Genomic DNA, 144179 nt, shown 5'->3' with positions numbered 1-144179 from the left:
AATTATGTTATGTATATATCATTTCTTTTTATTTTATTTTTATTTGTTTAAACTGATCAGATGAGGTTCCTGACGACTCCTCTTACTATAGGATTTTTTATTATGGACACTCGAATTTACGCTTTAATTACGAGCGAACCGATAAATGTATCGCAAAATGTGATACAATAGTATTTTCCTTGTTTTATTCTGCGTAAGGCTATATGCAGCACTTTGGTCTTACAGTCAAATTTATATATTTTTTTCTTATTGTGGTACGGATTTTGCGATTTTAGGCGTCTTCGGAAGGAAACATTCACTTTAAAAATATATGGCTTGCGATGTATTTCTACGAGGTTAATGAAATATTAATACATTATAGCCAAATACATTGTTAACGTAAATCTCAAGTTACAACATTTTCCGATCACCCAAAAAACCACGATAGTGCAAAATAAATTAATAATCAAAAACTTTGTCATTTCGTGGAAATTTCAATAAACAATACAAAATTCTTACTCAGTATCTGTGTTACTTCAAAATAGGATCAAATAAGATCAAACTACAGGTACAGTACTGGAATAAACGAAGTTTAAAGGGCAATGTGCCTTCCATTTATTTTCTGTTGTGAATGAGCGGTGAGTCATGAAAAAGAGCTAGTTCATTTCAGGGAGTGAACAGTTCTGATCCGATCTCTGAAAAGAACAGATTTTCTCATCTCTGGTTAGGACTCGGAAAGCTCAATTCATTCACGAGACGTGGATTGTAGCAGACTTCTTCTGGTCAGTTGCAGATTAATTCGCTAACAGTGGCGCAGGGCTGGTTGGTCAATGACAAAGTGAGGAGGGTCTTTTTACCCTAAGACAGCGAGAATGCTCTGTGACTCCCATACACAGAGAGATAGATCGTAAATTAAACACTATCCTCGAGATGATAGAAATATGTGGAGCACTGTCTCTTATACTTTGATGATTTATATGTTCGAGAATTTACACTCAAAGGACGTACTGCACAGTCATTTATCCATGTTCACAATGATACTCACAAAGTGGAGAGGGGCTGGTTTAGCTATGATACTAAAATTGGAGAAACTTGTCACATGATTGGCTGGTGTTGAAGTTACTGTAAGACTGTTCGCGCTATCAGATGCGATGTTTGTTATTAGAGTACATAGATGGTGTCTTTTTCATCCCATCCATTCACTGGATGCCACGTAATGATTGACTGATATCGCTTGTTTGAGTTGGGGAACAAGCTTTGGTGGATGGGCAGTAACTTCTGGGGTGTTGCTAGCAGCGAAACAGTGATCGCGTACATGAATGTAATATGAGGAATCAGTCGAAAGGGAACGCAGAGTCATCAGCTATTCCATCAATGTGAGAGACGAGTCTAAAAGTATAGCTCGTGAATCAACTTCGGGGTGTAGTTTGGTGACCTACGCCAACGCCGTAAAACTCTTCCACTTTGCTTATGTTGTAACTGTCTTTTATTTAAAATCATCCAGTGTTATGCTATCCGCCGTAAGAATATGATTTACACCATGCAACGTCTAGTTTCCTGCGAGAGGACGTGAATCAGAACTTCTGAAACGTCCCCTTAGAAAAATTAATGAATTACTGTGCTGATAAACCTCTTACATTATTTGATTTTCAAACAGCTGAGCAAAACTGAACGTACTCAGACATTACTCTCTTTACTTATTCTGATCAACACTAAACTGACACACAATATTTTTAGCGCAACGCAATCTGACTTTCAAAAATCCCTACAAAGGAATGGCCCTGACTAACATTAACCTACACGTTTCACAAATCACAAAAATCTTCGTTACTCGAACTACTGCAATACAGCGAGCGCCACTACTGCCAGCTAAATAAAAGATTCGAACTATTGAAGGCACTAACTACTGATAGGCATAGTTAGCAAATGAAAGATTTTGATAGAGAACAAACAATGTATTTACCTTAATAATGTTCAAAAGTCATAATATATATATATATATATATATATATATATATATATATATATATATATATATATATATATATATATATCAGTCCATGATATCCAATATTACAAATTTACTCTTTCTGATGGACACACGTCCGGATTGTCTGCTCTCAAAATTCCGCCATCTCTCTCCCCACATCCACCACTGCTGGCAGCTCACCTCCAACTGCGCAATGCTACACGCTGTTAACAGCCAACTGCCCAACACTACAATAGCAAATTCCAACAATGCCACCCAGCCACAGACTGCACACAGCACAGCCAGTGATTTTCATACAGAGCGCTACGTGGCGGTGGCGTTACCAATATAAGAACCTAAACAGCCTACTTACACTTCTTAATGTCAGTTTAGAATCTGACCCAGGTCTCAAAGTTGTGGCAGAAAAAAGGAAATATTTGACATTGTACAAAACTGTGTTGGAAAACAGTGCTTGAAGTAACTAAACAGAACCAAAGGGAGCGTCTCATACGATCATTCGCCTAGAGTATAGGTGATCAAACCTCAAAGTGGCCTCTGCGCTGCCTGTATATTTAATAGGCGGCAGCAGCAGTAGCAGTCTGAGATGATGGACTTAGTAATCGGTTAGGAATGCATGGATGGCTGCATGCTGCGGTATTCTGGGGGTGCATTGCGAAATCTCTTTCTCCACGCTGGAGCCCCACCACAGCTTTGCGTAATTGCGTCAGCATCGGTGTCTAAGTGACATATATTAGGTGAAGTTAGTACAAGTTCTGTAGTTCGTAATTTTTCTCTGTTTGGGGGGGGGGGGGGGGGGGGTAGAAAATAACGATGATAGCATCTTGGGCTGATTGATTTGAATGGATGCGGATCTGTAGTACTTGTATGTAGTTTGGGGACATAGCACATTGTGCGCATTTCCGTCGAATGGGAAAAACACTGTCCTGTTGCACTAACTCAGGTCGTTCTGTTTCTGCACGGCTTGCAGAAGGTGGTGGGTATGGTTTTCTCTGGCTTCTACTTAGTCTCGACTTAAAATGGAACGATCACATTGCGCGAAGCTGTATAAATGGGATCAGGTGCAAGATGCATAGGGGCTGGCTAAAATCAGGTTGGAATTTTACTGTAGCAGCTAGGTTCTATGAAGGTGGCTCGTTTCGAGATATGGGTGTGTGAGAAATATGATTCACTTGTGGTTGTGATCCGATGTAGGTGTGTGCTTGAATCGAGAGACTTGATTACAAATCATTGACATCATTTCTAACGGATAGCGTAATACAAGAGATCTGGAAAGCTAGTGTATATTTTTCTTCTTACGACCTCAATCGGCACATCATCTACTACCACTGTTTGTGCTCCTTCTCAATCAGTCGATATATCGCCGAAGCTCTGATATAGTACCGAGAGATAATGCGCTACAAATACTATACAATTATTTAGTTGGGGCAGTGTGAGAGAGTCGCAAATACCCCTTATATACCACGTTACTTAGCCGAATCACTTTCAAAGTTCAGTGATTTTATAACAAGGTTGCAGCATCATCGTGTAATATGCATTTGTACGATCACCGTCACGGTATTTGTCTGGAAAAAGAAACTCTCATTCAGAGGTCATTTCATACATCGATTTGTAAAGCGGGTATAGCTTTCAACGTGGATACTTGTGTGCACCTGTAGAACCAAGACTGCTTGTGACAGCAACACCCAGTAGTTGGTGTGATCGGTTCCTAACCTAACCTAACCTAACTAACATCCAGCCCGTTATGTCTCTCTTTCTAAGATACAGTGGTAGGACTCGCAAGAAAAACATGATAGACATTTTGATTTTCGTTCAGTATTATTTGGTATCGTAGGCAATCAGTTATTGACATAGTATTATACGTAGTTTATTTATTTATTTATTCTTTGCCCATGGACTCCAGCTGAAAATCCAGCTGAGAGTATTGGCTGTGTCATACAATAGGTTATTAACATCAAACTTGATTTCATTATATATAAATGAAACAAATAATTAAACAGAAATAGTCCATAATCATACAAAGGTATTACATGTTTCACATTATATGTACACACAAATCAAAACAACAAACAGAAATGATAATTTATAAAGGTACATTTCAGTAATGATATAACATATTTAAACACCATCTTAGTATTCGCTCAAACTGCAGATACATATCTCTGTAAGATATAGTTTCAAATGATTTTTAAAACATTTTAGGTATGTTTCTTTTTTAATGATTTTGGAGAGTTTATTAAAAAACCTTTTGCCTGCTTCTTCTGGGGCAGTCATAGACAGTACTAGATTTCTGTTTATCATGTAGTAATTTTCATTTCCTCTTGTACGGTGTTTTTGTATATCTTTATTTAGGAGGTGTTTATCGATTGACCTTACCGCCATTATGCTTCGGTTTATGTATAGTGAATATACTGTCATAATATTATAGTGTACAAAAGCTTGCCTACAGGTCTGTCTTGGTGTATTTTTGCAATGCATCTCACAGCCCTTTTCTGAATTGTGAATATTATTTTTAGGTAGCCAGCTTGTGCACTTCCCCATATATGAACTGAATAACACAAATGTGGGAAGACAAGTCCATAATACAATGATCTGAGGACTTTATCATCCACAGTCTTAGCTGTTTTATGCACGACGAAGATCTGTTTGTTTATCTTTTTACACAGTGCATCTATGTGCTCCCCCCATGCCAAATGTTTGTCTATTGTAGTTCCTAGAAAATTTGTGCTGGTTACTTCTTTAATAGTCTTTCCATTTGTATTAACATTTATATTATAATTTTCACTACGCTTGGTCTGAAATACTACATTCATTGTTTTAGACTGATTCATAAACAGGTTGTTTTGTGTTAAATATTTATTTGCATTTTCGATAATCAGGAGTGCTTCCTTCTGAAGCTCCTCCTTTGTGTCAGCTGTGCAAATGATTGTTGTGTCATCAGCATACATTATAAGTTTCTGATTTATATAGCTAGGGAAGTCATTTACATAGAGTATAAATAGTATTGGCCCAAGCACTGACCCTTGCGGCACACCGCGTTTAACTGTTTGTAATTCTGATCTGTAGTTTGTTATATTTCCCCCACTAGTATGTCTGATTTCTGTGCATTGTTTCCTATTTGTAATGTATGATTTAAGTATGTCATAGCATTTTCCTCTAATTCGATACTGATATAATTTCATCATTAATTTTGAGTGGTTCACACAATCAAATGCCTTAGATAGGTCCATAAAAATCCCACAACTCTTTTGTTGCCTGTCAAGTAAATTAAGAATGTGCTCAATTATATCTGTTGATGCTGTTTTTGTTGACTTCCCTTCTCTGAAACCATGTTGTGATGAATGCAGTATACTGTACTTTGTATAAAACTTACAATCCTATTCTTTATTATCATTTCATAGATTTTAGCAAATGTTGAGATCAATGATATTGGCCTGTAATTTCATAATTCAGCCCTGTTCCCTTTCTTAAATATTGGCTTCACTTTACTTACTTTCAGTGAATCTGGAAATATACCTTCTTCTATCGCAACATTTAGCATGTGTGTCAATGGTTTTAATATACATTCTCTGCATTCCTTTATGAGATGTGATGTGACACCATCCAAGCCAGATGATTGTTTAATTTTAAGTTGTTTTATTAGGTTTGACACTTCTGTATCTGTTGTAGGTATGAAAACCATAATATGGTTTGTTTGTGGGGGGTTTAACAATTTACTTACTGCATTTGTTTTATTTTGTCTTATTAATTCGTCTGCTACAGTAATATAATATCTGTTAAAAGTATTGGCTATTTCTAGAGGGTTTGCGTTGCTTTTCTCACTCAGCAGTGGGCAGATGTCCTCTGCCCGATTTGTTACTTCTCCTCTCTCTTCATTAATGAACGACCATAAACCTTTTGAGTAGTTCTTTCCCTTATCTATAGACGTCTTGATGAATAATGCTTTAGTTTCTCAGATAAAACTACGGTACTCTTTCTTTTTTATTTTATACAGTGTGTTGTAGGCCTCAGTATTTTTTTGTTTGGAAAGGTCATAATACACTCTCAGATTATTTCTGGCATGGATTACTTCTCCAGTCACCCAGCTTTTCTTTTTTTGTTGCTGTTTGACAAGCCTTTTACTAACAGGACATGTAACATCATAATAATAATTGAATAAAGAAAAAAAACTGGTTCCATTTGGTGTTTGCATCTTTAGTTGCATATATTGTTTCCCAGTTTTCTGCTTCTAACATCTTTTTTAGCAGATTTATGTTATGTGGATAGTTCTGTCTTCTCATCTCCCATATCTTCTGCACTGAATCACTAGTCTTTATATTTATGTCTATCATGATTGCAAAATGGTCTGCTAATGTGGAGTTTATTAACTGTGTGTCACAATAGCATGTAGAAATATTTCTTATTACATGATCAATTATAGTTTCACTATGCTTTGTTACTCTGGTTAGTTTATCTATTTATATTTTTAGATTGTATATGCACAATAAGTCCAGTAGGGTCTTAGTATTGTCTGCATTTTTACTCGTGTCTATGTTCAGATCTCCTATAATGATCAAATAAGCATGTGTTTTTGAGAGGTGTAGGATTATATCTTCCAGCTGTTCAAAGAAGGTTTTAATTACACCATTTGGTGATCGATACAAACCTAATACACAACATAAATTCCCAGCAATTTTAGTTTCCAGTGCTGTAGCTTCAAAGCTCAATTCTATAGCATATTTTGTTATATTTATGGCTTTAGTTGATTTATAGTTAGAAAAAATGGCAACCCCACCACCTGTATAGAAAGTTCTGCAAAAACTGGCTACTTTCACATAATTACTGAAGTTGTACATTCCTATGTGATTTTCTTTTAACCCATGTTCTGTAACTACTAGAATGTTTGGCCTATACTCCTGTAATATTACCTCTAGTTCCTCTGTTTTATTGTTTATGTATTGAACATTTTGGTGAAGTATTCTAACAGTTGGCTTTAAGTGTAATAGTTCCCCCACCTGTAATATACTAAGCACTTCACTTGCTCCCTTCGCTTCTGGTACTATGCAGTGATTTTTTTCAGTTTGTGTAATTAAACCTGGATCGTATCTTTGTCCGGTGTTTATATTCCTCTCACTATTGTCACACTGGTATTTAAGATGGACAGTTTTACTTACATCTTTTTCCATGTTCTCTTTCTGCTTACTCGGTACCATAAAAAATCCTCACTCAATGTAGCAGGTCTCCTAGTTCTCAGGCATCTGTCTTGATTGGAAGCTGCTTCTGCTGTTGATCTCCCAGGCCTCAGGTACCTCTTCTGTGTGGTTGCTGTTGCTGGTGGCTCCTGTGCTCCCCGACTTGGTGACTGCCCTTCTTTGTTAACTGCTGCATCTAATGACCTTTGTATGTTTTCCTCACATGCATTTTCATTGCCTTGAGGTAGTATTATGGGGTCTGCTGTTCTGGATGCTGTTGCTGATGACGACAGCTCTGCTGATGATTGTGGTGATTCTGCTGCTATTGGTTTATCTGACACTGCTGCTGGGAATATCTGAGCCTTTGCTGCTGCTACTGGTGTTTGTTGTAGCTCTACTGCAGAGCCAGCCGCAGTGGTCTCGCGGTTCTAGGTGCTCAGTCCGGAACCGCGCGACTGCTACGGTCGCAGGTTCGAATCCTGCCTCGGGCATGGATGTGTGTGATGTCCTTAGGTTAGTTAGGTTTAAGTAGTTCTACGTTCTAGGGGACTGATGACCACAGATGTTAAGTCCCATAGTGCTCAGAACCATTTGAACCATTTCTACTGCAGATAATGGTGGTTCCACTGTTACAGACAACTCTTGTTTTGGCGGAATTGGGATTGGAGACACTTCCATTACAGTTGACTCATTAATAAATTTATGTATTTCGGCACTAATAACCTTTTTCCCCTTTACGTTCATGTGGAGACCATGAAGGGATGCATCGTATGTTCGCATTTGAGCATCAGGTTTTATAAAGTATGTGTTTGTGGGAAGGAAAAGACTATGTACAGTGGTAAGGATGGTATGGATTTGACTTGGTGTACTGTGATAACAAAGGGAAGAATATGTCCAGTCGTAAGGAAGGTACAGATATTTCCATTTCCAGAGCTACTGCCGACAGCAGGGTGTATTTCCGCTACTTCGCTCATTGTCGAAAGCCGTTCAAATTGAGGCTGCGATCGTAACATTTAATTGTAAGTATAATAATAAAAAATATATTTGACTGGTTTTCTAGAATGATTACATGTATGCATGCCCTGTGGTGGTAATGATTCAGGTTTCGCATTAACGGCAGCACCCGTCGGAATGCATAGGCCTGTTGGAGTGTAGGAATGTATCTGAGTTAACTTTGAAGGCCTCTAAAGAATCGAATAGTGAACTAATACTTAGTATGTGTTGTGCAGCTTTCGTGATCAAGTGGAAATTTGAGGAGATCGTGCGTTTGCGTTGGACCGTTATTCCCTCCCATGTAAATTGTTTGGTTGACTGTTTCTGCACATTTAGCGCCTTTATTTAGTTGAGTGAAGATCGACTGTGGTGTATGGAAGACACGTTTACCTGTTCTCTAGACATGGGAAAGACATTAGTTGGCTTGTAAATCATACCGCTAATTTGGGATCTGTTACATCACCGACATCAGTATTCGAAAGTGGAAATAACCGTTTCCTCCATTTGTTTCTAGTTACTCAGTGGTTTATAGCACGCTGCAGCTCGCTAAAGTTTGGAGTTGTAGACAAACAATTTCGAGTCTATATCTTGGGAATTATGTTGCGCTAGCAATCTGTAAATGGTATAATATTATGGCGACAATATGCGTGTTCTTGTAATCCCCGAGCCCGGAGATGTGTGTAGAAAAAAGCGAGCAAGAAAGGAAGCAGGAGCAGTAACGTTTTTGTGCCGAGGGTAAATGAGTGCATGTTAGTACACGTTTATGCACGTTAATGTATGTGACACTCTCCCCTTGAAATATACCACTTGGAGTTCATTCTATCGTGTAGCCGTTGTAGTTCAATATTGAAGCTCCTGTCCTCAGTGGGAGAACAGTGTAGCTCAGTAAGAGTCTTTCTGTATTTGACAATATGTATGACACTTTGCGAGGTTTAGTTGTCGATGCAGATGGCGCTTCCCTAGGACTGGGGAGCATGGTGAGATACAGCCAGTGTGAGTGTATGCATACAATAATTTTTTTGGGTGCTGTACAATATAAAAGATAACAACACTGTTTGTGTAAAATGTGTTAGTTTGGCTTACGTTGTGTAAAATGTGTATACATTGCATTGTAAAGTTAATATGGTTTATGTTATGGCATGACTAGAGAGGATGAGTGTGTCCTATGATAAGAGTCTTTATGTGTTTGACGATATGTATTGTAGTTTGTATGACTTAATTATCAGTGCAATATGACGATCTGTGTAAAATAAGTGCTGAAAGTCTCGTCTGCAGAAGGAAAAACAAGGCGGACAGTGCTTCTATATCTGCAGTATCAGTAATTTGGCGGGTAAATTCGATAACAGCCAATCAGAATGCTCAATTCATTCAGATCGTTTGTGCTGGGATACAGGAGCCTCTATATAGTGGAGGGAAGGTTTGTGTATGTTGGAAGCATGAAGGGTAACACGTGATAGAATGCGTACCACGTTAGGTCTGCGAGGAAGACTGCATTCGGCGCAATTTTCATAAACAAGTTCTGTTAGGATAAGAATTTTGGATCATGCAGGCTGAGACATTTGGAAAGCGAGCCTTAACTATTTCTGGGACAATATTCAATTTCCAAGAGGTCGACTTGGGTCTTTTTTCTCTTTTAAAAAAAGCAATGTGATGTAAGAATAACATTGGGAACATTTTAGATGGCGAGGCGCCTCGTAGACCTTTCATATCGAGGTGTCAGTGATGCTGGGGCAGGTACGCATCTCTTATGTTCCATTATGGGGAGAGCAGGCTGTGCTATTCTATCATCAGTGGTAAAGACAAGTGCTGCCCTGAGGTGTCTCGCGTATGGGGTCTGTGCCTTGAAGTTCTGTGACGTCGGTATGTAACACTAAATGTATATTCGAAAATAGAAGCAGCTTTCATGTACGTCCAGCTATGGCTCACGTCTGCGCTCCTGCCTGTTCACATCGACCGCGTCGACTAGACGTGTGTGTCGTTCAGCTTGGAGCGTCCGAACTCTGTAAATAAGTCTTCGCTCCCATCCGATTGCGTCGCCATCAGCGTCTCGGTGACCATGTATTGCGATAGGAATTTCTCTGGTGCCAAGTATGAAAAGGGATGTGGTTGCCTCATGCCTGAGGGGACCTGTGTGTAGTTTGACAGCTGATGACTGCACCACTTCGTTGGGGTTGCCTGTGCGCTCGACTGGACAGGGGTTGTTGGAGGGTGCTTGCACGCATTGATTGCATTATTTTGCAAGCAGGTCTGAAGGCCGTGCTATGCGTTATTTGAACAGTTTACGAGTACTGAGTACGTCTGCACATCCCTGTGCTGCATTATTTAGGAGGAGTCTGCAAGTGTGTAATGAAATTATTTCGAAAAATTAGGAGTTGTTTGCATGTCTGGAGAGCGTTAATTAGAAATAGTTTAGAGGTCTGTGGGCTGTGTGGGATGGCTCGAACCATGCCTTTTGTATCAGTGTGATAAATAAAATGATCAAAAATAAATAGACTGCACTCATTCCTTACTCTCCCCAGCAGCCCAGTGCAGCCTGAGTCATTTTCGTGTCATTTTCCCCCTACAGACCAGCATCTGGGGTTCTATGACGTAGAATCATGTGACTAATGCAGTAGCCAATAGGAGTGCAGCATTCTAGGGGTGGGGGATGCTATGCCATGAATGAATGAACATTGCACTCCTAATGGGAAAATGGGAAAATTCTCATTTCATAATTGAATATCAAAACGGTACATTCATTTATGGAATGTAATTAAAATTGATTTGGAATTAAGTACTCAAGGTAATTCATACGTTAGATGGGCGATGTGGGTGTTACTTTAGTTAGGATATTTACAGAAGACTATCTCCAGCCCGAGTATGAAGTTGCAGGCTAGAGGCTGTGGCATCAGCGGTCGCTCGCTTGCGGGCCGCTGACACGACGCGTTAGCCGTTATGAACGCGTGAGAGAGAGAGAGAACAGACAATCTTGGATTACGTAATGGGACCATGCAGTGGCTATGTGTCCTAGAGTACATGTTGCAAAAAATGTATACAGTCATCTCGAATAACGGTACTTGCGTAATCACCCGACATCACGGTAGTGCCCTCTGGTGGCGATAGTATGAACTAAGCCATTTGGGCTCTGGACCTCTTGGTGGACACACTGGGTGCCGCCATCTTGGATAGTGATACTTGTGTCATCACCTGATGACATGAGAGTGCCCTCTGCTGGTAGCGATCTGAACCAAGACAGTTGGAGTCCAAACCCAGTGGTGAACACATCTGCTTGAAATTGGTTAAATAATAAAGACAAGTCCTTTTTTCCCACGAATCCTTAGGAGGTGGTTAGGTTAGTACAAGTATCCTCTCTTTCGCGCCAGCAGCGAAACCCCAAGTGACCTATCTTCCTACCAAAATTAAACTTGGCTCCTGTTCATAGAATGAAGTGGCGGTCGGGTGACTTAGGTTGGTGGAGGTAGCCCAAGTGAGGTATCTTCCAGCGATTTTCTTTGTTTAGTAGAGACAAAAGGGGTGTGGTGCATTATCTTGTTGGAATTAAAGCTTGGCGCCAGTTCATAGGATGAAGTGGCGGTCAGGGTGACTTAGATTAGTGGAGGTAGGTCAAGTAAGCTGTCTTCCCACGATTTTTTTTGCTTAGTAGAGATAACTGGGATGTGATGAATTATCCTGTTGGAATTCAAACTTGGCGCCAATTCGTAGGAGGAAGTGGCGATCAGGTGATTTAGGTTAGTGGAGGTGGCCCAAGTGAGAGATCTTCCTGTCATTTTCTTTGGTTAGTAGAGAAACAGAGGTGTGGCCCGTTACACTGTTGGAATTTGAACTTCACACCATTTTTCTGGGGGAAGGGCGTGTGGCACTTCCCAGCCAAAATTCAAACTTCCTGCCATCTTGAATGATGTCATGGTTGCCATCTTGGATGATGTTATGCACTGTTGCCAAGTCTACATGATGCCACCTTGGAAGACATCATCACCGCCATCCTGGATACATGTAGCAACAATGTAGGCTCATATTGGTGTTGTCCTAATACTGCACTGCCCTCTCTTGCCGGAAGCTTTCCTTAGCCCAGCGTTTTGTATGCAACGCCAGTGCGCTGGCTATACATTGGTGAAGTACTACTCAATGACAAGCACCAAGTTGGGCATCTTCTTAATTCTATGGAGATGAAATTTTATATTTCTCTGACGCCTTTCGGTCTGATTTCAATGTACCTCTGCTGCAATGTGTAACTCAGTAAGTTTGAATAATCTCTGTATTCATAACGATTTATTGTACAGGGTGTTTGGAAAAGGACACCCTAGTTTTAATGGGTCCTAGAATCTATACAAAGTGACATACACTATTCTAGTTTGTGGTGTTTGATGCATCAATTCTTCAAGTTTGGCCCCCCTGCAGTTGTCAGGTGTGCTTGACCTTGAGATGGCACCAGTGTAGTTTTTTTCCTTCGTTCCCTCAGTTCAGTCCAGGCGTGGGTGCAGTGCAGTGCAGAGCTACTCAGCAACAACCTGTACTCCGCAACCGAAAGCACAATATGTTATTTTGCATGTGAAAACTGAGTCAGTTATAACAGCGCAACGTAATTTTGAATGCCAGTAAGGTGGTGAAACACCAACAGCAGGAACTATCCGTCATTGGCCAAAGTCTTTTAGGGAAACTGGAAGTGTTTTTAAATCAAAATCACCAGGCAGACCGAGAACTTCTGAAGATGTTGAGCAGATCCGTGTTTTATGTGTTTGGAGCCCAAAGAAGTCATTGATAGACATAGTCTACAATTAGGAGTGCCTAAAGGTACTGTGTATGACGTTGCGCGTAAAAGACTTAAGTTGTGCACCTACAAATTGCAACTGTTACATGACATAAAACCTACTGATAAAATCGAAAGGTATGAGTTTTCTGTTGACTTTCTACACAATTGCTGATGAAGTCAATTTCTTAAAAAAAGATTCTCTTTTCTGCTATGAGTACATTTCATGTTAGTGGAACAGTTAATCATCATAACTGCAGAATTGTGGAGGGCAGAGCATCCACATGAAGTTATTCAGCATCAGCATGACTCCCAAAGTTAATGTCTGGTGTTATTTGATGGAAGATCGTGTGATTGGTAGTTTCATTTTTCTAAAAAGAAATAATAAATGGGGATATTTACTGTGATATGTTGACAGAGTACCAAATGGGTGAAATTGAGGTGGAAAAGGGTGTTGTGTTTTTCCAACAAGATGGCGCCCCACCTCATTACAGTAACCATGTGCGTACGGCTCTTGACATTCACTGTCCAGGAAGGTAGATAGGTAGGGCTGGCCCAATTCCTTGGCCACCACGAAGCCCAGATTTAACCCTACCAGACTTTTTCTTTTGGGGCCACATCAAAAATGTTGTGCACAGTGAAACGATCAGGGACATCAATCATTTACAGGAAAGAATTGTCGCAGCAGTTGGGACACTTACACCTGAAATTATGGTGAATACATGGCAGGAAGTGAAATATCATCTCGACATGTGCAGGCAACAAATGGATCCAACGTTGATGTCTACTAACATTAAACAAAATTTGAAGCAATTCTCTTTCATGATATGTACTTATTGATGTAATTTTTTTAATTAATTTCCCCATCAAATTTGTACTTAAAACTAGGGAGTTCTTTTTCAAACACCCTGTATATTTGGTCTCATTTCAATGTACGTCCACTAGAACATAAGTTTAGAATATATATATATATATATAAAGAAGTTTGTATGAATGTTGTAACTATGGTCAGCGGTTTAAATATATTTCCCAAATTGAAATTAATTAGATTGTTATTATTTCTCCTCAAAGATTTTATCCTGTAGTTGCTACTCCAGACAGTACAAAATTTTAAAGTTTCCTGCATGCAAAATTTTGTTATTCAGTTTGCTGTTTGACTTGGCAATTTAGTTGTTTCTTTGTGGAAAGTGACAACTCATGTCTTGTTTTTTTTCTTTAAAATCTTTTGTCTGCTTCACTTAAAACTTGCAGGCTGACATTGCCGTGGTCGAAAAATAAAAATTTTCACTGTGTTTCGTCTCTGGCTGCAGGAGTCATCCTCACAAGGGAAATGCCCCATCACATCCCTCTCAGATTTAGTGATAAGATGGCCTAGGGGATAGCCCATCAAAAACTGAACACAGATCACAAGTGCAATACTGACTGAAGATGAACAATATTGAGTGAAGATGACATGCAGTGATGAAGTGGTCATTGTAGCTTTGCGGGTTTGGTCTGAGGGTTAGCTACCATTGTAATAAAAAAACTGAGTAAACGGATCGACGATGAACTTAATTGGGTGTCATGTGACGTCCACCCCAAACAAATGCAACGAACAATAATGAACAAAATGAGATTAAGAAAACAGGCTTAGCTCCCTTCTGTAATAAAACACTGAGTGAATAAATCAATGAAGAATGTCAACGGGTATCAAGGGCCATCTGCCCCGAACAAATGCAACGAACAACATGAGATTTCAAAATAAAAAAAAAGTGGTCCCGATGTTGGACTATAAGGTGAACAAGCCGTGAGTGAAACTCCGTCCTACCATTTGTTTTTATATTTTTCACAACATTAGGAACTGTTCGTCTTGTCATTGAAATGTTTGTTCTCTTTCTGTAGTCTTGGCTGTTCTCATACTATTCAATGGTTATAGAATATGAGTCATGCAGGAAGAATATGTTACCGTCGCAAGTCAACATGATGAATAGTGAGAGCAGGTGACATCCCACATAGACGTCTCGCCTAAATGAAAACATCAAGTAAACGGGTGAGAGCTATGTTACAACAAAGGAATTCAAAAGTCAAAACTACCAAAACAGAACGCAAAGACATTAAAAACATATATCTTAAAAAATTGCACAGAGAAACTGTGTGATTGCGAAACTGTTGCACTGATTTCTTACAGCATACATGACAAACTATTATGTTTTCGCCATTTCCTTGGGGAGTCATAAATCACATTCACATTCATACGAACATCCAAATCGAGCAAGGAGGCACGTCTCACTCACTTACCCAGCATTCAATTTAGGTGTGTCTGTAAAAGATTTCTCTCCTATGACACAAGTACTGCCAGTAATGCCATGTATGACACACCACACGTTTTTGCCGGTGGAGGATTCAGTTGAATTGTCAGCTTGTCATCAAACGTTTGCATTTCCCATTCGAAACCCACTTCCTTTCGGTTGCTAATAGAGTAGTTATGCAGAATCAACTGTCATTATAGGTCCCTTCCATACACCTCACTGTTGCAACCGTACGTTACACCATGACACACACAAATTTGAATATGGCGAACAGCGGGAGAGAAAGGAACTGGCTCGAGAAAGGATTGAACACAGCTTGTTCTTGGACCATTTGCTGTTTCCATTTTGATTTTTTCTGCATTGTTCAATACACCTTCCTTTTTTCATGCTTGATCTCTGTTCACTTTTTGACAGGCTGGTCCTCTTACCACTAAATCTGAGGAGGCTGGGATGGGAAGTATCCCTTGTCAGAAGCGGAGCGGCCGACTGCAATCAAAACTCGTGTGAGCTTCGAATGTGCAGGTAGCATTGGTCGTTACTCTGTCGGTGCAACTTGGACATCCATATTTTATCTCATTTGACACTTTCCTCTCTTCCTTTCTTTAATTTGGCTACCAAGTCCACTAAATACGTGATCAATTTAGATGCTGCTTTTTTTATGTTACTACTCTTTGTATGAATCTTCAATTCATTTAGCCAATTTACTAACTTATATGAACATTATTTCCATTTCTGCTTTCCATAAACAACAATTGCACCACTTCACTGGTTTTGACCCTAGGTTATCATTTACAATCGACATTCCAGAGAGCCTGAAATTTCACAAAAAAAATCATACGGAATTTCACTTTTCATGGCACAGAATATAAAGTTTTTTGTGCTAATATTGTTTCATGAATTAATCTCCACTCCGATCTGCTACTAACACTCAATACAGCTCCAGTTATTGGCTCGTTTTCAGCCCACTTTCGTCCTTGTACTTCTTTAATTTGTTTTATTTTTACTCAAGACTTAAGGTGCACAAAATGTCATATCCGATTGTAGTGTCCATTCATTAACAATTACTTAAAGACCCTAGCTCCTCTAGCATATTCTAACGGCACCATCTGATTACAGTGGGCGAGTAATAATGGTTAACAACAGAAGAACGTAATATTGTTATTTGTAGGTGATTTAATTGGCAGATTGTGTCAATCAGTATCATCGAGAGATAATTGTATGAAATGGCGATACTGCATACAATAAAACTGCACATAATACTTAAATTCTGCTGTGGAATAATTATGCCATGGACTGTTTTTCTGGTTAATTAACAACCTGATAGCGTTTTTGAAATATTTGTCTCTTTATTAATTTCGTTAGCGTTAATATGTAACAAAACTCTGTACAATCTTCATTTCTCTTACTAATTTTTTTCCAGATTCACATTTAAAAAAATTATGTGCTGACAGAAATGAAACGGAAGTGTAGAAGTCGAACTAGAATACAATTAAAATTAACTTGTTGGGTGCCACTGCCATTGTATAAATGTAAATTAATGATGAGGCAGCTATTTCCAAATTTATTTCTGTTTATCAATTATGTTAGCGCCAATGTGCGACTAAACTTTGTACAGTCTTCATTTCACTTACATATTGTTACTGAACTTTCTACAGCCTTATATTTTAACAAAATATGGGTACTGACATACATGATCAGAAACTTTTTGCATCTCCAATCTGAACATGACTACAACTATATCTAACTTGGCAGGTGCCACTGCTCTCCTAGAACTTTACACATAACAATTACCAATTTAAAAACCATTATTGAAGTGACAACATAATTAAACTTATTATTAAAAGTTAAGGGGCTATAAAAATTTAGATGCATTTCTGAATTTTATAAAAAGCAGTAATGTGTGTTACATAAACAGAATTTTTTAATAATATGTTTTCTATTCGAAAATTAATAAAACATGTTCTGAAAACAGTCATGGCAGAATAATTCAGAGTTCATTCCAGTTCCATAATTACTTTTAATACAAATATTCTGACATGATCCTGAACAAAGGCCAAATAATTTGTTATGGTCAGTTATTTCATACATATATCATATATATTTTATATCTAGTCACATGTCATAATGTCATCTTCCAGAGCACTCTTTGCTGAGTATTCTGTAAGATAATTACGTTATGACATCTCATTTGTATGCTTCCTTAAGTATAATAAGGTTTGTAAACACATGTAACATTAAGGTTATGAAAGACATTGTATCAACAACAGTTACATAATATTCCTGTGCTCAAGACAGTGGTTTATCTGCTACATTAATTTGTTGTATCAAATGCTCTACTAGGCTGTTACAGTACAGGACCAAGGTGTGATGCATCGTGATCATCTTGGTGGATGCAACCTAGCTTCAAGTGACCATTAATCAGCTGCATGTGTCCACTCCACTGAGGGAAAACTCTCGAGCAGAAATTATTCTGACCCAGTTAGATATGCCCTCCCGTTTCTTATTATGGTATTAAATAAGAAAGTGAAATGTTGGGAAAAGAAGGGCACACCACATTTCTAGCAAAAAATGGAAAGTATATTTATAAAAATTAGAACTGATGCATTAATCTTTACACAATTTTCTTACTGTGTTAACTGATTTTGAAAGGAAGTCCTTCTTTCCTCATACAAATCTGAATTCAGGCCCAGAAGTCATCATAGGAAAGCAATGAGTTTTGTGTCACAAGACTGTTATTGTTAACTGTCAATACAAGGAACTGGCAAAGTAATTTGGAAATAGCTGCTTTGTTACTAATTTACATTTATACGATGGCAATGGCACCCGCCAAGTTAATTTTAGTTGTATTCAAGTTCGACTTATACATTTCCATTTCATATTTGTGAGCACATAAATTTTTAAAATTTGAATCTGAAAAATATAATAATAGGAATTTCAATCGAGCTTCATTAAAAAAGAAAAAGCTTGAGATTCGACTTGAAGTTGAAATGTGCTGGTATCATCACTTATATGTCAGTTGTGCAGCGAACAAGCTTTACTACCACACCAATGTACTGCGCTTGTGGAAGAGACAATGTTGTGACAAGAATTGATGAAGCACATTTTTGCCATAAGTGTATTTCTTTCGTATAAATGAGTGAATGAACAATTGACAAATGAAATGTTTGCAACATCCGTCAGCTGTCGATAGTGGTAATGGTGTCTGCACTAGAGTTCCACTCAAGCACTGCCCTGGAGGGAATACATTTCTTAGTAGCAAGAGCGTTGACTGATGGTGTGACTGTGAGAGAACCATGGGTGTGTGTCCAGACCAAAGAGAACTTTCTTCATCATTGCAGTGCAACGTGAACATTGCAGACACAATGAAATGAAAGTGGGAATGAAAGGAGAGTGCCAAACAAACTTCTGTAACTTCCGTAAGCATTGGTGGGGAGCTCAGGTTGGGCTTGACCCACGTGGTCTATGGCTCGCAGAGTCAGATTCTGAAGAAAAGTGTCTCACTGTATGGTGGCTCAGTTTGAACTGTCACTCCCATTTGCGCCACACCATTGCCAGAACTTTGACCTGCACTGGTAGTTAATAAATGATAATGAAATAATGCAATCATGAGGCACAGTTCATGCATGATGATGAAATAAAGTGTTTCCAACTGGCACTCTCAAAGTTCACACACACAGTCGGTTGCAGAAGCATGGTACAGTATTCGGCCCGACCTCGACAGCTCGACACATGGAAGCACTGAGACTACACGAAGTGTTTATACTCTCACAAGTATGGGGTCATTGTCGCTCAAATGTGGATCCTGGAATTGTGGTAGACAAGCCCAGTGACACTGAGGGCCATGTCTGTCGCTAGACAGATAAGAACACAGGAAGCCAGCATGGATGTTGAACCAGCCTCTGCACCCAGTGCGGCAGATGCACAGGGATGTGAACACAAGTTCGGGAGCTATGGCAGGTGAGGAGCCTGTTACACTGGAAGAGGTCTCTGGAACTCAACTGCAGACATGGTCTTTACTGCAGATGACAGTTTGGGTGCCAGACTCTAATCCATTCAGGTGCTGGGATGTATGGGGGCTGTGTCCATGCTGGGATGGCATTTGGAGCAGACGCACATAGTCTGCTGGAGGCTGTGGTAGGGGTGGCCCAGGCACTTGTGGTGGCTGCAGTCTGGGCAGCTGAGCTGGCTGGTTGGATGAATGGAGGGGTGGAGCTTAGGCGCATGTGTGGTGTGATGGCAAATGGTGGGATGAATGCTATATTGGCAACCATGGGTGTGTGCTCTGCCTGACTGGTGGAGGAGATAGTTTCGACTGTTAACAGGTCTTGCACTGGGTCGAAAAAGTGAACAGTGGCAGGAGCTGCCAGCTTGAATAAGTTAATTGACAGCTGGACAGCTTGCTGCTGCACACGATGTCAAGTGTTCTCTCGCCACAGGTGATGACGAGAAGTGACAATGAGTAGGACAACAACTGAAGCGGTGTCTGCACCACATCAGTGTGTAGCATGACGTATGTACATTGCTGTAGACTGGCTTGTACAAATTTTGCTTGTGCCATGCAATGTCCGTGCCTGCAGTTGGAAGCCTGCCATGTACATACACAGACATGCTGTCATTGGTGGGGATGAAGCATCATCGCTGGGGATGCTGAGAGGTTGTCCATTTTGTATGTCAGGAGGAGAGGTGCCAATCTCTTCTTTCGATTTACCTGCAGGCTAAGGACTATGAGCGAAACTGCATCCATGCAGGGGGTCTCATGGCAGGTTAGGGGAGCTTTGTGTTCAATGGAGCTGCTAAACCATGCCATTATATGCCTTGTAGTAGCTGGTCGTTCTGTGCAACTGCACACCACACAGTCAGTCGATGTTTGTGAATAGTGCAGCGTCAAAATAGCAACTGCAGTCTCTTGAGAGGTGACAGGGATAGCTGAAGCATACCACCCAGGAGTTCACGGAGGCGGCGGCAATGGCCTCGACAGTGATGCCCAATAGGATGTTACCTCCTCAAAGCAAGTTGGAATGTTACATGTATTTAGGTAAAGCTAATTGAGCGCCTAAAATTGGTGCAAGGTAAGATGAATTTGTTGCACAGCTGAACACTAGCAAGCCAGAGGGATCAGGGCATGCCACCGCAGTTCCAGCTTCCAATTAGGTGACAGGTACAAGCAAGCACATGTGCAGGGAAAATGAATGCAACTCCAGAAATGGGTAAATCCGAGAGCTGTAAATGCTCGGATTGCCTTTTTGCAGAATATGCTCCAGGAAATAGTGAAGTGTCAGACAATCTTAAAGATGGCCAAGATACAGCTCTTTGAGATTCGACAATAAATCACATCAAATATTAATGCAAATCTGAATAATTTGCAATCCCAGAAAAGTGAAGCATATCCAATGAAACAATAATATCTCAACATCTTTAAAACCATGGAAGTTAGTATCTCACAATGAACAGACACTTTCACAATGATCCTAGAATTAACAACTTTTAAACGCTTCATGCGAGTTCAACAAACGTTACCTCATATGATAGCATTGCACTACAGCTATCATTGTTGAAAGCTACATATCCATGTTTGTTTTACTTCTTTACTTATTACATCTTTTTTATTATGCAAATGGTTCAAATGGATCTGAGCACTGCGGGACTTAACATCTGAGGTCATCAGTCCCCTAGAACTTAGAACTACTTAAACCTAACTAACCTAAGGACATCACACACATCAATGCCTGAGGCAGGATTCGAACCTGCGACCGTAGCGGACGCGCGGTCCCAGACTGAAGTGCCTAGAACTGCTCAGTCACAACGGCCTGCTTTATTATGCAAACGTTTGGCTGAACATCATATTCTCCACATTTAACAGCAGATGAATACTACATGAATGCCTCTCATATTGTCATGCTTGTGTAGTTATGCAATGAACGCTTAACTATTTTGCCAGTGACTTTAATTGAATGTAGATTGCAAGTTATACAAAAAAAACTGTGCTAATTCTAAAGTTGTCAATTCAAGTGCTAATGAACACCACAATTGATAAGAGAACAAAACGACGCTGCTGCCAAGAAGGTATTCACAATTGTTTAAAAGATATTTAACGACAATCTGTTGTCATTTATCGTGAGCGCACTTGCACAAGAAGACTGGCTTACTTAATTATGAACCAATTATTACTTATATTTATTGTAATTGAGCCAAATGTAAGCGAGTGTTGATAACATTTCTTTTATTTAATTATTGTTGTGGTGTAGTAATTTAATACAGGAAAGTAATCATGTTGAATCAAACTGTGACCAAAAGCAATTCAACAAACTATTAGTAGATCCATATGAATTTCGTCCTCCAGTGACAGTTATGGGATGGCAGGAATGAAGTGGGGGTGGAGAACATAATTCAGTGAACCTATCGAGATTTAATGAAGATGTGAACTTTAGGAAAGAGTTAGATACTGACCACCATAAATGCCATGATCAATGTAAAAGTACAGATTAGACCACTGTTAATGTTGTTATAGGAAATGTTTTGACTGTAGCTGTTCTTGACACATTTGCTATCAGCAAGTTTGTTTAATAATATTAGTGAGTTTACAGGGGTACTTACTAACCCAGTACAAATCTGCAAAGTTATTGGTGTAGTCGGTGCCGGTTTGCGATATGGCGAAGTGCAAGTACAGTTTGAGATAGTTATAGCCAATGGAGCCATAGTGTGCCCATTCTTAATTGTAAATGGGTTGCTTGTAAATGCATTTTGGCAGGAGTTTCTGAGGGAGAGCGATACAGTTCTCAGTTCTGAAATTTCATTTGTTATGGCATCCAGCTCTGACGACAGATTTCTTGATTTAGACGACATTTCATTCTGCTTAGACAACATTTCATTATTTCTGGATGAGATTTAATTGTCGGTACTCAACTTTTCATGTAGCTATAATGATAAGTGTTTAAAATTTATTTTCAACATTGCCTCTAAACATTGATATAATGCAATAAATGGATCTTGATTAGTTGTTGGAATAATTTCTTCTGTCTCAGCCTGACACTCCAATTTGCATGCTTAAGTGTTAATATTAGCAACACCTGTGTCAACGGATTCGCTAGGTTCAGCATGTGATTCTCCTTCAACATGTGTTTCACATTCCACTTTGAAAGGCCTTGCAATCATTACCACAACACAGAGATGGCTGAAAATACCTGAGAACATGCAAGTACTTTATCTTAATGAAATATACTGTATGGAGGTTGTTTGTGTTGTTACCCCCAGATGATAATTACAAAACATTTGTCAGTATTCGTAAGCAGTGGCTCCCTGAGGTACAGAATATGCAGGCACTGAGAAGTAAGCTTAAACAGTTTATTACCAAAAGACTGTTTATAAAAATATGCATGCTATGCACACCCATTATCACTGTGTCTGACATCCAAACACTGGCTAATTACAGTTGTATCAAAAGGCTCCATGGAGAGCTAAGAAAAGAGGCATATTTGCGATCTAGGCGGGGCTAGTAATACGACGCGCTACAGATGGCGGCTAGGGGCCTACTCTGCTGTGGCACACTGCGCCCGGACACAAGTCTACTGACCAAGCAAATGGTCAGCATTCCAAGATAGGTCGGCTTGCGAGCACGTGTTACATACTGTACGGTTACGCGCAAACCCACAGACCCTTGCATCAATCTCCCCAGAGAAAAAGAGCAACCATAAGTGGCTCGAAACGACCTCCTGGGCGTTATGAATTTATTTCGCCATTCGTGGCATCAGAAGGCATTGCAACATGTATTTCATTTGGAGACACAGTGATGTTCGGTACAGAGAAGCGATCTTTCAGGATGATTTTGTCATACATGGCAAATGCTGTTGACAAAAGACAAATTAATAAAAGTAATAAAAACACAATACTGACAATCAAGTATGCATTAACATTACTGGATAAATCGAAGGACTTAACTCTATTTGCTGCTCCAATGAAGTTTATCTCATTATTGTAAGAAATTACATTTTTATGGATATCCTTAATTAAATCATTGTCTTCAGAAAAACTTGATAATGAATGCTTTCCATATGTTAAGATATATGAATCATTGTAATAAACAGATAACATTCTCGTTAATGGCAAATGTCCAGTAGCATGAAATGTAGCTGGCAATACACTAGGCAAGTCAAATAGTTCACATGATAAATCACGATGTGTGGCATTCAAGATTAATCCACTATTATTCAATTTGAGTGTAAAGGATGGCTTAGGTGTATCAGAAATTTTACATGCAAATGTGACATCAAGGGTGGAGTTAATTGAGAAAATTATACCTTCAGAATATCATTTAAGAAATGGATGTTAAAGATGCATTAAAATTCTAGGGCAATCATCTCTTGGGGGATGATTCATAAACAATTCTTTCTCCAGCTCGTACACCCATCTTCGATCCTTGCTGATCAGTAGATAATCATTTAGTACGTACTATACATGAATACCTGCCTGTCTTCATTTCGCAGGGTTAAGTATAAACCTTACACATTTCAAAATTATGCTTTAATCTAGCAATGGGTGTAGAAACAATAACAGTTAATTCATCTTCAGTTATTAAATAGTGTGTGGTGGTTAACTTGTAATAAGCATGTAAATTGCAAGAGTTACAGGGTAAATCATAGTATATGTTAAGACACTTCCTGGTAGATTAAAACCGTGTGCTGGACCGAGACTCGAACTCGGGACCTTTGCCTTTCGTGGGCAAGTGCTCCACCAACTGAGCTACCCAAGCACGACTCACGCCCCGTTCTCACAGCTTTACTTCTGCCAGTACCTCGTCTCCTACCTTCCAAACTTTACAGAAGCTCTCCTGCGAACCCTGCAGAAGTAGCACTCCTGAAAGAAAGGATTTGCGGAGACATGGCTTAGCCACAGCCTGGGGGATGTTTCCAGAATGAGATTTTCACTCTGCAGCAGTGTAGCTCAGTTGGTAGAGCACTTGCCCGCGAAAGGCAGAGGTCCCGAGTTCGAGTCTCGGTCCGGCACACAGTTTTAATCTGCCAGGAAGTTTCATATCAGCTCACACTCCGCTGCAGAGTGAAAATCTCATTCTGCATAGTATATGTTGAATCTAGCTTTCGTTCAGTTGGTAGTAGGATATGTAAAAATTGTTTTGGATGTAGTAGTACATTGCTCAACGATCATTTGAACTACTTTCTAAGGTTGTTCTTAAGTTAAGGGCATCAATTCTAGCATTTGATAAACTATCAGTAATCCTTAACACAAGAGTGTTTAAATCTAAGTGTGCTCTCACAGCATTTAATCCTAGGAATCGGTCTTGGATATTTGCGTTCGTTTCATTACGAATTATGTGGAAATGAGAGATAAATTGCTTTACAATCTGTTCAATGAAAACTGTATGATAAGTAATGGTTCTTTGCATATTCTTTAATACGATTATTTCATTAGAGAGTTTAGTCGAATTTTGTACTGGACTGTTGCTCAAGAGCTAATATTTTGCCTTTAACTTGCAGTAGATCTCGACTAATTAAAGTACCAAATAAGTACAAAGGATACTCCCTCCAAAATCAAACCAGGCGTGTTTATGCCTAAGTAAAGTTTTGCATGGCAAAAGCTTTAAAAAACAGTAAATCTCTTGTTTATAATTAGCAAATGTAGACTCTGCTTGCATTTTTCCTGTTATCGAGTTATTATACCAAGATGTACACATTTCCAAAATTGTATCATTACCCTTAACAGAACGAATTAGATCAATTTGCTTCTTTACAGAACTAAACTGTTGCTGGATTTCACTCAGATTGTACTTGAGTACAAGTTTTGCATTACTCGTTGAAACTACCAAGTCTGATCATGGTTCAAACAAAACACCTGTACTCTGTGGTACTATTATTACAGCATTAGTAGAATATGCTATCATAGCAAACATTAAAATAAAAATGAACATGATTAATTAATTCTAAATACTAGAGTTAACATTGAACATAAAATAAAGGAATTGCTTGTGGTAACCTATGGAATAAAAGGTTTAGCTTTACCTGTGCACTCATGTAATAGCTTCAATACTAAATCATCACAACATATTCACATAAGCACATGGCTGAAATAAACACGCATTGCACTCTCACACACTACACATGTTTACACGGTTTGTAGGGGCGTCTGGATCAGGATGCGATGCATCGGCCTTGAAGTTTGGACTGCGACCTCGCCGTTCTCGCTTCCTGGGTTTGAGAACAGCAGGTCTGCCTCTCGGTCAGTCCTCGTTGTCTTGCGATGCTACAATAAATCTACCCAGAAATGGCTTTACACGATTGACATGAACGACAATCGAACAAAGGGGCAATTGGTGCTTAAGAGTGACTGGCGACAATACCTCTAAGATTGGATATGGTCCTTTCCAAAACTTCTTCAACTTTTTGACTTAACTCTTCTGTAACACCACATTGTTCAGATACACAAGATCTTCAACTCGATATGTGGCACTGCTGCTTGGCAGTCGTATTATCTTGTTTGCTGAAGAAAGGATTGATGATTTCGCTGTTTGACTCCCCTCCATGCTTCCTAATTCGTTCCTTGATCACTAATTGTTCTTAATGGGGATCCAAACTTAGGAATCCATTTTTTTACAGAAACTTTAGCTATAGTCTCAGCACTCCGATCAGGTATTGGTATCACGAGAAGGTATCTAGAGAAATGATCCAACATTGTCAATATGTTTTTGTTTCCATCTTTAGTCTTAGGCAACGATCCTACAACATCTAGTCCTACTCTTTTAAATGGTTCACTTGTCTCTGGTAGTTCTTGCAATTGTGCTCTACTTTTTCTTACATTATTCTGTCTGTTTCAGGAATCTCATTGTGAAACAAATTGGAAAACGTCAGCTTTGCAGCTTTGCCACCAAATCAAACGAGCTATTTTATTGTTTGTTGATTTTTACTGCAATGTCCTGATAATAAAGAATCGTGTTGTTCTATCATGATTTGCTCTTTCATGCTTTCTGGAATAACTAAGCAGTTTCCTTTACTAATGATTTTGTACAATAATCCATCTATTTCGACAAAATGTTGACTTTTTTCCACAATTTGCACTGTGGATCTTCTTCTTGAGCTGCCTTTTACTCTTCTTCTCGACTTATTGTATCACAAACATTGACTTTTCCACTCATTGCATCAGCATTAACATGTTGTTTACCAGGTCGGTGAGTAACCTTAAACTGGAACTTACTCAGTCTTAATGCCCATCTTGCTAATCTGGAACTTGGATCATTTAAGCTTAATAACCATTTAAGTGCAGCATGATCTGTAATAACTGTAAATTCTCTTTGTGTTAAGAAACATCTGTTATGTGTTATATTAAAAACCAAAGCACAAAGCTTCTTCTCAGTAGCAGTATAATTACATTCTGCTTTCTTTAATTGTCTGGAAGCAAATGAGATTGGATGTTCATGACCATCAACTTCTTGAGACAAGATTGCATCTATGGCAAAATCGGATGCATCTATTGAAAGAACAAAAGGTTTACTAGAATCTGGATAGGCTAACACAGGGGCCATGGTTAGAGCAGTTTTAAGTTCTTCCATTGCCTTTTTGCATTCTGTTGACCAATTAAATGTGGCTCCTTTCTTCAGTAACTGTGTCACTGGATGTGCTATATTCGCATATCTGGCTATAATTCATCTGTAGAAATTTGACAATCCCAGGCGATTTTGTAATTCTTTCAAATTCTATAGTTCGGGAAAATTCTTTGCATCTTCAATTAATTTTGGATCAGATCGAACACTTTCACTGGTTATAACATGACCACTCTAGTTAACCTTACTTCGTGGAAAATGACATTTATCTATTGATAAAGGCAGGTTTGCACTTCTTATATGCTCAAAAACAGCTTGTAGTCTCTCAGTATGCTGCTTCATGTTTTCATCAAAAATTATTCCACAATAAAGGTAAATAAGTGCTTGTGTTGGGGTGAGTCTTTATAAAACTGAATCCATCAGGAGTTAAAATGTAGCTGGAGCATTACTAAGTCCAAATGGCATACGAAGATACTTGTATACTCCTGTTTGGTTTACAAATGAAGTTTTTGCTTGATCATCTGGATGCACTGTTAACTGGTGATAACCACTTGTTAAATCACATACTGAAAAAATTCGACATCTTCCCAAGTAATCCAAGGTGTCCACTAAATTTGGTAAGGGGTAGATGTCAGGTGTGGTCACAGCATTCAAAGATCGGTAATCAACACAAAAACTTAACTGTGGTTGGCCAGAAATTGATTTACAATTACAACAGGCGAACACCACAGTGGATCTGAAGGATCTCTTGGTTTTATAATTGTTCTTTAATCATGTCTTCTTCTTCTTTGACTAAATGGTATTCGGTAAGGTTTCTGTGTGATTGGGGCTGCATTCCCTGTATGAATACGAAGCTGAACTAAATGAGTGACAGGTAGATTTTCACGTTCTGGGAATAAATCTGCATACTCCAACAAAACAGGCGCTAAATTCTTCTTTTGTTCATCAGCAGTCAAATGTTCTATCTTCTTCCAAATCTTGCACTTCAGTTCGTTATTATCTTCATCTCCTCGTTGCAATTTTGCGGTACTGTTACCAAAATCTGTGTTTATAACTGCAGCATTTACATAATCTAGAATCTGTATTAATTCACTTTTACTTTCGCTCAACACTTCAGCAACTTTAGTTCCTTGTGGCAAAACAACATCCTCATTGCTCATATTCGTTATTGTAACCGGGACTTCTGCGACATTCTGTCTCACCACTGTAGCAACACCTACACTTCTAGCAACATAATAATGCGTTGTATCCAGTAACTCACTTTTCTCGGATTGCTCAATTAATTACAAAGTTCCTTCCTTGCATCGGGGTAACTTCAACATAGATTGTCTTTCCTAGTCCCTTGGGAATTTGCTGAGGCTGATCAATTTGAACATCGACTCGGACGGTTTGAACTGATGCATCGTTTGGGCGGTCCATTCCCACAACTTCAGTATTGCTGCTCCTTTGAGTACAATCTGAAGAACGATTTCCTAGGTTGTAGTTGCTACACCCTAGTCTAACCCTCAGTCACGCACAATTCTGGGACTCCTGAGTTCGGGCGCAACGAGCCTGACAGGCACGGATTTTGAAATCACCCATTATCTCAGATTCTCAACTTTAGTACCCTAAACGTAATCAGTTACTTTCATGGGAATGTGTAGAGACAGAACATACGAAAGTGGACGAAAAAAAAAATTATTAACCACAAAAGTAACAAAATTGAAAGGACTGAAATTTTGAAACCACCACCAAACAGTTACAGTTTTTAGTACATAAATTTTATTAAACAGTAAATTTAAGAAAAAAACTCTAATTGTAAACCACTTTTTTGATGCTGGTGTCTTTCACACTCACTCAGAATTACCAGAAGGAACACACTGGCGCACAGAAAAGCAAAGTTGGCAGACCATATTTGCGCGGGATAGGCAGATTGCGTTATGGCAGTTTTTACATTCATATTTTGACATCCTTCTGCAACCCGTCTGTGTAGTGCAGGTGGTGCATCTACATCTTTTTGGACGTGGGAAGCGTGATGATTCCTCTCTATCTTCAGTGGGGATAAATCTTTTGAGCCGACTTTGTAGGCTGGAGGGGATTCCAACCTTTTTCATACTTCTTCTGTGTAGCTCTCCAAGAACAAGTTGATGTACCATTGGTTTTAGGTACACTCTTCTACGCATTTTCTCCAGTTGATTTCCAAGAGAAATTACCTGTGAGTTGATAGCACCCTCATTCAGCATCGTGAAAAAAATTATCATTGGCCATCGCTTTGTGTTTCGGCTGACACTGTAAGTAGCACACATCTGATCTACAGCATCAACACCACCTTTTCTTGAATTGTAGAAAGTAACAATCTCTGGATTATTTTTCTCTCCACATTCGGTATCAATAGCAGCGTCATTGTGCAACGAAGATACAAGAATCACATTTTTGTTCTGGTGTGGTATGTAGCAAACCGAAACCTTCCCATCATTAAAGCCAAACATGCTGCTGTATCGTCCCTTCCCTTTTACTTCAACAAATTCTGACGGCAATTGCCTTTTATTTTTTCTGACAGTTCCAACAAATGACAGCTTTTTTGTTTTCAAATAGTTGATGAGTTCAAAATCAGAAAACCAGTTATCTGCCGTAATATTGCGACCAGATCCAAATAAAGGCTTAGCCATTCTCTTGACAACTTCATTTGGCTTGTTGCTGACACAGAAGGGACCTAATGGCTGTAATCCAACGTAGATCTCCATTTTGACTGTACACATCATTTTAGCATCAACAAGAGCAATATGTTTTATTCCATATTTGTTTGGTTTTGATGGTAGGTACTGCAGAAAAACACATCTTCCGCAAAAACCGGGAAGCATTTCGTCTATTGTGACGTTTTCACCAGGGGAATAACTCTTTTGACAATTTTCCACAAACTTTTCGAAAACTTCATGGATTGGCGCTTGCCGGTCAAATTATTTTCGTTGGGTTCTGGTCATTAAAACGAAGGTAACGTATCAGACACTTAAATCGTTTGAGATTCATCACGAGGCTGAATTTTTCAACGCCGTCGCCTTCAGTCCCCCAAAGTTCCTCCAGGCTTTGACGGTTACCTCTGTATGCTCCTGCTACGTACAACAAGCCAATAAAGGCCCCATAGTTCGATTACATCTGTGGAACTGATGTCTCTCTCTCTCTGGAGAAATGATCCTTGATAGTGTACGAGGGTTATTCCAAAAGTAAGGTCCGATTCGCCGTAACTATTGAAATTTGGCGCCAATGACAAAACACGCATGCGCGCCGACTCCCGGCAAGCCTTGCGCGTCAAACGCCGCCATTCGCTTTGTTACTGTTGCTGAGTGTAGTTCACAGTGTCACTTTACAATGTTTAAGACAATTGATCAGCCCGCCGATTGTGAAGTAAGGGCAGTGATACGGTTTTTGTCTGCAAGAAACAATTCAGCGGCGGAAATCCATCGGCAGATTACTGAAGTGTACGGTCCTAACATAATGAGCGACAGTAAAGTGCGCAAGTGGGTGCGAGCTTTTAATGAAGGACGGGATAATGTGCACGATGAACCACGGTGTGGCCGACCATCAGTGATTTCAGACGATTTGGTCAATGCGGTTGACAAAAAAATTCGTGAAGATCGCCGATTCACTATTACAGACGTAGACATGCATTTTCCGAATGTGAGTAGAACAACTTTGTACAGAATTGTGTCTGAACATTTGAAGTTTCACAAATTGTGTGCCCGTTGGGTTCCCAGGCTGCTTACTGAGCCCCAACGAATGAAAAGAATGGCTTTTGCTCTTGATTTTTTGGAGCGATATCATAAGGAAGGTGACAGTCTTTTAGACAATGTTGTCACAGGGGATGAGACATGGGTTTCTCACATCACTCCAGAGTCTAAACGTCAGTCAATGCAATGGCGTCACACGTCATCGCCAGTCAAGGTCAAGGCAAAGCAGACAATCTCAACACATAAGGTTATGGCGACTGTGTTCTGGGATAGACGTGGAGTATTGTTAGTCGACTTTATGGAGAGAGGAACAACGATTAATAAAGCCGCCTACTGCGCTACCCTGTCTAAACTTCGACGTGCAATCCAGAATAAGCGACGTGGTCTTTTGTCGTCTGGAATCATGTTGTCGCATGACAATGCCAGACCCCATACTGCAAATGAAACGCAAGCTCTGATCAAGAAATTTGGATGGGAACAGATGGACCATCCTCCTTACAGTCCGGACCTGGCGCCAAGTGATTTCCACCTGTTCCGTTACTTAAACTAGTTTCTCGGCGGCAAGCGTTTCGACACAGATGATGAAGTGAAAGAAGCAGTTAAGGACTGGTTATCGTCACAGGCGGCCGATTTCTATAACATGGGCATTCAAAAGCTTGTTGAACGATGTGACAAATGTTTAAATAAGTATGGAAGTTATGTAGAAAAATAGATAAAGATGTAAGGAATGTAAATAAAACAATTGTTTTGAAAAAACATTTTAGTTTTGATTTTTTTTTATAACCGGACCTTACTTTTGGAATAACCCTCGTACATGTATTGGTTTGTGTATCTATCGATCATATCAAGGATCTCATCACTGAATATATTATTCCAACATTCAACTGCTGTTTTAGCATTCTTAGCATTTCCTATGACTCCAGGAAGGTTAGTGATGATGTTGTGAGACTCCTTGCGCTTTCTTTTCCCAGGTGGCTTTTTGGCCCACATGGTCTTATTATCTCTTCCCAAATAAAAAAATGGAAATGTCGTGTGGCTAGGGCCTCCTGTCGGGTAGACCGTTCGCCTGGTGCAGGTCTTTCGATTTGACGCCACTTCGGCGACCTGCGTGTCGATGGGGAGGAAATGATGATGATTAGGACAACACAACACCCAGTCCCTGAGCGGAGAAAATTTCCGACCCAGCCGGGAATCGAACCCGGGCCCTTAGGATTGACAGTCTGTCACGCTGACCACTCAGCTACCGGGGCGGACTCTTCCCAAATAAAAGCTATTTGTTTTGTTGTCCCTTCTTTCTTCATCTTCATCAGTCTCCTCACCATCTTGCTCTGTTACAGAATCGCCTTCACGTTCTTCCACCTCGTCTTCAGAATCAATGTCACTCTCATCCCCAACATCCTCAATCAGCATGGGGTCTTCCTCTTCAGCGCACATCAGCAAATCCCGTATTTCCTCAAGATGACGTGGATTAGACACATCATAGTAATTGCGAGCCATATTTGTGGAAAATCTGGGGAGTAAAAGAGAAAACACCAGGATAATTACGTGTTCAGGCGCAATGTGCCTGAATGGCCGAGCTCAAAATAGTTCAAATGGCTCTGAGCACTATGTGACTTAACTTCTGAGGTCATCAGTCGCCTAGAACTTAGAACTAATTAAACCTAACTAACCTAAGGACATCACACACATCCATGCCCGAGGCAGGATTCGAACCTGCGACCGTAGCGGTCGCTCGGCTCCAGACTGTAGCGCTAGAACCACACGGCCACTTCGTCCGGCCTCAAAATAGTAAATATTTGCGTAAATAATTCACAAAATTCACGTTACTCATCCATCAAATGAACAAAATAAGCACTCTGATGAAAAAGAACAAAAAGTACGCACCTTCGTAAGTGAGACATGATCAGGTGCAATCAGGGTGCGATTTGTGCTTTTACCTGTGGGGGGATGTCTTAGGGGGTTAGTAGAATTATACATGTTACTAGCTTGGACCGCGGCGTTACGCATGGTTAAACAGCTATTTATAAATAGATGTTAATGCCGAAACTCACTATTCACACGTATGCACTATCAGAAAAGCCATCCCTTGTTATATCTTTAAAAGTACATTATAGGTAAAGCTTATTTACAAAATCATCTACATACAGGTATACGAGGGGAATTCAAAAAGTAGAGGCACATTTGTGAAAAGCTGTACTTATTCTGAAGATAGAAAACTGAAACATATTAATAGTATTAATAGTAAGACTTATTAAAAACTTTCAGTGTTCGGCTCCACAAATTTAAATTATATGTAAAGTTTTACTCCAGTGCGTGGGAAATAAACATCCCAGGTTGGGATGCATAAACTAAAACCAGAGGAGGGGATGTTCTGATGCAAAGGGGGGAAAATCCCCCCCATCCCCCCCTGCAAATCGCACAATGGGTGCAATGAGCTTGAGAGGCCTCAAACGTCACACCTCCTCTCCACGAGGGTCACGCGAACACTAATGGAGTGAGTTGTAAACAGCACCTGAAGATAGGAAGCTATTAGTGGCGGGGAAATCCCATGCCGCCTACCTGGCGAGAGAGGGAGAAAAACACATCAGCTGTGCCTGTCAGGCCGATTGCGCCCGACGAAGGGCTAATATTTCTTTCTGCGACAAATATCTCTGACTCGTTAGCAGACAAGAAATCAAATCCAAGTAAACCGTCATAATGTGTTTCGTTATTTGAAACTACTTGCACCCTTCCTGTGTATTGATTTTCACCTTCATCTTGGCCTTGGTCAAGAATTAATTCTACGTTAGCTTCTCCATAGTTAAGTAGTTTTCCTCCGTTTAACCCTCGCACTTTTAATAACGGCGGCTTCAATTTATCCCGTTTATCTATGCTTCAACGAAACCAAGAGCCGATTCTACTGATTCCTGAAACATTTGACATCGTGCCTATTTAACAGCTTTGCTTACTTCCTGTACATACAACCCATGAATAAATGTGTCCAAGGCTCTCTGGTCCGCTTCGAACAACTGAACGCGATTTTCATTTTCATCTTCTACTAACTCGTACATTTGAGCGTTGATGTTTCGGATTCTGTCGATAAACTGCTCGATAGATTCGTCTCGTCGCATTTCCAAGCTGTAAAGCTGCTCTATGTAAAATCTGATCGCGTTTTTACGTTTAAATCTTTGAAGAACAACTGCTCTAAGCTCATTGTAATCTTCTGTTTTCACGCAAGTAGGCTCTGCACTAATGAAATCTTGTGCTGATCCTTGAATTCTTAATTTGGCAACCACTAGCTTATCGGAATCTTTCCATGATCCTGAGAGGGCGGCACCTTAAGTTTACGAAAAAAACACTTTCACATCATCTTTGGGTTTCCCGCTAAACGCTGCTACCAATAGCAGTAATAAAAAATTCTTTATTGTAGTTGTACTTGCACTGCATGAACTATTTGACAAGTCTTTCGGAATGTTACACTCGCCTCTTTCTGCTTTTAACTGCTGAATCTCTTCTTATAGTTCATTAATAACAGTTAACAGATCGACAGTGTTACTCTGACTGGATTGCGGCATTTCGTCTAATGAGTCACTCAAGTGTAAAATAAAAATCCATCCATTACTTTCGTATTGTAGCCAAACTGGAGTAGACCAACCTGAATTCCAGTGTTGGATGTCCCCACGTAATCGAAAGATGTTCATGCTGCTGCTGCTCAAAGTTCACGTTGTGCTGCACTTCTTCAGGACTGTAGGTTTTCCATAATTATCACCATGCTGACACCACTTCTATCAGTAGGTTATTTGTGTTGTTACCCCCGGATGTTAATTACACGAAATATTTGTCAGGATTCGGAAGCAGTGGGTCCCTGAGGTACAGAATACGCAAACACCAAGAAGTAAGTTTAAACAGTTTGTTAACAAAAAGACTGATTATAAAATACGCACACCCACATCACTGTGTCTGAGATCTTAACACTGACTAATTACGGTCGTATTGAAAGGCTCCATGGCGAGCTAAGAGAAGAGACGTATTCACGCCCGAGGCCGCACTCCCGAGGCCGCACTAGTTACATGGCGTGCTACGGATTGTGGCCAGTGGCTTACTCTGCTGTGGCACACCACGGCGGGTCGCAAGTATACTGACCAACAAATTGTCAGCATTCCAAGATAGGTTGGCTGGCGAGCACGTGCTACGCACTGTATGGCTACGTGTAAACCTGTAGACCCTTACAATACAAATAATAATAATAATAATAAGGCTTAACATTAACTTCTAAGCAGGAAAACTTTAATGAGTTGAAACAATGTAGCAACGCTATGCCATATTCCACCCTCGCAACATGAAGTCCCCCACCTTGTACAACTTCATGATTTTTTATAAATATTTACAAAAACTGTAATTACTAAATTTTGAATAAAAAATGAGCCATGAACGATTAATTTGTCCACAAGAATTATGCCATACAGAGGCAAAGCAAAATAAATATTCTTGTCCTTCCTTATATATTGCATCATCAAGGTGATTCATCACATTTAATTTCGAAAATTTTTATTTTAGATATTTTCATACTGTGGAAATTTGTTCCTCATTGAACATAACATGCAGATACCACATATCTCATAGTACTATGGCAAGCTGTTAATTTCTTAAACATTAATAACTTGAACACGTAAGAAACATTTAATCAGCGTGCGCATTGTTTCGACAGCTCAGCGAGGGTGCAGAAAATGTTGGGAAGTGGGAGTGCTTCCTGTAGAATGCTTTTCAGGTAAACCCCAGGCACTGTGGCAAAGAGGGACACGGCAGAGAAACCTCTTGTCCTAGGATGCTTACAGCTCACAATGCTGTTTCTGGTAGGGGATTCATAGTCTGCTATTATGTGTGATCATCTTCTATGGCAGGCATGTGGTGATCGTGAACACATTGTAGTGGTTAACCACACAGTTTCCTTCCTGTGAGAAGGAGAGGGTAGGTTCACAGACACAGTGGATGCCCTTGGGGCGGCACTGTGGTATTGGTGGAACCAGAACTGCTGGTGGTGCAGAGGTGGTGGTGTGATAGGCAGTGACTTCTGTTATGTCACATTGCTAGCCAGACATCCTGGGAACACTCCGCCGCACCACCAGCCAGAGCAGGGATAACAATGAACCACAGTTAGTGGGCATAATCAGGTGTGCCACAATATGGGAGTGGGGCCTAGCAGTGGGTACACCAGCATGCCAGTGCTCGAGCAGGTGGCATATGGTGGGCAGAGCACAGCGCATGCTGTGTGTGTAGCACAACAAACACTGTCCTATGCTGGCACCCATATGTGCGACATCTTGCTGGTAGATTGAGTCACATGTCACAGTGAATGTGTATGCCAGCATCACAGGTGTGATGACAGGTGTCTTGGAGTTGAAGGTGTGGTGATGGTGCCACTTAACTCTGGCAGGGTGCCAGAGGATGGTCCAGGTGCAGGGGCAAAGCAGCAGGTGTCATCTGTGGGATCCCATAACCCACTTTTCAGGTGAAACTGAGGCACTATGGTGAAGAGGTGTGGGGCAGACAAAACTGTTGTCCTATGATGCTTACAGCCCACAATATAGTTTTTGCTGGGTAACACTTTGTCTACTACATCTGATTATTTGCTAGAGCAGGTGGGTAGTGGACATGAACACTTACAAGGGAACCTCCCCATCGCACCCCCCTCAGATTTAGTTATAAGTTGGCACAGTGGATAGGCTTTGAAAAACTGAACACTAATCAATCGAGAAAACTGGAAGAAGTTGTGTGGAACTATGCAAAAAATAAGCAAAATATACAAACTGTGTAGTCCAAGCGTAAGATATTCAACATCAAGGGTTTAGTAAGGTCTGAAGTGCCGTGGTCCCGTGGTTAGCGTGAGGAGCTGCGGAAGGAGAGGTCCTGGGTTCTAAATGAGCAGGCAGGCAAATACAATCTATAAAGTTGTCACAGTTAACATAAATAGAATGAGCACATCTTTAAAAATTCGAGCCCTCGCAGACTTCCTACAGCACAGAAGAACAGACGTTGCACTCTTGCAAGAAGTGGTTACGACTAAAATAAACCAGATACCAGGATATACGGCAATCACAAATATAGACCCAGAATCCCAATGCGGTACGGCAATAATGGTACGGAACGGGATCGACTTTGGCGGGACTAAAATGTTGTCAAGCGGCCGAGGGATAGCGCTAAGCATAGAAAAGACGCTCTTTATCAACATATACGCACCTTCTGGCACAGACAACAAGCGAGCAAGAAGCACCTTCTATAATGAAGAAGTAGCCGAACTGCTGATGCAGAACAATAACAATATCATCATTGGAGGAGATTTTAACTGTGTCGCCGCAGCTGAAGACCAAATACCTGTAGCAAACATGTGCCCAGAACTGCAACAACTGATCCGACGACTGAAAATAGAAGATTCGTGGCGCCTTCTCCATCCAACACACACTGAATTTACATACCACCACAAAAATGGTAAAAGCAGACTGGACCGTATATATATCAGCAGAGCAGCAACTAAAAATGTTGCGCACGTCGAAGTATATCCTGTCATATTTTCGGACCACTGCAGCCTGCATCTCCAAAAAGGAAAGAACGTCAGCAAAAGAAGCACGTGGAAGCTAAATACGGAACACCTGCAGGACGCGGAACTGCGCAAGCAAATAGTGGAAATGTGGCAAGAATGCCTGGCACAGCGCGCACGCTACAGCAGCACGACCGAGTGGTGGCTGGCACGAGCGAAGCCGACAATGCGCAGCCTGTTGATAAGATACAGCGCGGAAAAGTCATTCTGGAGGCGAACCACGGCCGAATTCTACCAGCAGTGCCTGAAAGACGCACTCGACGCACCAGCGGACGACCAGCAATACCTGCCGCGAGTGAGGAGAATCAAGGCAAAACTCCTTCAAATAAAGAAACAGCAAATAAGAGGCGTCCTCACAAGAAGTAAAACATATGGCGATGTGGATGAAGAGCCACTCACCATGCACCACCTAAATAGGGAAAGGGAGAGAGGCGCAGGAAAGTGCGTAAATGAGCTTCAGGACAAGCAAGGGAAGACGCTCACGACGAAAACGGAGTTAACAAAACACATTGAGGACTATTTCCGAGACATGTTCCGTCGAGAAGCGACAGACGACGCGGCAACTGCTGAAATCCTCCAGCAGACGAGGAGCGTGCTCACAGACGCAGACAGGGCGTTGCTGACAGAAAATGTCGACGTGGATGACATCAAAGAAACGATGAGGACCAGCGCAAGAGGAAGAGCACCCGGCGCCGACGGCATCCCGCTCGAGTTCTACCTCGCATATTGGGACGTGCTAGGAGAGCAATTCACGGAAATGGTGAACGAGATACTCGATGGGGCGGAAATTCCACCTGGGCTGACCGAAGGGACCATAACACTCATCCCTAAGAAGAGAGCCGCCCGCCGCATTGAAGAGTTTCGTCCGATTACGCTCCTCAACGCCGACTATAAAATAATAGCGAAATGCATCGCAAACAACCTGAAATCGGTGATGAGGAAAGTCATCAGTCCGTGGCAAACATGTGCGGTACCAGGGAAAAATATATTTGGCGCCACATGCACCTACAGGGACATAATAGCACAGGCAGCCACCACCAGAAGCGCAGGTGCCATAATTTCGGTGGACTTCAACAAAGCCTTCGACAGGATCGACCACAAATATCTCGTAGAGACACTAAATAGACTCGGGTTTGGGCAAAAATTCATCGCAATCATCCATAAGATACTAAGAACTGCAAGATCGACAGTAATAATCAATAGTTGGGAAACAAAACTGATAAAACTGGACAGATCCGTGAGGCAAGGCTGTCCATTGTCAATGGCTCTATTCGCTATAGCACTGGACCCACTCCTGCGGAAACTCACAAACGACATCAGAGGCTACTCCGTAGGAGGCAAAGCAGTAGCATGTGTAGCCTACGCTGACGACCTAGGCATCTTTATTGAAGACCAGGAAGATATTGGGAGAGTAGAAACCATCATGAATACATTCCAAAAAGCGTCAGGCGCCCAAACCAACCCAAAAAAAAACAGTGCTACTGCCGATAGGGAATCAACGACTCAAACCAGACAGCCAATGGTATAAAATAGCAGAAAGCCATAAAGTTCTTGGAATATATATACAGTCTTGTCCACTTAGAATGGCCGCATACAACTGGAGGGACGTGCTACACACCATAAGAGGTCTCTCCAGACAGCACGCGAACCGGAAGCTAACAATCCACCAGAAAACAGAACTGATAAACACGACGATCCTGTCGAAAGCTTGGTACCTGGCGCAAATCTTAAGCATCCCGACAGAAATTGCGCGAGCACTAACGAGCGCAGTGTACTACCTGTTGTGGCGGCGAAATATATTCAAAGTGGCGCAAGCAACGTGCTCGCTGCCAACAAAAGAAGGGGGACTAGGTGTAGTTGATATAAAGACTAAATGTGCAGCCCTTCTACTGAAACGAACGCTCGCCATCCAGGACAAAAACCCTGACAGCGTCACAGCCAAGATAATTGGAAGATACAAGCCCGCATCACAAGAAGCGCCGGTCGACACGAGACACATTCCCTGCAGAATGCGACACGTCAGGCTGCACTACGCCAACAAAAGCTACGTTCTGGACACCGTGGCGAACCCCAGCCACAGAACAGCCAAGAGAATATACTGGGCCCTCAGGGGGAAGCCGGAAAAAAACAAAATTGAACAAAAACTCCCGCAATACAATTGGAAACAAATATGGGGGAACGTCTCAGAAAACGTGTTACCTAAACATGCGAAGGAGACGTGGTACAAAATAATTAACAGAACGGTACCAACCAACCAAAGACTGGCGGAGATAAAACTCGTCGCAAGTGACAAGTGTGACGTATGTGGCATGACCGACACCCTCGAGCACCGATTCACGTGCGGGAATGCCATCAACATCTGGGAAGCGTGCCAGCAGATGGTGGCCCACATCAACAGAACGGCGCCGGGAAGCATCACAGTGGAAGCAATCACCGCCCCAGACTGCAACCCATTTCCACGACCCAAGCGACTGGCGACTCTCTGGATCCTCGCCATGACGGCACACGCCATCGTAGCGCGGAGGCAGACCGACCGGCTGGCCTTCCTGATGGACCTCTGGGAGGAGAACAAGACGGCCCAGCAGCACAGGCGATACCACGAGAACTTCAAAAACTTCCTGCAGATTCCACTGCAGACAGCGATCGCCAGAGTCCTCCCCAGCCTGTGACCCCCAGCACCGCCACCAGCCTCACCGCACTCACCACAAGAATAACGTGTGCAGTGATAGTGAACAAGTGCAACACAAAAGATAAAGAGCTTTCTCTTCTCGCATCAAATAGTGAAGTATAGTAGTATAAAGTGTTCCTTCCTAGTGGAATCAGTGACACAAAGTGCTCCCTAGTGGAAAGTGCCAACTACTCATTATTATTAGATATTTGATTTCCTTTACTTTGTGCCTACAAAATTCTATTGATTACTCACACTATCCTTTCTGCTTCTCTTATGTAATATGACAAAATTTTCTCCCTTCTTCAGTTAGGTATATTCTGTAGTATATGTAAAAAAAAAAAAAAAAGTTTCTTCCACTTCTGCTCCACCTATCATGGTGACGCTCCTTCATACTGTCCCACTAAACAGTGTAACTAGAGGAAGAGATCAAACCAGAATACACAATGTGCCTATGTCATCACAAGTGCATCACATACAGAAACATAAACTCAAATCAATGCAACGATGCCAAATAAACTGTTATGCCTGTCCTGCAATGTCTACCCCCCTCAAAAAAAAAAAAGACGACAAATGGCCATGTAAAAGGGTTTAAGGAACAAACAATAAGAGAAAAACGAAAAAGGAAAATATAAAAACGAAAACATATAAAATGACAATAATATTAACCATCACTAGGATAATAGATTAATAGAAAAATGTCTTTTTTTTAAATGTATCGTTGTTAAAATATTTAAATAAATATATATGGTTACAAAAAAAAAAAAAAAGGTTCAAGTCTTCCGTCGAGTGAATATTTTAATTTTTTATTTTCAGGTTATGTGACAAACTCTTATGTTTTCATCACTTTTTTGCGAGTGATTACTGCATCCACAAGAAACCTAAATCGGGCAAGGTAGAAGAATCTTTTTACCCATTCGCCAAGTGTACAAGTTAGGTGGGTCGACAACATATTCCTGTCATGTGACGCACATGCCGTCACCAGTGTCGTATAGAATATATCAGACGTGTTTTCCTTTGGAGGAATCGGTTAACCTATGACCTTACGATCAAATGTTTTCGGTTCCCATTGGAGAGGCACGTCCTTTCGTCTACTAATCGCACGGTTTTGCGGTGCGGTCGCAAAACACAGACACTAAACTTATTACAGTGAACGGAGACGTCAATGAACGAACGGACAGATAATAACTTTGCCAAAATAAAGTAAGTAAACTTTTCATTCTAGGGAAGACTTGAACCAAGAACCTCTCTTTCCGCAGCTCCTCACGCTAACCACGGGACCACGGCGCTACTGTCCTCAGATTACCCTTGATGTTGCCTATCTTACACATGGACTACTCAGCTTGTATATTTTGGTTATTTTTTTCATAGTTCCACACAACTTCTTCCTGTTTTCTCGATTGATCTGTGTTCAGTTTTTCAAGGCCTATCCACTGTGCCAACGTATAACTAAATCTGAGGGGGGTGCGATGGGGAGGTTCCCTTGTTAGTAGTGCATTGGCCCAATATATTTCCTGTAATTCCCTTTATTAACAGTATTTCCTTCAATTTGGATTATTATTCCTCAGATTCAACCAAATTTTGTCAGTTGTTTGCTGACTTAATTGTACATGAAACATATACATGCAATTTGTAACAATGCAGAGCACAATAAAATTTCATGAACAGAATATTTGTCAAGTCATGGTAGATGATCAAAAGTGTAATGCGTGTTTTAGAGTGTTGATTTATTTTTAAATGAGTAAGTAAAATGTTGGTGAAGGAAGGGCACATCACATAGCCAGTAAGAAAAGGAAAGCATATAGTCATAAAATTTGGATATGGTGCTTTGAACTTTAAACAGTTTTCTTGCTACAGGAACTGACTTTGTAATAAATTATTTCTTTACTCATACGAATCTGAGTTCAGGCCCAGATGTCATCATTGGAAAGTGGCGAGTTTGGTGGAAGAAGATTGTGTCATTTTTAAGTGTCAATACAAGAAAACAGTTTGCATAATAATAGTAACTACAATCAGACTTAGTTAAAAAACAAAGATTGCAGGTTCGACAGACAAATGATGATCTGAGGAAATGACAGCATGCTTCTGGCATGTGTTTGTTGCATCACCAAACTGACAACTTCCAAACGATTTAAAAGACTGAAAAATATGTAGAAAGTATTACACCCTATTACCAAATAATTACATATACGAGTTAAATATGGTTATTATTTTACAATGGAATTCACATTACAAAATAATAGACTGTAACCTTCTAGCAGTGAGGCCCAAAGAAGAAGAAGAAACCACTGACTGTCATACATCTTATTTTTTAACAGAAGAGAATCAGAAATTACATAGACAATTAAGACAATAATAGGAAAATACTATTCTCAGGGTGCATACACCCTGGGACAAATGGGAAATCCGGCAAAAACCCGGGAATTTTTTTGGAATTCCGGGTATTTGTCATGGTTTTAATTTTCAGTTAAATTTTTGTAATGTTGACTGGTAAAAACTGACACTCTAAAGAACATTATTGCATCCCGCTACTGCAAAATAACACTGCAGCAATGAAACATAAACGAGAGAAAAAATAATATAAAACTTTAGTTGCAAATGAAGTGCGCCCTTTACAACAACAAGCACAGTGCACACACAAGCGTATGCCAATAGCAAAATACGTCAAAGGCCTTAGGGCGAAGACTATGCAGTACTTTGTAACAACAAACCTCTTCTGATGAGCGTGACGTCACACCTCTTTACATTAGGTTTGTTTGAGGAGAGGACAGCGGGCTCATGCGCAGGCGCAGTTCAGTTCCATGTGAGCAGTGCCTTCTCCCGCTCGTGGATACTTGAAACCAGATGCTAACCGAAAAAAAAATTTCTGGAGCTATCAAGTGAATTAAAATACATTCACATATTTACGGAAGGCTGAAATACATTGTCAGTTTCAGTTTCATGATTTTATTTTATTTCCACGTTTTTGGCAGTCAAGCAATAATCGCCTTCCAGAACAATGAAGTTATTTTCGTCAGTTTACTAAAGAAATTTGGCTTTTGTTAGTATTTTCCACTGAGGCAGTCAATTTATTTGAAAGGTAGCGTTTCATTCCACAGTGTAGGCTAGTTACAACTGTTCGCTGAATTTCCACGTTTTCATTTTCTGGCACGTTCGGTATTTTGCCGTAATAAAGAACCAAACGTGACATAGTACAGTTCTGGTGCTCCAAGAAATTTACATCCAAACCACACTGAAAAGCTTACAGTGAGGTTGGGACCTACTTTATTGTGAATGTGGACATACGAATTAGCACTTCAAGCCGAATTATACATATTAGTATGGTTTACGAAATTCCAAAGCTGGAATATCCTCTGATGTTTTGGTCCTTTTATGACGCAATGTTAGATCTCTTAATGCTTTGTACGTACAGGCCCGTCCTCAAGCAACGATCTGTCTGCGCAAATGTCTGTGCACATCACTTCTGCACAGACAGATCGTTACGTGTGGACAGGAGATTTGCCCTGACATGAGATGTGGAAGTTGGAGTTGGAGGTTTGAGCGAATCGTCTCAAATCCGTGGGTTCACACCACATCTGCGCAGACAAGTTGGAGCGTGTGGACAGTAGATCCGCACATCTGGTGCGAAACAGCTGCTTGTTCAGTCTAGTGTTTATCTTTGTGCGCACGGAGCATTAAAATGGCTGACGCTCTTCAGTGTTCTATACGGTTTATCAGTGAATTCATTGAACTTTATAGAAATGACCCATGTTTGTGGAAGATTAAAAGTAAAGAGTACAGCGACAGGAACAAAAAGACAGCTGCATACAATGCATTAATTGAAAAATTACGAGAAGTTGACGCGCCGGTGAACTGAGAAACGGTAATAATAAAAATTGTTGTGGACTGTTTACTGTAAATAATTATCAAAAGTTCAAAAATATCGAAGATCTGGTGTTGGAGTGGATGAAATATACCAGCCAAGTTTGAGGTATTTTGTGATTCAAACACATCAAAAACAGCAAAAATATTGTGATTCTTCATCAGCAAAAATATTATTTGTAACTTAACAGAATTAATGTACTTGACTTGCCTTCATGAACTCATCCTTCAGGACAGCGTAAATAGCTTCACTTGTGTTGGGTATAATTTCACTCAACGCTTGTTCAGAAATTTCAGTTGAAAATTTGAAGTCCTTATAGCTCCTTCCTGTTGCCAGGAATCTTAATGTCACCGTCAGCCGTTCATGGAGAGAAGTTGTTCTTCTCATTCAAGTATTATTTCGTGTAATATGAGAGGTTACGAGCGTTAAGAGACAATTAAAAGTTTCGACATCAACCTGTAAATAATTACGCCAGTCGCTAGGGTGGCCCTGCAACTCTCGCAGTAAATGTACGTGCGAAAAATGCTTTCGCTTTAGTAGCCACTATGTATACCATTTTGACCGCTCTCTCTGTTTCCTGTGTTTTGTCTGAATGTTTTTTGCAACACAAGTTGCGAACACAGACCACAACAGCATTTCTTCAATTCCTAAATTTCAAAATAAATTAATTAAACTTCTGACGTTTTTGGCGAGCGTAGTCACTTGCCACTGATATTTTTTTTCTACACCGACAGATGGCAGGCGAGTAGTAGATTGGAGTTTGTGTCGTGTGAACACCGTTTGCACGTACAGACATCTGCGCCGATATCTGCGCAGACAGATCGTTACCTGTGGACCGGCCTTACGAACATATGACTTGCCTACGCCATCGTAGCTGCGCACGCGTAGTTAAGCCTGTTTCTGGCTGTCTCTGGTAACAACCGAAACGAACCTATGACTGACAGGTGTCTGGAAAATATAGTAACTGTCATTTGAATAGCATTACTTTCAAAGTAAAATTTCCTTTTACGCAAGATGAATTATGTTATGTGTCTTAATGACCAATGAATTTTTTAAATTACATATCGTGTGTCTCTCGCTTAAAACTTAACACTTTGAGGACCAGCCACTTCGAGAATATCGAGCCCAGAACACTAGACATTTAAATTTTACTGGCACATTTATGTGAAGTGTAACACATGCAGAAAACGAACAACATTACATGTGAAAGCATAGCTTCTGTTGTAGCTTATTAATCGTAGAGATTATTACCGTATATGTGAAAGCTTAGCTTTTCTTGTAGCCACTCTATGTTTATTAATTTAAACCATTAACTTTTCTCATTTGTGTTGCTAGTGGCTGACAACATCACGTGCCCTATACTCTGAACCCTGAAGTCTGAATATCTGCTGTCACAGGTGGCGAGATCATGTGACATGAGCTATGATTGGCTTACAAGAGGGCAGTGCAATCTCCATTTCAATGCTTTGGAAACTATGGTGCTGCGTTTGGTGGAACTGGAATTTATACTTTCGTAATTACGAAAATATACAGTGTACATGTTGCTGCACATCAGAGATCTTTCCAGGACCTTTTCGTTTTTTGCTGGGTTTCGTTTTCTAAAGTGGCGGCTGGAAGGTCTACGCCAGTGAATGAAACGTTAACCATTCAAAGGATTTATAAGTTGTAGAGTTCCGTAGGAGAGTATACTGTCACATAACATGGAAAAAAGTGTATTTTAACCTGGGAAAAAGTGTATTTTTTTAATCAGGAAATCCGGCGGTTTTTTCCTTGTCCACGTATACACCCTGTATCTTGCAATATAATCATGTCTGTAATATTATTGAACAACAATGTTTTGCTTCACTGGCCGAAGTGTCACGAGCTCTTTCACAAAAACATTATTAGAAGTTTTGGTATTACTGGTGGGTTAGAATTCATACTTTTAACAGACAGTAGAAAAAATAAAGGAAGTAGTGTTCTCAAACCGCCAGCTCTACATTTATGTAATATGGTGATTCACCACTATATTACAAGCAGATATAGCACCACAACAGCTCGAATGCAAGACACCACTTCTTGGGGAAGCTTCTGCATCCTTCAGTGTGGCCAGTTCATTCATATTGCTGGACTTAGTATTCTAAGGGGCAGTTATTTTGTTTTGTTGTCACTGAAGGTGAATGAGTCAAACTTAGTTTATATGGCAGTCATGTCTTTTTTTCGAATACTTTACACTGGTGATCAATTTTGTAATAATAAGTACTCGGGATACAGACAGGTGTAGAATATTAAATGCACCATCCATGTGCTTTCTGAACGGTTAGAGAGAGAGACAGACAGACAGTCCACAAAGTTGCTTTCACTAGTCAGTGATGATATTGTGGTCGATAGCCACCACTGTGACCCCCCCCCCCCCCCCTCCCCAAGCAATGCATAGGGTGTATGGGAGCGGGTTATGATGTATAAACAAGGAGAGATGGCAGAGGGGGAACTGGTTTACAAAGTCCATTGCTAGGTCTGGTTTTGTGATGCCCTTATGAGAGATTGTCCATGTGAGGTGGGGAGACAATGACACTTACACAATCCAGGTCATGGATCCATGAACTGTGTTCAACGAGTTGGCAGCTCCAAGTAGTTGCAATTCTGTATGTTATATATGTTCTACCACAAAATGGTTTGTCGGAAGTAAGATGGGCAAGGGTGGAAGCTTGACAGAGCACTCGTCACAATCCAAGTCAATGAAAAGATCACATTCAAGTATGATATCCAGTAGCTGTCGTTGTCAGTGCTGCAATGGAGCACATTCAGGGATAGTCTTCTCGAATAAGTGAACTTCCTGTGAGTGCTATCAAGTGGGCACTAGATGGATGGCAGTCATGCTCAGTGTCAGTGAACTGCTTCCAAATGGCCGTGGCTGCATGTTGTGCATCCTTGCATGGCACGAAGCCATTTGTTTTGACAGACTGAAGGTCACTCTGCCAGGTACGTAAGATGCCAGCTGCCGGCGAAAGCAATTCTGTGTGGGTGCAGCACAGTCGATCACATGGAACTGTTGTGTGGGGGCAGCACGGTTGATGGCGTTCTGTGCAGATGAGAATACAATGTACTAGGATGGAGGTGATCTGCACAGGTGTGCTCGGCAGAATTTGCACAGTCCCTGGCATGACAGGGATAAAAAAACACATAAAACCATAACTAACACATTCTGCACTGTTATACTACTCCATGATGATTGTTGGAATAACTCATTGATGCATGACACCTAGTGAGAATGTTGGGAACTTACAATGTTAGGCAGGAATACAACTTGAAGATGTCCTACACTCAGTCCTGTATCAAAGATTTTTGTAAGGTATTTGCTCTTTTCACAATTAAAGGTTACTTTTGTGCAACTAATTTATAAACACCCTGTAAAAAGCAAAATGTCAGTTAAAGCAGCAAAGGTCATAACCATACATGGGTGAGTGATGAAGTACACTGTAAAGAAAATCCTATTGTGAGGTGCCTTGGTCAAATAGTTTTGTCACCATTAAAAATAGTTATATAATTAATTTTTCATTTGTTTTTAGGTACACGTCTGTAGTCTTGGTACTACCACACACACCATACCCGAAGGCAAAACAAATAGGCACAGCCTATCTCATCTTTTTCAGTGGGCACCAGTAACGATACCAGAAGGGTGTCAATGGGAAGTCAGGCCTGTGAAAACTAATCAATTTGCTGTACACGGTAAAAGATAAGAAAATACTGCGAACAGGTAGAACTAACATATTTAAAAATAAAACAATGGAAAATTCAGGATGGAATGTAACAGTACCAGAGAAGGAAAGTTGCTACTCACCATGTAGCGGAGACGCTGAGTCGTGATAGGCACCACAAAAAGATTCACACAATTATAGCTTTTGGCCATTAAGGCCTTTGTCAGCAGTAGATACACATACACACACACACACACACACACACACACGCACACACACACACTCACGCAAACGCAATTTGCACACACGTCTGCAGTCTCAGAAAGTATTTAAAAATACATATTCCTGTTAATAGTTAATAACTGTTTACAAGATGAGTGATAAATAAATTGTGTGCATTGTTCTTTGCAGTAAAGATGGACTAGTGAATAAAGAATAAGAGGAGGTCATAGTGAGAATTGAACTTTGTCAGGACAGTGGTATAAAATGTGACATGGAATCAACAACGTGTGGTGAAATGTACAATAGTCACATAGTTATGCAGATCAGAGTATTCTGATATTATGAGTGAGAAAGGTATCAGAATTCTGTTTTACATTATACAGAGAATCAACTACTACAACAGATACAAAGTGCAGAAAAAAGCACAGTCCACAAGTATTCATACATGCAGTGTGTGTTACAATAAGTACAAACTATTTTTCATTACAACTGTTTAAAGTAGCAGATGGAAATCTAATATAAGTCAGGAAAAAATATTAATGTACCTGGTTTAATATTACAGTATTAACAGCATTGTTAATTTGCAATGTATACAATTTCTTGCAAATTACAAATAAACGGTGAACTTAATAACAAGAAAGTAAATACAGAAAATGGATACGATTTTCATTTCTTTTCTTTGAAAGCTAAAACTCAACACTGCCAGCAATGATGGTCTATGAGGAAGGAACAATAGCCACAATACACTTTCAAAGTAAACTCAGAAACAGTCTTATACTTTGCTACTTATTACTGCTGTTCTGTGAGTTCATTTTATTTGTTATTTCCTGATTTAACTGCATAATTAAATACAATAGCAGAGTAGTTTATGTAGGTGTTTAAATGAGTTCATTTGAAATCATTCCACCACAATTAATATAGCACAGGACTGCTCATATACACATTTAAAAATTTGGGCAAGTGACTGGCTCCATTATGTTTTTGTTATACACAAATTCTTAGAAAAAATTTGCACCTTTAAAAGTCTGCATGTAGGTCTACATTTTTTGAATTAAATAAAATGGTAAAATATTGTGCTTAGTGAGGGATTGGCATCATGTATTGCACAAAATCAGCTACCCTTTCTTGAACTAATAACTGAAACCAAAGCACATTAGGATAATTCTGTGTAAAATTAACAAAATATGCAAAAGATCCTTCTCTGAGGAAAAAAGTGAATGTAATGGTACTGTGGATAATTAGGCTCTGCTGTTCCTGCCATTTAAGATTTAGTCACAGGAGAAAATATTATGCTTTCTGTCATTTTGAATGTGTATTTTTGATTTCCACATGTCACCATTCATTAGTGTATGTCTTGACTGTCTTTCTAATTTGGATACTTCTCTATCTAGTTGTAGAGTGAACTACAATAATTAAAATCTGCATTCGAATTGTCTAAGTCAACATTGTTCTTGCTGACCTGTGAGTATATCACACATTGCATGCAAGAATTAATCTTGTACTCTATCCTGATTCAATAAAGAAAGGTGCTGAAACAGGCTTTAATATTAAGTGACAAATAGTTCCATTTGGCATTCCAAATATGAGGATTATTATTTAGTTTTTCTTTATGTGATAACCAAAATTGATAATGATTATGGTAACTTATTTGATTGTAGTATTCTTTAAAGTAATAAGGTGGTCTGTAAATTGCACACAGAAAATGTTTATTTTCAAGGGTAAGAAAAAATGTGCAAAAATTAAGTTCCACATTAAACTGATGTTATTGATTATATTAACATAAAAATAATAGTGTGAGCACTTGAAGAAACATAATCAAATTTTGCTTGTACATTCATCGAAAAAGAAGTCAGCCAAGTCCTTACACTCTCTACATTACCACTGGGCACTGTCTCTATAGTTGGTGACTGCGGGAGGAGTAGGAGGAGGTGGCATCTACGATGGATCGCCCTGGCAGTATGACTGCGTAGTGTTAATCCATTGATGTCATGTACTCTTCTATGGATCAGGTCAACTCTCATTGCCTTAATCACTCTCTGACCCCGACTCAGATTCTGAAAGTTGCAACGCAGTTCTCCGGGAACGGATCGTTGCTGTACGATGCTTAGTGGCTTTGCGTAGCATTAATTCTGAAAAAAATTAACATAAACTCAGATAAGATTCAAGGTAGTTCTGGGTGGAACAGGTTGTGTATTACACAGAATGTAATGCATAATTACAGCAACAAGTAACAAATATCTACTTATTAGAATACCAAAATAAAATAAAATGAGTTCTCCCTTAATGTCTTTCAGTATGTTTCATATCTTTCTCTGCCATACTAATCCTACATAAACAACTATAAGTGTAGTAGGAAAGGGCACTGCTCAAGTACCACAGTTTCATGTATGGTCTGTTGCGTGTTTGTGTTCATTTTTATACGAGTAAAGGGGGCAATGACTCAATATTGGGAGTTTTTATAAGTTTTGGTTTTATAAGTTTTGGTGTTCTAAGCAATAAATATGATAGTACACATCAGTCACAGTGCACCTAAGAATCATGTCATGATTGTGGACATTTTTAAACACTGTTAAGTATCTTAAGATGATCAGGGAAAGGTCACACATAAGCTAAAATTACATAGCATCTAGTAAGTATAAAAAGTAAAATTCACTAGAAAAAATTTGTTTCCATATTGTTAACAATAACTATATGAAAAATAATCTCAAATATATTAAGATAAGATTTAGATTTGCTCTGATACACTTAGTATAAAGGGCAGTCAAAGTAGGTAAAACGTTTATTGTTCCAAAAGTAGTCACCATAACAGTTAATAATTTATTCTGCTGTGAGACAACACAGTCAATGCTTACATGGAAACATGTTTGTGGTGGTCTTCAGAACTACAATTGTACCCAAGCATGTACCTCTTGGTCCCAAGCAAGATTGCTTATATATACATACAGTCCCAAACTCTGTGCTGTGAAAATGTGTGCTTTTGTTAACTTTTTCACAGTCATTTTTAACTATGGTAGGAGGGCATTTAAACCATTAGAAAAAAGCTTCTCTCAAACGTATTCTATCCTTTTTATGTATAATTTTTTTTAAAAATTGTAGATACTGCTATGTGCTGTTTTGTTTTCCTCATTGTGGTTAGTTAACAGAAAAAAGCCCTATGATTAGAATACTACTACAGAATTTGCATCATCCAAAACATTGTACTCTTACCTGTTAACCATGCAAAATACTATCTCTGAAGCAACTATCCTCATAGATCAGCAGCTGGAGAGAGATCTCTCATATCCCATATACCAATGATACCAACCATTTCCCCATTCATTTAAGTGACATCAACTCCCATTTACGGCTTGTTTGTAATGACGATGAACAAGGCTCAAGGTCAGAGAGAAGGTGGAAAGGGAAATGGACAGAGTGGGGGGGGGGGGGGGGGGGGGGGAGGAAAGGGAGGGGGGAGAAAATGGACAGAGAGAGGGGGCAGGGAATTAGGATGTGTATATGTGTATCCAATTCACATACCTATTTAGCACCTGTGAATCATTGCCAGGCTTGCTAGTATAATACACAGGGTGAAACATTTAAAACTTGCACCACAAATATTCTGGAAATGGAAAGTGCTATTGGTGTGCAGTTCCCACAGAATGGATTGGTGGGCAGGGGGCTCATATTGTTAGTTAATCAATGGATTGTAATAACCCCTACAAATTATATTTTTTTTCATTTTTTAAATGGAACAGCCATTATTGACTTTATCAGTCTAAAATTAGGACAAATTAGAATGTCAGTAGTGTTCATTGCTGGATTCTAGTGCAAGTCATCTACAATATACTGCATTTTGAAAAGTTCCGTCACTGTCACTTGCACAGCACATGTGGTACACATACTAAAGAACAGTGCAAGTGCATAAACTAATTCCAACAGGTAACGAAACAACTGATTATCACAGGTTGTGTTAAAATGACCACCAGCAGTGACAATACATGCTTCCAGTCAGGTATGGAATGACTGCTGCACATGTGCTAGCATTTCAGTTTAGATGTGCAAGCAAGCTGCTATGTTGTCTCTATGTTACACCACCATTTGCGTAACTGACTGAAGAGGTTAACACGTAATTGCTGGGATGCTTGCCTAATGAGATATCTTGTTGCATGCAAGTGGCATTCTTCCTATGCTCTCCATACACCATAAACATGTTGGCTTTTTCTGCAATGGTAAATCCCATTGTCCAGCCATGACCTGCTGTTTCGATTGTCAAACACTAACTTACTGGCAAGTTGCAATGCACTCAAAAAACACACAAGCATACTGTAAGCAAATGTAACAACATTGTACCTACCAGTTGCACAGGTTGAATGGCACAAACAAGTGTCAGTGTGGAAACTTTACAAAATGTGGTATATTGTAAATGACTCGCACTAGAAACCTGCAACGAACACTACTGAGGTTATAATTTATCCTGCTTCTAGTTTGTTAGTGGTAATAGGATTTGTTCCATTAAAAAAGTGTATGTTTGTGCAAAAAGTACACTTTCTAAGAATTATTGCAATATGTTTATTGGTTAGCAATATGAGTCCCTGACTACTGATCCATTCTGTGAAAACTGCGCATCAATAGGACTTCCCATTTTCGCGCTATTTGCAGTGTAATTTAAAAGATTTTTACCAATTTACTTCTAATTTTTATGTGATACTTAAATAAACATTCAGATATACCTATGCTATATATTTTTTAAGTAACAATATGCAGGGTTTCTGTTCAAACTGACTGTTAAAAAGAAAAAGCTGTGATGTTGTGTGCAGTGAAAATGTACAATTTCATTTTCATCAGTTTTAACCGTGATAACAGGGCATTTAAAAAATTGTATGCACAATAGTGTGTTTTTTTCCACAGTAGGTTTTAACCAGAAAGTTGTATTTATAACTTACAGGCTTATGATTAGGATACTACTACAGTACGTGAATCTGAAGAGGTTGAAAAATCAGATTTGCAAGTGGCTGGCTGATTCTTCAGTCACTTCAGATTTACACAGCTATTGTTCCACAGCCAAGTTTAAGATTTTGGAATGTGAATCAACAGAAACTTTGTAATCCTATCCGTTTGCAGATTAAAACTGTGTGAAACAGTGTCATTGAAGCTACTATCTTCACAGATCCAGCAGCTGGAGAGGTGTCTCTCACACCCCATACACCAATGATCCCAACGATTTTATCCACTCATTTTAAATGAGTTCATTTCCCAATCCATATTTTATTAGCATTAACAATAAACAAGGCTCAAGGTAGGAGAGAGTGGAAAAGGCAGACCACTGTTCGTCCACAAATTTCCAAAGTAAAACCCAATTCACGTGGTGCAGAATTCTATTGGCCATTGGTATGTTAGTATTACGTTTGATTTTGGTGAATATAGGTACAAATTGTTCACTTTAACATCTTGTGAGGAAGGTCAGCATACTGAGAAGACAACCTTTTTTCTGTAAGAGATTATTCCACTACATGTTGTGTAACATCTCCCCATGAGCTGAAGTGGAGTGATCTCTTAAGATTTCCTCTCACAAGTGACTAGTGGTGTACTGTAACACCTATTTTTGACCTATTTTATACCTGTATCGATATTTCTATGTCAATTTGTGGTATTGCTTATGTATAATGTTGTGTCTGTCATGCGAATTCTTTGACTATGTATACATGTTTCAGTTATGTGAAACTTTTGAACGATGTTGTTTAAATTATGCTTGTGGATTTAAATAGGTAATGGAATGATTGTTATGTAATGTATTGGAAATGACTTAGTCTATAGTTAGGGAATGTAGGGTTGAATTTAAAGATGTGGCGAAGCCTCACATCCGTGAAAGTACCCTGGCAGAGTAGAAAAGGTGTGGTTGGCGCGCAAGTGTCAACTTGTCCTCTGTGATGGGTAAGGAGCCTGGACTGAGCAGTGCTGTAGTTAACACCTTACTAGCAGTAGCGGATCATTGTAGCTCATATTCCTGGAGTTTTGAGACCAGAAGAGCTTGAGGGCGTATTTACCAGCCTTGGATGCTGCATTTGGTGGTACCGTTGCTGTGGCACAGTTTTTGGCCCTATAAATATAATTCTGACACCAAGAAAGTATGTAACAGGTTAAGGCCAACAGTATTACTATGGCTGAATCACCACCAGTTTAATAGCTATTGCAAATTGTGCCACCGGTACCACCAGTCTTCCACTAAATTGTTTATATTTGGCAGTCTCTAAATGGATCAGGTATTTGTGAAATTTGGTTGATTTTAATAATAATCATGGTGTTACTAAAAACTCTATCTTATACCTGTGATTATCCCAAGTCACAAACCTGGACAGGAATCCTATCCTAGTGAATATAATTCAGAGTGTTCTGATAGGTCAAAAGACTGCTTATGAAGGCACATTTGTTGTTTGAAGAGGTATAGTTTGTTGTGCTTCACTTAAGTAATAATTAATGATAAGAATACTTACCTTTTCTCATACATACTGGTGTAGTTTCGTTAATGAGCATGGTTGTTCAAACACAAATGTGTTAGTAACACATTTAACTGCAAGGTTAGGTTACTGTATTGTAGTGTGAACAGATATAAGGAAAAAGTTTAGTGTATGGATTTGTATCAAGGAAGGTTAGGTTAGCCTTAGCACTGTTTGCTGCTTTATCATTTTGTTTGACACAAGACTGCCTAATTAGGCAGGAGACTGGTTTTAATATGTAATGTTACAACTTGCTGTTGTGCTGGGAGAACATCTGGTTCCTGACCCACCTCTTTACTGTTGGTTGTACTCTGCTGGAGTGTTTCAGAAACGAATTCCAATTTGATTGTTCCATTTCCATTAGGTTATCTCACGGTCAACTTTCCAAAAATTTCTCGCAGAGGTATAACTTTAGCATTGATTGCTATTTAAGGCAACTGGTGTTACCATTAAACTTGGCACCTCGTGAAAGGACAGTCATTGTTCTTGTTCATAAAATACCATAAGTATTTAGTGAGAAACTAGTGTGGTTAGAGCAGCGAATGTCAAGTGGCATGAAGGTGCAATCAAGTACAGTAGAATGAACAACAGTAGACATTGCATCCAAAATTAAATTGTAATATACATTCAGAATGGGCAAAGGTGTGACTACAGTAACTCTACTGAGTGAATGAAAAGAAATAGTGCCTTGCACCATGGGAAATGCCGCTGGCAGAAGTAATAGTTTGTGCTAGCAGATAACAGATGGCTCTTGTGATAGGCAGCTAGCCGACACACAGTATCATGAACACGTAAATGAACAGATCAAGATGTTGAGAGTATCCAAAATCAAACAAGAGGAGCCAGAGGTTGCAAATGATGAGGAGTTTTAGACAATAGTGGTTATGTGAATAAATCATTGACATTTTTGATTCAACACAAATAAAGAGAGAACCAAAAGAAGCATACAAGGTGGAGTCAGAGCATGAAAGTTCAGTAGATCAAGAAAGTAGACAACCGTTGAGTGTGATTGACTGTTTAAGAATGTTGTCCAATCAAATGAAAACACAAGGTAGCAATCTTGAAAGCTAGCTTAAAACCCAAGGTAGCAATCTTGAAAGCCAGCTTAAAACACAGGTTAGTGATCTTAAAAGACAAAACACAAAATTAAGTCAACAGATTGAACAAGTAGATCAAAAAGTAGGTACTTCCAAGTTCTAATGCCACTGAAATGAAAAATAAAGTTAATTCCGTAAATGAAAACATGGCTAATATGCAGGGACAAATTAATTATATTAATGAAAGGTTCAATGTTGAAATCATTAACATCCAGGAAAAGGAAAAAAAAAAAAAAAAAACAGAACATTTTATAGGGACAAAAGTGGACGAAAAAGCTTTTGGGCTGAAAACTGAAATAGTAGATGGGTGCAAGAATGAAATCTCACATTTGAGAAGAATAGTTTCAGATACAGAAAAAGTTTTAAGTAAACAAGTTGTTGAATGCAAACAGAAGTGTGATCAAAGCACTTCACAGATTCTAGGAAAAATTTCTGACCTTGAATGTAAAATATGAGACAGACTTGGTGTCATTAGTAATGGCACACCACTTAACAGATTGTTGGAAGGCAAGGAAAGGTTCAATCCCACCAAGAAACATAATATATGGCATCCATTAGATTTTGTGAAGAATAGCAAACGAAATTTTCCAGATTATTTATCTGATCATGAAAAGATAAATGTGATGATCAGCACCTTGGCAGGAGATGCCAAGCACTATGGAACTAACCTGAATAATAAGAAATGACTTTTAATGAATTTAAACAAAAATTCATAAAAGAACATTGGCCTGGACAAAAGCGGAACTGCTTATGGTGGGAGTTTATCATGGATAAACTCCATGATAATATGGGCAGGAGTTCTTTAAAAGATTTCCACAAGTACTGGTACCGGAAGTGGACACACTTAAGAAGTCGATCAGAATCCAAAATTATCTGGGAACTATGGGAAAAGTTCCCAGCAGATTCTAAAACATACACTGGAAGCAACCACTGAAGCTTCTTAGCATTTTTAGAAAGGGTAGAAGACGAAGACCACTGGAAACAGGGATAACCACCTGAATAATACTAACAGAACAACCGTAATCATGACGAAGAAAGTGACAGTGATGGTTATCATGACAATGTGATTCAAAGAGGTAGAGGTAGGGGCAGAGGAAAAGGGAAACTCTGCCCGTCATGGTAGAGGTTTTCCTGCATGAAATGCTCACTGGAATGATACAGAAAACTGAGTACCGCCAATGTTTAGGGTCAAACTGATGCTGACAGAATTTACCAAAACAGGAAAGCGGTTTCATAGCAAAGCACTTATAATGACAGGTACATGCTACGGTGATTCCCTGGCAGCAGGCAGTGGGCCCGATGTTAACAAACGTATAAACTATCAGAGAGCAATGACCGTTGTGAATGTTCCAGCTGTTCCAAGAGAAGCCATGTCTGAGGCTGCAGAACAGAATGTAAACGTCACAGTAGATAGAAGCGAAACTGCTATGGCAAATAATAGTTTCACGGTCAAGGAAAGAGCGGGCGGATTTGTAGATGTAAGAGAAGGCATGAGTGGCAGTACAGATAGTAGTGTAAGTAGCAAAAATGAGTTTTCGGAGGTGACAGAATGGCATGTGCAGATGGATGATCTGTACAGGGGCCTCACACAATGCGAATGCGAGGATTTTAATAAAACATATATGACCAAAAAGTTAATTGAAGGTAGGAGAGATAATAGGGACATCGATAAGGTGGCGTGGCCTGAACATAAGAAGGAGGAAATAAAAAGTGCTGTGCAATGTTCACGTGCAGCCAATAAAAGGGTCATTATGGATAGTAGGATGTTGGAGGATGAAATCCTCAGCATTAATGGTGAAATAATCTTCGTTAACGATTCACAAACAGTACTAACTGCTATCGAAAAGTGAGAATTTGAAGATAATTAAAATACAGACAATTGTCTACATGTTCTTGGAGCACATAAAAATGATAAAAAGTATGAAGCAACTGTGGACGTTATTAGAGCTGATGAGGATTATAGCTCATCAGAAGAAAACTGTGAGCCTGAATTGAGGTCTGTTGAAAAGTGAGAAAATGAACTTAGTACCTGTCTTAGAAAAGCTTTCATGTTAGATCCCAAAAGTGAAATAGAATGGTCAGATTTGGACAACGGCTCAGATGACAAAAATTTCAATGTACCTGAAACCCAATGAAGATGCAACTAATTGCAATATTGTACCAACCAATGACAATGTTTCCAAACAAAATACTGGAATCATTACTGAACGAAGAAAGAAAGATTCACCTGATTATACGATACCTCTTCAACAAAGAGTTCAAGTAATTAAAAACTTTGAACTCAAGAAACCAAAGAAGCCACCTGATATAGGTGATCTGTAAGGCAAAAAGAAGGTTATGCAGGACCTATTGCCACCATAACCATTGAGCATGGGGCGGATTTGTATCTGAATTCGAGAGTGTAATGAATACCTTGCCTCAAGAATCTATTGGTTGAAACCTGAGCAAATCCTGCTTAATAATAAGAGCATGTGCTTAACTGAGGAAAAACTAGAGTTCCCACAGTGTACAGATTTGGGATTAGCCCAGAATAAAGAACTGGTAAAAGAAAAAACAAAGCAGAAGGGAGATCTAAAAGGTAAGGTATAATAGGAACCTGAAGTTTGCCAGATTCAAGATCGGAGACTACGTTCTTCTGAAGACTCATGAACAATCAAGTGAACTTAACCATGAAATAAGGTAGACCTCGCAACGATGCTTACTATTTCATCCATCCAAAGTCCAAGTGTCCGTAACATAGCAGATCTCAAACCGTATGTCCCTAGGAATGAGTAACAAACTGTATTCAGACATGACACCAGAATAAAAATATATGTTATACTGTAATGTAAATATAACTATCTTATGAAGTTACTGCACTGTATTTATTTGTAATTTATGTCTTTATATAAACGTTGGCTCATATATAAAATTCCTGATATTTCCTTGTAAGTTTCAGATTCTAAAAATTGTTGTAAATGAGTACAGGCAAAATGTTCCCAAATTGAAAAGAAATGTGGACTGCCTTAAATACAGAGTGGGCAGCATAAAAGACTTGCCAAAGTGGGGCAAGGACATATATCTGAAATAGACTGTCAAAACCAAAAGTTGGCAGCCAACTGATGAATGTAATATATATACAGTGTTGAAATGTTTGCAAACATGAACTGCCAGATGCTATTGCAGGCAGCAAAATTATTTGATTATTATCTTGGTTAATGTTGTATGCGTTTTGCTATGGTTTTCAAAGATGGACTGTCTGTTTCAAATAAGCACATTGAGAAAAGAATACTATGTTCAGTTTAAATATGTATATATCTTTACGTAAATATCAAAGAATGGACTGCCTATTGTTAGAAGCACATTGAAATTTCTCACTTAATAATTTCAAAAATATGCTATAGGTTGCATTACATGTATAGTATTAAAATTTCTTTGCAACATTGTTAGGTGTCTACTTGTATATATGTACCTACATTTTATGAGTGCTTACAACATGCTACTCAATATTCTTGATAATACAGAAAAATTTTGATTTCTACGTAACTTATTGCTTCACAAAATGAGAGTCAATTAGCATAGCTGTACAGAATTGAAAACTGAATACTGATGCTTATGTCTTGTTTTAGTAATGATGTGTATAAAGTATATTGTGTTTTAGTAACATATTTTTTTCATGCCTAACTGTGTGTGTTTTTTTTTTTTCAATGCCGTTCAGCTGTTATTGATGTTTCATTGATGTATCCGTAACAGGGAGTGTCAATGGACCATGGAGCATCTATTTTTGACCTATTTTATATCTGTATCAATAGTTCTATGTCAGTTTGTAGTATTGCTTATGTATAATATTGTGTCTGTCATGGAAATACTTTGACTATGCATACACGTTTCAGTTATGTGAAACTTATGAATGATGTTTAAATTATGCTTGTGGATTTAAATAAGTAATGAAATGGTTGTTATGTTATGTACTGTACATGACTTCATCCATAGTTAGGGAACATGGGGTTGAATGTAAAAGATGTGGGGAAGCCCTGCAGCTACGGAAGTAGCCTGGGAGAGTGGAAAAGGGTGGTCAGTATGCAAGTGGCAACTCGTCCTTTGTGACAGGTAAGGAGTCTGGACTAAACAGTGCTGTAGTTAACACCTCGCTAGTTTCGTTAATGAGCATGGTCTTTCAAACACAAATGTGTCAGAAATGCATTTATCGCCAAGTTTAGGTTACTCTATTGTAGAGTGAACAGATATAAGGAAAGAGTTAAGTGTGTGTGAGTGTTTGTGTGTGTAGATTAGCCTTAGCACTGTTTGTAGCTTTATCATAGACGACTGGTTTTAATATGTAATGTTACAACTTGCTGTTGTGCTGGGAGAACGTCTGTTCCTGAGTCACCTGTTTACTGTTAGTTATACTCTGCTGGAGTGTTTCAGAAGTGAATTCCAGTGTGATTGGTCTCTTTCCATTAGGTTATCTTATGGTCATCTTCTCAAAAATTCCTCATAGGGGTATAACGTTAGCATCAATTGCCATTTAAGGCGATCGGTGTTACCATTACTGTACTTCTATTCAGGCAAGTTTCCATTTCCATTTTCACATAATAGTTCAACCACTGACCCATTTGCCTTCTTCACATTCTGCAAGATATGCTGTTAAGTGTACTTGCTGCCTGAATGCCAAGGAGACTGTGAACTATTGTTGCTCCTGTACCGTATTGTGGTGCAAACACAAAATTTCTAGAACAGTGTAATTAAAGATTCCAATGAAATAGAGATGTCAGAAAATCTAGTGAATGGGGATGGAGGTTTCAATTTAAACAAAGATGTGTGTGTCGTACTCAATTTATTAAGATCATTAAGGCCATCAAGTACAACAAAGAACAGAAATGCAGAGATAATATTTATTTCAAATAATGTTATTACGAGCTTTGAAAAACAAAGGTGTGTCAGAGAGTTAGTGAACATCAGATGTCGAACTCATAGCCAGCTATAAATAGTGGAGTGAGACCAACAAAAGTTAATAGTATGATCAGAGTTCACAAGTTGGGTACACATAACAGCATAAGTCAAAGCATCTGTAGATGATTATATCATTCATCAGAATATTGAGCAAAAGTGGAAATGCAAAATTGTCTGGTCACAAAGGTCCACACTGTTAATAAACATACCGTAAAAACCAAGGGATTATCTCATTTCACTCTATGGGGAGGGGACGTTCAACAAGGTACACTAGTTGGATAGGCTCTACCAGAAGGAAGGTCAATTTCTCAGTATGCTGACCTTCCTCACAAGGTATCAAAATGAACAAGTTGTAACTACATTCACTAAAGTCAGTTCTCAAGTTAGTATGTGTTACTGAACTGGCCAGAGGATCTCCTTTTTTCATCACACAATACAGTTCACAACACAGTCCAATGAGACTGACAATGTAATTATGCATTTACTTGTTTTAGAAGCAAAAATAAAGCATGGAGGTAACATAAGATCAATTATTCAATAACAAACAACGATTTTTAATTTTTTATGTATTAAACATTCATATTTGAAGTCATGAGTGTTTAAATTTTGTATTATGATCACACTTATTGTTTCTTTACTTAATTTGCAAGATAAATTAATTGACACATGTTTTTCCCTATTACATACTAGCAAAATGGAGCTCTTTCATTACATCAATTCTAACCATTGTGTACACATACTTTTTACAAAAACTGTTATACCTCTGTTCTTGTCAACATGCAATGCATGTTATTTTTTGGTGTGAGTGAGCTGCACTTGAGGGTTGTGAGTTACTGGTTGCTGTAGCAAATTGTTGAAAATGTATAATGGCAAGAAATGTGTTTTGAACAAAATATAAAATCCTGCAATGACTTATTATTTTCGATACTTAATGTATGGAACTAGGAAACCTGGAGACCTTCATTGTAGCTATTGCAGAAAGAAATCATCTGCTGAGTCTACTGTGCTATGAATGAGAAGAATCTACTATGATTTTCAAGAAACAAGCTAATTTAACAACATTTTTACTATGATTACAGAAGATAATTAACTGCACTATTCACTCTCAGGTTTGTGCTTAACCTAGCTGAACACCTTCTAATTCCTACATAAATGCAGTTGCTGTGTGGATTGGAATAATTGAGACTAATAATAATTTTTGAACATTATTTAAATAGTTTAACAAGGGTGAGGGCTCAGTATTGAGTTCTGCAGCCAGGATTTTAATACTGTATGTACAGTCTTAGACATTAAATGTGGCCACCAAGCAGTTACTGCTGAGACTAAAAGTCCAAGTCACTGAGTTAAGGCAGCCAATAAATGCAGCTGCCCCTCAGAATTATAAGTCTGACCATATGCACGATTTGGCAAGACTGCAGATGGCAAAAATGTCTGGAGGAAGTGCTATCTCATTCTCAAGCTCTTACACTGTTCTTTGATCTTGTGGGCTAGTGTTAACAGTGGGAATTGTAGTCACAAGTTCAAGTCCACACATTGCCCTGTTTGTTTTAATTGCATTTTAGCTGCCTGTTAAAGTTATCAGAGACAGCCTATGGTAGGATCAAGACCAGAAAAGTTTATGCTTGAGAGTATCCTCACCCTGCTGTGACTACTAGCTACTATTTACCAGCCACACACCAGAAGCCACATCATGTCAAGTGCCGTCTGACCACTTGCATGTGGCATGGCATTATGGGTGTATTTATCAACTCTCATTTTCTTGTTTGAAGTTCTAGTATTTATTTGTCAGTAATGTATCAAATTTTGCATATTTGAAATAAGTGTTGTATAATAAAGTCACAAGTGGAAACAAGTCTAGCATTTGCTACATATTGTCACTTTCCCTTTAATAGAGAGGTGAAGGCCATATGACAGCTTGATTCCTTTGTATAATGTATGGGACAAGTGCTTTTGGGCAAAACACGCCAGAAAAGGGTCTTTTTACTTTAAGAATGATACACATATGCACAAAATGTGTGTTAACTCTTGGTGCAAGTGAGCTGCACTCATTGGTTGAAAGTCACTAGTTGCAGTATCAAACTGGAAAGACTGTGTTAAGTTCGAAATGTATAATGGCAATAAATTTGTTTTTAACAGAATATATACTCAGAAATCTTCATCCTTTCAGGTTTTGTTCCTTTGAATTAGAGCATGCAGTATGAAATGTGGCAGAAAGGAGATAGACAAAGTAAATCCATCAAGACCTCTTTTAACCACAGGTTATGTTATCCTATATCACATACTGTAAGGGAACAACTTTCGCCTTTGTATACATAGGTACATATTACAGTAAAACACTTGAACTCTTGAGAACTTGTATTTAACTATTTTGTGTTTAAACTGTTAAAATATTTGTGAAAGTATGCTATTACAAAATGTTTCATCATTGTCAGAACACAAACAAACTTCCGAATCTCCATTTCACACATTTCTAAGTACAGATCATTATAGAAGTGCTGAAAACATGTTGGTAACCTTTAATTCCCTGTAATATCATAGTAACTCATATTGTTATACCAATCATTGTTATTCCAATTAACTTACATAATTGTACATCGCATGGAGAGCTGCATCAAACCAGTCTCAGGACTGAAGACCACAACAACAACAATTGTACATCATGATGTTAATGCACTCATGAAAGTATTTTCTTGTGAAAATGTTGATGTTCATTTCCCCCACTAAACTGATAAAATTAACAAAAGTTTAATTCTAATTTTACAAACAGTACATAATAATAGTAGGAAATGTGTTAATTGTCGGTGTATATTTTTACCCCAGCAGCTATGCTGCCTGGAGCTGGGTGTTTTCAGTATCCATTGAAGCAACATAAGTCTCAGTATTGTACATAAACAGAAAATAGTTCAAGAAAAGTTTATGAATATTTTCTTTCTGAAAAACATTGTTTCAAGCCCGATTTCAAAAGAAGATAGAGGTAATGTAGCAGTGTGGGGAATCTAAGAACATCAACATTTCTGCATTGAAAAGATTGAGTTATACCTACACACACAATATGAGACCCAGTCACAAAGTGTACTGATAGCAGTTACATTTTAAGTACTTCGAAGCCTGACTTCTGAGCCTTACGTATTGAATGCAAATGCTCCATGATGGTTACATGATCACAGTTCAACATTTGTCAGTTGTTGAGGCATACTGCATGTTGAAAATATTCTTGCCGGAACAATCTTTTTTGATGAAATGCTGACATTGGCTGTAATTAAATGTCCAATTGAACCTGATGTCAGCATTTATTTCATTTCATCATATATATATCTAAAAACAAAGATGATGTGACTTACCAAATGAAAGTGCTGGCAGGTCGACAGACACACAAACATACACACAAAATTCAAGCTTTCGCAACAAACTGTTGCCTCATCAGGAAAGAGGGAAGGAGAGGGAAAGACGAAAGGATGTGGGTTTTAAGGGAGAGGGTAAGGAGTCATTCCAATCCCGGGAGCGGAAAGACTTACCTTAGGGGGGAAAAAAGGAAAAAAGGACGGGTATACACTCGCGTACACACACACATATCCATCTACACATATACAGACACAAGCAGACATATATATATATATGAATGCTGTCTGTTCTTTTGGAGACATCTGAAAGGATACACACACATTCATAAACTCTGCCCAAACAGGCCATGAAGGCCCAACATCCTTCCCAGATGAAAATGCAATTCAGATGTGGTTTGATAACATTGGTAACTCAGAAACAGCAATTTCCTTCTGGCATAGAATTGGTAAACTAACTGAGCATTGTCAGACCACTCTAGATAATGTGAAAGAATATACAGGGTATCCAAGGAAGAGTAGTTAGTGTTCAGGGATATGAAATGAAGGGTCATTTGAAGCTAAAATGTCTAGTAAACATGGTCTCTAAAATGCATACGGTACCTTAAGAGCTATGTGTGCTTCTTCATCTTTGATACTGTGCATCTATGTAAGCTCTTTGCTTTCAGTATTTTTGAAGGAGGTAGTATGGGCCAAAACAAGAACAAATTGTCTAGTAAATTAGGGCTCCAAAATATATGTTAAGAGCTGTGAGCAGTAGAAGAGATGTGTTCCATGGAAGCAAAGATGAACAAGTGGTTCATAGTTCTTAAGGTATGTACTTAAGAACCCATGTTTACTAGACAATTTGTTCTTCTTTCAGTCCATAGTATCACTTCCAAGCAAAGAACATGCAGTAGAAAAGACTTGTTTCACAGTATCAAAGTTGAAGAAGAGCTTATAACTCTTAAGGTACTGCATGCGTTTTAGAGTCTATGTTTATTAGGCCTTTTCACTTTGAATGACTATTGCCCATTCCTCTTGGGACACCCTGTATTCTTGATGACTAATTTCCGTCTGATGTGTACTGTTGTATTCAACAAACTAGTGGAAAATGCTACTAAAATATGCACTGTATTAATACTAATAAAACACACCTTACAATGATAACTTTATGATGAAAGTGTATTGTAATAAAATGTAAAGTTTCTGAAACATGAATTAGTAAAATATCACTCACTTTGGACTTCAAAAAGGCCTATGTTAACTTGCTGTCTTTATGTCACACCTTAACTGAAAATCACTCTTATTATTAAATGGAAATGTCATGAAAATTCAAGTAAATTTAGCAGGAACATTCTCTGCAAACCTTGAAGTAACTCATCAGTCTCAGAGCTGCCAAACTTATTCTGCATTGTTGCCAAGATAGAGCAGGAAGAATACCAGCCGGTAAGTGCCTTGAACAGATTGTTAAGTGACTACAGCTTGCATCTAAAAACGCAACTGCTGAAGGCCAGAATACCCTAAATGTTTGTAAAGAGTCTTACTTGCATGTCTAAAACTATGTTTAGGGACTAGAGCATAACTACGATTACTAATCAGATGCATCATTCAAAAAAAAATCATGCATTAACGACTGAAAAATCCAGGATGGAGTGCAACAGTATTATGAAATGGCTAGCTGCTACTCACCATACAGCGGAGATGCTGGGTTGCAGATAGGCACAATGGAAAGGCTGTCGCAAAATGAGCTTTTGGCCTACAAGTCATTTGTCAAAAATAGATAACACAAGGGTGAATATGAGAGTAGGGGGTGGGGGATGGTAAAGTGCAGCTAATGGGAGCATGCAGGACTGAGGTGGGGAGAGGGTAGGGCAGCTATGTGCAGACAGAGGTTAGACGGAGAGGGCAGGGGGGGGGGGGGGGGGAGAGGAGGAGTGTGGTGGAAAAAGAGAGAAGTAAAAAGACTGAGTGTGCTGGTGGAATAGAGTGCTGTGTAGTGCTGGAATGGGAACAGGGAAGGGGCTGGGTGGGTAAGGACAATGACTAATGTTGATTGAGACCAGCAGGGTTATGGGGACATAGGATATAGCAGGGAGGGTTCCCACCTGCGAAATTCAGAAAAGCTGGTGTTGGTGGGAAGGATCCAGATGGTATAGCTGCAAAGCAGTCACTGAAATTAAGAATGGTGTGTTGGGCAGCATGCTCAGCAACAGGGTGGTCCAGTTGTTTCTTGGCCACAGTTTGTCGGCGGCCATTCATGTGGACAGACAGTCTGTCGGCTGTCATGCCCACACAGAATGCAGCACAGTGGTTGCAGCTGAACTTGTAGTTAAGGTGACTGGTTTCACAGGTAGTCCTGCCTTTGATAGGTGATGTTTGTGACTGGACTGGAGTAGATGGTGGTGGGAGGATGTATAGGACCGGTTCTGCATCTAGGTCTATTACAGGTATATGAGGCATGATGCAAGGCGTTGGGAGCAAGAGTTGTGTATGGATGGAAAAGGATATTGTGTAGGTTAGCTGGGTGCCAAATACCACTGCGGGAGGGATGGGAAGGGTAATGGGTTGCACATTCCCCATTTCAGGATTCAACAAGAGGTAGTTGAAACCCTGGCAGAGAATGTAATTCAGTTGCTCCAGTCCTGGATGTTCTTGAGTCACAGGGGGAACGCTCCTCTGTAGCTGGACAGTGGGACTTTGTGAGGTGGTGGGTGATTGGAAAGATAAGGCATGGAAGATCTATTTTTGTACAAGGTTAGGAGCGTAATTACGGTCCGTAAATGCCTCAGTGAGACTCTCAGTATATTTCACGAGGCACTGCTTGTCACTCCAGATGTGACAGACACAGGTGGCTAGGCTGCATGGAAGGGACTTCCTGGTATGGAATGGGTGGCAGCTGTCGAAGACTCATCCCGGAACATCTTCCCAGAGTACATCACTCTCCTCACCCCTACCACTCCCTGCACTCCTACCTTTAAGATGCTTCCTACAGTCCATAAACCCAACCGCACAGGACGCCCCATTATGCCCAATTACTGTGCCCCTACTGAGAGAATCTCTGCTCTCACAGACCAACACATTCAGCCTATTACCCACGACCTACCCTGCTATATAAAAGATACCAACCATTTCATCCACCGATTCTCTGTAGTTCCTGTTCCTTTACCACACGGTATCCTACTCGTCACTAATGATGCCACCTTCCTTTACACTAACATCCCTAATGGCCATGGCCTTACTACTATTCAACACTACCTTTCCCAATGCCCGATGGGCTCCAAACCATCAATCTCCTTTCTAGTTGCTATGACCATCTATATCCTCACCCACAATTACTTCTCCTTTGAAGGCATTACCTACAAACAAATATGGAGTACAGCTATGGCAACTTGCATGGCACCATTCTATGCAACCTCGGACCATCTAGACAAATCCTTCCTAGACAAGCAGAATCCCAAACCTCTCACCTGGTTCAGATTCACTGATGACATCTTCATGATCTAGATTCAGGGTGAGGACACCCTACCCACAATCCCCTAGAACCTCAACAACTACTCCCCCATTTGCTTCACCAGGTTCTACTCAACCCAACAAGCCACCTTCCATGATATTGGCCTCCACCTTAAAGACTGCTTTATCAGTATCTCTGTCCATATCAAACCTACCAACCACCAGGAATACCTCTACTTCAACAGCTGCCACCCATTTCATACCAAGAAGTCCCTTCCATACAGCCTAGCCACACATGGTTGTCGCATCTGCAGTGACAAACAGTTCCTCTTGAAATATACCATGAGTCTCAATGAGGCCTTTACGGGTCATAATTACCCTCCTAACCTAGTACAAAAACAGATCTCTCGTGCCTTATCTTTACATACACCAACTCCCAAAGTCCCACTGTCTGGCCACAGAGGAGCAGTCCCCTTATGACTCAGTACCATGCAGGACTGGAGCAAATGAATTACATTCTCCGTCAAGGTTTCAACTACCTCTTGTACTGCCCTGAAATGAGGAATGTGCTACCCACTATCCTTCCCACTCCTCCCACAGTAGTTTCTGCCGCCCACTAAACCTACACAATATCCTTGTCCATCCATACACAACCCCTACTCCCAACCCCATGCCTCATGGCTCATATCCCTGTAATAGACCTAGATGCAGAACCTGTCCTATTCATCCTCCCACCAACATCTACTCCAGTCCTGTCACAAATGTCACTTATCCCATCAAAAGCAGGGCTACCTGTGAAACCAGTCTTGTGAACTATGAGCTAAGTTGCAACCACAGTGCTGCATTCTATGTGGACGTGACAACTAACAGGCTGCCTGTGCGCATGAATGGCCACCCACAAACTGTGGCCAAGAAACAACTAGACCACCCTATTGCTGAGCATGCTGCCCAACATGCCATTCTTAATTTCAGTGACTGCTTCACAGCTATGCCATCTTGATCCTTACCACCAACACCAGCTTTTCTGAATTGCGCAAGTGGGAACTCTCCCTGCAATATATTGTATGTTCAGCATAATCCTCCTGGCCTCAACCTTCATTAGTCATTGATCTTACCCGTCTAGACCCCTCCCTGTTCCCATTTCAGCACTACACAGCCCTCTATTGCACCAACACATCCAGTCTTTTACTTCTCTCCTTTTCCACCACTCCTGCTCCTCTTCTGCCTCTATCTAACCTCCCAACTGCACCTAGCTGCACCTCTGATTGCACCTAACTGCCCCAACCTCTCCCAACTTTGTCCCTGCATGCTCCCACTAGCAGCACTTTGCTGTCCCCACCCCTACCTTGCTATACCCCTCCCCCTCTCATTCCTACCCCACCTGGCTGCCTCTCCTGTCATGCACTGCTGCTTGTATTCCAGCTCAGCCACTAGAGATTGTGGTCACGTATGTGTGAGTTGTGTATGCATGTGTGTCTGTGTGTGTGTGTCTGTCTGTCTGTTGTCTATTTTTGACAAAAGCCTTATTGGCTGAAAGCTCATTTTGTGACAGTCTTTTTGTCATGCCTGTCTCCATGTCAGGATCTCCACTATATGGTGAGTAGCAACTATCCCCCCCCCCCTTCCCCCTACCCTGCAGGTACGGGAGTAAGAATGGGCCCGAGGTATTCCTTCCTGTCATAAGAGGTGACTAAAAGGTGTCTCACACATTTCGGCCTTTATGTGATGGTCTCTTGTAGGGTTTGACCTCCATTTTTGAAATTTTTCCTCAAGAGAAAGCCAATTCGGGAAGAGCGCCTTACATGGTGCATCATGTCCATTGTGGTGCAGCTTGTGTTCATGCCCTTTATTGTTTGTCATCTTCTCTTTACGATGCTACTGCCTCGTTTTCTTATTCGATTTACTGGCATCACTAAGTTCACGTCTTACCTGCCCATGAGTGGCAGCAGCAGCGCTTATCAATAAGAGCACTGTCGTATTATCTTTGAAGCGTCCGCTAGTATTTCCAGCTTGTGGTGTATCAGGAGTTGAGTCAGGATGCAGCAGCAGTCAAGTCGGGGACGGAGAGCCAGTGAGGTGTGGACAGCCAGTGCTCGCCGACTGTTGGCGATCACATGATCTGTCTGACAGAAGGAGATTGGAGCAGGATGACCATTGGTTGGTCGTTTGGTTTGTCACTTCATCAGGCAATGTGTATTTAGTCTTTTGACCGTATCTGGGCCTCATCAGTTCATCATTTTGCCAGACGTGGGTCATTTCCTTCCTTCTGCAGAGATGTCGTGGCCAATGGGCAAGAGTTACCTCTGCATGGTTGTGTCCGAGCCAGTGTGCCCAGGTTGGTGTGTCTCCAAGTTCCAAACGGACATCGAATTGAGTCGGGTTGGAGCTGCAGTGAGCTCCAGACAGCCAAGACTCGCCCGACCATTGACGAGACTCATAACTTGAGTGGGGATGACCTTGGTTGGTCGTTCGGTAAGTCGTCTCATCGGACGACGTGTATTTGGTTGCCCACCGCTTATGGAAACTGTGTGTGTGTGTGACTTGTCATTTCTCCTTGTTGTTCCATGGTGATTGGTTTTAAGATTGTCATAGTTTTTGGTGCAAGTGTTTACATCAAACTATGTGTAGCGTCTATAATTTCCACTGAGCAGATGAATGCTGTCTGCGTACTGAAGTAGGCAGTTGATCAGTTGTGACAGAGGGAATTGATTAGGTTGTTGGTTGGTTCTTCAGCCATCCCTAGGTCATGCTGCAACTGAATTGTTTAGTGTTATGCTTGGTTGTTTGTCTCACCTAAACTGTTGTTAGAGTTTCCTCCCCAGGCAACCCTTGGAACAATTCTGAGCACCACTGTATGTTGTTTGTAATTGTCATTTTATTTGGTCACAGATACTGTGCCAGGCCTTCAGCCATGTGTAGTATATGGCATTCAGCTGAACTTCATGTGTCAACTAGTTTAATATTAGGCCTTCAGCTGTGTTTTATTTAAAATTCTTGTTGCTATGTATTTGGGCGTTCAGCTGAGTTTGTTTCAGAATCTGTGGCTTTAATATGTAAATCCTTGCCTGTAAGCCTTCTCTTTAATTATGGTATCTTGAAGTCTTGAAATGGCCTTCAGCTGTGTTCTGTAAATTTTATCTTAAGGTTGTCTTTAATTATTTTTGAGTAATTGTTTGGGCCTTCAGCTGACAAGATATTTCAAGTTTTCTTAGCATGTTTTTCTGTTGTACTGTGTAAAAGTTTATCCTTAAAGCCTCTCTTTTATTATGTAATTATTTTCTTTATATGGCCCTTAGCCAAAATTTGTAAATGCTTGGCTTTTAAAGAATTTTGTTAGCTGATCTGAAATATTACTTCGTCCTTTAGCCGAGAAGATATTGCAATTTTACTTAAGTAAGGCTTTCAGCCATTTCTCTGAATCCTGGTGTTTTAGAAGGATTCTTTTAAACTTATTTGGAGAAGTTACTTGGGCCCTCAGCCATGAATTGATCTTTGTTGTTTTAAAGAGAAAACTGTGCATTGGTTTCATGAATAAAGTTGTGTGTTTTGGTATAACTAACAGTAATTGATCCTGGCCCCTTTCCACAACCTGATCTGCTCTGTAATGCAAAACACTGGATTTCAGTTCATTGAGATCTTTAGCCCACTTTCTCGTTGTCACATTGCAGTCCCAACCATTCTCCATCTCTTGTGCGAGGACACCTTTCTGGGTGTGTTTTCCACCATGCACTATGCAGTGTCACTTTCTGTGCCAATAATGACCATAGACTTCTTTGTACCTCATATCCAGCATGGTAGCCAATGTGGTGTGGTGGGGCCACCATGTACCCTGTTGCCTGTAGCTCCCTGACAACACAGGGATTGCTCTGCTGAAGCCTGCACCATTGACTCCTTATGTATGCCAAAGAGTAGATGCCCGTCACCCTGGGGCTTCGGGACTCCTGGCAATGGCCATCTTGCCAAGTGGCCTTTGCTGTGGCTGGGTGGCACCCATGAGGAGGGCCCCTGGTTGGAGTGGGTGGCATCAGGGCAGATGACACACCTTGAAGCATAGTACGTCATCTCTTGCTGGTTGTCCGCAGCCAGTAATCTCTAATCGGGCAAAGTCTTACTTTAATGCTAAGAAATAAGAGACCCCAAGTCATTCCCCTCCCTGGCCACACCATGGGAAGAATGCGAGGCTAGGGATGGCAGTGATGCTTCTTCGCTCCAGTACCTTGTATGTACGAGAGTTGATGGGGAATCTTTCATGTCCATGAAGCCTCAGTTGTTTGTGGAGCATTTGGAGGACAAGTTTGGAGAGGTGGAGGTCTTGTCCAAAAAGCGCTCTGGGTCAGTTTTGATAAAAGCAGCAGCACAGTCACGGGCATTACTCACTTGTGGCACGTTGGAGGATGTTTCTGTTACCATCACACCTCATAAGAGCTTTAATATGGTCCAGGGTATTATATTCCACAGGGACCTTCTTTTGCAGTCTGACGACGAGCTGCTTAACAATTTAGAGTGGTGAGGTGTTCATTTCGTCCAGCACATCCATCAGCGTCCGAGGGATAATCAGGTTGCCACCGGTGCCTTCATCTTTGCCTTCGAGGGTGATACATTGCCTGAGAAGATCAAGGTGATGGTCTACCACTGTAGCGCCAAGCCATATATGTCTTCCCGCTGTACTTCCAGCCTCACCTGTCAAGATTGTGGATGTCCTGTCAAGATTGTGGACGTCCATTGCATCCCAATACTCCATGCGCCCCACCTCCCATCTGTGTCAACTGTGGACAGCATCATTCACCTTGCTCGCCAGACTGCAAGATTTTACAGAAAGAGAGGAAAGTCATGGAATATAAGACCCTAGACTGACTGACCTACAATGAGGCTAAGGGGAAATTTGAGCACCTACATCCTGTGGCTATGACCTCCTCATATGCCGCCGCTATGAGAACAGTTCTCGCCCCACCAGTTCCTCAAATTCCCTTTCGCCTCTCAGAACCAGGAGACTACACCTGGCTCCTTGATGGTGGGGGGCACTTCCCTCCCTTTTGCTGCAGTGCACCACCTACTTTGGGAGCAACACCCCCTGCCTCCCACCCCCCAAACTATCGGAGATTTCAGTCCCCACTTCTGAGCCAGGGAAGCGTAACGCTTCTTTGGCTCCTCTGGCTAGGAAGGGGTCCCTTGGGTCACTTCCTTCCCGGTTTTCTGCTAGTGGGAAAGATAACACCCACCAGCAGCTAAAGAGCCCAAAAGCAGCTGGTCGTAGGTTTTCATGCTCATCCTCAGTCACAGAGATTGATTCATTGAAGTCCTCTCAGCCAGGGAAACCCAAGGAAGAGTGCAGGAAATAGAAAAAGAAGACCCCTAAGAACAAGAAACATGTGGTGGCACCCACAACACCGCTACCTACAAGCTCTGTGTCTGAGGATGGGATGGAGATTCTGGCATCTGCTGAGGACCTGGATCTTGCTGGACCCTCAGACACAATGGATACAGACTGCTCAGGCAAAAAGTCAGTAGCAGCAGGTGACCCTGAGACTGCCTCATTGAATGTTCCATGCCTTCCCAGTCTTACGATGATGTCATCCTCCAGTGCAATTGTGGTGTTTTTTCCACCGCCTGGCTGAGCTATGGCAACTGTTAAGCTTCACATCTGCTTTCTTCATTGCCCTTCAGGAAACTTGATTCCTGGCAATGTGGACTCCTGCCTTCTGTGGCTATAAGGGATATTACAGGAACCATAGTGACTATAACCGAGTGTTAGGTGGAGTTTGCGTTTATGTCCTAACCTCAATCTGTGGTGAACCTGTGCCCCTTCAAACCCCTGTTGAAGCTGTGGCTGTCAGAATACGGACAATGAGGAAATAACTGTCTGCAATATATATCTTCCTCCAGATGGTGCAGTACCCCTGAATGTACTAGCTGCACTGATTGGTCAAGTCCCTAAACCTTTCCTACTTTTGGGAGATTTTAACACCCATGACCCCTTGTGGGGTGACACTGTGCTTACTGGCCGAGGCAAAGGTGTCGAAATTTTACTGTCTCAGTTCGGCCTCTGCCTCTTAAATACTGGGACCACCCCACATTTCAGTGTGGCTTGAGGTAGTTAACGGCCATTGATTTATCAATTTGCAGCCCAGGATTTCTCCCATCTATCCACTGGAGAGCACATGATGACCTGTGTGGTAGTGACCACTTCCCCAACTTCCTGTCACTGCCCCAATATCAGGCCCATGGACGCCTGCCAAGATGGGCTTTAAACAAGAAGGTCTGAGAAACTTTCACCTCTGATGCCACCGTTGAATCTCACCACACAGTAACATAGATGTGATGGTTGAGCATGTGACTACCACCATCGTTTCTGCGGCAGAAAATGTGATCCCTCGCTCTTTAGGTTGCCCCCAGCAAAAGACAGTCCCTTGGGGGTCGCTGGAAGTCACTGAGGCAATTACAGAGCACTGGCGACCTCTACAGTGACATAAGCGACACCCTTCCCTAGAGCATCTGATAGCCTTTAAGTGGCTCCATGCCTGTGTACACCAGCTTATAAAAGGACGGAAACAGAAGTGTTGGGAGAGGTACGTGTCAACCATTGGGTGCCATACGCCACCTTCCCAAGTCTGGATGAAGATCAGACGTCTTTTTGCGTACCAGACCCCCAACAGGTGTCCCTGGTGTTACTATCGATGACATGCTGTGTACCAATGCAAATGTGATTGTCAAGCACTTTGCTGACCACTGCCTCTGTGTCGGAGAACTACCCCACAGCCTTTCGCACCCACAAATGGCAGATGGAAAGGGAAGTCCTCTCTCGTTCACTACACGCCACAGTGAACCCTATAACGCCACATTTGCAGAGAGGGAGCTCCTCAGTGCACTTTCACATTTCCCCGACACAGCCCCTGGGACTGATCAGATCCACAGTCAGATGATTAAACATCTCTCGTCTGACTACAAGTGCCATCTCCTCATCATCTTCAACCGGATTGGGTGCGATGGTGTCTGTCCATCGCAATGGCGGGAAAGTGCCATTGTTCCGGTGCTCAAACCCTGTAAAAACCCGCATGATATGGCAACAGGTAGCAGAAGGAACAGGCCTAGAACTAAGTCTGACAGTTTTGTGGTGAATGTCAAAAATAAGTTTGACCTGTTGCTTCAGTTAGAAAATGATGAGCCTCAAGCAGAGGTAGGTGTAGACAGGACACAACAAACTTTCAATAGGAAACTGAAAAAGAATGTAGGAAAGTCATCGAAAAGGAAGAAAGTTTTGTTGTTAGGCAGTTCTCATGCCAGAGGTGTAGGCCAACTTCTGCAGGAGGAATTAGGACCAGAATACCAGGTCACAAATTTTTTCAAACCAAGTGCTAGTCTGGATCAGGTGACAGAGGATTTAGGTTCACTCTGTAAAGGATTTACCAGGGAAGACACCTTGGTTATTGTGGGAGGGCCAGGGAACAGCATCGACAGAGATCCTGGGTACAGTATAGAGTGTGACCTGGTAAAGATTGTGTCGGCATCGAGACACACCAATGTTGAATTTGTATCTGTCCTGAGATGCCATGACCGCCCTCATTCGAACTCTTCTGTTGGGAGAGTTAATTTGGCGTTGGACCGGCTGCTTGGGTTGGGTGCGGGGGCTGATATTAGTGTGGTTCCTGTTGATTCTCTCAGTAGGTGGGACTATACCAGGCACGGCCTACATCTCAACAGGAAAGGGAAGGGGAAACTGGCTGGGGTAATAGCAGGAAATTTAAGGGGGGGAGGCACTGCCATGAATGGTAAAATACCAGTGGTTACAGGTGTTGGAGCAGCACCTTTTTTAGGATAGGTAAGACAGAAAGATGTCAAGTTCTATGAGAGGTCAGGATTGAAACAAATCTTCAGTTTAGGAAAGAAATTAAACAGCACAATTCTAGCACATTGGATCACCAATCACAGCTGTGAATTATAAATTTTCACCAATCACCAGAAATTTTATCTCCACCAAGTTGTATCTCAGTCCTAGGTAATTGCATTGATGAATTAAAGTCACCCAACCCAGTTGACATAATCTGCCTCTCTGAACACCATGTGACCACTGGTATAGGAACCAGGCCTAAGCACAATGAGAAACTCAGACAGGAGAGTACTTCAAATGTAAGAATAAGGAAAGGTTCTCATAAAAGTATAATTAAAAATAATGTAAGTATATTTCATCAAAATATTGGGAGTTTAAAGAATAAAATAGATGAGCTTCTGGTTTGTTTAGAAGCTGAGGATGAAATAGATATACTATGCCTGTCTGAGCATCACATTGTTACTGATATGGATAAGGTAAATGTAAGTGGATATAAGCTCTCTGCACATGTAATGAGAGAAAATATGGAGAAAGGAGGAGTTGCCATATATGTCAAAAGTTATCATTGTGCAAAAAGTATAGAAACAAAAAAGTTTTGTGTAGAGAAACATATAGAAGCATGTGCCTGTGAGCTTAAATTAAATAAAGGCACATTTATAATTGTAACTGTATATAGGTCCCCATCAGGAAATTTTCATCTATTTCTGAAAAATTTGGACTCCTTGTTGTGCTATCTGTCAGACAGGGGGAAGCAAATTATTATTTGTGGGGACTTCAATGTAGATTCTCTGAAAGAGGGTAATAGGAAAAATGACCTTGAAGTATTTCTCAGTTCTTTCAATTTGACACCCGTTATTGATTTTCCTACTCGGGTGGTAAAAGATAGCAGCTCACTGATAGATAACTTCTTTATAGACCAAGATAAGTTTAACCAGATAAATGCTCAGCCTGTTGAGAATGGTCTTTCTGATCATGGTGCACAGCTAGTTACAATATATGACATAGCTCCATTGAGCAATACTAAACAGTCCTCCAAAGTAGTACGTTCAGTCAACGATTTAACAATAGCAAATTTCAGGGAACGCCTACAGCAGTTAGACTGGGATGAGGTGTACCGTGAACCTGATGCCAATTTATTTATTTCATGACATTTTTGTAAATGCATTTGAAAACTGCTTCTCCAAGAAAATAGTTAAATATACTCTTAAGAAACCTTGTAACAAACCACGGCTTACTAAAGGTATAAAAATATGTTGTAACTGAAAAAGGGAAATGTATCTGACAGCAAGAAAGGTTAGTGACCCAGAAACTATCAAACATTATAAAAACTACTGTGTTATATTAAGAAAAGTTATTAAAAAATCCAGGAGTTTGTGTATCATGTCTGAAATCAGCAACTCTGATAATAAAATTAAAACAATTTGGAATATTATTAAAAGAGAAACAGGTCAACCAAGAGCAGAGGAAGACAGTATTACCACCAAATTGAATGAAAACTTTACGAACAAAAAGTCAGAAGTTGAAAATATTTTTAATAATGATTTTCTAAATGTTATGGATATAGTAGGATCCAGGTGTTCATTAGAAGGTGCTAGGCTGTTAATGGAAGAGGCCATACCTATGCAATTTGATACAATTGAAATCTCACCCACTTCTCCCTCTGAAATTAGGAAAATAATAAACTTGCTTAAAAGCAAAAACTCACATGGAATTGATGGCATTTCCAGCAAAATACTAAAAGCTTGTACTCAACAGATAAGTAAGATTCTCAGCCACCTGTGTAATAGCTCTCTGGAACAGGGCATTTTCCCTGATAGACTGAAATATGTTATTGTTATACCTTTGCATAAAAAGGGGGATAGATATGATGTCAACAATTACCGTCCAATCTCCCTTCTAACAGCTTTATCTAAAATTTTTGAGAAAGTAATGTATTCAAGAGTAGCTTCACATATCTGTAAAAATGAAGTACTAACAAAATGTCAGTTTGTTTTCCAGAAAGGTTTTTCAACAGAAAATGCCATATATGCTTTCACCAATCAAATTTTGAATGATCTGAATAACCGAACACCACCCATTGGGATTTTTTGTGATCTCTCAAAGGCTTTTGATTGTGTAAATCATGAAATTCTGCTAGACAAGCTCAAGTATTGTGGCATGAGTGGGACAGTGCACAAATGGTTTAATTCGTACCTAACTGGAAGAGTGCAGAAAGTTGAAATCAGTAGTTCTCATAACATGCAAAGATCAGCACATTCCTCAAACTGGGGAACTATCAAGAATGGGGTTCCACAAGGGTCAGTCTTGGGTCCTTAGTTGTTCTTAATATATATTAATGACTTGCCATTCTATATTCATGAAGAGGCAAAGTTAGTTCTCTTTGCTGATGATACAAGTATAGTAATCACACCTGACAAACAAGAATTAACTGATGAAATTGTCAATACTGTCTTTCAGAAAATTACTAAGTGGTTCCTTGTAAACGGACTCTCACTGAATTTTGATAAGACACAGTACATACAGTACACACAGTACAGTGAATGGTATGACGCCATTAATAAATATAGACCTTAATCAGAAGCATATAGCTAAGGTAGAATATTCCAAATTTTTTGGTGTGTCCATTGATGAGAGATTAAATTGGAAGAAACACATTGATGATCTGCTGAAACGTTTGAGTTCAGGTACTTATGCAATAAGGGTCATTGCAAATTTTGGTGATAAACATCTTAGTAAATTAGCTTACTACGCCTATTTTCACTCATTGCTTTCATATGGCATCATATTTTGGGGCAATTCATCACTGAGGAATTAAGTATTTATTGCACAAAAGCGTGTAATCAGAATAATAGCTGGAGTCCACCCAAGATCATCCTGCAGACATTTATTTAAGGATCTAGGGATATTCACAGTAGCTTCTCAGTATATATACTCTCTTATGAAATTTGTTATTAACAACCAAACCCAATTCAAAAGTAATAGCAGTGTGCATAACTACAATACTAGGAGGATGATCTTCACTATTCAAGATTAAATCTAACTTTGGCACAGAAAGGGGTGAATTATACTGGCACTAAAGTCTTTGGTCACTTACCAAATAATATCAAAAGTCTGACAGATAAGAAGAAATTAAAAGAATTTCTGAATGACAACTCCTTCTACTCCATAGAGGAATTTTTAGATATATATATATAAAAAATTATAAAAAAAAATTATTAAAAAATAAAAATTAAAAAATTAAAAAAAACACAAAAAAGTTGCTATATTAACTTAAGTATGTTGTTAAATTAACTTAATTATATCATGTATTGGAAAATTTGACTCGTTCCACATCATTACGAAATATCGTATTCATGATCCATGGAATTAGTATTAATCTAATCTAATCTAATCTAACAGCTATTGGCCCATCAGCCTCACCAACGTTGTTTGTCAGCTGTTGGAACCTATGGTATGTCGGCGGTTGGGTAGGGTCCTGGAGTCACATGGCCTACTGGCCCCATGTCAGGGCAGCCTCGAGCCTGCCATCTGAACAGCCTTTTCCAGATGCCAACACCTTGTTGCTGCCTTTTTTTTTATCTATGCTAAGCGTATGACACCACCTGGAGACATCATATCTGTGCCACATTATATGAGTGGTGTCTCTGAGGCCCACTCCCAATTTTTATCCAGATTTTCCTGTCGCTTCATACTTTCTGTGTCCAAGTAGGTGCCTCCCATAGTTCCCCCCCATATCCAGGAGAATGGGGTCCCACACGGTTCTGTATTGGGTGTATCACTATTTTTAGTGGTCATTTACAGTCTAGCAGCAGCTGTAGGGCCGTCCATCTCACCCTCTCTGTATGCAGACGACTTCTGCATTTTGTACGGCTCCACCAGCACTGGTGTTGCTGAGCGGCAACTACAGGGAGCCATCCGCAAGGCGAAGTCATGGGCTCTCGCCCACAGCTTCCAGTTTTTGGCCACTAAGTCGTGTGTCATGCACTTGTCAGCATCGTACTGTTCATCCAGAACCAGAACTTTACCTTCATGAAGATCCACTCACTGTAGTGGAGACATATCGATTCTTAGGACTGTTTTTCAATGTCCGATTGACTTGGCTACCTCACCTTCATCAGCTTAAGCGAATTGCTGGCAGCACCTCAATGCCCTCCACTGCCTGAGCAACACCAACTGGGGTGGAGATCGCTCTACTCTGCTGCAGTCTACAAAGCCCTTGTTCAATACCGCCTTGACTATGGGAGCGTGATTTATGGTTCGGTGGTGCCCCCAGCATTGCATGTACTTGACCCAGTGCACCACTGTGGCGTTCACCTAGCAACTGGAGCTTTCAGAACAAGTCTGGTGACCGGTGTCCTGGTGGAGGCTGGAGTCCCTCCACTGCAGATCCGACACGCACAACTGCTCTCCCATTACGTTGCACACATTCATAGTTCTCCTGAGCATCCAAATTACTGCCTCCTTTTTCCACTCATGGCAGTTCATCTCCCGCATTGGCGGCCCAGGTCAGGGCTAACATTTGCAGTTTGCATGCGATCCCTTCTGTCTGAACTGGAGTCCTTCCCTTTACCACCTCCCATCCAGGTCTGTCTGCATGTACCTCCATGGTGTACACCTAGGCCACAGATTTATCTGGACCTTTCACATGACCCAAGGACTCAGTGACTCTTCCACTCTCTGCTGTCACTTCCTCTCGATTCTTGACGTGTTCCGGAGCTCTGAAGTGGTTTACACTGACTGCTCAATGGTTGATGGTCATGTTGACTTTGCCTATGTCCATAGAGGCCATTTTGAAGAGGATTCCTTGTCCAATGGCTCCAGTGTATTCACTTCAGAGCTGGTGGCCATCTCTCATGCACTTCAGTATATCCGTTCATGCCCTGGGGAATCGTTCCTTCTATGTACTGACTCCTTGAGCAGCCTACACACTATCGACCAGTGCTACCCTCGCCATCCTTTGGTAGTGTCCATCCAGGAGTCCATCTATGCCCTGGACCAGTCCCGTCATTCAGCCGTGTACATGTGGACCGTAGGACACATCAGCGTCCCAGGCAACAAACTTGCCGACAGGCGGGCCAAACAGGCTAAGCGGAAACCACTTCTGGAGATGGGCATCTCTGAACCTGACCTGCGTTCTGACTTATGCCATAGGGTTTTTTGGCTTTTGGAGACAGAATGGCAAGACAGTATACACAAAAAACTGCATGTCATTAAGGAGACTCTGAATCTGTGGAAGTCTTCCATACGGGTCTCTCGCAGGGAATCAGTTGTCCTCTGCCGGCTCCACATTGGCCACACTTGGGCGACCCAAGGTTACCTCCTGCACCGTGAAGACCCACCTGAGTGTTGGTGTGGTGCCTGTTTGGCCCATATTCTGGTGCAATGTTCAACTTTGACTGCCCAGCGACGAAATCTTGGGTTACCGGACCCGTTGCTGCTACTTTTATCTGACAACGCCTCATCGGCTGATTTAATTTTACATTTTATTCTTGAGGGTAGGATGTATCATTTGATCTAAGTTTTAGTGCATGTCCTTTGTCCCTCTGTGTCCTCCATCCTAGTGCTTCTAGGGTGGAGGTTTTAACGTGTTGCAGAGTGACTGTCTTCTCCTTTTTTATTCTCATGGTCAGCCAGCCATGGTAATCTGCTTTGTTGTTTTCAGCCATGGTAATCTGCTTTGTTGTTTTAATCTCTTCATCCCATTTCTTGCATTTCTGTGCTTTTGTTGTCCCCTTTTGTATATTTACAAGTTTGTTGCCCTTCATCATTCTTGTGATTTTTCCTTTCATTCCATTTTGGGTTGTCAGTCTCGTTTGTTTTATTCTCATTCTTGTGGCATTGCTTTATTCAGAACAAGGGACTTATGATCTCATAGTTTGGTACCTTTCCCCCTCTTTTAATCCAACCAACCAACTAACTAACTATCTTTTTCATAATATTGTTGTAAATCAATAACTGTCTCAATGTTTTGTGTTTTTCTACCTTAAGCATACTCAAAACTAAAAAGCTCATTCACCAGGTGGGATTAACATTTTTGGAGTACTCCAGTAGTTGTAAACATTATGAGTAGGCCACATGTCTTTTAATTGTTATAGACTTTGAAAATATTTTTCCTAAAAATGCTGCAATTGGCTCTATCCCCTAAACATAGGAGCACAAATGAATAAATGATGACACAGAATTGATGATGAAACGTGAATATCCACTCAGAGAGATTGGCCCTATCCCCAAAACATATGAGCACAAATGAATAAACGAACCACACAGTTGATCGCACAATATGAATATCCCCTAGAGACTTTGTAAGCTATGAATGACATAAAGGTTCAAATAATGAAAGTTTACTGTCCACAGAAATTCATACACCATAACAAAAAAAGCAGGCTCCAAAGACAATGGAGAAAGTCAAACCAGCCAACATAAAAGGAGAAGCAGTTGTCACCAGAATGTGGACAAGGAACGCACAATGCTGACAGCATTGTTTAGAATAAGTCATCCTTAAGCAAAGTTGTCCTTCAGTCTATAAATACTTAAAGCATGACAAAAATCATCTACTTGTAATAGTTAAATTATTACCACTTCTGATGCTTGGCCAATAAAAGGGAAAAGCGGCTATGTTGCAGAGCTTTTCATTTTGCACTATGCTTAAGACAGATAGAACCAAACAGAGTGTGGTGCTAATTTTCTATGCAGCCTTTCACAGTCAGTGTAGAGTTTTATTACTTTAGTCCCTGATGGGTTACCGCAATATTCATATGAGAATTATCGAGGTGTAATGAGATGGCTTTGGTAGTAGGTGGCTCCCTATCACAGTAATGGTGGGAGGAGGTTCATCACAGGGAGAGGTGAGCCCACTCTATATGAGCACCTGTTCTTCCTGCATAACTTGTGGGGAATAAGCTGTAAAACCCTTATCCATCCAAATCCCTATTAGCACCTGTATAACCTTCACCATGGACTAGGACGAGATGATAATTATGGTCCCTGAACGAAAATTTCAAACTTTAAAACAAGCACACCCAAGGCAAGTAGAGTTGTAGGCCCAAAATGTCCCACTGAAATGTCAATCTGACTCATGGATTTGGGGGAAGGGGAGAAGGGGGTGGGATTGACTAATCAACCTAATCAACAAAATAAACAGAAAGGAAATATGAACAAATGTAACAATACTTTCTTTGCTGCTGCATACAATATGTGCACTGTGAAAATTCAAGAAAACTTTGGGTGTTTGGAACATCAATTGCAAATCATCAAATGGTACATAGTCAGAATCAGTGAGATAAGGCTCAAAGTAGAAGTGACTACTTTCCTTAAGCCTGTGCACATCCTACTTCAGAATAACTTAGAGGTAAATTTGCATATTGGTGGGATCACCTTATCACCAAGGCCAAGTCTATTTCAGAGAGAGTGATCTACATGATCCTTGAGCTGAATGCTAAGATTACCTCATAATCATTTGTGCCTATGCACCTACTCCCACCTCAACCAATGAAGAAGTAGAATAGTTCTATGAAGATCTGACAACAGCAAAAGATTCTGAAACCACCCCTTAATACTTGGTGATTTTACAACTAAGATATGAGTAAAGTCCACAGATGACCATCCCTTCATTGGAAATTTGACTTCCAATGCAAAATGAGAAGGAATAAATGATAATGAAATTTTTGTAACAACCAACAGCCAAGTTAAGAGGAATGGAGCTAACAAGCTCTTGACAGAAATTACCAGCATACTCAAACAGCAGTTTAGAAAAACAGTGCACTCCAAAAACAGAAAATTCCCTGATACAGCCTCTAAACAGAAAAGCTTGAGATGACACTAATGCAAGTAACACCTGTGACCAGAGAACTTGTGCAGCTGAATGCAGTATCTGGGTGGACTTGAGAGAATTCAGGGAGTTTGGTTGAGAACCTTGTATAGGCTAGAGGTTTTGTATGTTAGGTTCTGAGCAATAAAGCATATCATAATATCAACAAGTCATATCAACTATTGGCATGATCCCTGCATCTAAGAGGGAAATGATCACATTGGCACCCCACAACAACTGGATAACATGATAGGGAGAGGTTTTATGCTGTATCTTGATAATACACCAGAACAATGTAGCCATTTTGCATCAGTTGTATCACATCCAGAGCCCCTTGAAACCATGCCTCAAGGATTAACAAGGGCGATATGCATCATCAGCATAAGCAGTGTAATAACTGTCAATCTGTGCTCAAGTATGAACTAAATATGACTATGGGTGTTGCTTCTCAAAATGATGCATGTTCCAGTATGCTGCAACAATGGCTGCCATCAAACAATCTACTGTTGGACTTTATAGAAGAGTTGATACCGAGTGCATCAGTTCATGATTCAGCAGGGCAGGCTGGACTAAATGTGAACAATAACATGACTCTTGTGCCACTCATGTCAGTTGTGCTATTATGAAATACTGCTACCTTGTATGGTGGAGTGTAACAGGTCATGTATTACCTGGATGCGATTACCAGACCTGCAACAACACCTTGATACTTCATCAATTATTCCATTTTGCGTGGCAGCATCAGCGCAACCATGACTAGGTCATAATTTAGTTTACAGACTCGGACACAACCTGAGCTGCCACCATTCAGGCCAAAACAATTGGCATTTTGATTCATGACATTAGAATGTGTGTTTCATGCATTAGGAATTTAGGATGATAACTCTTGATTTGTGACATTAGTTTGCCACTTAGCAGAATATGATGATGTTCTCAATGATGTCATCCTCAAGCAACCTGAACAAAACAAATATGAAATAACAAAATCTGCCTTGCTCCAATACTTGCCACTCATTACTGAACAAGAACTGAAACTGGCAATCTATAACGAACAACTTGCCCACACGATGTCACCCGAGCTGCAGTGCTGACTGCAGCCACTACTTGGTGCAAATCTCATACCTGATGCTGCATTATGAGCTCTATGGATTATCATGCTTCTGCTGCAGATACAAATACAACTTCTCATGACTGCTCATGAAACAAAGCCACTATAACTGTTCATTATGCTACAGCATAGACAACACATCAATGCTGTAGAAAGTAAATCACCACACAGCATTAGACCTTAGTCGAACATTGCACCCTCTGAATTGCACCGATCCATAACAAAAGTGCACGATGGTGGGTCACCGCTCTTCAGCCCGGATGCCACTCTCTGTGTCACATATGCCACCACTCTCCTAGCCAGCAAAGATGCACCAAGTGCTGCCACCACCACAAGGTCACCAAATTGTTGGTATGATGTCCAGTTTGGTGATGCTGCAGAAAACTGCTGGCCACCTTCCAGCTGTCTGTTCTCCATTCATGAACCACAGAATGCACAAGCTGCCAAAGCCCACAACGTACATGACAAACACACAGCACCACTCTTATACACTGATGGAAAAAAAATCAGTGTCAAGAAGGAGCTGTGTGACATAAATGGAAATTGGTAGCCATGTTTCTACATCTGAAAGCTGATGTCTATTCAAATTTTGCATCAGTCATGTAAGAGTGGTACTAGGAACACCACTATGAGGATGCAAATCAGGTCTTTTTCAAAATACATGCTGTAACGGTTGTGACTGTTAGCTACCTTAGACACTGGAAGTGGTGAGTTGATGTTAGTCAAGAATGCCTTTAAGGTGACGCCATTATCAATACCTCATTGAGTTTGAAACAGGTCAGATAATAGGGCCATTTGTTGGTCAGAAGGAGACCAGTTGAGGGCCTGCAACCAACCTGTCTGCATGCCAGACACACTGGACCTACACCTTGAGTTTATGGTCAGGGGTACAATTTTGTGTCACAGCAGCAACACTCTTGCGGTTATCCAATACACCCTGGCTGAAAATTTGTATGTCAATCTGGTGATTCAACCTGTTGTGCTGCCATTCACGAACAACATTCTAGGGGGTGTTTTCCAGCAGGATAATGCTGTACTTGAGCACTGGGTTGAGACCTGTGGGGGGCCCCTAAATAGGTCAGGTGTGCACATCAGAGGCTGCTACTTAGCTAGCTGACTGTATGTGGGGCGCACGCAAGTGTTTTTTAGATTAGGCAACTCTCCATCCAATCCAGATAATGATGACTGTAGTAAAACCCAGAAGTATTGGTGTAAGACTGAAAGAAATGGCTTCCAAAAGTGAGAAATTAAAATCCTAATAGTAAACTGCTGAAGCATTTGTAACAAAGTGTCAGAGTTTGAAGCACTCATGAAAAGCAGTGAAGCTCATATGCACTACTGGCCATTAAAATTGCTACACCAAGAGGAAATGCAGATGATAAATGGGTATTCATTGGACAACTATATTATACTAGAACTGACATGATTACTTTTTCACGCAATTTGGGTGCATAGATCCTGAGAAATCAGTACCCAGAACAACCACCTCTGGCATTAATAATGGCCTTGATATGCCTAGGAATTGAGTCAAACAGAGCTTGGATGGCATGTACAGGTACAGCTGCCCATGCAGCTTCAACACGATACCACAGTTCATCAAGGTAGTGACTGGTGTATTGTGACGAGCCAGTTGCTCGGCCACCATTGACCAGACCTTTTCAATTGGTGAGAGATCTGGAGAATGTGCTGGCCGGGGCAGCAGTCGAACATTTTCTGTGTCCAGAAATGCTCGTACACAACCTGCAACACGCGGTCGTGCATTATCCTGCTGAAATGTAGTGTTTTGCAGGGATCGAATGAAGGGTAGAGACATGGGTCATAACACATCTGAAATGCTCACAGTGCCATCAATGCAAACAAGAGGTGACCGAGATTGGCACCCCCCATACCATCACGCCGGGTGGTACACCAGTATGGTGATGACAGATACACACTTCCAATGTGCATTCACCGTGATGACGCCAAACATGGATATGACCATCATGATGCTGTAAACAGAACCTGGATTCATCTGGAAAAATGATGTTTTGCCATTTGTGCACCCATGTTTGTCCTTGAGCACACTATCACAGGCGCTCCTGTCTGTGATGCAGCATCAAGGGTAACCGCAGCCATGGTCTCTGAGCTGATAGTCCATGCTGCTGCAAACATCGTTGAACTGTTCGTGCAGATGGTTGTTCATCTTGCAAATGTCCCCATCTGTTGACTCAGGGATCGAGACGTGGTTGCACGATCCGTTACAGTCATGTGGATAAGATGCCTGTCATCTTGACTGCTAGTGATATGAGGCCATTGGGATCCAACATGGCGTTCTGTATTACCCTCCTGAACCCACCAATTCCATATTCTGCTAACAGTCACTGGATCTCGACCAATGCGAGCAGCAATGTCGCAATACGATAAACTGCAATCATCATAGGCTACTATCCGACCTTTATCAAAGTCGGATATGTGATGGTACACATTTCTCCTCCTTACACGAGGCATCACAACAACATTTCACCAGGCAATGCCTGTTTGTGTATGAGAATTTGGTTGGAAACTTTCCTCATGTCAACACATTGTAGGTGTCGCCACCAGCGCCAACCTTGTGTGAATGCTCTGAAAAGCTAATCATTTGCAAATTTCGCATCTGTAGCACATCATCTTCGTGGTGTAGCAATTTTAATGGTCAATAGTGTAGTACTGGGTACAGAAAGCTGATTGAAACCTGGAATTGGTAACAATGGGATTTGGGGGGGGGGGGGGGGGGGAAATTTAAGTGTATATTGAAAGGATAGGCAAAAGGGGAAATGGAGGTGGTGGATTTGCTGCAGCAGACAAAATCTCAGATCCAGTGAGATAGAAATTGAAGCTGCATGTGTAACCAAAAACTTCAGAGAAAACATCAGTTTGCTTTTATGCAAGTTCCCAGACATACTGTAATTATCAGTGGAGACTTTAATCATCCAACAATTAATTGGGAAAATTACAATTTTATTAGCGGTGGTCATGATAAGACATCCTGTGAAACTTTACTAAATGCCTTCTCTGAAAACTCATGATGGAAATATATTGGATCTAATGGCAACAAATAGACCTGACCTTTTTGAGGATGTCCACATAGAAACTGGTACCAGAGACCATGAAACGGTTGTGGCAATAATGATTACCAATGTACAAAGGGCAACTAAAACAAGCAGAAAGATATATATGCTCAGTAAGCTGGCTAAAAATTCAGTAATGTCATATCTCAGTGAGGAACTTGAAACTTTCAGCACAGGTCAGGAGCATGCAGAGGAACTCTGAGTCAAGTTTAACAGATTAGTTGACCATGGACTGGATAGATATGTACCCAGTAGAACAGTCCATAATGTGAGGGAACCTCCATGGTATGCAGTCACTGAGTCACTGTAAGTAAACTTCTGAAAAAACAAAGATTACTGGATATGTGTAAAACAAAGCATAGGACTATAGATAGAGAGATGCTGAATGGAACATGTTTAGCTGTCAAGAGAGCAATGTGTGATGCCTTCAATGACTGCCATACCAGAATATTGTCAAATGACATTTCACAAAGTTCAAAGAAATTCTGGCCATATGTAAAGGCTGTTAGTAGCACCAAAGTTAGTGTCCAGTCTGTAGCAAATGAGACAGGAACTGAAATTGAGGGTAGCAAAGCAAAAGCTGAAATGCTTAACTCCATTTTCAAATGTTCCTCTACAAAGGAAAACCAAGGAGAATTGCCACAATTTAACCCTTGAGACACTGAAGATGAATGAAATAAGTATTAGTGTCAGTGGTGTTGAGAAACAGCTGAAATCGTTAAAACTGAACATAGCTTCAGGCTCCAATGGAATCCCTATCACATTCTCTACTGAATTTGTGGCTGAGTTACTCCCATTTCTCACAATAATCTATTGTAGATCCCTTGAACAAAAACTGTGCCCAGTTCTTTGACAAAGGTGCTGGTTGCACTCAGGGTAGTAGAAGTGATCCACAAAACTACTGCCCATATCCTTGACATCCATTTGTTCTAGAATCTTAAAACATATTCTGAGCTCAAACATATTGAGTATCTTGATCAGAATGAGCTCCTCAATGTCAGCCAGGATTGTTTTCGAAAACATCAATCATGTCAAACCCAACTCGCACTTTTCTCACTTGACATATTGAAAGCTTAGGATCAAGGCAACCAGGTAGATGCAGTATTTATTGATTTCCAAAAATACTCAATACTACAACTATCCTTATTATCAAAAATATGATCATATGGGTATCAAGCGAAATCTGTGACAGGATTGAGGACATTTTGGTAGGGAGGACAAAGCATGTTTTCTTGGATGGAGAGTCATCGTCAGATGTAGAAGTAACTTCGGGTGTGCCACAAGGAAGTGTGTTGGGACCCCTGCTGTTCGTGTTATATATTAATGACCTTGTAGACAATATTAATAGTGAAACCAGGGTCTTTGCAGATGATGCAGTTACCTATAATGAAGGACTATCTGAGAGAAGCTGCATAAATGTTCAGTCAGATCTTGATAAGATTTCCACATGGTGCACCAATTGGCAACTTGCTCTAAATGTTCAGAAATGTAAAACTGTGTAATTCACAAAATGAAAAAAAAAAACAACATAGTATCCCATGACTATAATATCAATGAGACACTAATGGAATCGGCCAACTTATACAAATACCTGGGTGTATAACTTTGCAGGAAAATGAAATGGAATGGTCACATAGGTTCAGTCATGGCTAAATCAGGTTGTAGACTTTGGTTTATTGGTAGAATACTGAGGAAGTTCACTCAGTCTACTAAAGAGAGTGCTTACAAATCACTCATCTGACTGGTTCTAGAATATTGCTCAAGTGTGTGGCAGCTGCACAAGATAGGACTAACAGGGGATATTGAATGGATACAGAGAAGGGCAGCACAAATGTTAACATGGGAGAGTGTCACAGATATGCTGAAGGAAGTGAAGTGGCAGACTCTTGAAGACAGACATAAGCTATCCCAAGAAAGTCTACTGACAAAATTTCAAGAACCGGCTTTAAATGATTACTCTAGGGATATACTACAACTCCCTACATATTGCTCACATAGGGATCAAGAGGATAAGATTAGAATAACTACTGCAAGCACAGAGTCACTCAAACAACTGGTACAATGACCAGTATGCACCTCACAGTGGTTTGTAGAGTGTAGGTGGAGATGTAGATGTAGATGCTCACCCACACTCCACTGTTGTAACCTGGCATGCTTTACAGAATGTTGACATGTTGCCTTGGCCAGATCAATCACCAATCTGTCTCCAATCTAACCCATATGGGACATCATCAGACAGCAACTCCAGAGTTGGTCTTTGGTGTGACATCATAAGAGCGTGACTGCAGATGAGATCGCTCTCTAAGTTTTTATATATTTTTAGGATTCAGATACATATTTTAACGGTTTTTGTGATAATATTTACAATATAAGTGACTTGTTAGTGGTTTCTTCATTCACCTCTGCCTTTCCTGTGTTGTGACCTGATATTTGTGAGTGTTTCGTATCGAGCAGCTTAACCTCTTACCTGTGTTTACATTCCGCGCTGACCAGTTGCAACTGTAGCGGCACATTGAAAGCTAAGTACTAATTAATTGTTTGTGTATAGTGGTTTATTTAGGGACTTTAGTAGTCTTCAACCAGTGTTATTGGTGTTTTCTGGTGAAATAATTCCAGAAGAACTCATTGGGAACTGTTTTCAGTTTCGTTACTGTGTCATTAGACGTTTGATTTTCTTTCTGTGTTAGCCTTTTGTTATATTCTCATTTGTTGTTGATTAATACTGTTAATAATAGTAGTTACTTCCCTTGTGGAGTAAGTTTGTGATTATTGTAGTCAGTTTTTTAACATATTCATATTGTAGTAGCGGAACTTAGATAAAGTAGTTTTTTTGTTTCAATAACTAAAATTTCACCATGAGTGAGAAGTATGGGCTTTGCCGTAGGTTTGTGAGTAGTGGATTGCAGTATGAGACTTATTCGAAGAATTTTCACTGGGGGGGGGGGGGGGGATGCAGTGGGGAAGCCAATGGGCATTCTGGTGAGATCCTCTCCTGGAACTGCAGATTATGTAGCAAGAGTAAGTTGATAGAGGAGCAGGAGCATAAGATCTGTGCCCTTCAGGTGCAGTTGAAAAATGCACAGGAGCAGCTAGATAGGATGAGGAGGGAGAAGGGGGTTGGGGAATGGGAGCTAGCTGTTGGCAAGAGATCTGCTAGGAGAAGGAGATTTTCAGATAGTTTTACTATTGGTGTTTGCAATAGATATGACCAACTGTCAGAGTCTAGTGGAGAGGAATCTCTAGTAGCTGTAGATGTAGGAAGTATGCAGCAGACCTCAGCAGTTATGGTGGCTAGGACAGTTGCAAAGTCAAAGAGAAAGAATAAGGTTCTGCTGTTAGGTAGTTCTCATGGCAGAGGAGTAGGCCAGAAGTTGCAGGAAGTGTTGGGGAGTGAGTACCAGGCCACCGGCATTGTGAAGCCTAATGCAGGATTGGCTCAGGTGACTGAGGTTATGTAGGGATTTTACTAAAGAGGATCAAGTAGTGATTGTGGGTGGGGCTGGTAATAGTATTGATAGGGATGGGGAGTATGACATAGATGGTGACCTGGAAAAGATAGCCACTCAGAATGGCAACACGAATGTGCATTTCGTGGAACTGTTTCAGTGTCATGATCAGCCTCATCTTAATACAGCCATCAGGCATAATAACATGAGTCTTGAAGGTTTGCTGATGACAGAAGGCATGGGTCACATTTCAGTCGTATCGGTGGAGTCTGTCAGCAGAACGGGTTTCACTAGACATGGCCTGCACCTCAACGGGTATGGGAAGGGGAGGTTGGCAAAGCTTATAGGTGACAGCATAGGTGGGGGTGGTGGGATCACTCATCAGAAAATTCCTGTAGTAGTGTGTGTTAGAGCTGTACCTTTTTTAGATTGAAGTCAGCTGATAGGTATTCCTGCTTAAGGGAAGACTCTCAAACAAAGGAACCACTTTTGACAAAACTTAGGTATCTGAGTAATGAGGGAACTAGTATATTTCATCAAAATATACAAGGTATTAGAGATAAAGTTAGTGAACTGCTTATAGATGTTGACTCTGAAATTATTGGTATATCCGAACACTTCTTAAATAAGGAGATAATTCAGAGGCTTCGTTTACCAGGATACAGGTTGGCTGGCAGCTTTTCTAGGAGCTCTTTGTGGTGTGGGGGAGTAGCCATGTATGTGAAAAACGGCATACCATTTGAGTCAATTGATGTTTCAAAGTACTGCACTGAAAAGTTGTTTGAATGTTGTGCAGGTGTGGTTAAATTTAGTGGAGCTAAACTTCTAACTGTTGTTATTTATAGATCCCCTGACTCTGATTTCACAACATTTTTGCTAAAGCTAGAGGAGGTTCTTGGTTCACTTTATAGGAAATACAAAAAGTTAGTTATATGTGGTGACTTCAATATTAATTGGAAGTGATTGTGCAAGGAAAAGGATGCTGGTAGACCTCCTTAATTCATATAATGTGCAAACCGTATTCTTTCCAACGTGAGTGCAAGGGAACAGTACAACAACCGTAGACAACATTTTTGTTCATTCCTCACTACTAGAAGGGCATTCTGTTAGCAAAAAGATGAATGGCCTATCAGATCATGATGCACAAATTTTAACTCTAAAAGATTTTTATGCTGCAACACATGTTAAATATAGTTATCAACTGTTTAGGAAAGCTGATCCAGTTGCTGTAGAGACCTTTGTAAACCTTATCAAGGAACAAGAGTGGCAAGATGTTTATAGTGCTGGTACAGTAGACGATAAATATAATGCTTTCCTCAAGACTTTTCTCGTGCTCTTTGAAAGTTACTTTCTGTTAGAATGTTCAAAACAGGGCACTAACACAAACAGGCAGCCTGAGTGGCTGACTAGAGGGATGAGAATATCTTGTAGAACAAAGTGGCAATTATATAAAAACGTTAGAAACAGTCAAAATGTAAATGCAGCAGCCCATTACAAACAGTATTGTAAGATGCTTAAAAATGTTATTAGGAAGGCAAAAAGTATGTGGTATGCAGATAGAATAGCTAAGTCTCAGGATAAAATTAAAACCATATGGTCAGTCGTAAAGGAAGTGGCTGGTCTGCAGAGACAGGTCGAGGATATAGAATCAGTGTGTAGTGGGAATGTCCATGTTACTGATAAGTTGCATATATGTACAGTATTTAATAATCACTTTCTGAATATAGCAGGTGAACTAAATAGAAACCTAGTCCCAACAGGGAACCATATAGCACTCTTAGAAAAAAAGTGTTCCGAGACTGTTACGTGAAATGCTCCTCCATGATACTGACAAGAGGGAGATTGAGTTAATAATTAAATCACTAAAGACCAAGAACTCTCATGGATATGACGGGGTATCTAGCAGCATACTGAAGCATTGTTGTATGTATGTTATCCCAGTGCTTAGCCATATCTGTAACTTTTCCTTTAGGAGTGGTCAGTTTCCTGACCAATTAAAGTACTCGGTAGTGAAGCCACTTCATAAAAAGGGAGACACTGATAATGTTGACAATTTTAGACCTATTTCTATGCCATCAGTGTTTGCTAAAGTTATTGAGAAGGTTGTATATACAAGGTTACTGGAGCATTTAAATTCACATAATTTGCTGTCAAATGTACAGTTTGGTTTTAGAAATGGTTCAACAACTGAAAACTCTGTAAGGTTTTGGACAGATTAAATAAAATGTTGCGAATGCTAGGTCTTTTCTTTGATTTAACGAAGGCTTTTGACTGTGTTGATTGGTTGGTTGGTTTGGGGAAGGAGACCAGACAGCGTGGTCATCGGTCTCATCAGATTAGTGAAGGATGGGGAAGGAAGTCGGCCGTGCCCTTTCAGAGGAACCATCCCGGCATTTGCCTGGAGTGATTTAGGGAAATCACGGAAAACCTAAATCAGGATGGCCGGACGCGGGATTGAACCGTCGTCCTTCCGAATGCGAGTCCAGTGTGTAACCACTGCGCCACCTCGCTCGGTGACTGTGTTGACCACAAAATATTACTACAGAAGTTGGACCATTATGGAGTAAGGGGAGTAGCTTACAATTGATTCGCCTCTTACTTTAAGAACAGAAAGCAGAAGGTAATTCTCCACAATATTGAGAGTGGTAGTGATGTTCAGTCCCAATGGGGCACTGTTATGTGGGGCGCTCCCCGAGGGTCGGTGATGGGGCCACTGCTGTTTCTTATTTATATAAATGATATGCCTTCTAGTATTACAGTTGATTCAAAAATATTTCTGTTTGCTGATGACACCAGCTTGGTAGTGAAGGATCTTGTGTGTAATACTGAAACAGTATCAAATAATGTAGTTCATGAAATAAGTTCGTGGCTTGTGGAAAATAATTTGATGCTAAATCACAGTAAGACTTAGTTTTTACAGTTTCTAACTCACAATTCAACAAGAACTGATATTTTGATCAGACAGAATGGTCATATTATAGGCAAGACAGAACAGTTCAAGTTCCTAGGCATTTGGATAGACAGTAAGCTGTTGTGGAAAGCCCATGTTCAGGATCTTGTTCAGAAACTAAATGCTGCTTTATTTCCCATTAGAACAGTATTGAAATAAGTGACAGTTCAACACAAAAAGTAGTCTACTTTGCATATTTTCATACGCTTATGTCATGTGGTATTATTTTTTGGGGTAATTCTTCTGATTCAAAAAGGATATTTTTGGCTCAAAAACAGGCTGTTCGAGATATATGTGGTGTAAATTCGAAAACCTCTTGTCGACCCTTATTCAATAGTCTGGGAATTCTGACATTGCCCTCACAGTATATATTTTCTTTAATGTCATTTGTTCTTAGCAATATTAGCTTATTCCCAAGAGTTAGCAGCTTTCACTCAGTTAATACTAGGCAGAAATCAAATCTGCATGTGGAATGCACTTCCTTGACGTGCAGAAAAGGAGTGCAGTATTCTGCTGCATCCATTTTAAATAAGCTACAACAAGAACTCAAAGATCTTAGCAGTAGCCCAAACACTTTTAAGTCCAAACTGAAGAGTTTCCTCATGGCTCACTCCTTCTATTCTGTCAAGGAGTTCCTGGAAGAGCTGAAAAATTAAGCAAATTCCAGTGTTACATTGTTGATTTTCTTTATTTAAACTTACGACTTGTCACCTGAATATGTTTCTTATATTTCATGTTATCTGTTTCTACTATCGTGTTATAATTTCATGTATTGACTCGTTCCATGAACATGGAGACTTCTCCTTAATTTGGTCCCATGGAACAATAAATAAATAAATAAAAATAAAATTCACAAACAGCATTAACCGTCCCTGTATTGACCAATCAAGTGCAGGCATGGAACTATGTCCCACAAGTTGACATCCCACACCTGTACAACACAATGCATGCACGGTTTCATGCTTGCTTTCAACATTCTGGCAGATACAACAGTTTTTAATTTACCAGCATTTCACGTTTACAATGGCTTATTTCAGACTTACATTAACCTGTAGTCTTTCAATGTTAATCACTTAAAAATGTTACCTAGACAAATGTATACCTGAAATTTCATTACCTTATATTAATTATGTTTTGGTGTTGCAATTTTTTCCCATTAGTGTAAGTGATCAAAGCATATGAAATAATTTCTCAGTGATACAGAATCATATATCAGTATGGCATGGAAGGACACAAATGCAACTTTATCTGGCACAACATCTTTACAACTTCACATCGCAAATGACTTGCTAATCACTGTGCATGGACCACTAACTATACCTTGGAACTAAGCTTGGGTCAACAGTTTCCACGGACCTCCATTGCAGACGTGAGTCAACCAGTGGTAGGAAATGTCTTACTATGCCACTTTCATCTTTCACTGGATTAAAAAAATGCAGCACTACTACATCATGACATGGGACAACTTGTCCCACTGATCTTTTTCCTGATGCCTCCTCATCCACTGGAAACTACCTCACACTCTGCTGGCTATCAGCGTGATGATGATGCATACTCCAAAGCACTAAAGAAGATCATTACAAAGATGCAGAGCCTAATGACGGATACTCACAAAGCATTGGGTGCATTCCGTGCCAATTACACAGTACTACATCAATTCATACACAGTGTGTCTGCTGCATACATGGACTTGCATGAGCAGTGTGAGAGCCTTTCACTCAGACATCACACAGTCAATAATGACTGATAATGCCTCACTGCCACTACAATCAATAGCTACACAGTCAATGATGCCGAGCACACCATGTCAAACACATGCCAATGCAGCATACTCTGCCTTGTCTCTCAGTGCCTTGAATAAGTACCATCCATAATGGTATGGTGCACTGAATTCTCAGGAGCCCTGATCTGCTAGTCTGCCACAAAGTACGCCAGCTAGCACCGGCACACATAAGGGCCGCAGAAGTCATGGTAGATGAACTGTTACAATCAGGGGTAGTCTGTCCTTTGGACTTGAGAGACATGTGCAAGCTTGTGGCCTATCAGAGTGGCCCACATGTGCCTGCAGTGTAGGAGAGGGAGGTCGAAATCACTTCCCTATCATTGATGGAAGATATCGATGTTAATAACAGCTGCATTAGCACGTGTACACCTGGCCACGAAGCTGGCACAGCTGCCTGAGGGCTTGTTTGCAGCCGTGCTGATTTCACATGCCTGTTCTCACTTGCACATAGGTTGCCAATCTGCAGTGTGCACATGTGGCAGCACTCTGCTTATCACCAAAGTAGGGAGAAATTTATGCAAATGATGAATAATGAATACATTTATAAATTATTATTCATGTTTAAATAACAAATATTATTAGAAAAATCATTCACTTATATGAAGAAAAAAACTTTTTTGTCATCTGTATTAAGAATACAAGATAAACCTGAAATCTTGTGCCATTTATTGCCCCAATTTTTCGTCATTTATTAAATGAATGAACTTTTTGTTTCTTTTAAATTAGTATTCAGAACAACTGGTTTTCTATTTCCCTTTTGTTTTAGCCTCAGACTTACGCCAATGAGCCAGAAAGGCACATTTGTGGACAAATAAGTAATAAATGTACCAGCATACATCAAGGCTAGTGGATGTGCCAGCAGTGGTTGCAGCAGCAGCAATTGTCTGAGACACAGTAAGTTACTTGTTTCTGAATTCTTTTCATGTGCCTCTGCAAAGAAGGGTACTATACATGTGTATTGTACTAAGTTTTTGTTTGTATATGAATCCTGGTGCATATCCTTGTGTAAGGCCGCTTCCAAGTGCAATTTTCATGCTGCCAGAAGCTCCACATCATGCCACAAAGTTTTAATCTCATGCTGGTACACAGCATATACTTCAGGTTAGTGCATTCTAACTTGCATATTTATCTTGTGCATTAGCTTTTGACTAAGTAGAGTTTCTAGTAACACATAACTCTAGATACATCCACTTCAGTAGAGAAATTTATTTCTGTTTAAGAGCTTGCTGTCTCGGGGTACAGTGAGAAATCTGCAGAGAAATTTTTAGTGTTTCTTTATTCTGCTCATTATATTTTGCATACATTCCAAATTCAGTAGCGCCATTTGAGATCTTATATCTATTTTTTTTGCTCTATGATAGAGCTAGGGACTGTGCTTTCTATGAGCAGACACAGTGAGGATTGACCACAGTCCATAAACAGCTGGAAGCTTCTGGCTAATGCTGAAAGTTACAGCAAAATCAGGGTGCTGGTGATGAGACCTGTGTCACCTTTTGTGCCATTGGAATCCCCTAGTGACCTGAGTGTTGCTGCATCTTCTGATATGCAACATCTGACCAGACCGTCCTCACTCGACAGTGGGCGGCAGACAGCGGTGGGTTTGCATGTCACTGGGAAAAAGGCTCCCTACACCTTAGCAACTGGTATGAAGTGCTACCCAGTGTTGATGATGCCTCTGAGCCAACACAGTTTGTTTCTCCTGTTGGGAGAGTGACCGATTTTCCTGACCAGTCTGGACAAGTGCAGATGATGGGTAAACTTATCATTGGGAACTCCAGAGTTAGGCAGTTGATGGAGCCCGTCGGAGGAAATAGCAAGCAATGTGTTGGTACGTTTGCTGGGGGGTCTCGTCTGTGATGTGGAAGATGCCCTACTAGCATCTATCAAGCACAGTGGGTTCAACTAGGTGCATATCGGGCACATTTCAGCATGAATGATGTCTACCACTTGGGTTCTGAGGGCATCCTCGGCTCCTTTTGGTAGATTTGGTGAAGGAAACCAGCATTTCACACAGGGTGCAGGCTAAGCTGTTTATTTGTAGCACCATACCCAGGGTTGATTGCAGTCATCTGGTTTGGAGCAAAGTGGAAAGTCTCTAAACCTGAGGCTCAGATGACTCTGTGATGGTATGGGATGCGAATTTCTCGACCTTCAGGTGTGCACTGCATTCAGCAAGCAGCTACTATGGTAGGAGAGTATATGTGGCACACACATGGGGCTTTTGTGTGCCAGAGATACCGTCCCTTGGGATCAAAGATGATTTGCCTGATAAATTAGCCACCGTGTCCTCAGAGAATGTTCATCCTTGCAGATCAGAGATAGAAAAGGTTAGTGTGATTTTAGCAAACTATAGGAGCATCCAAGGGAAGGCCCCAGAATTAGTATCACTTACTGAAGGTTATAATGCAAAGATAGTATTAGGAACAGAGTATTGATTGAACCAGATATTAATGACAACTCGTAAGCAGATTCGAATATTTATTGTAAGGTTAGGCTGGTTGCCAATGGGGGCAGTGCATTTACAGCAGCAAAGAATTTGATAAAATCCAGCAAGGTTATCACAGATTATGATTGTGAATTAATCTGGGTTAGTTAGTTATGTGTTCCATTGATCAATAACACAGAAAAACCATTATGATGTGGAACATGTCAAATGCACAGGAAATTGGCACGGGAAACATGTTTTCTTTTCTTTTTTTTCTTTTTGTTTACATTATAGTGTTATACCTAAATATTTCTATTATCTATCCCATTCCCTTAAATGGCACAAAATGCATATATTATATCTCCTGATTTATTTAGTCATATTCAAGAATTCATCTATGGTGTAGAAGCAGTTGTCAAGGAGTATGATTTCAATTTGTTTTTGAAATTATTACTGCTGTCAAAAATGGCTCTGAGCACTATGGGACTTAACATCTGAGGTCAGCAGTCCCATAGAACTTAGAACTACCAAAACCTAACTAACCTAAGGGCAGCACAAACATCCATACCCGAGGCAGGATTCGAACCTCCGACCGTAGCGGTCGCGCGGTTCCAGACTGTAGCGCCTAGAACCGCTCGGCCACACCGGCCGGCTACTGCTGTCTGTCAGACATTTTATTTCATCTGGTAATGTATCAAAAAGTTTTATAGCAGCATATTTTACCCCTTTCTGTGCCAAAGATAGGTTAAGTAAAGGATAGTGTAGGTTTTTCTTTTTTCTGGTATTGTAATCATGAATGTCGCTGTTCATTTTAAACTGATCCATGTGGTTGTGAAAAATTTTCATTACTGAGTAAATGTACTGTGAAGCAGTTGTAAGAATTCCTAACCTTTTAAACAGATACTTACAAGATGTGCAACTATGAACCCCACACATTATTCTAATTACTTTATTTTGAGCAGTGAATACCTTTTGCCTAAGTGTTGATTTGCCCCAGAATATTATCCTGTAAGACATAAGAGAGTGGAACTATGCAAAGTATGTTAGCTTACTAATTTCTACATCCTCAAAATTGGCAATTATTCTGATTGCAAAATTTGCTAAACCTAGTCACTTTAGGAGATCCAAAATACGAATGTTTCAATTAAGATTCTCATCTATATGTACACCTAAAAACTTAGTATGCTCTACCCTGGTTACTGACTTCTACATCTACATCTACATTTATACTCCGCAAGCCACCCAACGGTGTGTGGCGGAGGGCACTTTACGTGTCACTGTCATTACCTCCCTTTCCTGTTCCAGTCGCGTATGGTTCGGGGGAAGAACGACTGTCTGAAAGCCTCCATGCGCGCTCTAATCTCTCTAATTTTACATTCGTGATCTCCTCGGGAGGTATAAGTAGGGGGAAGCAATATATTCGATACCTCATCCAGAAACGCACCCTCTCGAAACCTGGACAGCAAGCTACACCGCGATGCAGAGCGCCTCTCTTGTAGAGTCTGCCACTTGAGTTTATTAAACATCTCTGTAACGCTATCACAGTTACCAAATAACCCTGTGACGAAACACGCCGCTCTTCTTTGGATCTTCTCTATCTCCTCCGTCAGACCGATCTGGTACGGATCCCACACTGATGAGAAATACTCAAGTATAGGTCGAACGAGTGTTTTGTAAGCCACCTCCTTTGTTGATGGACTACATTTTCTAAGCACTCTCCCAATGAATCTCAACCTGGTACCCGCCTTACCAACAATTAATTTTATATGATCATTCCACTTCAAATCGTTCCTCACGCATACTCCCAGATATTTTACAGAAGTAACTGCTACCATTGTTTGTTCCGCTATCATATAATCATACAATAAAGGATCCTTCTTTCTATGTATTCGCAATACATTACATTTGTCTATGTTAAGGGTCAGTTGCCACTCCCTGCACCAAGTGCCTATCCGCTGCAGATCTTCCTGCATTTCGCTACAAATTTCTAATGCTGCAACTTCTCTGTATACTACAGCATCATCCGCGAAAAGCCGCATGGAACTTCCGACACTATCTAGTAGGTCATTTATATATATTGTGAAAAGCAATGGTCCCATAACACTCCCCTGTGGCACGCCAGAGGTTACTTTAACGTCTGTAGACGTCTCTCCATTGATAACAACATGCTGTGTTCTGTTTGCTAAAAACTCTTCAATCCAACCACACAGCTGGTCTGATATTCTGTAGGCTCTTACTTTGTTTATCAGGCGACAGTGCGGAACTGTATCGAATGCCTTCCGGAAGTCAAGAAAAATAGCATCTACCTGGGAGCCTGTATCTAATATTTTCTGGGTCTCATGAACAAATAAAGCGAGTTGGGTCTCACACGATCGCTGTTTCCGGAATCCATGTTGATTCCTACATAGTAGATTCTGGGTTTCCAAAAACGACATGATACTCGAGCAAAAAACATGTTCTAAAATTCTACAACAGATCGACGTCAGAGATATAGGTCTATAGTTTTGCGCATCTGCTCGACGACCCTTCTTGAAGACTGGGACTATCTGTGCTCTTTTCCAATCATTTGGAACCCTCCGTTCCTCTAGAGACTTGCGATACACGGCTGTTAGAAGGGGGGCAAGTTCTTTCGCGTACTCTGTGTAGAATCGAATTGGTATCCCGTCAGGTCCAGTGGACTTTCCTCTATTGAGTGATTCCAGTTGCTTTTCTATTCCTTGGACACTTATTTCGATGTCAGCCATTTTTTTGTTTGTGCGAGGATTTAGAGAAGGAACTGCAGTGCTGTCTTCCTCTGTGAAACAGCTTTGGAAAAAGGTGTTTAGTATTTCAGCTTTACGCGTGTCATTCTCTGTTTCAATGCCATCATCATCCCGTAGTTTCTGGATATGCTGTTTCGAGCCACTTACTGATTTAACGTAAGACCAGAACTTCCTAGGATTTTCTGTCAAGTCGGTACACAGAATTTTACTTTTGAATTCACTGAACGCTTCATGCATAGCCCTCCTTACGCTAACTTTGACATCGTTTAGCTTCTGTTTGTCTGAGAGGTTTTGGCTGCGTTTCAACTTGGAGTGGAGCTCTCTTTGCTTTCGCAGTAGTTTCCTAACTTTGTTGTTGTACCACGGTGGGTTTTTCCCGTCCCTCACAGTTTTACTCGGCACGTACCTGTCTAAAACGCATTTTACGATTGCCTTGAACTTTTTCCATAAACACTCAACATTGTCAGTGTAAGAACAGAAATTTTCGTTTTGATCTGTTAGGTAGTCTGAAATCTGCCTTCTATTACTCTTGCTAAACAGATCCTCCCTTTTTTTATATTCTTATTAACTTCCATATTCAGGGATGCTGCAACGGCCTTATGATCACTGATTCCCTGTTCTGTACATACAGAGTCGAAAAGTTCAGGTCTGTTTGTTATCAGTAGGTCCAAGATGTTATCTCCACGAGTCGGTTCTCTATTTAATTGCTCGAGGTAATTTTCGGATAGTGCACTCAGTATAATGTCACTCGATGCTCTGTCCCTACCACCCGTCCTAAACATCTGAGTGTCCCAGTCTATATCTGGTAAATTGAAATCTCCACCTAAGACTATAACATGCTGAGAAAATTTATGTGAAATGTATTCCAAATTTTCTCTCAGTTGTTCTGCCACTAATGCTGCTGAGTCGGGAGGTCGGTAAAAGGAGCCAATTATTAACCTAGTTCGGTTGTTGAGTGTAACCTCCACCCATAATAATTCACAGGAACTATCCACTTCTACTTCACTACAGGATAAACTACTACTAACAGCGACGAACACTCCACCACCGGTTGCATGCAATCTATCCTTTCTAAACACCGTCTGTACCTTTGTAAAAATTTCGGCAGAATTTATCTCTGGCTTAAGCCAGCTTTCTGTACCTATAACGATTTCAGCTTCGGTGCTTTCTATCAGCGCTTGAAGTTCTGGTACTTTGCCAACGCAGCTTCGACACTTAACAATTACAATACCGATTGCTGCTTGTTCCCCGCATGTCCTGACTTTGCCCCGCACCCGTTGAGGCTGTTGCCCTTTCTGTACTTGCCCAAGGCCATCTAACCTAAAAAACCGCACAGCCCACGCCACACAACCCCTGCTACCCGTGTAGCCGCTTGTTGCGTGTAGTGGACTCCTGACCTATCCAGCGGAACCTGAAACCCCACCACCCTATGGTGCAAGTCGAGGAATCTGCAGCCCACACGGTCGCAGAACCGTCTCAGCCTCTGATTCAGACCCTCCACTCGGCTCTGTACCAAAGGTCCGCAGTCAGTCCTGTCGACGATGCTGCAGATGGTGAGCTCTGCTTTCATCCCACTAGCGAGACTGGCAGTCTTCACCAAATCAGATAGCCGCCGGAAGCCAGAGAGGATTTTCTCCGATCCATAGCGACACACATCATTGGTGCCGACATGAGCGACCACCTGCAGATGGGTGCACCCTGTACCCTTCATGGCATCCGGAAGGACCCTTTCCACATCTGGAATGACTCCCCCTTGGTATGCACACGGAGTGCACATTGGTTTTCTTCCCCTCTCTTGCTGCCATTTCCCTAAGGGGCCCCATTACACTTCTTTTGATGTGTTATGTTTATTGAAGGAATTATACTTTTTGCAGCAGAAAATTGGATGTACTGTGTTTTTTCAAAGTCCAGAGCAAGCCCATTTGCAGAAAACCAATTAATAACTTTTCCAAATACCTTATTTGTATCATTTTCTATTGGACTTTCTTTTACTGGATTAATAATTATGCTTGTATCATCAGTGTCAGTTCAGCATCTTGTTTCACAGAAGAAGCGAGGTCATTCACATATATCAAGAACAGGAGGGGACCCATGATCGAACCTTGTGGAACACCTAATATAATTTCACCCAAGTTAGATGAAGTGGCAAACTCTTCTGAATCACTTGAAGCATATAAAGAGACTTTTTGCTTCCTGTTCTGTAGATATGACTTAAACCACTCATATGCTGTTCCATTTATACCATGAATTGTAATTTCTCTAACATAATGTCATGGTTCACACAATCAAATGCTTTGGATAAATCACAGAATATTCCTACTGGTGACATTTTACTATTTAAAGACTTTATTATGTGGACAGTGAAATTGTATCTTGCTGTCTCAGTCTAACAGCATTTCTGAAATCCGAACTGTGATTTACTAAGTATCCCATTACTGTTGAGATGGCTAACCACTCTTGAGTACATTACTTTCTCAAAGATTTTTGAAAATGCTGTAAGCAAGGATAGTGGCTGGTAATTATTGACATCTTTGGTTTCCCCCTTTTTGTAGAGAGGCCTGACAATGGCTTATTTTAACCTGTCTGGAAAAATACCCTGAGTCAGTGATGCATTACATATGTGAATGAAAACATCAGCTGTAATTGCTCCACATTGTTTTAATAACTTGTTAGAGATGTGATCTACTCCAACAGAACATTTATTTTTCAAAGATTTAACAATTTTCCTTATTTCACAAGAGGTTGTTAGATGAAACTTAATGTGACTAATTTTTTTCAAAACTGGCTCTTCCATGTACAGCCCGTCTTTTTCTTTTGAATTATTCACACCAATTTTTTCTCCTACACTTAAGAAGTGATTGTTAAATACATTGGCTACCTGTGTACTGTTGGTTAAGATGGTCTCATTCTCTTTAGCAGTAATACTACCTACACCAGTGGTTACTTTTCCTGTCTCCCTTCTAACAACATTTCCTATTGATTTGATTTTATTGTTGGAGTTGTTAATTTCTTCTCTAACATACATATTTCTTGATTTCTGTACAACTTTTCTCAGTATGTTACAATAATTTTTATAGTGTAAAACTACTTCTGGATCTTTACTAGTTCTTGCTGTCTCATACAGTTCTCTTTTTCTTTCTGAAGACACTTTAAAACCTGCAGTAATCCAAGGTTTTTTTTGAAAAGTCTGTGGTGTTATATTTAGTAATTTTCTTTAGAAAACAATGTTCAAAAAGGGATATAAATTTATCAAGAAATATGCTGCATTTATCATTAGCATTTGTCTCATTATATGCATCTTCCCAGTTTACATTTCCTAAACTTTCTCTGAAGTGATCTATAGATACTGGGTTGAGCACCTTCACTCTTTTACTTAATGGTTTCTGAAGTGTACACCCTGTTAGGTTTTGTAAGTTAATCAGTTGTGCATCATGGTCAGATAATCCATTTACCACAGGGAAAGCATGTGTTTGTTCTACATCCTCTTGCTGTACAAATACATTATCTATTAGTGTACTACTGTCCTGAGCTATATGTGTGGGAAATTGATCACTGATTATAAGTTATACGTTGTTAACAACACTTCTAATTCACTCTTCCAATCAGAATTGATTAGAAAGTTAACATTGAAATCACCACAGATTAATAACTTCTTCTTTTTGTCTGACAGACAGCACAATAGGGAGTCAAACTTTTTTATGAACATTTCCCAATCTCCTAGTGGAGAGCTGTACACTGTTGCTAATATCAACGTGACATTATCTAGCTAAAGTTCACATGCACAAACCTCAAAGTGCTGATCAACACAAAATTTGCTTACCTCAACAGTTCTGTATTTATACCCTTGTTTTATGAAAATGGCAACTCCTCCTTTATCCATACTAGATCTACAAGTGTAAGATCCTAAATTATACCCATTTATACTGAAATTTTCCATCCCAACAGTTACATGGTGCTCAGACAGACAAAGTATATAAGTCTCATTCTTATTTTTGAAATCATCTAAACACATTTTCAGCTCATCTACTTTATTTTTTATTCCCCTGATATTTTGGTAAAGTAACCTGATACCACCCTTAGCTTTATCCCTATTCGCTGTGCATGAAGTTTCTTTTCTTCTATTTTCCTTGGCTGTTGTCTGTCTGGAATTTGGCTTTAACCTAAAACACCTGTCTGCCTGGTCCCAATAACCACAGGGATCACCCCTTGTGTGACTGTGGCCCCCCTTACAGTATCTGCTAATAGAGAAGCTAACTTATCTTTCCCTTTCCTATTAAGGTGTCCTATTAAGGTGCAGGCCATGTGTAGTGTAACACCACCTACCAATAGCATCAACTGGAACAACTCATGTGGGACTTTGCCGGTGTCGAGCATCCCGTTCAGCTCAGTGTTAACACGCCTTACCGCAGTGTTTACCCAGGGCTGATCATAGCACTGATAGACCTCCACAAACCCTACATTCATGTGGCCAGTTTCTGCTTGTATTTTATCCAGGTCTCTCCTAATATTATATCTTGGATTCATAGCCAGGCTGTTTCCTGCTCCCCCAACTATAATTACCTGATCTTCCTTCTCAAAGTCCTTGCATAGCTGACCTAAGTTTTCTGTCACCTGGCTAAGTCTAGCACTTGGTTTCACAAAACTTGTGACCTGGTACTCTGTCCGTAATTTCTCCTGAAGCTGTTGGTCCACACCCCTCCCATGACTGCTATATATAAGCAGAATTCTTCTTTTCCTATTCTGGTTTGATCCTAACCTGTCTTTTTTCTTTAAGCTAGTATTCTGCTTCATCCTACATTCAACTACATCTGAAAGAGGCCCTTCCTCCACTACTTCAGATAGGAAGCCAAACTGATTTGTTAATTGAATTTCAGAAGTTTTATCAATTGTTTCCCTTTTTTGCCCTTTGCTTGCTACCTTTTCCTAGTGCCCAGAGTCCTTTTCCTCCCTTAGCTTACATAATTCCAAATTCGCGATTTCTAACTCAGCCTCCTGTTCCGTGATTTTTCTGTCCTTTCTACATAACCTACATTGCCATGGAAGAGCGTCATTATCTACCCTTGTTTCATCTCTGCTGCACTTGACCCAATGAAACCACAACCTACAGTCTACACAGAACACCCTCTCTCTCAAATTTCTATGGCAACCACCACACTTGTCACACATGGTTTGATAGTAAAACGTAACACAAAAGCAGAAAATAACTTCAACAGCACAGTAGTTTCGTAACCTGTACTAATACGTAACTAAACACTAATGTAATCAAACTTATAAACTTGCTTCAGAAACTTTTAATTAACCACTCAAATTCTGGATGGTACACATGAATTAATTTAACTTTGGAGTGCTAAGTCTAGTCAAAAAGTGTTAAGTATTAAAGATTGGTCAAAAATGGTAATCACATGCTTTTATAGACTGTCTGCATCAGAAGCTCTAGTGGTAGAGTGCTTCAGACAGAACTTGCAGAATATCATTAATAATTTTCCTGATAATGCCGTTGTAATAGGTGGTGGCTTCAACTTGCCAGCTATAGATTAGGAGTGTCAAGCTATCAGAACTGGTGCCAGAAACAAGGACTTGTGTGACATTGTTCTGGATATCTAGTGCAAAAATTACTTTGAACAGATAGTTAGAGAACCAACTTGTGAGGGTAACTTCCAGGCAACAAATAGACCTGAACTTATCAAATCAGTGGACATAGAAGAATGTGTCAATGATCATGAGGCTCTGATAGTATCTATGACAATGGGTCTTACAAAGGCTGTTAAGAAAGGTTGGAAGATATTTTTCCTTAGCAAGAGTGACAAGATACAAATTTCAGAGTATCTGTGCAGTCAGCATCAAATATTTGGTGATGAGGATGAAGATGTGGAGAACAAATGGAAAAAATTCAAAGGCATCATGTAATCAGCCCTAGACAAGTATGTACCAAGTAAGGCCTTAAGGGATGGGAAGGGCCCACCATGGTTTAATAGTCATGTTAGAAGAATGCTACATAAACAAAGAGAAATTCATCTCTGTCCCAAGAGAAGTAAAAACCTAGCTGACAAACAAAAGCTGAATGAAGCAAAAATGAGCTTAAGAAGAGATGTGAAAAAGCATTCAATGACTTTTAAAGGAAAATTTTGCCAACCAATCTGAGTAAAAACCCTAAGAGGTTTTGGTCATATGTGAAATCAGTAAGTGGGTCAAAATCAACTGTTTATTCACTTGGTGACCATACTGGCATCAAAACAGAAGATAACAGAGAGAAGGCTGAAATACGGAATCCAGTCTTCCAAAATCATTTCACTGAGGAAGACTGTAATGCAGCCCCTCTTTTCAATTGTTGTACAAATGTTGAAATGGCAGACACCAAGGTAACCCGTCATGGAATAGTAAAACAACAACCGCTTAGTTGTGGAAAAGCATCAGAACCAGATGCGATACCTATAAGATTCTACAAATATTATGCAAAAGAACTTGCTCCCCTTCTAGCACTAATTTATCATAGATCACTTGAGCAATGAAGGGTACCTATTGACTGGAAGATAGTGCAGGTCATTCCCATTTTTAAGAAGGGTCATAGGACAGAAGCACATAATCATAGACCAATGTCATTGGTGTCAATCTGCTTTAAAATTATGGAGCATGTTTTATGCTCAAGAATTATGATGTTCTTAGAGAACGAAAATGTGCTCTATAAAAATCATCATGGGTTCCACAAACAGAGATCCTGTGAAACTCAGCTCGCTCTATTCCTCCATGAGATCCATAGCAACATAGACAACAGCACTTAGGTTTCTGTCATATTCCTTGACTTCAGGAATGCATTTGACACTGTCCCACACTGCTGTTTACTGAAAAAAAAAAAAACAACAACAACAAGCTTATTGAGTACCAGAGTAGATCTGCAACTGTATTCAAGACTTCCTTCCAGACAGAACTCTTGTTGTTGTGGCCTTCAGTCCAGAGACTGGTTTGATGCAGCTCTTCATGCTACTCTATCTGTGCAAGTCTTTTCATCTCTGAGTATCTACTGCAGCCTACATCCATCTGAATCTGCTTAGTGTACTCATCTCTTGCTTTCCCTCTTTGATTTTTACCCTTCACACTTCCCTCCAATACAACTGGTGATCCCTTGATGCCTCAGAGCATGTTCTACCAACTGATCCCTTCTTTTAATCAGACTGTGCCACAAATTCCTGTTGTCTCCAATTCTATTCAGTACCTCCTCATTAGTTATGTGATCTACCCATCTAATCTTCAGCATTCTTCTGTTGCACCATATTCTGAAAGCTTCTATTCTCTTCTTGTCTAAACTATTTATCATCCATGTTTCACTTGTGTACATGGCTGCACTCTGTACAAATACATTCAGAAAAGATTTCCTGGCACTTAAATTTATATTCGGAGAGAATAGAAGCTTTCGAAATGTGGTGCTACAGAAGAATGCTGAAGATTAGATGGGTAGATCACATAACTAATGAGGAAGTATTGAATAGGATTGGGGAGAAGAGAAGTTTGTGGCACAACTTGACCAGAAGAAGGGATCGGTTGGTAGGACATGTTCTGAGGCATCAAGGGATCACCAATTTAGTATTGGAGGGCAGCGTGGAGGGTAAAAATCGTAGAGGGAGACCAAGAGATGAATACACTAAGCAGATTCAGAAGGATGTAGGTTGCAGTAGGTACTGGGAGATGAAAAAGCTTGCACAGGATAGAGTAGCATGGAGAGCTGCATCAAACCAGTCTCAGGACTGAAGACTACAACAACAACAATGACCATCATCAGTTGTTTTGCTAATCAAGTAGCAAAACTCATCTACTACTTTAAGTGTCTCATTTTATAATCTAATTCCCTCAGCATCACTTGATTTCATACAATTACATTCCATTATCCTCATTCTGAAGATGGCAGGGGTAAAATACAGGGAGAAAAAGGCCATTTACAATTTGTACAGAAAGCAGATGGCAGTTATAAGAGTCGAGGGACATGAAAGGGAAGAATTGGTTGGGAAGGGAGTGAGACAGGGTTGTAGCCTCTCCCCGATGTTAAGACATTGTAATTCTGTCAGAGACAGCAAAGGACTTGGAAGAGTAGCTGAACGGAATGGACAGTGTCTTGAAAGGAGGATATAAGATGAACATCAACAAAAGCAAAACAATGATAATGGAATTTAGTCGAATTAAATCAGGTGATGCTGAGGGTATTAGATTAGGAAATGAGACGCTTAAAGTAGTAAATGAGTTTTGCTATTTGGGGAGCAAAATAACTAATGATGGTTGAAGTAGAGAGGATATAAAATGTAGACTGGCAATGGCAAGGAAAGCATTTCTGAAGAAGAGAAATTTGTTAACATCGAGTATAGATTTAAGTGTTAGGAAGTCTTTTCTGAAAATATTTGTATGGAGTGTAGCCATGTATGGAAGTGAAACATGGACAATAAATAGTTTGGACAAAAAGAGAATAGAAGCTTTCAAAATGTGGTGCTACAGGAGGATGCTGAAGATTAGATGGGTAGATCACATAACTAATGAGGAGGTACTGAATAGAATTGGTGAGAAGAGAAATTTATGGCACAACTTGATTAGAAGAAGGGATCAATTGGTAGGACATATTTTGAGGCATCAAGGGATCACCAATTTAGTATTGGAGGGCAGTGCGGCAGGTAAAAATCATAGAGGGAGACCAAGAGATGAATACACTAAACAGATTCAAAAGGATGTAGGTTGCAGTACATACTGGGAGATGAAGAAGCTTGCACAGGATAGAGTAGCATGGAGAGCTGCATCAAACCAGTCTCTGGACTGAAGACCACAACAACAACAATCCTCATTTTACTTTCATTGATGTTCATCTTATATCCCACTTTCAAGACACTGTCCATTCTGTTCAACTACTCTTCTAGGTCCTTTGCTGTCTCTGATAGAATTACAATGTCATTGGCAAACCTCAAAGTTTTTATTTCTTATCCATGGATTTTAATTCCTACTCCAAATTTTTCTTTTGTTTCCTTTACTGCTTGCTCAATATACATATTGAATAACATTTGGAATAGGCTACAACCCTGTCTTCTCCCTTCTCAACCACTGCTTCCCTTTCATGTCCCTCAACTCCTATAACTGCAGTTTGGTTTCTGTACAGAAAATAGCCTTTTGCTCCCCGTATTTAACCCCTGCTAACTTCAGAATTTGAAAGAGAGTATTTCACATAAAATTATCAAAAACTTTCTCTAAGTCTGCAAATGCTAGAAATGTAGGTTTGCCTTTCCTTAATCTTCTAAGATAAGTCGTAGGGTCAGTACTTTCTCATTTCTATGGAATCCAAACTGATCTTTCCTGAGATCAGCTTCTACCAGTTTTTCCATTTGCCTGTTTTTCCATTTGCATGGCTTGCAGCCATGACGTATTAAACTGATAGTTTGGTAATTTTCACACCTGTCAACACTTGCTTTCTTTGGGATTGGAATTATAATATTCTTCTTGAAATCTGAGGGCATTTCACCTGTCTCATACATCCTGCACACCAGATGGAAGAGTTTTGTCATGGCTGGCTCTCCCAAGGCTGTCAGTAGTTCTAATGGAATGCTGTCTACTCCTGGTACCTTTTATTTGACTTAGGCCCTCAGTGCTGTGTCACATTCTTCATGCAGTATCATATCCCCCATTTCATCTTCATCTATGTCCTCTTCGATTTCCATAATATTACCCTCAAGTACATCGCCCTTGTATAGATAGATAGTATCTATCTTACGCCTTTTGATATATGCCTCTACTTTCTTACATTTTTCCTCCTGCCATCCTTGCTTAGCCATTTGGCACTTCCTGTCAATCTCATTTTTGATACATTTGTATTCCTTTTTGCCTACTTCATTAACTGCATTTTTATATTTTTTCTTTCATCAATTAAATTCAGTATTTCTTGTGTTACCCAAGGATTTTTACTATCCCTTGTCCTTTTACCTTCTTGATCCTTTGCTGCCTTCACTATTTAATCTCTCAAAGCTACCCATTCTTCACCTACTGTTTTTCTTTCCCCTGTATTGGTCAATCGTTTCCTAATGCTCTCTCTCAAACTCTCTACAACCTCTGGTTCTTTCAGTTTATTCAGGTCCCATCTCCTTATATTCCTATTGTTTTGCAGTTTCTTCAGTTTTAATCTACAGTTCATAACCAATAAATTCCAATCAGAGTCCACATCTGCCCCTGGAAATGTCTTACAGCTTAAAACCTGGTTCCTAAATCCCTGTCTTACCATTATATAATCGAAATGAAATCTTGCAGTGTCTCCAGGCCTCTTCCACATATACAACCTTCTTTCATGATTCTTAAACCAAGTGTTAGCTATGATTAAGTTATGCTCTGTACAAAATTCTGCCAGGCAGCTTCATCTTTCGTTCCTTACCCCAGTCCATATTCACCTACTACTTTTCTTTCTCTTCCTTTTCCTACTATTGAATTCCACTCCCCAATGACTATTAAATTTTCATCTCCCTTAACTATCTGAGTAACTTCATTTAGCCTATCATACATTTCTGCAATCTCTTCATCATCTGCAGAACTAGGTTGCATATAAACTTGTACTACTATGGAAGGCATGGACTTTGTGTCTATCTTGGCTTCAATAATGTGTTCATTATGCTGTTCGTAGCAGCTTACCCATGCTCCTATTTTCTTATTCATTATTAAACCTACTCCTGCATTAGTCCTGTTTGATTTTGTATTTATAACCCTGTATTCACCTGATCAGAAGTCTTATTCCTCTTGCCACTGAACACTAATTCCCACTATATCTAACTTTAACCTATCTATTTCCCTTTTTAAATTTTCTAGCCTACCTGACAGATTAAGAGATCTGACATTCCACACTCCAATCCATAGAACACTAGTTTTCTTTGTCCTGATAACCTTGCTGTTTATGGAACAAAATCAACAGAGGTAAAGGAATTTCCAGAGTACTCCAAGGAAGTGTGATAGGACCATTACTGTTTATAATATACATAAATGATATAATAGAAAGTGTCAGATGCTCTCTAAGGCTGTTATCAGATAATGCAGTTGTCTATAACAAAGTAGCAACACCAGAAGATAACAACAATTTGGAGAATGACCTCCAAAGAATTGGTGAATGGTGCAGGCTCTGGCAGTTGACCCTGAACATAAATAAATGTAACATATTGTGCATACATAGGAAAAGAAACCCAAAACTGTAGAGCTACAGTATTGATGAAAAACCACTGGAAACAGTATCTACCGCAAAACATCTAGGAATATCTATCCAGAGTGACCTTAATTGGAATGACCACATAAAACAAACAGTGGGAAAAACAGATGCCAAACTGAGAGTCATAGGAAAAATCTTAAAGAAATGTAACTCATCATGAAGGAAGGGGCTTATAAGATGCTTGTTCAACCAATTCTTGAGTTGTGTTCACCTATCGGGAATACCTACCAGGTAGGACTGATTGGGGGGGGGGGGGGGGGGAGGGAGGGAGGGAGAGAGAGAGAGAGAGAGAGAGAGAGAGAGAGAGAGAGAGAGAGAGGGAGGGAGAGAAGGAAGATCCAATGAAGAGCAGCACATTTCATCAGGGAATCATTTATCTGGTGCAAGAGAGTTACGGAGATGCTCAACAAACTCCATTGGCAAATGTTACAAGAGAGGCCTTGTGCATCATGGAGAGATTTGCTACTGAAATTTCGGGAGCATACCTTTGAGGAAGAGTCAGACAGCATATCACATCCTCCCACATATGTCTTGCACAATGACCAGGAGGAGAAAATTCAAGAAATTAGAGCCAGTACAGAGGTTGCAGACAACCATTCTTCCCATGTGCAATCTGTGAGTGGAGCAGGGTTGGAGGGTTCAGTTAGTGGCACAAAAGCTCCCCACCACCGCACGCCATTAGGTGGCTTGCAGACTATGACATAGCTGTAGATATAGATGAAGTTATTTATTAAACAGGAACTGCACTGAGCCAGAGGAACAAACACTAATTCTGTACAAGAAGTAAAAAAAGAAAATATGGTGGCATTTTATGTTATTTAAATTATAGTTAATTTATTGGTGAATAAATTTGTTTGAATAATTATCCAGAGAGAGATTTATTTGAACAACACTCATCTCTTTTCAACAATGTATCTTATGCTTCCTTTCTCTTTCCATCCTTATTATCAACTATAACAAGTCTCATGAGTTCATTTGCTCGATTTACTGACAAAAGCCTATGGGATAGATAGAGTGATGCTTTTTTTGTTAATTACAAGCAAAGCTGACAATTGTATTTTGTTGTCATGTTCCTCAACATACCTCTTTTTAATTTGTTCTGGACAAAAAATGACTCAATATCAATGTAATTTTAGCAGCCGACTGAAAGCAAGCATTATTTTATCAACTATTTTTTCATGCAAATACACAGTTCCACAACTGAAACAATGACCTTCAGTAATATTCTATATTCAATTATCACTTTCATTTTTGTTATACTGTGGTAACATTTCATGAATCCCAGGCATACAGCAACATGGAAAATCAACAACTAAAGGGAATTTATAATAGTAAATGCATTCAAATGCTTTCCAGGCCCATTTTTGCTGCTACACTGTGACAAAGCTGTGTAGAATCTATGTTTCCTTACTTGCATATCTTGGTTTGAAGGTATTAATCAACAACTCTGACAAGGCTATGACTTGCTAAAATCGTACCCTGACACGAGGTCCAGCCTTTTGATATTTTTCCCACTAGAGCTAGAATAACTTTTCATTGGCCCCCTCTCCCTTTCCTCAATATCTGCAATATCCCGATCAGGCCCCAGGCTCCTTTTGCACTGTGTACCACCATCAGAGTAACAGGCTTCTGGAGCAGTGGCACAGCAACATAAAAGCTACACTCATGTGCCACACGGTGAGGCGTGGCACCTTATATCGTTCCTGTCTAGAGCCTGTATATCAGGAGAATAACTCATGTGTGCACAGTGACAGACAGTCTTAAGTGGATTCAGTTGAGTATGTAGTTCTAATTTTCATCTGCTAGAGGATAGTAGCAGGCAGGACTAAACAGAAAGAACTATAATGTAGTTAATAATTCTAACCACCAGAGTCCAGTAGTGCACAGAGAAATTCAAGGAACAGGTCAAGAGAATGTTTTTGTGAATAGTTCTGTTTATTTCTTGAAGGATTTTTTGTTTATTTATGTTTGTACAGTTTTGTATATGCTTTTTAGTAGTGTGAATGATGCACAAATGTGGTCTAAAGTAAATATGTAGATCATTGTTCTACTGATGAACACTGTATGAACTAGTGTGAGAAAGTTTTAAGACAGTGTGAATGCAGACGATGGAGAATTTTGTAGCATAATATGTTAACTAACTTTATGGTGAAAAGAAAGCTAATTCAAGTTCAAATGAAAATAGTTCATAATATAAAGTATAAACAAAATATCAGAATGTTAAATATTTATTTTGGGAAAAGTACAGCTCGAAAGTGTGTTATTTGTTGATTGTTTTGCCATGAAAAGTGCGGACTAACAAGGAAGAATAATGTTTTTCTATTGGCCTTAAAATAAAAACTGACCAACCAGAATGGAGTAGTCTTCATGTGTCTTTTCTCGTAGAGATATGGAATGCTTACAGAAGTCTAAGAGTCAGAGCCAGGCCTTTCAATGGCATAGTCATCTGTAGTATGAGCTCTGAAGGATGTTATAATTTGCCGGTTTTAGTTATGCTACATTTTCAAAAGTGTTTTAAAGTGAAAGCATATTTATTCCAGTGTGTTTTTCAGAAAGTATGGATTGTGTAAGTAATTTTGTGTATGAGAAAAGACAGTAATTCTATGTCACATATTGAGCAGATTGGTGACTAAAAACCTGAGTGCATTAGACACCATTAAACTTAATAGTATGGTGAGCATTTTCATTTAATAACAATCTGTGCTTAGTAGCTGTTCAGAATGAAAGGTTTTGTGCATGACTGTGTTAGATTAGCGTGGACTTGGCAGTGAACATGTACATTATCAAGGTTCAGAATATACTGAAGTTTTGCTAGTATTTCCACTTTGCATTCAAAATTAAGATCTTTTCCCAATTCTTTGTATAGTTATGTTGTATTCAGCAGAGTGAAAGTTGCAGTATGGTAGGTTTCTGCTCGGCTTTCCTACTGGTGATCTGCTGCAATGAGTTCACAGGTAGGTGCAGGTAATGGACAAAAAAAGCTGCACCGCTGAAGACAGTGCATCTGCGCCAGGAAAACATTTAAAAACCCGTAGTACACTGAATCTGCAGTTGAGAGAAATTTTGTGAAAGACCGTATAGTGAATAACAATGAAAAATTTAGTAAATTGGTACATGAAGAATGTTGAACGAAACCCGTTTAAAGTTGCTGGAGAGACTTACAGGAAAGAATAAGATGTTAGTCACAATAACAATGCTGGTGCCTCAAAGCAGCAGACAGTGTCACAGCAGTATCAATGAGCAGCAGTACAGCAGGGCAGTGCTGCCAAGTTACATGATGAGCGGGGACCCTGAAACTAGTACAGCAGATGAGCAGGTCGGACTCACAGTTTCAGCGTGCCGAGGCTGCAGCATTCAATGTATGATAAGTTTGTTGCATTTGTTGTGTATGTGCTGAAAGACTGAGTAACATAAACATGATAAAAGAGGAAGAACTCTCAGTCAGTGTAAGTGCTTCACAAATTAGCATGCCTGGACAGAGAGAAGGAGTAGATGTTAAATTAAAAGAGGAGGTTTTGATGATATTTCTGTGTTATTTGCGGACAGTGGAGTAGAATCTGCTTCAAGGATGTCAGTTAATGTAACTAGTGGGGATAATGTAAATTCTGAAAGTAACATTAAGCATGAAATTGGTAACAACCAATTGTGTAATGACAGTGTTATTAGGATTACTGAATCAAATGTGTCAAATGTGGATACTACATTTGGTATGGTACCATTGAAACAAGGTGAACAGGAAACAGTAATGCAGGAAATAGAACCTGTAAGTATGCAAGAAATGTTTGCAGCATTAATGGGTTCTATAAAATATGGAAACAAACAACATACTAATTTGGCTCAAACAATTGGTCAGAAAATTAGTAAACTTGATGAAAAACTCAAAAAGCACACAGCAGTTTTAAAAGGAATATGGAAAAATGATTTGAAGTAATTAGAAAGTAAAGTGGATGGCAAAATTTCTCAAGTTGAGAATAACTGCCAACAATTCATTAAAACTGTAAAAACTGAATTAACAGATGCCTTGAAAAAAGTTGCTATTAAAAACAAACAAAGGGTAGATTTGATAAAAGAAAGTGTGCAGAAAGTAGAGGTCAAAATAGCAGTGGTAGAGTATATATGTGCAAATAATCACAAATTGTTATACAGTAAAATCAGTTCTGAATGAACCAAATATATGAATGAAGTAAAAAGTGTGTCTGACTGATTGGGTGTATCTGAAGAAAATGTTCTTCAACTAACTAACCAGGTAGAAGAGGTTGAAAATAGGTTGGATGAGCATAGCAATAGATTACACTAAGTTGAAACTAATCTCAGACATGGAACTAACAGCAGTGGGTGTAGTTTTGTAGTACAATTCTCTTAAATATCATATGTCACTAACAGGCAATTTTTTCATTTTGATCCAACGGGAAATGTACATCCAAAAGAATTTTGGAATGACTTTGAAGGAGTTCTACCTAGTTTGGGTCAGACAGATAAAAAATAGGTTTTATTATGTCTAAATTCCATGGAGAGGCTAGATCTTGGGGGGTTATCACAACTGAACAGAATGATACTCTAGATAAATTTAAAGAGGAGTTTTTTTTAAACAATGTTGGGGCACGCAAAAACAAATGGAGTTTCTAAATAGCTTCTGGGCTGGGAAAAGTTTAATCCCAGAGAGGAAAGTGTAAGAAAGTTCATGTTAAAGTGGATGACAAATTTGTCACATTTAAACAATAAAGTTGAGCCTGAACAAACTGTTATGGGTGTGGAAGGTAAACTGCCCACGAACTGGCGAAACAAAATTATTGTAGCTCTGAGGGATGACATTCATAAATTCATTAGTTATTTGGAGAGAGGTGAGAAGTTGTTGCATGAGGTGGAGCATGCAAATTGTAATGTCAGACCACTAAATAATGCAGAACTGTGGCAGAACATAAACATTAACAGAATTGGCATGTATTGTGGAAATAGCAGGAGCAGAGGTGCTGGGAGGTGGTGATAACCAGCAAATGATAGGCGAAATAATGTAATGGGGAGCAGGTGCAAATTATTGATCATATTCTCCTGTGTGAGAGGATGATGTTGTGCCAAGGTGACAGCAAATGAGGTTAAATGTAAGAAATGGTACAGAATCCCAGAATCTGTCAAACTAAATGCTATCTCTGAAAGGGCTAGCATTTACAAGACAAGAAGTAGTAATTTGAACCAGCTAGCAAAACCCTTTGTACATGATAGCACTAAACAGGCAGGGATTATAAGTGAGGAACAGAAGAAGGTAGTAACAACATAAGCTACATAAAGATGTACAGAGGTTTAGGTGATTTTTTGACAGCACTGTATTGCAGGCAAAATGGATGATGTATTAGTAGAAAATGTGACAGATCCTGATTTCCAGACAGTGTTTAGCAACCAAGTTGAGGTTGAGTCATGTTCTAGGGAAGGAGAAAGTACAGAAGCTGCAGAATTATGAAAGATTAGTGATGTCAATGTAAAAGAAATACTAATATCTATAAATGATGATATTTGTGAGGCTACAAGGGAGAGGCAGGAAAATGGTGACCAAACTGGGGGTCAGGCAAATAAATGTGAAAAAAAGAAAGAGAGAGAGGAAAGGGAGAATGCCAAAACGCTGGAAAAAATAATGAGCTGTCATTAGTGGACAGTATAGTTAGTATGGGGGAGAAAAGTGATGAGGGTAATCCTGTAAAAATATGTGTAATTTCTGGAAACAGGGAAGGTTTTCATACAAGGGAGGTTGTGAGCAATTTGCTGGAGGATTGTTCTGACAATAGCAATGAAAGGCAGGTATTGAGTCAGCCAGTAATTTGTCTGCAAGTGTGTAATGAAGAAGTACAGGGTTTCGCAGATAGTGGCAGTGATTTATGTGCTATGAGTAAAAGTTGGTTAGAATCATTGCCAAATAGAAATGAACTTGTATTAATGGTAGTAATGTGGGTGCAGATAATTGTAGCTGAAACCTGTTAAACACGAAGTTCTGTTTCCAGTGAAAATAAATGGTGGGAAAGTACTCCATAACTTCCTTATAATCCCTGATCTATGTACAAAAATGCTAATTGGTCTAGATTTCTTTAACCAGTACAAAGGGAGATTAAATTTTAATCAAAATGTAGTAATTTTTGAAATAAATTGGAAAGATGTGGTTGTACCATTTTTTCAAAAAAATAATTTGACCTAAGAATACCAATTAGGTACTGCAGAAGGATGGAAGATTTAGAGGGCTACAATGAGTATGGGGATCATGTGGGGGTGGACCTGAGGAAATGAAGGTGGTACAAGAAAAAAATAGAACAAAAAGATACATTAGTCCAGAGTTAGGTGTGAGCTAGGCTTGGTGGCCTCAAAGGGCATTGCAACCTATGCAATGCTAGCTGTTTGATGAACACCAGGTGCTCAAGTTATTGACAATGATATTTCAGTTTCTTTTTGTATTGTAATCTTCCTCTTCTATCATTCTGAGCTGAATCGATCATCTTTAATTTTCTTATCTGTGAATGAAGGTGTTTGAGAGTCTCAGAGGGCATCATGGTGTCTTATGACAAAATATGATTTATGGTGAGAGAAATGGGGGTCATACTGTAATGGAGTGAAGTGACCACATAAGTATGTTGATGTAGGTAAATAATTAAGGTACGAAAGTGATGATGTAAAGGGAAAGTAGAAAAAGGGTGCATTATCCTAATGAAAGCTGACAGTAAGGATTGACTTAAGTAATATGAGAAGTTATTCCCTGGTATGTGTAAGGGTACAAAACATTAATGTATCAGTAAAAATAATGGCAGGCAGTAATGAATATCCTGTTGGAATATCTAGAAATAAACTGGAGGCTGAGTGAAATGTAGGGAAATGAAAGTAACTGGGTGTGACAAGTGCAGTTAATAAAGGAGATTTTCATGATGAATACTAAAGTGTAGTGGTCAGGAAAAGGTGTGCTGTAATGATGAAATCAGATATACAATACCACATAGTAAAGTAAATTTAACAAATATGATGAAAAATATACCTGGATAAAGCTGAAAAACATTTATTATGAAAGGAATATCAATGAATGTGAAGATAGTAATCATATATATTGCAAATAAAAAATTGTGATTTCTCTTCAATAGTGGTAAAAAATATGAAGAAGAAGTGATGCAAAGAGATGCTGCATAAAAGTGGTAACTGTGTATTATTAGATGTTTGTAAATAATTGCTTTGTGTGAAATATGTTTTTCACAATTAAATTTTCTCCAGTTGAGTTAAAGTAAAGAAAAAGTTTAAGTTTTGCTTTCAATAGCAACTAATTTTTAAAAAAAATTAATTTAGTCTTATAGAGGAAATAAATTCTTGAAAAAAATTTTCTAGTTGATTTCGCCTTGCTGATTAAAGTAAAATAAAGCAGCAACACTCTGTTAATTTACTTTCATTTCAAGTCAAGTTAAATGAAATATAAAATTTGTAAATAATTTCTTGTAATAATAAAAGATTGTCTATTAGAATGTATGGAAAGAAAGTAGTCTTAGATGGAAGTATGGTTTCAGGGACAACTTTGCATGTAAACTCTGGAAGGACAGATATGTGGAGAATGGAGGAATGTTATGGACACTACAATACAGAGGTGCCATAATCAAAAACCAAGGAAATGTATGTGATGAAAAGATGACAGTGATGTGCTAGTGCTATGTATGATAAAATGCCATTATTACATGAAAGGACACAAATCATAGTGGCTTTAAATAAAAACAAGTAGTTCACTTCAAAAGACTTTCATAAAACTTGAATTTATAAATGAAAAAGTTATTAAAATGTTGAAAATTTGTTTTGAAAATTTGCATCAATTTTGTCAAGTAGGAAATGATTTTTCATAAAGAAATTAAAACATTAGGCTAGATTAGACTAGACTGACAAGTCTGGAGTAAGAAATTTGTAATTTCAGTTTATAGGAATGAGAATATTTTGAAAGATTTAAAATTTGAAGCCAGGATTGATAATTTGTATAATTCTAAAATTTTTGGAAACAAACTTTATAATCATAGGGGGTGTGAAGCAGACGATGGGAAATTTTTTATCATAATATGTTAACTAAGTTTATGGTAAAAGGAAAGCTAATTCAAGTGCAAATGAAAGTAGTTCATAATGTAATTTGTAAACAAAATATCAGAATGTTAAATATTTATTTTGGCTTCAAATGGCTCTAAGCACTATGGGACTTAACATCTGATGTCAACAATCCCCTAGACTTAGAACTACTTAAACCTAACTAACCTAAGGATATCACACACATCCATGCTTGAGGCAGGATTCAAACCCATGACCATAGCAGCAGTGCGGATATGGACTCAAACACCTAGAACCGCTCGGCCACAGAGGCCGGTCCTATTTATTTTGGGAAAAAGTAAAGTTTGAAAGTGTGTTATTTGTTGGCTGGTTTGTCATGAAAATCGTGTATTAACATGGAAGAATAATGTTTTTCTATTGACCTTAAACAAAACTGATGAATCAGAATGGAGTATTCTTTGGGCATTGTTTCTCTTAGAAATATAGAATGTTTGCATAGTGAACAGATTGGTGACCAAAAATTTGAGTGCATTAGACCCTGATAAACTTAATAATATGGTGTGCATTTTCATTAAAGAACAATCTGTGTTTAGTAGTTGTTCTGATTTCAGGAAAATAAGTTATCATAAATTTGCTAACATGAACGAAAATGTCTGTGCATGACTGTGTTAAGATTAGCATGGTATTGGCAGAATATACCAATGTTTTGTCAGTATTTTCACCTTTCATTCAAAGTTAAGACCTCTTCCTGATTCTTGGAAAAGTTACATTGTATGCTACCTGGTATGAGTTGCAGTACAGTAGGTTTCTGATCGACTTTCCCACCAGTGATCTGCTACAATGAGTTTACAGGTAGGTGCAGGTAATGGATGAAAGAAACCATGCCGCTGCTACAGGACTATGGTACTACTAGGCATTTGTACGGCATTCAAGGAAGGCCTACTCAGAACACTAATAGATATCTTGTATGGAGAACCACTCACACTCCCAGCAGGGTTCATTCCACTAACTGAGTTCTTTGAACCAGCAGACTTACCAGCACAGGCGCTGTGGATGATGAACCACATCATCGATTTCCCTATCCTATGGCTCCTACTCTGTGGCTGTCCCCACACAAGACTTGCCTTATGCATCCTCCTACCACCACTGATGCCAGCCCTGTCACTGGAAAAAGGAAGGAAATCAAAGGAAGAATCATGTGGGGAATGAAACATGTCAGGTAAAAGCTGTAATGTAAACATTGTTTCGCCATCTACACTGGTATTACTACCACCAAGTTATCAGTTAGGATGACTGGGCATAGGCAGAGGGTCTATACTAGCAATACACAATATCCTGTGCAGGGCATGCTCTACAGCGTAACCATCATAACTTCAGTGCCTGTTTCACCACACATGCCATCTGGATTCTTCACCTACACCAGTTTCTCAGAATGCCACAGGTGGGAACTGGCATTACATGTCCTAGGTCCTGACTTCCCACCTGGCCTTCATTTCCTTGGTCTCAGCATTTCTACTAAGTAACTATTCCTTTCTGCACTTCCCTTTATCTTTACATACCTATTATTTTCCAATTTTTCTTCCCCCCCCCCCCCCCCCCCCTCTCCCTCCCCTGTCCTCCTCCCCGTCCATCACCACATATTGCACACGTAGTTTACCACTTTTTATTAACTCATGCATGATATTTTTTCAGTAATCTCTGTCTTGCTTAATACCCCATCTTCCACTTCTTAGCATTCAGGTTTCCAAATCTCATATGGTGCAGTTCCCAACAATCAGTGTTTCCCTCTCATCTCAAACAGTAAGTTTCCCCTGACCCAGCATTCTGACTGAATTGTCTCTAATTTTCCCAATTTCTTAAACCTCATAAATCCTATTCCTTCATTGCTCATCCTTACCCTTCAATTTCCCTACCAGAAGAAGGAGCCACTGTCTCTAAAGTTTGCACATTTCCTTAATATTTACATTTGCTTTCTCCTGCAACTGTTTGATGAGTAAATCTTTTTCTATCCAGTTGTATTATATTTTAAAAAATTGATTAATTTCATTGATATATTAGGTTTATTATGTGGTAGCTCTCTCTGTTGAAATAAATCTGTACCTCTTTGATGCCTGTTCAGTAGTAGATGATGATATGTCTGTGTCAGATGAACCATTCTGAACCATTTATATTCTGAATACATTTCATCGTAATTGCAAAACTTTTTTTCGTTGTGGTAGTTTTTGGGATCATTATGATGTTAGGCAACTATTATTTGAAATTTCATTTACCATATTATATTTTTTGCACTAAATTTTGAAAATCTGTTTCTTTCATTTTTGTCTTGCTTATCAAAATGTCAATCATCGTATGAAATTACAACTCCTTCTATCATCACTAATTTGCAGACAGTTGAGCATTTAATGGTATTTTGATACCAAAACTTCATTACAAAATTATGCCAAAATTATTAATCTGTTATGTATTTAAAATTAATTCCTGTAAATTCCTGTAAATAGTCATCTTTGACTCATTGTACCATCAAGTTATGTTAAATTTGTTTGTTATACATTTTATATGAGTGTTGAGAGTCTTTGGTATGTGTTGAGAGAGGACGGATCTGGTGAGGCATGGCTATGACTTGCCTCTATGTAAGATGGAATGTAATGATTACTATTTCAACTGAATCCAGTCAAATACATGTTAAATAAAAATGATTATATTCACATAGCAACAATTTTGAGAAAGAATGCAAATATTTAAAGCTGAAAGCCAGGGTTTATTTCCAAAGTGACCAATTTCATTCGAACTGTTGCATGGTTATAATGAGAGTTACTATGATAGTTCATTTATTGTGAACTAAGTTTCGTCACAGAAACACAGTACAATTGGGCCTCTCATAATTCATGGCTGAGCCATGGATCCAGTGAGACAGTCAAGATACCGGTAAGTATTTACATTGTTTGAAGATTTATGTAACAATCATTTTAAAGAGACTCTACAGTGCCATTTCCCATTGAATGTTGTCATAAATTTATACTTCAAATATGAATGACAGAAAAATGTTTGAGAATTTTAACTTTATGAATTTTATTATCTGGATGTTAATTAGAGGACAGGGATGGACTGTTTAGACTGTCATTCTTGAAATGCTAAGTGCTACCCTTCTAGAGTATTGGAATCCATTTACTAGATCTCTGATAGCCACAATTTCTTCAGGAATTAATGATCCAAATATTTTGTATCTTTTGGCTTCCAGTGCTTTACACTGGGAGATTATATGCAGCCTGTATTACACAGTCCGAATTTAAGAAATACTTTCTATTCCTATGATGTGTGGGCAATTAAACTTCCAATGAGCAGTCATTAGACCTACCATGAGTTTTTTCTCTCCTTTTCCCCCCTCATTTGTTGTTTCTTTGAATGTAGATGCTATGATCCTTGTAAAGCCTATGTAGATTCTTGTCTACACATACCATGATAGCAAATATTTCCAACTATAATACCATAGCCAGTGTTGGTGGAGAGATTGTACTCTACATTTGAGGCTTATATAATAATAATTACATTTTTGGATGCTTCTTGTCACAAGCCAACTATTAAAATGAAGGATATCCTCTTTTATGAAATCCACCCAAGCAAGAGAAACAAAACATGCTGACCGAATTTGGATGGTTCATTTCAAGCAATACCAAATACATCTTTGAGTGTCATTAATGAAGGTCTGTAATTATCAAATAACCAAAACAGTTAGAAATTAAACTCATGGTACCTATCAGCTAATATACTTACCATTAATTGCTGCCAGCAAAGAAGTATCTGTTGTTTTTTGTGATGACATCTGGGATGGCCGCACGGGAAAAATCTACAAAATTAGGAAATGAGCAATGTTTTTTCATAGTAACAACAAACTGCAAAACTGGTGTGATAATGTGGCTGCTTAGTTGAATTGCATATACTAAAGCAACATAAGTTGTGATGTAATTCTTTCCAAATAGAGTTAAATTTTAATGAGAGCATCAACAGTTCATACGATAATTGTTACACAAATATTTACAAATTAATAAAAGTTATCAAAATCTGTTAGGTTAACTACATTGATAGAGACTTCATATCCTTGTTATACACTGAAGCACCAAAGAAAGTGGTATAGGAATTCATATTCAAATACAGAGATATGTAAACAGGTACAATATGGCACTGCAGTCGACAACACCTATATAAGACAATAAGTGTCCGGCACAGTTGTTAGATTGGTTATTGCTGCTACAATGGGAGGTTATCAAGATTTAAGTGAGTTTGAATGTGGTATTATATTTGGCACATGAACAATGGGACACAGCATTTCCGAGGTAGCGATGAATTGGGGATTTCCCCTTACGTCAGGTTTACAAGTGTACCATGAATATCAGGAATCTGATAAAACATCAAACCTCTGACATCACTGTAGCTGGAAAAAGATCCTGCAAGAATGGGACCAATTATGACTGAAGGGAATCGTTCAACATGACAGAAGTGAAACGCTTGTTCAAATTGCTGCAGATTTCAATGCTGGGCAATCAACAACTGTCAGCATATGAACCATTCATCAAAGGCCCACTCATGTACCCTTGATGACTGCATGATACAAAGCCTTACACCTCACCTGGGCCTGTCAACACCAACATTGGTATGTTGATAACTGGAAACATGTTGCCTGATGGCACGAGTCTCATTTCAAATTGTATCGAGAAGATGGATGTGCACATGAACCTATGGACCCTGCATGTCAGCAGGGGCTGTTCAAGCTCATGGAGGCTCTGTAATGATGTGGTGTGTGTGTGTAGTTGGAGTGATATGGGACCCCTTATATGTCTAGATATGACTCTGACAGGTGACACGTATGTAAGCATCCTGTCTGATCAACTGATCCATTAATGTTCATTGTGCAATCCAATGGACTTTGGCAATTCCAGCAGGACAGTGCAACACCCCTCATGTTCAGAATTGCAGACTTGGTCTAGGAACACTCTTTTGAGTTTTAACACTTACGCTTTCCACCAAACTCCCCAGACATGAATGGTATTGATCATATCTGGGATGCCTTGCATTGTGCTGTTAAGAAGGGATCTCCACCCCATTGTACTATTATAGGTTTATGAACAGCCCTGCATGATTCATCGTTTCAGTTCCCCCAGCATTATGTCAGACATTAGTCGAGTCCATGCCATGTCATGTTGCGGCACTTCTGCATGCTCGCGGGGGCCCTACACAGGATTAGGCAGGTGAACCAATTTCCTTGGCTCTTGAGTGTATTTCAGTCCATAAAAGTAATTCATTTTATTCTATTTTCCTAACTTAAACTTTTAAGATGGTTATTGACAGTAAGTGCTGAATGCACTACTTTAATTTGTTGCAAAACATTCTGAAAAAGAAAAGGACTGCACAAGTGTGCGCATGCGCCCACCCAACCATCCACCCACTCACCCCCCCCCCCCCCCCCCCTCCACACCATGTGTGTGTGTGTGAAAAAGAAAAAGAGCAAAATACAAAAAAATATATGTGTAATGATAGCACTATTTCTGTCTCCCCCAACCTCCCTGTGTTTCTTAATTTGTGTTAAAATTTTCTATAAATGTGATACTTTGCAGACTGTATAAGAATGCCTAACACAAGTGACACTGCTTGAAGTAAATTAATTCTCATTTAATGACCATTTTATTATTTCAACCTCAAAAACAGTTTTTGATCATATTCAGTGCCTGGAAGTCGTTTTTTATATTTCTTATTTATCCTAGTGAAGTTTGGAGACTGTACTCGGTCTCATTTTGTATTTGAAGAGGAATTTTTTCTCAAAAGAACATTTTCATATAGGATGCTTTATTGTCATATGGTGGTGGGCATATCAAGTAACCACTGAGTAAGGAAAATTTTGTAGTTCTATGGAATTCATTTACCACACAATGCAAAGCATTGCATTTTCAACCTGAATGTTGGACTGAATCAGGTGGTTGAGTGCATACAGCCTTTGTGCAAGGACTGTACATAAGATAATGATATATTGAATGTAAGTGGAGAGAAATGGTTATGGTGACTTCTGACAAGTCTTACATTTCATTGGCACTAATGGGTACTATTGGGAGATGGGGCTACATATGCTCTGCACATCAACAGGGCTAGTAAGGGCAGGTTGGTGAAGTTAATTAGTGGATTATAACAGGTGGGTATGGGGTCCATATTGTCGTCAAACACCTGTTGTCATGGACTGGAGGACTACACCTTTTTTGGGATAAATCATTGTGATTTAACAGAACAGAACAAGATTTAATGAAAACTAGAATTCCAAACACATAGAAAAATGTGATCCTGTCAATTGATGATTACACAAAGTAGGAAAAGGCAGATTGCTACTTACCATAAAGAAGACACAAGTTGCAGACAGGCACAATTAAAAGACACTTACATAGAGCTTTTGGCTACAGCCTTCATTAGCAAAGAGAGACACACACCATTTACACACACAAGCAAGCACACCTCAAGCACACACAACTACCAACTCCAGCATCATGGGCTGGAATTGTAAATTCCATTAAACAATGTAGAATATAACTTCATAATTGTTGGGATCTATATAAGCAACAATGGCTGCAGCTGAATCGAGTTAGTATGGAGTCAGTCTCGACACAGTTTTGACATCAGTCCTATATCATGTTTTAGGTACAAAACCCAGTGTTAGTTTTATCTACATTTTTCTGAAATAAACTTGTTTCAGTAGTATTTTGACTATTTCAGATGTGGCATTTATGTGATTAAACCAGCATAAAATCTCCTAACATACAGAAATTAGACCTAGATGTTATGTCAGGTGGAGGAAATATAACAAACCCACATCAACGAAGATCATCGATTATCAGCAAGTTAAATATTTTAAATGTAGCCACTCAAAAAAATTTCAAACCAAAATTCAAAATTATTGACATGGAGAGTGCTGACAGCATTATTGGAAAAAAAAAAGAAAGGAAAAAAAAAACAGGAAATAATGGACAAGGAATGTGACGAAACAAATATTGACTTATGCTCCACTCCTTTCAGTGCTGTCATCATCAGCAGTCAGTAAATGGATATCTTTACCTTCAGGACTTAGCACTGAGCAGGTACTTCCTCATTGATTCTGGAGCAGATGCAAATGTAATTCTGTAGGACCTCTCACCATCACAACCGCTGCCTCCTAGACTGTGATTATGCACTGTTGATATGTCTCTCATTAATGTGCATGGAGCTACTGACCTTTGAATTCACTTACCTGGTGCAGTGTATCAGTGGACATTACACACGGATGATACTGAAGAACCAGTCATAGGCATTGACTTCTTTAAAAATTTTGGTCTGTCACCAGATCTATGAATCACTACTCCACTACACTGTGATACCCATTTCCATACATCCAGCTCATTCAGCTGCCCTATGAATAGTGTTCCTTCATCTGTGACACATTCCTGTCTGCACTTTCTGAGTGTTCCTCTCTAATCTTTGCTTGATTTCCCTACATGTCAAGCTCCCCCGCAAGTGATCAGAGATCAGTGTCTAGCAAGCTCACAATGGCAAGCCCACACAGATTATTAACACCATGACAGAGGTGAACTGCTTCCTGGCAGCAACACATGGGGCTATTAAAACCCCCAAATGCAGATATTAACACTAATGTAATACCTCAGTTCTGGGAGACAATACAATTTAGGTACTTCACCATTACCCACTACATAGACAATATGTGCCTTCAGGGTGCAATTGAATATGAAATGGTCAGGCACTTGAAACATCACGTGTGATAGGGCCATCTTCCAGGATTGTCTCCTTCTCCAAGCTGATGAAGTGGAAGGCAAAATACTATGAGATATTACAGAGAAATGTAATGACATTCTTGAACATCCTGAGAATGAAGGTGTCAGAGTTCACAACAAAAGCAACACCATAGGCAAATACAGACAAAGACTACTGCATGCTATCTGCACAACAAGTAGAATATGATGCAACAAAATGTAGACCCTATTTACACCAGTTTGCTTTGCCTACAGGGGTAGCACACATAGTCACTATGAAAAACAAAACAGTAAGGTAGCTGAACAGAAAGACTCATCCTGCACTGGCACAACACCAGGCACAACCACCCCAGAAATGAACATACAACAGTCTGCTTTCACGAACAGGTCCCCACTGGAGACAAAAAACATGAAGTTACTGTCATGGGAAATGTTCAGTTGAAACACATTGAACTCCACACTACCAGAAGCCATAAAGCAGGAAAAACATGCTACACTACAAAATTACTCAAAATCAGAGCAACAAATGAACAGTCAAGAACACCAATCAGACACTACCAAGGACCCCAAGCTGAACACCATTAATCAAATAAACTATGGAAGCTTAGAAGCTAACCTAGGGCGTAGCAGACTGGGAAACGAGGATGTATTTCAAACAGCTCCTCGCTATGTAATATGAACTAAGCATAAAAACGGGGATAATATCTGCTTCCCAACTACAGAAAAAACTGACAGGATGATTCTAAGAGTCGAAAATCTCCCAACAAACCCCAAAGAACTATGTAAGCTTTTAGGGTAGGCATGTGAGGGAAGGGCAGAGGGCTAAACCTAGGGAAAGTACACAAGGACTTCGTGAGGGCAAATGGATGTGTGTTTCTGGATTTTATACAAACCACACCCAAGAGTTTTTTGTTCACTAGATACCCCTTCTGAGTGTAATACAACTAAATTGCCGGGGTAGTATACTAGTAAAGATGGAACTAGGTAGGCTTTCAGATAAAACAAAAGCAGGCATTGCCTGTGTTCAGGAACCCTTTCTGTGAGGCGAGAAGATTCCAGGGCTCCCCTTACATTACATCACAATAGCAGGAAAACCAAACATGAAAGCCATGATAACAGAAGTAAATAAAAACCTCATAGTAACACAGATCACCCAGTTTTGCTCTGAACACATCACCAAAGAGAAATAACAGACACACGGGATGTGTGGGTCAAGTCGTCTGTATACACTCAATATTCGTGTGGCATAGAATCTTTCTTAGACAAAGAAAAGACATTGCACAACATTAAGAAAGAAAAAGGCTGGTCATTCTAACCAACATCAATGTAAAATCCCATTTGTGGAACTCAGATACAACTGATGACAGAGGACAACTAGTGCTTGACATGGTAAATGAATGCAACCTCTTCACTCTGAATTGGGAGGGACAGCCACCTACCTACTGCAGAGATGCCAGTGGCATAAGTAACATAGATCTTTCTCTAGGGAATGCAAAATTTCTTCCACTAGTCAACATATGAAGGGTATTAGACTGAACCACACATAGCAACCACAACACAATCATCATAACCACACATCAATACACATAACATGGACCATGAATATCAACTATACCATGGGCAAAAACTGACTGGAGCAGCAACAACCATGGTTGACAGAACTGGTGAGATAAGGGAAGGATTCAAGGAACAAGAGAAAGTACTACAAACAAGCAAAGACATCTCCTGAAAGACAGATAAGACTCAACCTGTATCATGACACTAAACAGAAATAGCAAAGACAGTTAAAGACAACAAGGCAAGACTACTGGACCAATTTTGTCAAGACCCAGCTACAGAATGACATCTGGGGACAACCATTCAAGATAGAAAAAGATCAAGTTATGACACTGACAGTTCTGTCCACACCAGAACAAGCTGAAGGCACAATGATCAGAGGATGGAGAAGCACAGCAGAATATCTCCTAAACAGACTCCTCCCTGATGATGACCCCACATAAGATGAGCGATGTCACGCTTACCTAAGAGAGAGAATCATACATCAGTGGCAGTGTATCCATGCCATTCTCACAATAAGAAGGCTCAATGGCAGTCAGCAGGCTTAAAAACTGAAGCACCCAGCACTGACAAAATACCTTCAGATATGTTAAAACAAACAGTAACACAAATCACACCTTTTATTACTAACGTGTTCAATGAGACACTACTAACTGGGAGAGTTTCAAACCTCTGGAAAATTGCTAATTTAGTAGTAGTCAGGAAATCAAAAGACAAAGAGCTAACAGATCCCAAAATGTACTGACCTATCTGCCTCTCAAACACTTATGCAAAGATACAGGAAAGGCTCCTATGTGACCGCTTACAATCACACAGATGCCTCCTCAACCTAATGCCCCATCAATTTGCTTCAAGGGAGGTAGATCAATAGAAGACACTGTCAACCAAGCACTAATAGTAGCAAATAGCATAAGTGACAACTACACAGCTGCCATACTAATTGACATAGTCGGGGCTTTTGACAATGTGTGGTGGTCGTCCCTCTTCACCAGGTTAAGGGAAATGTAGCTATCAGCTTCCCTCTACAATAGCCTCCTTGAGTGTACAGCAGACGTGGAGTGGCAGTGTGGAGGGCTTGTACATGCAAGCTTCTCAAGAGAATAATAAAGGGATGTCCACAGGACTTGATCTGTGGACCACTATTTTGGGACATTGCAATTGAACCCTTGCTGAACACCTTAGACAGTGCTGACAGGGTAAGAGGTGTGGTGGCGTACACAGGTGAACTACTCGTAGTGGTGTCAGCCAACATGAGTGGCACTAGAGACAAAAGGCAGGCAACTGCTTCAGAAAATGAACAACTGGTGCAAAGAAAATAAATTAAAAATAGTGCTCCAAAACACTACAGAAGAAACCAATTCTAAAATTAGACAATACCAGCAAACAGAGGAAGCAAGCCACACATTACCTAGGATTGCATCTTCATGAAAAAGACACTTTCAATGATCATATCAATGTGACAATTGAGAAAGCCTCCAAAATTATGCACAAACTAGCAAGACTCAACACAACTCAGTACAAATTACCTATTAAGATGATAAGGACCTACCACATTGTGATATTTGAATCCACTGCATGTTTCGCTGCAAGTGCTCTAGCTCACAGACAGAACATATGGACTACCAAGGTGATTGCAGGACAAGGTCAGCATAGGGTACTCCTGAGGATGAGTGGAGCCTTCAACACTGCATCACTAGAGGCACTTTGAGTTTTGATGGAGACCTGCCCCATAGACATAACCATATGTTAGAGAGCTGCACTTTTCTGGCTTAAGAGAGGTCAGGGTCAATAAAATCACCAAAATTACAAGAACCAACATTATGAACAAAACACAAATGAAACAGTGATGGATTCTAACATGGCAGAGAGAGTGGGAGGCATCTGACAAGGGCTTCCAAGTACACTCTTTCTTTCCTGATGTATGTGAAAGATTATAACTAAAACATGTCAACCCAAGCTCGGGGATGGTCCATTTCCTGACAGGCCATGGGCCCTACCTGGTACATTTAAACCACATGGACTAACTAACAATGGATTATACATTTGTGGAGAAACTGGGACACCATAACATTTCCTGACAGGCCATGGGTCCTGACTAGTACACTTAAACCATATGGGACTAATTAACAATGGAATACACTAGACTCTTGCTAATCCAGCCATTCCTGGCACATATGGGTGCCATCAAGATCCCATCCCTAAGATTCATACTGACCTGCAGTCCCTCCTAAAAACCTCAGCCTCCTCACAAGGGCTTACACCTCAATCCATAGAACTTCTTATGCCACCCAAACCATGTTCCCCCATCTTTTACCTTCTTTCTAAGATCCACAGACCCAATCATAGTGGCTGTCCTATAGCTGATGGCTTCAAGCACCCACTGAACATGTATCTGCCTTAGCTGATCAACATCTGCAACCCATAGTACAATGACTTCCCTCCTATATTAAAGATACCAACCATTTCCTATATCGTCTGAAATCTGTGCCCACCCCACTCCCATCACACACCTTGCTTGTCACCATTGATGCAATCTCCCTCTGCATCAACATCCCCCACGTACATGGTCTGTCTGCTGTCAAACATTTTCTTAGCCAATGCCCACATGATTCCAAACCTATGACATCCTTCTTGCTCACATTAATTAACTTTATACTTACTAACAATTACTTCACTTTTGAGGAGCAGACGTACAAACAGATCAGGGGTACATCCGTGGGAACCAGTATGGCTCCTTCCTATGCCAACCTTTTCATGGGTCACATGGAGGGTGCTTTTCTGGGATCCATAATCCTTCAACCCCTGGTTTGGTTTAGGTACATTGATGATATCTTTACCATATGGACTCATGGTGAGGCTGGCTCGTTAAAATTCCTGGAATCTCTAACTACCTTCCTCAGTTAAATTTCACATGGCCCTATTTTGAATCCAATGCGGCTTTCCTTGATGTTAATCTTATGCTCAGCAAAGGCCAGCTAGAAACTTCTCTCTGCATCTAACTTACTAACAAACAACAGTAGTCATATTTTGACAGTTGCCAGGCTCTCTGCATCAAACGTCCCCCCCCCCCCCCCCATATAGCCTTAGCATTCAAGCCAGACATATTTGTTCAGTGGCAGACTCTTTACAGCAATAAACCAATAAACCACCACTCTCTCTTGAGCCTTCCCTGGACATAATTATCCCAACAACCTAGTTCAAAAGCAGATTTTCCTGGGCCATCACATCCATTCCTGGTACTGCTGATCTGTCCAAACAACAACTTTGGAGCACCCATTGGCCACTCAGTTATTATCCTGCTCTTGAATGTATTAATCAGCTACTTTGAAAAGACCATAACTCCCTAAAAGCATACAAAAAATAAAAAGAAATTAAGGAGTCTGCATCAATCTGTATTTCCTTCTCATCATGTCCAGTAAGTCTCCCCTGGCCTGGGATCAGGGTGACTTTTCTGAACTATACCCCTTTCCCTAAACTGCTCCAGTCCTATTCCTTCAGCCATCTTCCTTCCCCTTCAGCTCTTCTGCCAGGAGGAGCCATTAGCTGCAAAAGCTTGTAAAAGTTAAACCCTTTTGTGTGTGTGTTCCCTGCCGCCACTTCGTGAAAAGATTTTTTATCTATCCATTCATATTATATTGTCAATGGCAGTACTAGATTATTTTCATTGTTATATAAAGCTCCTATTCTGGTGCATCATGCCATGATGAAGCCTTAATCACAATTGTTATGTGTGATACTTTATACTAGGTAGTTTATGGAATATAGCAAAACAGGACAACAGGTAACAAAAACTATGCTTCTAAACATATCAAAGAATGTGAAGTTTCATAAATGTAATAGCTTGAATGGTAAAATTGTTGGATTAATATATTGATGAGAATAACTCAATTTAAGATGAACTGAAATCAATTAAGATGAACTGTAATTAATTTATAAAGGTGCTGAACTACAAATGAAAAAAAAAAGTCAAAAATAATGAAAACAATCATGTAGTTCATACATACAAAAGTGATAGTTATTATGATGCAGCCAACTGTGAAGACACAGGATGTATGTTAGAAACTAAAATAACAATGTATTTTAAAAGCAATAAAAAATAACTAAGATTTTGTTATGTATGTATATTTTATAAACCATGATTTTGAAATGACAATTGTAATATTCTGATATGGTAACTGTTTCAGAAACATTGCAATGATTTGTAAAACAATTTTCCATAAACAACTTTTCTAAAAGTATTGAAATCTTAATTGTAAATTCCATTACAGGGTGTATACGACCTGGGACAACCAGGAGATCCAGAAAAAACCTGGGAATTTTTTCATTCGGGAGGAAACTGGGAAAAACCTGGGATTATTTTAGAATTCTGGGAATTTTTCATTGTTTTAGTTTTCAGTTAAATTTTTGTAACATTGACTGGTAAGAACCAGTACTCTAACAAAGGATATTACTGTATTTTGCTACTGCAAAATAATACTGCAGCAATAAAACATGAAAAAGAGAAAAAAACGAAAATAAAATTAAGTTGCCAAGGAAATGCACCATATACAGCAACAAAACACAGTGCTCACAAAAGCGTCTGCCAACAGCAAAATGTGTCAACGGCTTTAGGAAGACTACGTAAGGCTTCATAACAGCAAATTGCCTCCGATGAGCGTGACGTCACAACTGCTTACAATAGATTCATTTGAGCAGTTGCGAGTGAGCTCATGCGCATTCGCAGTTGAGTCATGTATGAGTAGCACCTCCTCCCTCTTCTGACTACAGAAGTGTGGCAGTTAGCTGTATAAGTAATAGCAGCAAGTAGCCAGATGCCACCTGGAAAAAATTTTACTGGTGTGCGTAAGCTGTCAGACTGACGCATGCGCAACAGGCCTGGATAAAGGGGGCAGGGGGCAAACCAGGGTATCTAACCCACCCAGAAATTTCTGGGGGGGGGGACATTGTTTCACAAAGCACCCAGCATCCAGTGCATGTCAGTCTATCGATTATTCATATGATATTGAAACGCATCCCTGTTGAATAACAGGTAAAAAAGAGTACGTATTATCTCCTTGGTATATCCAAGAAAATGAAATTTTGACAGAAAATTTTTCCCAGAATGCTACACTGGTAAGGACCAGTTGTACAGTCCTTGGATAGCAGCCACTAAAGTTCTATTCTGGGAGTAGCGCGGAAAATGGGTTGTACAAACATGTAATAATGCCTAACCGGAGAATAAACGAGGGATAACTAAAACGGTGATTGTGGCAAGGTTAGTCAAGTTAACCGGAGAATAAGTTTTACCTCTGGCAGGAATATTTACAGAATTAGTGATGACAAGGTTGTTTGTTAGAACGAGGAAGGAGCAGAAACGGGGACATTAGATGACATTTGGTTTTTTTAAGTAGCAAAACTTTTGACGAACTTTGATGAGCTAATAAATTCTTTCCCATCAAGAAAGCACACCATGTAAAGCTGTACTAAGGTTAGTGAGAAAAGCACTACAAGGACTTAAGGAATGAAAAAGTTCAGCATCAGTCTTAGACCACATACTTGCAGATGTCAACAGAGAATATTGTATAGCATTTATAAAGGATCTTGGTCTCTCTGATCATTACTGTTACATGGTAAAGATAAAGACATACTTGGTAAAACCAGCAAAATGGCAGACCTACAAACATATATTCTTGGAGTGTAAGTCATATATTTTTTCTAGAGCACTGTGGGTATTAGAAAATCCTCCAAGACACTTAAATTTTTCAGACCAGTGCAAAAAGAACTACACTAATCCACATTTCCTAACTTATTATCACAAATATAAAAAGATATACAGGAGACAACAGCTTACTGCAGAGGAAATCATTCAGTGATAATATATAACACAAAAATAGTGCTAAACAAACTAGAAGCACTATAAAATGTAACAAGTTTTCATGAGTACATTTCAAACACTTGATTTGTTAGTAACTGAAGACATTGACTGAGGTGTTTAACACAGATTTGTTGCAATATTTCTATCAAAAATATTATCTAGCTCCAATTTCCATATGTCAGGCGATTTTTGTAGAGTTAAACAAATAATTAAATACCCAAACCAGTCAAAATACTTTTAAAACATGTTATTTCATCACATCACAGATAATACTGATGCAGGTTTGTCCCTAAAATATGATGTAGGGCTGACACTAAAACCATGGCAAGAATGATTCCATACTGACTGTCATTTCAACTATTACAAATTTACAGTATGCATTGTTTAAGCTAAAGTTAATAGAATTTACATTTAAGATTTAGATGCTTGCTCAAAACTAGTTACGAAATTTGGCTCAACAAATTATTGCAATGTTTCTCAAACACTTAGCATGTCAGAATATTATAATTCTCATTTCAAAGTTATGGTATGAAATATACTTTCATAATAATATCTTAATTATTTTTGTTAATTTATTTATGAATACTGCGTGATTTTAGTTTGTAAGATAAATCCTGTGTCTTCACAACTGGCTGCACCACTACTACAAGCTCTTTTCTACATATGAGTTCCATAAATGATAAATTGCACTTTTGTTTAGAGTATTTTTGATATAATTTCAGTTTGTAGTCCAGTATCTTTATAAATTAATTACAATTATTCTTAGTTGGTTACAATTCATCTCAGGCTGACTTATTCTCATCAATAAGTAATCCAAAAATGTTATCATTTGGGCTCTTGCATCTACGTAACTTTGTTTTAACTCCACTTGCTATAATTTGTACATCACAAGAATAAATCTGATGTACACATTGCACCATGTATTCTTCTGTGTTTGCTCCAATCTCATTGAATTTCATTTCACATGTAGCAGAAGCCAGGCTGTGGTCAGTACAGTCAAGTACAATCATAGGTATACATTTTATGCTGTGCTACACACACATAGACTTAACGATAATGCGGGACAACAGCTTCAGCAGCACACTAACCTTTGACAGCACTGGCCAGCCAGTGGTCCAGCTAACTTGCAATGGCATGAGTAGTTGCAGTTCAGATGTAAAAGAGATGAGCAAAGAAACAATATAATCTCAAATTTCATTTAATTTTTAAAAATGATAAAATAATATTTGGCAAAACTCCAGCACTACTGTTTGCTTCTTAGGTGACCAGACAGAAAGCATAAAATGCTCTTGTTTTCACCTTACTTAGTATTCTAACTACAAACAAGAGTGATGAAAATTCCTAACTTAAACACAGAGTAATTTTTCTGTGCGAGCGACGTGTCATGCAAAACTGTACTGCAGGTATTTCACCATACTGTCAGATACTGTAGCCAATGAAGGTATTAATTGCAGTCAGTTGTCAGGCAATCTCTTAGCTACATCCTTATCTGAATCCGAGAAATGCGTTTCAGTTCTAGAACTGTCATCTGCTATACTGATAACAAGTAGACCAACAACAGATTCCATGAAGCCACCCAAATACTGCATCTTCTCCTCTTCTTTTATGATGTGCTGTTCTATATTCTGCCAGTGTTCGGCAAGGCATGAGAAAAAGCTGTGTGCATTAGTTCCAGGACGTCTGTCAGCTTAACAGTCTTGTTATTTCTTGGGCCAAATTCCTTAACGTAGCAACAGATCAGTTCTGCTGGGTTCAAATTGTAATAGTACAGTGGCAAATGTAAAAAAGCAGCATTTCTATGGCTCAATGCTGTGAAAGTGAATTGTTTTCCATGTTTCCATGTCACTTATCTACATCTGTGGTATAAAACAATGAACATAGTACAAATACACTAGACTCTCACTAACCCAGCCATTCCTGGCACATATGGGTGCCGGATTAGTGGAAGTGCCAGATTATTGAGTGTCTGACATTTATTTTATTCATTTATTTTGCTTTTTATTTATTTTGAAAGCATAGGGTATATAGTGTACTGTACTTTATTAAACTGAAGGATACAATTTCAAAACATAGAGGATATACGTTATTAACTCCAAAAACACTATAATTTTCAAAGAAACTTAGTCCTTGAGTGTACAATATACTGTACATAATTACACAGTCATATCACTCACTATGAAACATATCCCTAATTTTTAACTGTCGCAATGATGATACACGATGGTGGCATGCTTTATCATGCAACCGCTTTACAAGCATTACATTGGTACTGCATGTATCTGGTTGTTGCATAATTTACTCCAGGAGGACCTCAGCAGCTTCAGCACCAGCAGTGTGAGAAATCTTCATGCTCTCTCCTCCTGTATCCTCTCCATCATCACTTTCATCATTACTTTCCGGCATGCTTTTGATTATTTCTTCTTCTGTTAAAGTTTGGTCTGTATCACAGTTTTCCTCATTCAGCCACTTAGTAACATGTTCATCATTAATTTCTTCTCCCCCTGGGAGTTTGTGGAAGATGTCAGTGTACAAAATAATTCATAACTCCAAATTGACTGGCTCATCGCTGTCACTCACTACTGGATTCAACTCAGCATCAATAGATGACCACAATTTTCTCCAGCTCTTCATTATGGTAATGTTTTCCACTTTATCCCATACTTCAGCTACTTGGAAAACAACATCACATATGTTAATTGCTTTCCACATCTTCAGCATAGTCTTGATTGAGTCATTTTCACTTTTGTTCAGCAAGGAGGCAAGAAGTGAATGTCAATAATGACATTTAATTGATTCCAAAATTCGTTGGCCCATGGGCTGAATTAGGGCTGTCACATTGAGTGGGAGAAAGAGTGCTTGTATATAATCAGACTTTAGAGAAACATCTGAAGGATGACTGAGAGCAATGTCAATTATAAGGATAGGTTTCAGTGGAAGCTATTTCTTCTTTAGCGCTTTTCTCACTGCTGGTACAAACGTTTCATGGAACCACCAAGAGAATATTTATCTGTCCATCCATGCTTTCTTCTGAGCACAATACTGTACCGGTAGAATATTTATGTCAGTGTATTGAAAACAACGTGGATGTTGGGATTTTCTAACCACCATAAGTGCTAGTTTATGACTCCCATTTGCATTACAACACGCCATTAATGATGCATGCTGTTTCTGTTGCTTGTAACCATTAGCGTCCTTCTCATTGTTGGCAGCTAATGTTTTTGAAGGAAGCATCTGGTAAAAGAGTCCTGTTTCATCAGCATTATAGAAGGCATCAGCAGTTAAATCTTCTTCCTCTATTATCTTTTGTATCCCGCTTACAAACTCATCAGCATCCTTATCATTAGCTGAGCGCCTTTCCCTAGTGACTGTCAGCCACCGAATGCCATGTCATTTTTTCCAGTTTGATAGCCAACCTTTGCTTGCAGCAAACAAGTTACTACCACCAAGTTGTTTGTTAAATGCAGCTGCTTTTTCCTTTATAATGGGCCACTGACTGGAATTCCTTTACTGCATGGTTGTATGAACCATGTATAAACAGCTACGTCCAGTTTCAGTCTCATTCTTTCGCATAACCTTCCGTTTTCCCAACTCACTATCCATTTGTGTTGAGTACAGTTAAATAACATCTTCTTTCTTTTTGATGTCATAAATAGTTGCTCATCCAACATTGAACTCAGCAGTATTGGCTTTGTCTGAAGAACCTCGATTTAACTTATCTAAAATTTCAAGTTTCTGCTTGAGGTCTAGCATAACGTGTTTCCTTTTAGAAGACATGATTACAAATTGTAAAGACAGCTACAATTTCAAACACAGTACATAATGCATTGTTTGATTAAGCATTTTTGTGCATGATAATTCATGGTGTATGTGTTTTTGGATGTGCACCAGATTACTGAGAGGCTGGACTACTGAGGGCCAGATTAGTGAGAGTTTCGTGTAAAGAGTATTTGGTTTTTCAATTTTGCCTTCAGAAATTAAGCTGTTATGTTTTCTTAGTTTAAGCAACCTTTATTAACAGTCCTTCATATAATACCGATAATTAAGAATTTATATTTGAAATCCAAACAGGAATTTTGTGTGCAGTATGTAATTAGAAAGAAGAAGACATTCATATTGATAAAAAATGATGATGAAATTTACAATTATGAGGTGTAGAGATTTCAAATTGAATGAGATTTGAACCACCGAATCATAAACTGCAGTATATTATCAATCTTTCATGCTACCAATACTGCTACACATTACCAGCTTTCATTAACACCATTTCATTTACATAACTTGCTGATAACTGACAATCTAGATTGAGAGGTGTAACTCAGATTTGTTGCATTTCCTCCAACTGAAATAGCATCTGGGTCCAATTTCCATATATCAGACGGATTTTGTTGACTTAACCAAATGAATAATGTAACTGAAACAGCCAAAATATCTTTAAAACATGTTTATTGTGCCACGACACACATAAAACGGACACTGAGTGTATGTCTAAAACATGATGTCTGACTGATGCTGAAACTGTGGCATGACTGATTTGATACTAACTCTATTTGACTACTGCTATTGCAGCTTAGGGTAAAGTGGCCCGAAATGACATGCTAAGAAGTTAATTGTCTTTCATAGCTCATCAATTCCAATTAAAATTATATAAGTGCAAGTCTTACATTAACTGAGGTTTCTTGAGAAACATTTGCATAAGGAGTTCAATTTAAAATAATTAGCTTCACTACGAATTCACAATTTCAGAAATTTTGTCAGCATGTCATTTTGGGCTACCAGTACCTGGAGGAGCAAATTGACACACTTATTATCTTAGTAGAGTTATTTCTCTATTTTTTGCTATAAAATTGTTAGTGCCAGCATATATTAGAACATAAACATATATTATACTTTAATTAACTGTTAGAATTGTAATCCTAATAAATTAACAATATGCATTAGTAAAATATACCAAAATTTGTACCAAGTTATATCTGAGAACTTAGAATGTTAAAATTCACTTATAAAAAGTAGTATTTGTTCTTACTTTTTACTGTACCAATTTTCTATCAGGATTTTTATAACCAAATGCGCTGCATTTCAAAAATCGATAAGGCATGTGATGAATCAGTGCAAAAATGATGTATCCTTATGTCCCTTTGCTATCATCAACACAAGCATAATCTCTGGTCATAAACTTGAAAACTAACAAATATATAATCAAAATACTGCAACTGATTTAAAGATTTACCTTTATAAGATCTCCCACTGATAGTACATATTCCATGCAAATAATCAATACAGTGCAATTAAACATTTCCTAACAAAAATATTGGTTTCATTGGCTTTGAAAATGGTTTCCTATGTCTCACCTCACCAGATGGTAGCAGGCAAAGATAGTGGCTTGTGGGCAAAGTTTAGCCACAATAAGCAGTCAAGTAAACCAAAAACTATGATATTGTCAGTCGCCATATATATAAAGAGATACTATGCCATTTTGTCCTTCTCTATCACTTTGGGCCACAATTTAATGAAATCTACAATTATGATTTTTCCCTTTTCACAAAATGGTTATTGAATCTGGCTTAACAAATTATTGCAATGTTTCTGAAACATGTAGCATTATAATTCTAATTTCAAAATTATGTGACATTCATTCATAATAATGTCTTAATTTTTTTGTTAACTGCTTTAAAAACACAGTATAAGTTTAGTTCCTAACATAAATTCTGTCTTTACAGTTGGCTGCATGATAATTACTAGCACTTTCCTGCATATCAATTCCACAAATTATTCACTGGGATTTAGTTTACATTATTTATGACCTATTTCTAGTTTGTAGTGCAGTATCTTTACAAATTAATTACTATTTATTTTAATTGGCTACAGTTCATCTTTAGTTGACTTATTCTCATTGATACAGCAATCTGACAATGGTACCATTTGAGTTCTTCCATGTAAGTAATTTCATGTAAACTTTGCTTGGTAGTATGACATTCTTCAATATATTTGGAATTTTAGTGTTTGTTAAATGTTGCCCATTCTGTTACTTTACATCTAGGTGTGAGAAGAACAGTAAATTAGTGGTTTCAGTCTTACATCGAAAACAGGATAAAAAAATACAGTTCATACATCTGCTGATGATAAATTTCTACTAAATAATTTGTCAGACAAGCACCATGTAAAAACAGATGTGCCTCATAATAATTGTATTGAATCCAATTCTACTCTTAATACATATCAATGACTTTCTAGACATTAACAATATTATGAAAAGGGACGATTGCTACTCCCCATATAGTGGAGATGTTGAATCACAGACAAGCACAACGAAAAGACTGCTAAACAAGTAAGCTTTTGGCCCTAAGGCTCTTCTGAATTAGACAACATACACACACACATTCACACAAACACAGCTCACACACAGTTGACCACTGTCTCTGGCTGCTGAAGCCATATGTAAGAGACTCCAGAAGAGGCAGATTGCTGCACAGAAGGAGTGAGCTATGAACAGGCCAGGGCACCAATAAGATTGCATTGCATGAAAAGGTTAATAATTTGAGAACAGCAGAGATAGAGCATAAGGAAGAATCTTTGGCATTTCAAGATTTGTTTCTCCACAGGGGCTGTTGCCTACAACACCCATGATGCAATACAGGATTCCTTTGAGGAATGGTGTACCAGAAGCGATACATAATGCCATGATGCAGCTGATTGTAGAAGAATTTTACATCAGCAAAAAATCTACAGATGGTTCAAAGAAGTGCCAATTTTGCTGCAACTATCGGCACTTTAACAGTAAGATGATGCTTACCCCATTCTGAACATAATGGAAATAATTGATAATCTTGGGTAGCACTGATATGTCTTGATGGTGGATTTGAGAAGTGGGTACCATCAGTTGGAGGTGACTGTGGAAGACAGACCAACGATTGCATTTTCATTACCTTGGGGGCATTATCAGTATAGAAGAATGAATTTTAGTTTGAAGAATGCATGAGCAACATTTCAGCGTTTGTTAGTTTGAGAGTTGAAGGGATTAAAACCTCATCATTATTCACTGTATTTAGACAACATAGTTGTTTGTTCAAGAGATGTACAAATACATCAGCAGTGACTAAAAGTCATAATCAAGAGGTTACAGGCTGCACATTTAACACTGAGTACCAAGAGGTGTCATTTTGCATTGGAAGAAGTGAATTACTTGGGACATGTTATTAGTAAGGTTGGCGTGAGGACCAATCTGAAACTGATACAGGCTGTGTGATATTTTCCAGCACCAGGGATGAACAAAGAATTACAGTCTTTCCTGGGGCTCATGAATTATTATAGGAAATTGAACTGTAAATGACCACCATAAAACTTTGGAAAAAAGCTAACTAGACCACCCAGTTGAAGAATAACCTTGGCAACCCAGGTTTCTCGGCTTCTACAGACACATCACACACTCTCCTCATTCGGGTTATGCTTTACTATACCGTGTCTTTCAGATGTTAGACATTTATTTATATCACTATACAGGGTGACTTTTTACACCATGTAGAAACTCTAGGGATTGATCGATGATAGTATGTGGAACAATAAAGGTTTAATGACCTTATGTCCAGAAATGCATGGTTTTCAAGCTAGAGACCATTTATTCACTCATGCATTGTTCCAGAGACTCTAGGGTAATACACACTGTACCATGCAGCCACAGTTACAATATGTGTTGAAAATGGTTTCCATGTGCCTCAACGCATGCATGTACACTCCGTAACATGTTCAGTCTCACAAGTTCACATTGGCCAGGCTGCATCCAAACAATGCCAAAGCAAGTGTGAATTCACTGGTCCAGTGTCTCCACATCTGGAATGGGCTCTGCATACATGATACTCTTGAGACAGCCCCATAACCACAAATCTGGTGAACTGGAAGGCCACGCAACTGGACCCCCTTGTTAAGTTCATCGAACAGGGAAGACATGATTGAGAAGCGTCTGGTTATTAACAGCAAAGTGGACTGGAGTACCAACATATAGCAGCCACATAACCCTTTGAATCATTAAAGGCACTTCTTTCAGTAGGGGAGGCAAAGTCACCCACAGAAAACACTGAGGGTTCCAGCCTTTAGGTGATGTGGAAGGAAGACTGGTCCCAAAATACAGTCGCCAATTATCCTGGCCACACATTCCAGCTGCACCAATGCTGATGATTCACTGTCATCATACTGTGGGGGTTCCACATAATATCCCACAGATTTCTATTATGAACATTGAAGATACCACTATGCATAAAGTTGGCTTCATCTATGAATAGGATGGATGACACAAATCATGGAATCATGGGTGCCTGGTGAAGAAACCAGTGACAAAACTGCTGCTGATGTGGAAAGTCTGTCACTAGTAGGCCCTGAACATGCTGTAAGCAATACACATAGTAACAATTGTCATGGAGAATGTTCCACAGTCATCTGGCTTACCCTGTACTGGCTGGCCAACTGCCTGGTACTGATATGATGGTCACCTTCCACAATGTTAATTACATTTCCCTCCAAATACAGTGTATGAACATTTTGGGTATGTCCTTCATGATTTCCTGCTTCCTGAAATGGGCTTGTCTTAGGCAAAAGGTGAAACGCTGTTGCAAGTATTGAATGCTTGTCAGCAGTAATAGCTCTCCTGATACAACGTTGCTGCCCACCAGCCATTACCATTTGCCTTTCCATAAGCAAACACCATGTCAGCAAGCTCTTGATTCTAATATGGAACCACTGTGTACAAAATATCCACTACAAGGTGAGTCAGCAAGAGAAGTGAACTGGACACAACATTACCAGTTACTGTGGGAGGAGACAGCCCTAGGACATGACATATGAGGAAGAGTATCACCCTCTAGGAGGAAACCATCCATCTGTAACTGTGGCTGCATGGTACAGCCATATTAAACTGCTGTCCCTGTATCAAAGTATGACTGAATAAATGGTCTCTAGCATGGAAACCATGCATTTCCAGACATAAGTTCATCAGACCATTTTTGTTCCATATCCTCTTATTGATCAATCTCTAGAGTTTGTACATGGTGGCAAAAATCATACTTTATAATTGCAGGAATATGAGGGACAAAGATCATCAGCTTAACTATTGAACAAAAATCTTTAATTTTTCCATTACCACTAAATGAGAAAAAGGAATGAATGTACTTGTCAGTGGAACATTTCAATATCTCATTAATTTCCTAAGCATTGTAACAATACAAGTAAACTTCATGATGTTAATCTAATTGACAGTAGTTAGCTTTCCACTTGAAATGTCTTCCAATATTCTGAACAACTGTTCTTTATTGAAAGATGAGGAGTTAAAAATGTTACACCATCCCTAGAGGTGAAACTTCCTGGCAGATTAAAACTGTGTGCCCGACCGAGACTCGAACTCGGGACCTTTGCCTTTCACGGGCAAGTGCTTTACCATTCTGCATCCCTAGAGGTATTAATTTTGGATGTCAAAAATTGTAAAATGTTGACTGTTTACTAACAATGACAGAAATGCCCTTATATGTGATGGCACTACATTAAGTATGTACCAAACACACATCCAAGGACTTCTATTTCCTAAATCATGAAAATTGTATTTCAGAAAAATAAAATTTTGAGAGAAAAGCAATAAGGAAAAAGAAAGATCTTAAAAAATGGGCGTTAATGCAATGAACACAGTTCCACATTTGTTAATACATACCTTTTGTTTATTAGAGGTCTTCTTAATGCCACGTGCAGAGGGCTGAGAGAGTTGAGAAGATGGTCCATGAGATAGCAAAGAAGATTGCTTTATGAGTACTTGTGGTGGTAGAAATTCTGGCATAGGAGTAGTTGGTTGAGAAGGTTGTACAGTTAATGCAGATAAAGGGCCTGAT

General features: G+C 39.6%; 1 protein-coding gene and 1 long non-coding RNA gene across 2 annotated transcripts; both read right to left on the bottom strand.

Annotated features, from left to right (window-relative positions):
* Positions 1-29780: 29780 nt before the first annotated feature.
* On the bottom strand, positions 29781-31824 carry LOC126456352 (uncharacterized). The gene is made up of 3 exons (XM_050092105.1): positions 31659-31824; positions 31204-31457; positions 29781-29867 (listed from the first exon to the last, which is right to left on the bottom strand). The coding sequence occupies exons 1-3, from the start codon at positions 31822-31824 to the stop codon at positions 29781-29783; spliced, it is 507 nt and encodes a 168-aa protein (XP_049948062.1).
* A 17664-nt stretch (positions 31825-49488) lies between these two features.
* LOC126457892 (uncharacterized) lies at positions 49489-129040 on the bottom strand. The gene is made up of 3 exons (XR_007585546.1): positions 126389-129040; positions 122899-122971; positions 49489-49546 (listed from the first exon to the last, which is right to left on the bottom strand). It is a non-coding gene; the product is annotated as an uncharacterized LOC126457892 (long non-coding RNA).
* Between the last annotated feature and the right edge of the window lie 15139 nt (positions 129041-144179).

Source organism: Schistocerca serialis, chromosome 2 (assembly GCF_023864345.2).
Source record: "Schistocerca serialis cubense isolate TAMUIC-IGC-003099 chromosome 2, iqSchSeri2.2, whole genome shotgun sequence".
Lineage (NCBI taxonomy): Eukaryota > Metazoa > Arthropoda > Insecta > Orthoptera > Acrididae > Schistocerca > Schistocerca serialis.
This window is presented reverse-complemented; position numbering and strand designations above follow the sequence as displayed.

What these genes read in the sequence shown, in the direction of transcription:
- LOC126456352 (XM_050092105.1), bottom strand. Translation starts at nt 31,824, where the DNA reads ATGCTGATTGAGGATGTTGGGGATGAGAGTGACATTGATTCTGAAGAC. An exon ending in TTTGGGAAGAGTCCGCCCCG is followed by an intron (nt 31,458 to 31,658) that starts GTAGCTGAGTGG and finishes ACCCGACAGGAG; the next exon opens with GCCCTAGCCACACGACATTT. An exon ending in AGGGTTATTCCAAAAGTAAG is followed by an intron (nt 29,868 to 31,203) that starts GTCCGGTTATAA and finishes TCATTTCTCCAG; the next exon opens with AGAGAGAGAGACATCAGTTC.